Consider the following 121,896-nt stretch of genomic DNA (forward strand, 5'->3'; position numbering starts at 1 on the left):
ATGAGCAATTTTCACTTTGGAGATGATGTTCCAAGTGACCACCTTGCATTTGCAAACACATGGCCCTACACAACGCACCTGCATCCACCATTGGCGAAGTGGCATTCACTCGAGCTAACAGTTTGTGTACATCTGTGGCTGGAGTACTATACACTTGTTTCTTTAAGTGTCTCCATAAATAAAAAATCTAGGGGATTGAGATCCAGTAAATGTGGAGGCGAGAACATTAGACCTCCATGACCAATCCATTTCGCTGGAAAAGCTTCATTTAATTACACAAACTCATTCCAATGTGTGGCGATGCACCATCATGCTGGAACAATAGCTGCCGCTGAATTGCAAGGGAAACATTTTCTAATACTTCAGGCAAAATATTGCATAGAAACGTACAATACGGGGACGCATTCAACTTCTCCGCAATAGTTAACGGCCCAAAAACACTCCTCCCTCGATTCCACGGGTTTATGCCAAAACGTGCGTATATAAGCCACATTAACGGGTGACATGTAGGTTGTGTTCCGACCAATAATAGGCTATTGTTGAGGATGAAAATACTTTCACGAGTGAAGCTAGATTCGTCAGTCCACATCACGTTATTTATAAAATGTTCACTATCTTCCATCTGGTGCAAAAGCCATGCGCAAAACAATACTCGTCGAATTCTGTCTTCTGGCCACAGCTGTTGAGCTTACGTGTAATTATATGGATGCAGACACAAGTCTGATACAAAACAAACAATACTGATGCATTACGAAGCGACAGTTTCTCATGGCATATTAGTGCGCAACTGTATTTAGATTTGCCGAAATTCGGTCGCAATGGTTAAACAGCTAACTACAAACTTCTGTGAAGTTTGGAAGGTAGGAAACGACGTACTGGCGGAATTGAAGCTGTGAGGACAGGTCGTGCTTGGATAGCTCAGGTGGCAGAGCACTTGGTCGCGGAAGGCAGCGCTCCCGAGTTAGAGTCTCGGTCCGGCACACAGTTTTAATCTAACAAGAAGTTTCAACTACAAACGAGTTCCTGCACTCAGCTTCAAAACGACGTGTACTGGAAGTGAACAGCTAGTAAACATCGCATTTTTGTGAAACAGTTTGTCAGCACTAAACGTTTCAGATATCTTTACATTGTCACTCTATGGAGTCCCACTTTAGCAAACGAAAATTTAGGCGAGGGGCAAGTTTATCACTTGAGCTCCAGCGTACGAAAGGAGTTGAAAGTGGTTTACGGTACTTTAATTTCCAAAGATGCGATAAAAGACTTATGGATGTGGTGCGAAACTGGGTTGTATTTTTCTTCCACGCATCTATGTACGTATATATAAACTTTCCAGAGCCTCTAGGTAGCAAAAATCTAAATATTTTTTTTTAAAAGTCGATTCCTCAGGAAACTGTTGTGCGCAGTACTTTTGTAGAAACGCTTGATATTTAGGCACTTAAAGATTGTACCATGGAGATTCGAGGGACGGGACCAAATTCCGAGGTCATGAGTCCCGTCGGATTAGGGTAGGATGGGGGAGGAAGTTGGCCGTGCCTTTTCAAAAGAACCAGCCCGGCATTTGCCTGAAGCGATTTATCAGGATGGACGGACGCGGGTTTGAACCGTCGTCCTCCTGAATGCGCGTGTGCTAACCACTGCGCCACCTCGCTCGGTCACCATGGAATGTTCGAAGCAACTATTGCAGTGTATTTATCGTGGAAACATTCATTTGCAGAGTTTAGAGTATTTTGCATTAGCGTCAATACCATTTGCTTGGTAGACGATTGCACGGCTTCGGTCCTTGTGTGCGCATCACTACATCGGCATCTATACTCTACGAACCACTGTGATATGTATGGCAGTATTTAAAGCTGGTTCTTGAAACTTTGATAGTAGACTTTCTCTGGATAGTTTCCCTCTTTGTTGAAGAGCCTGCCAGTTCAGTTCTTTCAAATCTGCAGTGACACACTCCCCCGGGTCACATAACATGGTGACCATTGGTGCTGTTCTCTGTATTAGGTTCAATATTTGCTGCCAGTCCTATTTGGTATGAGTCTCACACACTTGAGTAATACTCTAGGGTGGGTCGCACGAGTGATATATAAATAATGTGTTTTACAGACCGATTGCATTTCCCTAGTATTCCACCAATAAACAGAAGTCTGCTACCTGCTTTAGTCACTACTGGGCGTATGTGATTCCAGTTCATGTCTCTAGTAAGTGTACAATCAGGTATTAGTATGATTTTACAGATTCCAGTAATATATTCACAACACGCTATGTTTCTTGGTTTTGTGAAGTGCATAATTTTATACTTATGAACATTAAAAGAAGCTTCCAATCATTGCATCTTATCAAGGTCTGACTGAATATTTATACAGCTTCGTTCAGACTGTATTTCATTGTAGAGAACTGCATCGTCAGCAAAAAGTCTGAGGTTATTATTAATATTGTCCGTAAGACCGTTAAAAAATATACAAAAACTTCGGTGGTGAATGTTCATCGGAGGTGAGGGTCATCCGGAGTGCCCCAGGGAAGTGTAGTAGGTCCGCTGTTGTTTTCTATCTACATAAATGATCTTTTGAATAGGGTGGATAGCAATGTGCGGCTGTTTGCTGATGATGCTGTGGTGTACGGGAAGGTGTCGTCGTTGAGTGATTGTAGGAGGATACAAGATGACTTGTACAGGTTTTGTGATTGGTGTAAATAATGGCAGCTAACTCTAAATACAGATAAATGTAAATTAATGCAGATGAATAGGAAAAAGAATCCTGTAGTGTTTGAATACTGCATTATTAGTGTAGCGCTTGACACAGTCACAATATTTGGGCGTAACATTACAGAGCGATATGAAGTGGGACAAGCATGTAATGGCAGTTGTGGGGAAGGTGGATAGTCGTCTTCGGTTCATTGGTAGAATTTTGGGAAGCTGTGGTTCGTCTGTAAAGGAGACCGCTTATAAAACACTAAAACGACCTGTTCTTGAGTACTGCTTGAGCGTTTGGGATCCCTATCTGGTCGGATTGAGGGAGAACATAGAAGAAATTCAGAGGCGGGCTGCTAGATTTGTTACTGGTAGGTTTGATCATCACGCAAGTGTTACGGAAATGCTTCAGGAACTCGGGTGGGAATCTCTAGAGGAAAGAGGCGTTCTTTTCGTGAATCGCCACTGAGGAAATTTAGAGAACCAGCATTTGAGGCTGACTGCAGTACAATTTTACTGCCGGCAACTTGCATTTCGCGGAAAGACCACAAAGATAAGATAAGAGAAATTAGGGCTCGTACAGAGGCATATAGGCAGTCATTTTTCCCTCGTTCTGTTTGGGAGTGGAACAGCGAGAGATGATGCTAGTTGTGGTACATGGTACACTCCGCCACGCACCGTATTGTGGATTGCGGAGTATGTATGAATATGTAGATTTTGATGTAGAACAACAAAGGACGCAGCACGCTTCCCTGGGATACACCCGAAGTTACTGCTACCTCTGTCGCTGACTCTCCATTCAAGATAAGGTGCTGCGTCTGCCCTATCAAGAAATCTTCAATCTGTTCACCTATTTCGTCTGATATTCCACATCATCGTATTTTTAATAAGCGGAGGTGCGTAAATGAGTCAAATACTTTTTGGAAATCGAGAAATACTGCATCTACCAGACTGCCTTGATCCATAGCTTTCAGGATGTCATGTGACAAAAGTGCGAGTTGGGTTTCACGTGATCTATGTTTTCGAGATCCACGCTGGTTGGTGTGGAGGAAATCGTTCTGCTCGAGGTCCTCATTATTTTTGAGCTCAGAATATGTTATACAACAAATGAATGTCAAAGATATTAGACAGTAGCGTATATGGTACTGAAGTTGTGACTTTAAAGAGCACCCGATCTACGTATTGCATGATATACGTAGAGGAATCTCTCCATGAGGTGGGTTGCAGGGTATAGTTGCAGATGTACTATACTTCACGCACTAATCAGTTAGTGGCGAAGAACCTCGTACTTTTTCCGTTCGACGTAAATATCTGCACGATATTATTCATTTCATACTGCTGATTAACCCTTTATTTGGTGAATTCTGAACTCTTGAGGAATAAATGAAGGTACTAATTTTTACAATTACGTAGGTGCATAAATTTAAAATATAGCTTTTTTCATATGTTTTATTCAAAAACTTTTGCATTTCTTTTGAGAAACTGTGGTTCTCATAGATAATAACGCCACGGAAACAAAATTTACTTAACACCAGCTTACTTAAGCTAAATACTGGTTTTACGTAACATTTTAGAGCTCACAAATCTATGTACAGCATTTTATTGGCAATTCGGACTAATTTTCCTTTATTTAGTTAACATATTCAGCTCCATGTATTGTGAAAAAGTGGAAGTTTTCCTGTTGACGTAATTCAGTTTTACTTTCATATATCTTGTCACACATCAGTGTGTATTAAATTTTCTCGTTATGAAACTTTGTGAAGTATTATTCTTTTCCATGAAAGATGTGGAAGCACTTTTTTATCTACAGCAAGACATATATGCACTTTACACTTGATGTAAACAGTTGTTTTGATGGATTCGATGTACGCTTTGGATCGACCTTCCTTCTCCACCATGTCTGCAAAGTGTTCAGAACCATCAAAACACACATACATAACTGGAGCTCCACATACAGTCCAACCTTTTACTAAAGAAAGCCTTGCTAACACTGCAGAACTTGGTCTTACTCTCTTTTTTTGTGAAATTGAGTTCCCTGCAAGCAGCAGACTGGCAACAATAATAGCTTTGTAACTTTCCCACGTTGGACCATATGGCGTCGGTGGAGTAGCAGCCCATTGACAACGGGTACATCTACATCTATATTTACATCTATACTCCGCAAGCCACCTGACGGTGTGTGGCGGAGGGTACCTTGAGTACCTCTATCGGTTCTCCCCTCTATTCCAGTCTCGTATTGTTCGTGAAAAGGAGGATTGTCGGTATGCCTCTATGTGGGCTCTAATCTTTCTGATTTTATCTTCATGGTCTCTTCGCGAGATATACTTAAGAGGAAGAAATATACTGCTTGACTCCTCGGTGAAGGTATGTTCTCGAAACTTCAACAAAAGCTAGATACAAACACCAGTGGACAACATGCATGTAACACATACGTGACCTCAAGTTGATCCAGTAGAGTTCTCTCAGCATGACAACAAGATCCACGAGTGTCCCCCGCTTCCCCGCTATATGTTTTACCTTTCCACATTATAAGATCTTTGTTGGTAAGTGAATGAGTTTCTTCTCAGAGGCAGAAAGGCGTCTGCTTGTTGTCATGAACTCAATATATGCATATGTTGACACGAAATTTGTACATTTCCTGTCAACCCTCGTACCAAAGTTGCATTCTTCGTTGTCTCTTTCTCCAGTCAGAAGAGCCACGTCCAGTTTTCTTGAGCGTGACTTTTGTTTTCAAAGGTCGTTTTCCCATCATGTCTGTCCTGATTGTGCGGCAGAATTTAATGTCCTTATCTTTGAGGGAAGCTGCTAATGTTAGAGATGAAAACCAATTATCAACAAACGCTTTGAAATGCTGTTTCTCTGGCAATGTTTCCGTATGCCAAAACAATATCCACAGACAAACCCAACCGTCTGTCGTCGCAGGTATATTTGCCAACATAAATTTCAGAATCATTCATAATGCCTGAAGCATCAGCCCTCACAAATAATATGTAGCTTCTTTTGTGAGGCTTATTTCTTACGTACTGAGCTTCTGCCTTTGAAAGGATTATCTAGTTATCAACAGCCTGGTATTATTCTGTGGGGACTGGCTGCAATGCAAACAAAAGCGGCCGAATCTTGAGTAGCCTGTCTTGATTCCTAGTAGCTTTAGGCAATTTTTCATTATTGACTACGTGAAAATACCGCAGTAGCTGGGCGTACCGATTTCCGCTCATCACATCAGCAGTTGGTTGATATCTACTCATCCAACCATTATAAATGAATGGAAGGCATTCTGATTATACCCATGTGCAGTAAAAATCATAAAACTGTTGCAATTTATTTTCACTTGTGTGCAATGGAACTGAAACTTTCTGCGAAGCACAGATGTTGGAAAGCTTAGCGATGAGTTTAAATAGATTATAATTTCGAAATACATTACAATGCTACAAAGTTTCATTCCTTCTACTGGTGGAAGTGAAAGTGATGTTTTCAATTCTGTGTCTTGGGTCACAAGATCCGTCTTTCTCAATTTATAGTTAGTACACCCTCATTTACGCTTCAATTGTCTCTGCTGCTGCTGTTTCTTCATTTGTGTTATGGTTGCTTACCTCGGCTTTTGCAGAGGTTCTTTAACTTTATCCCTTGTGGATAAATCAACGTGAAATTTAAAGGACTTGTATGTTATGCAATTACTCATGTACGTATGTACTTTCTTAATATTATTCCTTCTGTTAGTCATAATACATGTACCTTTGGGATTTCATATTCTCTCTCTTGTTCCCCCTAAATTGCTAAAATCTTGGCCCGTTGAGAATTTTCGCCTATTTCGACAGTTTCATCTCCATATTCGTCTGAAACATCTGATTTATCGCCATCAGGGACATCAATGTATGTAATGAATTAATTATCAGGTAAATTCATCACAAATTCTAGGTCAGTGATAACTAAACAGCCAGAAATAATGAAATTTTGCTTAAAAATTATGTTTCTTGTGATTTTACACCTGAAAAGTAAAATTTCAAGCACCCATATCGATAGGTTTTTAAAGCGAGGTAGTAAATTATGGAATTTCCACTCACATCTGCTGTTGCTTTGAAGCAACATAATTTTTTCGCACTTGGAAATTATTATGCAAGAAAAATTTATGTTATACTTGACCAGGAAGGATTGTCACAAAAGTGTAAATTATTTCACTGTAAACGGAAGTGTAAAACTCGCATATTTTGGGGTGCTTTTATGGTCCTTTCTCATCGCAAATACGATCGCAGCAAATCGTCAATCCGAACAATTGTTTCCCGCCTTCTGCTAGTGAGTTTCCGTTATATGCTGTGAAGACTACTGGCATGAGGCTCAAAGTGAACAGCGGCAGAGTGGTTAAAATCGATCTGATGTGAAAATATACCTGCGGAAAGAGGACGTTTCCTGTAAACACTGATAAATAAAGGGTTCAAAATTACTAGGCGTGGGCACGTTAAAGGACGTCATTATCCTTCAGAGTGGTGTTAAAAAGATGAGGAAAAGGAAAATAGTTGATGAACACAGTGCCAAAGCGCCTCTTCAGCTTTCGCAGAATCTCAAAATACGGATGTAGGACGGCAGCCCTGCGACATGGAAGCATGGCTTGTTGCCCTGCACCGCACTTCTCGCTACAGGCGATCGTAGTTGTTTGTTTACGCTCTTGGCCGGGTGTCAAATTAAATTATAGTGTTCAAAGTATGCCAGGACTACAGTCACGTATTTGCGAACAAATGAAATTATCTAACTGAATTTTTTCGAGGTGATAAATTTTGTGAGTATTTCTCTCACGATGCAAAGATTCGCCTACTTTTTTTTTCCTCGTCCAGGAGTTGACAAATATGCTCTCGGCAATGGCACGCTTCTGCTTTTCGCGCTCGTTTCTAGTCGGAGCTTTCGATGAAGAGGAGCACCACGACTGGAGGCAGGTGGCTGGAGAGGGGGGGGGGGGGAGAGGGGGGGGGAGGGCTGTTGGGCAGCCAGCCAGCCAGCCAGACGACGCTGCCGGCCGGTTCAGTGAACCGGCGGACGACCACGGGCCGACACCACAGCGCAGCACAGCACGACACGAGAGAAGCGACGGACGCCGCGCAGGTAGGTCGCCAGACCGCCGAATACACGCGGCTCTGTCCAGAGCTGTGGCCCGGTAACGGTGCCTCAGTCAACTTACCAGCTTTCTCTGTTTGTACTGTTGCACGTCTGACTGAGCCACGTTACTACTGTAGGAGGAGTACTTCTCGTCTACACCACCGCAAGCCATCTTACGTTACGTGGTGGAGGGTATTTTGAGAATCACTATCATATCTCTTCTCTGTTTCATTCTCTATTGTAGGACCGGAAGCCTCTGTAGGAGGACGAATTTCTCTGCTTTTACATTCGCGATAATTTCGTGAGAAACATATAGGATGAAGTAACACAGTATGTGTCGTGATTAATACCAAAAACTGACGAGGGTGAAAGCATACATTAACAGAAGCCAAATCGTTCTATCAAACATATGTTTGGTAATGAGACCTTTTGGAGATAACTGGGAATGTGTAGTTACTAGCCCCCAATGATTTCAGTGCGAAGTATTGTTCTAGTTAGCACTAAAGTATTTGAAATATAAGCTTTCCCAACTATCTCCCATATAATTGGGCTAAAATTTCATTCATGTGCCCTTCACAGCATTGGAGAGCGTGCTACATGCATGATACGGCAGGGTCACATTTTGCTCCTGATGTAAGACGACACTCCAACATGTCCAGGATGGTCTCAGAGATCACCTGACCATAGTTCTCTCTCTCTCTCTCTCTCTCTCTCTCTCTCTCTCTCTCTCTCTCTCTCTGTGTCCATTTCCTCTACACTCTTTGTCTGACTACATCTTCCTCTCTCCTCCCTCTGACAATAATGTCCTCCCCCTCTCTCTTTCCATCTCCATCTCCACCCTTTCCTTTCCCTCCTGGCCAGTACCCTTCTGCACCTTCCACTGTTCTCATGCATCTCCACATCCTCCTCTCTCTCTATCCAGTTCCTCCTCCCCCTCACTCCATCCATCCCCTCCTCTATCAGTTTCAACCTGTCCCCAGCCATGTTCATCGGCATGTGTAGCACCTGCAACACAGTTCAATAAAATAAGGTGGTAGTACTCCTCCCACAATATGCCTGTTACACAGGGTAAGTTACACATCAGGGACGTGAAAATCGTTTACTTGTTCCTGACATACAGGCTGCCATGCAAAGCAGCCCAATATTATCCCAACACAACACCCCTGTCATGCAACATGGCCTACATGACAGGGCCTGGGAAACTGTTTCATGCCCCTGACTTGTTGGCTGCCTGTTGGAGCTAGCAGGTCATAACTCCACGATACTAATACTCACGAGGCCTGCTGTTTCTGTGCCAAATTCGACTGCAGTCGAAGCAGAGGTTGGGAAGGAGATCCATTTCATAATGAAATTAGTGACGGCTGATAGTCACACATTAGCAATTATCTCACAAAGGTCTCGATATCAGATTCATGTTTCGATTGAAGAGACAAGTTTACTGTTTACTGGGAAGGTTTTGCTTCTGTTGTACTTGCAGCCTTATTAGTTTCTGCTATTAACTATAATACACACTATGTATACTGTTTGACTCTTCTTGGAATATGCGTTTTCGGAATTTTAAAATAAAACCTCTGCGTAGTGCACAACACATTTCTTGTAGCATGAGCTGCTGGAGTTGGCTGTACTACCTAAGTGACTCTCTCGCAGTTACTAAGTCAACTCGTGACAAAACGTCGTGCTGTTCTTCTGACCTTTTCTTTCTCATACGTCATAATCATTCGAGATGAAGTCATAATTTTATTTGGCCGAAATGACTTGTAAGATCCAAGCAAAGCGTAAAAAGAAGCTACAGAGATGTTCGTTCGGATACTTGGAAGAAAGAAAATATCCATAATTTTGAGGCATGATGAAATTATTCTACCTCCGAAATGTCTCTATAATGTTAATAAGGGTTGCATCAGAGAATGAGCCACATTCGCTTTAAATAACGTTTTTACCAATGCTCTGTTACGGTTGCACTGTTGTGAGCACAAAATATACTTCGTCTCTAAATTCCATTTTACAGACTAGTGTAGAGAGGGCCTGATAGATGCTGGTCTGAAGGGAAACCCTTGTACGCAGACGAATGGAATGGTTCCCATGCTGAGAGAAACCATGTAAGCCAATGCATTGCCCTCTCCCGCGTCTGCTCCGTGAAAGTCCGATAGCAATTTACCGTAGCTCTGGCAATTATTACATTTGCAACCAAATTGTGATGTAACACTGCCCTGTGATAACCATGGTTGGAGTACGTCGACTGCCACTGGAAGAAGATACATCAGTATTTTTACTACAGTACTTTGCTTTTTACAAATGTAATAAAAACCAAAATTAAGATAAATTTAAAATATCGTCCGCTCACTCAACAGACGCAGGATACTGAGACACATGTGCGGTCCTACAGCCTGGAAACTCTTACGTACGCGTCTGGCCATGGGTTCGTTCTCAGATCCCTATATGTCAAACGCGCTCTACACAGTCTAAAGTCTGCAAAGCGAATTTACAAAAACTCGACAGTTCCGCTTCAGAAACAGTGTCGTGTCCACAAGGGTGCTTCACAGCACCAAATTCTTGCAGTTTAGACTGCAAAGCGCTGTTTTTCAGCTGAAATGAGACTACGACGTCCAGGTATGTGGCCTGGTTTAGCAACCACGGTACCTCAGGTTGCGCTGAATGAGGCCGTATTCCCTTTTTCATCCGCGGGACGCGCTCATTGCCGCGCCCATATGGGCATCCGCAGATGTCTTTCAAGGAGGGAACAAGATTCAAAACTATCAGTTTGGATTCCAATTTGGTGTTTTTGGAAACGAGTCGTGTCTCAAGAACTAAATCTGGCAAGAAGTGCACAAAACTTACTGAGTCTCAAAATATTGATAGCTGTCTACTTTGTATTTTAAAGATGTATTACTTTCATACGTAAAGAGTAAACATATTTCAATAGTAGACGCAAAAAGTGGTTCAAATGGCTCTGAGCACTATGGGACTCAACTGCTGTGGTCATCAGTCCCCTAGAACTTAGAACTACTTAAACCTAACTAACCTAAGGGCATCACACACATCCATGCCCGAGGCATGATTCGAACCTGCCACCGTAGCAGTCGCACCGTTCCGGACTGCGCGCCTAGAACCGCGAGACCACCGCGACCGGCTGTAGACGCAAAGTACGTCTTTTTATCTTATTAGTATGAACAGGGACGTCACTTTTTTACTAAGCGATCTGATATTATATCCTTATATAATTAAATCCAATGTATAAAAGTGGTTATGAAATAAGTCTAGAAAATATTCACAAAAGAATATTAACTTGAAACTGAAAATTAAAAATATGAAATAGGAAAAAAAGCTCGTACTGACAGAAAACCTTGCTGGATGTAATCAAAAATGACCCATTAATGCCAGCTGAAGTCGAAACAGGAAATAAACTTTTTTTAAATAATTTGTTTGCTTATAAAACTTCACATTAATGGATTTGCTACATTAGTTTCATGATTTCTATTTCTTAATGCCGACTGGCATAACTGAAGTTGAAGAAAATGTGTTTTCAGAGTTAGATTTTTTGGGTTTGTTTGGTGAAGTTTAGCGCAGGGCCAATACACGACTAGATGAACGTGAGAAAGCGTAAGACACCACCCTCAAACTGGCCAGTAGCATCAACTTTTAGCAGCCTAGGACTGCACCTGTCACACTGTTGCGCAGCACGTCACATGCCAGCTGGAATGCTGGTTTCGTAGCTCTGTGACTGCATGTGGTGCTACGTTGCACCCATAGACTTTGAGAAGATCTCAGTCCTGTAGAGCCCATTTCCTCGATCTTGAAATTCAACATTTTTCCCTTTCTACTATTGCAGAAAACGGTATTTTCTTTTTTTAGAGTGGTGTCTTTTGGGTCAGGTATAGCTTCAGTATAGCACGACTATTGTTTCGAGTGTACTACAATAGCCATGTCTTCTAAAACTGAATGCAGAATCAGCAAGCCAACATGGGTTTTCTTTTTCCTGAGACAAACTGTAACCTACTGTTATGATTCCGTTGTGCATTAATGAGAGATGGCGTCGTTAACGAGAATTGGAGACAGGTGACTGGCACTGTTCTGCTACCGTCTATACGTGTTTGGAATCAGTGATGGAATCCGTATGTCATGGTGGCAGACAGGTTCCTTTCTCCGGCTCAGTAAGTGCTGAAAGAGAGGACTACAGAAAGAGGCTGAAGACATTATTTGGGCATGGTTCTGTAAAGGTTCATATCCATCTGGACTACAGATCATAACCGAAACCCCATCCACACCAAAGAATCAATATAATTTTCCATGAACAGAGTAAAAACCAAGACAGCCCAAGATACAGTGACTGCTAACGGGGCAGTATGTTTCATTGCGGTCGGCAACGTTAAACCTGCAATTTAGTGTGGAGTTACAGACAATGCTTGCTAGAAATTCGACATAATTCCGTAACGAATAAAGAGCCTGTATCCAGATTCCAGGAAGGCCGAGTGTCTCATCTGCCCCCCCTCCCCCCCCTCCCGCTCCGCCTTGCGGTCGCCTACGGCTGCGCCCTCAACCAATTACCGACAAAACACTGTCCCGTGCACAGCTGCTGTTCTTTTATTACTGCCACCGTCCTTCATGCAAGTATTGAACCCATAAACTCTCTCTCCATATGTCAAATTTTCCACATAAGTGTGGGAAGTTATTAAAAAATTACGGTTTAATATGTTAATCTTGCACATTCTAGACGTCGCCAATACTGAAAGTACAACACAAATACAGGATAACTCTTGTAGGAACGCCAAGCAGTCGCGATTTACTCCATTATTTTTTTAATTCTCCGATGAGTTTGCTATTGAGCTACTGTTGCCTCGTCGTCAGACGGTGACGTTCACTGAAATATGATTTTGTGAAACATTTGTAGATCGCCAGAAGCCAGACTATTTTATTTCCTTTCTGATGTTAAAAGACTGACCCATCCACAGGAATGCAGTAAGAGATAAAATGTATCCGGACACTTATTACTGGACATTAATGTGGGATGTGTCAACGCTTCACCTACATGACGGCTTCAGCTCTGCTGGAGACACTTTTAGTGAAGTGTCTGGCTGTTTGTGGAGCAGTGGCAGAACATTCTTCCTCAAAAACCGAATCCAGAGAAGGTAGTGATGATGGGCGCTGGGACCTGGAGTGAAGTCGTCGTTCTAACTCATCTCAGAGGTTCAGATCGGCACTGTCGGCAAGCCAGTCCATTTCAGGAATATTATTGTTCACAAACCATTGTCTCATAGATGCTGATTTATAACATAGTGCACTGCCATGCTGATACAAACAGTTACAGTCTCCTAACTGTTCTTTTACTTTATACAGAACACAATGCTGTAAAGTGTGATCAAATCCTTCCACATGAAACGTTTCCTTCAGCACAATAAGAGGACCACACCCTAACCACGAAAAACACCCTCATACCGCAATACCACTTACACCGTACCTTGCAATTTTACTACATATTTCGGCAGTTACGTTCTACAGGCATTCGCCAAATCTAAATCCTTCCACAGGGCTATCACACGGTACAGCGTGATTTAGCATTCCAAATCACTCGTTTCTAGTCATACACCGCCCAGTGGCGTCGCTCTTTACACCACCTAAGACTTCGCTTAGCACTGACAATAGGAACGTGTGACTTATGAGGAATTGTTCGACCATTGAACCTAGTTCTTCTTAATGCGTGCGCACAGCTGATCTGATGGTAGCGCTTTGGAAATCACGAGTGAGTCCTTCCGCTGGCTTGATGTGATTTTTTTTTTATAACCATCAACCGCAGTGCTCGACAGTCCCTGCCCGTCAGTCCAGGAGGCCTGTCTGGTCTTGGTTTAGCATTTCCACATCACAGTCACATCGCCCACAGTCAGCTTAGGTAGGTTTAGAATGACTGAAATGTTCCTGATGGATTGGTGACATCCAGTGACTAGAGCACATTCGAAGTCACAGAGCTTACGTGACTGACCCATTCTGCTGTTAGTGCTTCTCTACTGTCATCACAACACTCCCCTTCTCCTTGTATATCAAAGGATCCATCTTTTGTGGCATTTAGTGGTAAATTTGTGGTAAGATCTTATGGGACCATATGTTTAGGTTATCGGTCCCTAAGCTTACACACTACTTAATCTAAATTACGCTATGGACAAAAAAACACACACACACACACACACACACACACACACACACACACACACACACACACACACACACACACACACACACACACACACGCGCGCCCGAGGTAGGACTCGAACCTCCGACGGGGGGAGCAGCGCGGACCGTGACAAGGCGTCTTAGACCGCGCGGCTACCCCGCGCGGCCACGTAGTGGTCACTTCCGCAATACATAGTAGACGCACAAATTCAGCTGGGTTCTATTTAAAACGAAGCAAATACTGCTGAGAAATTTATTTTAGCCTTTGCTGTTGCGCAGTATTCAACCAATGCGGCAATGGTCAGTTGATACATAAAACCCCATGTCATTCCAAGCATGTGTGTCAATTTGTACCTCTCTATCTACATTATTCCGTGATTTGTTCAGTTTTCAAATTTATACTGACTTTTTGATCACCCGGTATTTGGCGTCTTGCTTTCACTGAGATAAGCTGCCATTATATGGAATTTAGCGAGCGTTTCTTGACGAAAATATTGTAACATACGTCATTTCACTAATGAATTTTGGCTCCGTTTGTATTTCTTTTGAGATTATCCACGTCTCTTGATATTTTACTAGCGGTTGTAATGCAAAAAATTGAATTTAAACTGTGCGATTAGGCAGATCGAGTTGACAGCTGCCACAATTTAGTTTTTAGTGACGCCGTATCTCTGCCAGGCCAGGTGATTGCGCACAACGAAGCGGAGCGATCAAAACCCGGTGACCGCCCGGAGCCAGGGTGGAAGCGAGCGCCTGCCATTTCCGCCGCAGAGACGCTGCCGTGCTGAATGCACAACGCGACGAGACGCCGGACGTTTCCTTAGAGGGCAGCTGCGAGCGACGCCCTGACAGTCGCTGACCCCACCGGCTTGCTCGCATCCTGAACAGTTTCCAAGACGGCGTCGGAATGTCGAACCAGCCCTGCCGCTGTATCCAGACCCGCAGAACACACTGCTACACGATAGGGCTCAGGGTCTATTCTGTATTTCCTGCTTCCCTATAAGCTGTCGCTGTAGTGCAGTATGGACTAACACCAAGGGGGAAAAAATATTGATGTGTGATATATAGCCAAGTTTTCGACTGGACTGGCAATTTCTTGTGATCAATATTGAATAACTTTCCTCAGCACGAGAGTTGTCCACGCCACAGAAGAAATTTGGGTGGGGTATTAATGGAAGTGGTATCTTTCAGAAACTGCTGTCCTATAAACATTTTATTAACATACGTTTGTAACAAAACAATCATAACTCGCTTACATTTTATTAAATTAAGTTACATTCCATGGAAATTATCATCTGTTATGAATTAACGGGTAAGTGATCTTCTGGCTACGAATTCAAAAGTCCATTGTTCAGTCCACAGTCGAAGCACGGAAACTTTTTTCGCCGCCAGCAATCATCTCTTAACATGAAACAAAATAATTAGATTACTATCGTTTGGAGTACGCTTTAAACTGTAGATCCCCTTATAACTGAATGGATAAAAAGATAAACCTTTCTCAACTCGGAGGTTGCTTTGAGCAGCAGAGTGCCATAGTGGGATTAGTACCACGTTCTAGCCTTCCCCCGACCTTTGAACTGACTTATATGGAGAGTTATAGGGGGACCCTAGTTACACGTACACTACTAACCACGGTGCAACTCGGCATTATTCATGTTAACAGACATTGTGAGAGGTGAAAAAGGTGACACAAAAAAAAGACCTAGGTTTTACCCTTTGAGCCGGCCGGGGTGGCCGAGCGGTTCTAGGCGCTGCAGTCTGGAACCGCGCGCCCGCTATGGTCGCAGGTTCGAATTTTGCCACGCGCATGAATGTGTGTGATGTCCTTATGTTAGTTAGGTTTAAGTAGTTCTAGGTTCCAGGGGTCAGTGAGTAAGATCAGAAGAGATAGGGGAGAGGGGGAAGTGTCATACCAGCGCCAATAGGACCATGCACCGTAAAGCACTAGTGTTCCAAGCGACCTTCTGATTAATGGTGTATTTACCTTATGGCAAAATAATTTCAAAATGTTTGATTATACAGTATGTCGGGGTTTAAGGTTTTCTAGCATTTATTACAAAATGGCTCTGAGCACTATGGGACTTAACAACGCCGGCCGGAGTGACCGAGCGGTTCTAGGCCCTTCAGTCTGGAACCATGTGACCGCTACGATCGCAGGCTCGAATCCTGCCTCGGGCATGGATGTGTGTGATGTCCTTAGGTTAGTTAGATTTAAGTAGTTCTAAGTTCTAGGGGTCTGATGATCGCAGATCTTAAGTCCCATAATGCTCAGAGCCATTTGGATCATTTGACTTAACAACATCCGAGGTCATCAGTCCCCTATTACTTAGAACTACTTAAACCTAACAAACCTAAGGACATGACACACGTCCATGCCCGAGGCAGGATTCGAACCTGCGACCGCAGCGGTCGCGCGGTTCTGGACTGAAGCGCCTACGACCGCTCGGCCACACCGGCCGGCAGCATTTATTACATTCAACTTACATTTACAAATAAAACCTCAAATGAAAGAGCAGATCAAACAGCTTTGTTTGTATAGCTATGCGCAAAGGGAAGACTGTGGAACGACCAAGAATGACTGAAGAGCGTGTTGAAAGAGTGAGAGTCTTTCATTCGTAGCGCTAAGAAATCTGTTCGGAACGTTAATCCTGAATTTGCAATTCGAGGGATACCTGTGTTGAGACTTTTAGTGAGACGCTTACAACTCCGTCCTTAGCGTTTGCAGTTGTTGCAAGCTCTAAAGCCTACAGACTACGGTTTATGTGCCAACTTTACAAACGAAATGTTGCTGCAAGACGATAAAGATTTTCTGGATCGAATCGGCTTCAGTGACGAATGGACTTTTCACCCAAGTAGAAATGTGCACATACATAATATGCACATCTAGGGGTCAGAAAATCCCCTTGAGTTGGCACAGTTGCAATGAGACTCCCTTAAATTGGATGTTTTTTGAACCCCGGTGGAAAGTTTATGGGCCTGTTATCGGCGAAGCAACTGTAACTGGTATTTCTTATCTTGGTGCGCTAGAATTATGGTTCTTTCCTCAATTGGAAGACGCTGAATCACAGAATTTTATTTGGCAGCAAGAAGGTGCGTCGCCTCACCGGCGTAAGTCAGTACGCGATTGGTTAAACGACGTTGTACCCGAAAGCTCGATTGGCCGCAACGGGCCAGATCACAGAGCTTGTTTTGTTTACCTCCACATTCGCACATGATATGACGCCATGCGATCGATTTTTACCTTCGAGGGTTCATACCCGACTTCAGAAACAGCATTGTTGCAATAATACTCCAGACACACTGTTCATGGTTTGGGAAGAAATAGCCCATAGACGTGATGTGTCACATATGGTGCCAATATTTAACACTTGTAAGAAAAACTATTTGAGTAGCTCTTTCATTTCATGTATTATTTATAATTGTAAATTGAAGGCAATAAATGATACAAATCCTTAAAAACTGTATATTTATTTTGGAACACCCTCTATAGTGATAATTTATTTTTCTTGTTGTGTGTTTGGCATCAATATATCAAATAAAAACAAGTATTTTCCTTAAAGGGGGAAAAATTACTAATTAGATTAAAACCCTCAGGACCACTACCGGACTGTGATCCACTTGTAACCGCCGTTCAGAAGGCAAATTCAGTTAGTAGCACATGTGCGCACGAAGTTCTTCTCACTGTGCGTGTTACATTTGTTGCAGCTCCTCGTCGGACATAATCGTTGGCAGATTACACCGGCACACAGAAACGGTGGCACTTAGGGCCCCTGGTGGTGGCAGAGGGTACTGAGACACGCCTCCTGTAGCTGGTGACTCTCTTCTTCTTCTTCTTCTTCTTCTTCTTCTTCTTCATCTTCTTTTCCTCTTCCACTTCCTTCTTATTTTTATTGTTTTTCTAGCCACCTTCTTGCTTGGGCTACTTAAACATACAGAGCTCACTCTTCTTACTTACTCTCTAATATCTGGAAGACAGCCTCCGCTAAGGTGCTTTGAGTCTGATGAGGTCCTAGGTCTTCATTGAGAGCGCGAGTAATTCGCATGTATAGCATACATAGCACAGCAAAAGAAACGAAACTCAGTTCACGCTAAGAGCTCAGTTTCTGTAGAGATGACTATAGTCGTTTGCTGTGTCTTAAAAATATTTTCGACGTTTTCAGGTGACCTATTTCACATTCACAGTTTTTCCAAGTGTCAGTCGAGCACAAATATTTGCAAGTAACTTTTTTAATACGCAGAAATATAAGACTGCAAGGAACGAAATTAAAAAATAATTTGAGTAGCATGATAATGAGTCTTTTCTGGAACCGGTCATGCCATAGAAAATGAGCGAATAAATTACGACCACTGTCCACTACGAGATTTGACGTCGTTTGGTGGCGTTTCGTGATCGTGACGCGGTAAAGAAAATATAAAGGCGGATCAGAGAGGAACAGACCACAAAATCCACTGACATAAGCGACTTTGACAAAAGGTATACTGTTATGGTCAGAACAAGCATTTCGAAACCGACGAAGCTGACCGGCTGTTCGCGTGAGCATCTCTGGAAAGTGGTTGCAGGACGGGGAAACCAAGAGAAGGCGACGAGATGTTGGACGTCCGTGCCTCATCAGAACGACAGAATCGGATGCTTGAGCGCTATGTAAAGCAGGGTAGGCAGCGATCGGTGGCTAATCTGACGACGAGTGCAATGGTGATGGGGGCACAAGTTTTACGGAGCACACAGTTGAGCGAATGTTGTTCAACACGTGGATTCGCAGCAGACGACCCCTACCTGTTCCCTGGAAACGTCATCCAGGCGAACGTTTGCCAGAAATATGCACCGCATCACGGACGCAGGTCGATGAGATTTAGTACTATCTTGTGGGGAGGTAATTCACCTGATCTTCCATGGAGCTTATAGTAGTAGAAGGCCTCTTGACAGCTGTGGACTAAGTGAACGTCTTTGCGCGCTACCTGCACCCCTTCACGCTTGATGTCTTCCCCGATGGTCACGTCATTTTCCAGCAGCATAACTGCTGGTGCCCCCAGGTCAGAATCGCGCTATATTGGTTAGATTTGCATGTTAGTGTACGTTGCTGGAGACGCCCCGGACAGTGTTGGAATACCAACCTGGCTGTCACCCGACATGCCGCCCGACATCTGGAGTGCACGAAGTGATACAAAGCCAGATGAGAAACTGCGATGTAAAGAAGTGGCGCTTTGGTTAAGAAGGTAGAGCTTGTTCAGGAGGAGTGGTATTCAAATCGCTATTCGGCCAACATCGTTCTGCATTCGCAATCTGCTTACTGTGTGTGACGGAGTGTACTTTCTGTACGACTTCCCTGAATGTCAGTAAACTTCCATCTGGGCTCCAATGTCTCATATTTTTCTGTCTTTATAATTTCGCAAGCTATATATGGAAGGAATTTTAAAATGAATCCAATTTATGACGCACAACACCTTCCTCGTAGCGTCTACCACTAAAAAATGGTTCAAATGGCTCTGAGCACTATGGGACTTAAATTCTGAGGTCATCAGTCCCCTAAAACTTAGAAATACTTAAACCTAACTAACCTAAGGACATCACACAATTCATGCCCCAGGCAGAATTCGAACCTGAGACCGTAGTGGTCCCGCGGTTCCAGACTGTAGCGCCTAGGACAGCTCTGCCACTGCGGCCGGCCTACCACTAAAGTTGAAAGAAATTATATGGGACGCTTCTCATCTTACTAAACGAACCTCTCAAAAAAAAATTTCCTGAAGTTCCCTTAGCAATTTCAACACAAATGCGAAAATAACTCTCTAAACAAAACCACCGCCGATTTGCTTCCTCCCCATTGAGCACTTCGAGTTAGTTTTTACTTCAATTGATTTAACGTCTATAGTTCTCTAAGTTCTATTTATACGGAACTGTGGTGGTTGAGATACAGTATATCCGTTTTTATTGAAGCTCTGCGCTGTTTACACACCAAGTTTGTAATATACTTCCATCCATTGAGTCCGTCACCAGGCCTTGTCGTATATGAGGATATGTAGCGCATCTGCGGACGTTGCTTCCCAGAGCGGTACCGAAACATAAACATAAAAAGATACGGGCGAAACAAGAGAAGGGAAAAAAAACTTTTGAGTGCAGTTTAGGGTACACGGTAGCGTTTACAACGATTCCCAATAGCTTCTCGTCTCTCGACAGAGAAGTAAAATTGCAACTTAATGTCACTTCGCTATCCGAGATTATTAGAGACGGAGCATTGGCTTAGAATGACAAGAATGGGGAAACACATCGAGCGTATCCTGTTTCTTGAATAGTAGCGTCACCTGGTTGTAGTCATATGGTTATATAATACAAAATCTAAATCGGATAGCTAGCTAGTCGCAGAAGCGCACCTCGTTTTCCTGACAAGGAGCAGAGGATTGTTTGAGCGTCCTAAATGACAAAACACTCTTCAGCCCAGAACATATGTTAATCCATTGATTGTAGGCTTCACCACACACATAGCAAGATTCTAGAGACAGAGATGCGACGACTGTTCATCAAACAGGTGAATGTTTCTGTACTTATGCATCTCGGTATTATAACCTTCATAAAATACAAGCCTTGACAAAGCGCGAGACGACTTATCAATTTTATACTACCGCCACACGCTGAGAAACGTCAAAAGCAGAGGATTTCACTAAGTAGCATCTTACGAAACTGGACTTTTCCCATGTGCTGACTCATTAAAATCAATACCAAAGACGCCTGCTATACTACATCGAGGATAACACACACATCAAAAGAAGTTTTACATCACCCCGGTTCCCAGAACTCTTTAAGAAAGACGTTGACTGTGGATATTGTATCACAGACACAGTCCCTTTGACTTTTGAGAGAGGTCACTAAACTCGCCCAAAGATGTATACAACCGTGCAAGAGCAGAGCGTTTTAAACGGAAGGGGTCCGACAGCCGATCAGTTCCAGTCATTCCACCAGGAAGGAGATACACGGCTCGTGTTGTCTGTAGTTAAACCATGCCTAGACGGTCAATATCGTGGTTCGATCGCGTCCACATTGTTACTTTTGCCAGGATGGGCTCTCAACAAGGGAAGTGTCCAGGCGATATTGTTCGCACATGGAGGAGATATAGAGAGACAGGAACTGTCGATGACATGCTTCACTCAGACCGTCCAAGGGCTACTACAGCAGTGGGTGACCGCTAGCTACGGATTATGGTTCGGAGGAACCCTGACAGCAATGTCACCATGTTGAATAACGCTTTTCGTGCAGCCACAAAACGTCGTGTTACGACTAAAACTGTGCACAGCAGGCTGCATGATGCGCAACTTCTCTCCGAACGTCCATGGCGAGTTCCATCTTCGCGACCACGGCACCATGCAACGCAGTTCAGATGGGCCCAACAACATGCCGAACAACATACCGCTCAGGACTGGCATCACGTTCTCTTCACCGATGAGTGTCACATGTGCCTTCAACCAGGCAACCGTCGGAGACGTTTTTGTAGACAACTCGGTCAGGCTGAACGCCTTAGACACACTGTCCAGCGAGTGCAGTAAAGTGAAGGTTTCCTGCTGTTTTGAGATGGCATTATGTGGGGCCGACATACGCCGCTGGTGGTCATGGAAGGCGCCGTAACGGCTGTACGATACGTGAATGCCATCCTCCGACCGATAGTGCAACCATATTGGCAGCATATTGGCGAGGCAGTCGTTTTCATGGACGATAATTCGCACCCCCCATCTTGCATATCTTGTGAATGACTTCCTTCGGGATAACGACATCGTTCGACTGATGGAACATGAAGGTATGTCGTAGCATTTAGTTGACTTCTTTGCAGTCACCCGTGTAGACATAAACAATATATTTGAGGGAGTAACATTTTTGAGAAAATTTATAGCAATGGAAACCAAATTTAACACCTTCTGAAAGTCTTTTAACCCAAGACAGTTAAAATACCCTCATTCAGTTAAAAGTCTACAATAATTTGTGCAGTAGAGCAATCTGATTTTCACGCAGAACACAGCAGATTGGTTTACGTCCACTACAGCACATTATGTAACAGCAACATGAACATTATTTTGCAGTTTTATCATTTGAGGTTTTCGAATGAAAATTTCTGGAATTAGCTAAATCAGCTGATTTCGCATAGTCCTACACTCCAGTCAGACGCGATATAGAAAAAGACATCAGTGTGACTTAAGTTAAGTATACTTTACGTGTACAGCAAGTTATCGACTGTGGTTAGTACATACATGAACTTGTGCACATTATTTAGTTTGGAAGACATCAGTCTTTTCACTGCTTCGATGCGGCTAGTCACAAAATACTTTCCTGTGCCAACCTTTCCTTCCCACAGTAGCACTTTTATCTTACGTCCTCAGTTGTCTGCTAGTCTCTGCCTTCCTCTACACTGTTTACCCTTTACATCTCCCTCTAGTACCACTTAAAATAATTGCCCGACAAAGGTCATTATGTACTTAAAGAACTAGTCTAAACTATGTGAGGATAGTGGGAAAATGGTTCAATTATGTGATTTGGCGGCAACGCTCCAAGGATACCTTTAAACGTCATTGAGTAAGATCAATTCAAACTGATCCGGTCAGTCTGAACCAAAACTTCGTATACAGTAGATTGTGGCAAGGTAACGTTACCCTCCCGTGATACTTATATGGATATGACTGCCATTAACTATGTTAAAAAAAGGGTATGTATGAGAAGGTGATGGCATCACTTCTATCATATACACATAGTATTGACCATAATCGGTCATATTAAATGATTATGTGGTAGCACCTATATTCTGTAATAGGGTAGTGATTGGTGATCGTCATTCCGGTTACTACACGTACTGGTATCGATCTTTGCGGTTATTTGACCCAGTGTTCTTTGTTTGTTACCACTGACTACTCTACACAAACGAGTATGTTGTCGATAGTTACCTGAAGGCTGACGACCACTCCGTTGCCCGTGATGAGAGGTAATGACTAAAATTCTGTTTTTTCTCCATGGGAGTAATGTGTTAAACTGTCTATGCCTTGATCGATTCCTGGAAGGCAGTCGTTTTCATGTTTGAATTCTTAATTGAAGAACCCCTTGAAGGAATTCAGTGATGATGCATTAACTGACGAACCTTCCCCCATGCTGAAATTGTGCAACTGATTAACAAGGACCTGTGCAATATGGTAGATAATGAAATGTGTTGTAATCATATGAGGCATTGCGAGAGTGGAAGCTGTTGTCAAGGCTATGGGTGGGCCAACACTGTATTGAATTCCAGCATTACTGAGGGAGGGTGCCACCAACTTGTAAATCATTTTCAGCCAGGTGTCCAGATACTTTTGATCACATAGTGTAGCTCAGGAACAGTTGAGCCAAACATAATATTATCCCTCAAAGGGCCTCTGGTCACCACGACTAACCAAAATTGACTCAGACGTGCAGAGGAAATTATTTGTTATTTAACGTTTGTGAGTTGGTGAAAAGAACTTTTAATAACCAAAGCTGCTGGTACTGAGTACTGTACCTTTTCCTAAACAAGATACTAATGTAGTAGCACAACTTTTATAAATTTTGAGTTCTTAATTGAAGAACCCCTTGAAGGAATTCAGTGATGATGGATTAACTGACGAACCTTCCCCCATGCTGAAATTGTGCAACTGATTAACAAGGACCTGTGCAATATGGTAGATAATGAAATCTATTGTAATCATATGAGGCATAACTTCCATGTTCTGTGTCTTAGAATAGTGACTGAATGTTGCAATAATGTTCTTTTAGTGTACATCAATCGATCTTTGCGGTTATTTCACCCAGTGTTCTTTGTTTGTTACCACTGACTACTCTACACAAACGAGTATGTTGTCGATAATTACCTGAAGGCTGACGACCACTCCGTTGCCCGTGATGAGAGGTAATGACTAAAATTCTGTTTTTTCTCCATGGGAGTAATGTCTCAAACTGTCTATGCTTTGATCGATTCCTGGAAGGCAGTCGTTTTCATGGACGATAATTCGCACCCCCATCTTGCATATCTTGTGAATGACTTCCTTCAGGATTACGACATCGTTCGACTAGAGTGACCAGCATTTTCTCCAGACATGAATCCTATCGAACATGCCTGGGATAGATTGAAAAGGGCTGTTTAAGGGACGACGTGACCTACCAATGACTCTGAGGGATCTACGCCGAATCGGTGTTGAGGAGTGGGACAATCTGGACCAAACGTGCCTTGATGAACTTGTGGATAGTATGCCACGGCAACTACAGGCATGTATCAATGCAAGAGGACGTGCTACTGGGTGTTAGACGTACCGGTGTGTACAACAATCTGGAGCACCACCTCTGAAGGTCTCGCCGAATGGTGGCACAACATGCATTGTGTGGTTTTCATGAGCAATAGGAAGGGCGGTAATGATGTTTATGATGATCTCTATTCCAATTTTCTGTACAGATTCCGGAACTCTCGGAACCGAGGTGATGCAAAACATTTTTTGTTGTGTGTATGTGCGCTTTCTGAGGACATTTCTGAAATCAAGTATTCTGGTTTTTCTCGACTTTCCTTGGTTTGATGCTGTGCGTGTGGGTACTAAGCTTTGAAATGATCATGATATGATTTGTCTGTTTGGGAAGTTGACATATTTCGTTAATTTTCCTCAAAACAGCCAGTTTTTCCAAACAGATATTGAAGTAGATGTATTTTGTCCTAAGCATCTTTCACACAATTGATCATAACTATCTGTGATATCGTAGCACTTTGCAAAGGAAAGAGTCATTTCGTAATTCACATAATGCTGATAAGACTAAAAACAAAAATCAGACTTCAATAAAGGCTTGACACACACAAAAAATATTTACAATGATGTAGACAATAGAGAAGACGTTACAAAGCGAGGCTTTAAAGTACTTCGAAGAACTCTAGTACAGAATAAAAGGAACGTGCTGCAAGGAAACCTTCCAATTTAAGTACAAACACCTGGCGTTTATCACTCACTGAAAACAAAACTGTTGACTAGTGCACACTTTTCTGGACAATAGTTACAGAAATGTTTTCCAAAGGCAAATCGTTTTCCTCCTACAATTCACTGAGAAAATGTGGCATTTGGTTAGACTAAAGCCATGTTAATTTCCACAAATGCTACGAGGGACAATATGTGCGGCATCGGTAGAGTCAGAATTGAGGGGTTTGCTGCAGAAATGGTGCAATCCACAAGCTTCCTGTTTTTAGAAAAAAGTGAAAGTTAAAGAAACCGTATAAATTAACTATTACTACTACAACGATTGTTCTTTGTACTTGGAGTGATATTATTAAATGTAAATATTTGCTCTCTACATGAACTTAAAAACTGCATTTTCAGTGCCACAGTTGGTTATACCATTTTACCTCCAAAAAAAAAAAAAAAAAAAAATTGAAACTTTATTGGTGTACTCCACATTTTTGTACTTTTATACTTCACTGTTGCTCTCTACGAACAAAATATGTATTTACTGCCAGAATGAAGTAACTTACATTATCATAGTTTTAAGAACAGTGATGGAAATAAACAACACGTATTAAAGAAAAGAAAACACATTTATTTCACATTTTGTAAGAGACACGGGTTGCAAAGTACAACTTCTTTCTTTACTGACATTAGTACTCAAAATAATGTAACTTTTAAAGATAATATTAAAAAATGTCTAGACATTTCTCCCAATAAACAAGCAATCACTCATTTTCGCCTTCTTCACTCAAATACACGTCTGTATCAGACTCTGGACGTGCAACCTGTGAATTAAGAATTCTTCATAAAAGCTGTGATGAATGGGAGTTACATATTTCATCAGCTTCCTTAAATCTTTTGCTTTAGGATTTGTTGCTGTAGGTTTTTTCACCTCAGATAACTTCAAAAGCGTGATACAATCTGGTTAATGTATCTGACGTCCTTTTCTGGTTTTCTTGTAATTCTTGGACCTGTATGGTATATCTCGATTTACTGTTTCAGCGAAATCGATTTCAAAAGGTTTTTTCCTTGTGAAATTTCAGCCGCTGTATCTTCAGCCAGTTGATCTTGTCACTGTCTATACATATTTTCTTCTTAATAGTTATATCATTCAAAGGCTTGATGCTTTTAAAATCATCATCCTGTAGATGAGTAACTTGAAATTTGTTTCCTTTCTTCTTTGCCACCCCAGTAATTCTAATAAGACTTTCAGCACCAAAAATATATTGTTCTTTCTTCATCCCATTATCTCTACATAAGAAATCCTGGTCACAGCCATGAAAGAGTGTCCTGATACAAAAAATTTCAGCTCAATTGTCTCAACACTAATGTCTGGCTTAGTGACAGTGTACAGCAACATAAGAAACAGATTGAAATTTCGATTTTGTCCCCGACAAGTATCACCGTAACAGACCAATTTCTTTACATGCAAAGGAAGATTTTTCACATAATTCAAAATACATGACTTCTTGCAATCCTCTATCTGCTTGTGCCTCTGTCCAGAAATACATGGAAGCTTTGTCTTCCACTAGATTGTGGGTACAGAAAGTGAAGCCGCTTAACTGCCGTTGATAGTATATCCAAGAAACTGGGAGTTTAGGCAATGAAAGAAAACTCTGCAAATCAAACGCTATAACATACATCTCAGGATCAGATCTGGCCAGTTCAACATCTTCCTTCATTTGGGACCTCGCCAGTTCAGCTCTTCGAAGATGTAGATGATGTAACAGTTCCAGCATTTTCTTTCCATTTTCATCAGTTGAAGTTGCCATTTCTGTTTTCTTAATTTCACAGCTTTTGCAAGTACCTGAATGTGGTGGATGGAATGAAAAATTGAAATCTGAAGTAAATACCTGACGGTAAAGAGATTCCTCTCGTTCTTTACACCAATCCAAATACAACAAACTATACATTTTAGCAATTTTCAGGTCGGGATTAAGGTATTCTGGATTTGGACTGTCCTTTCTTGGATAGTGTGAGTGGTACCTTGGGAATGATTCTATGTGTTCTTCAAATTGGCACTTGACGTTTGATTTCTGCAACAGTTTTTTTTTTAAGGTTCACATTTACCTCAATTATCTGAAGCGACTTCTCCTTTTTGTTTGTAAGAAGTACCAGCACGATCTAGCCAACCAGACGAAATTTGAAAGGTGTTTCGGAAAGCAAATCTGCACACATTAACATTAGTACCGTCCTGTTTCTGTAAGGTGTATGTACGAGTGAACGAACGATGTGATTCTGTTGTACTATGTAGTATATGACCGCTTCTTCATTGTTTGTTACACCAGTACACAGATACAACTTTTTTGAGCTAATTCACCTTCTTTGCCAACGGAATATAACGTTTCAAAATTGTACTGCCTGCCTTCTTCAGGAATATTAACTTCAGTTTTTAGGACAATTGTAATGGTAGAAGCTAAACTTCTTGTACTTGCAAGTAACACATTCCATCTTCTTTACATTTCGTTTCTACAAATAAGGATTCCTTGTTCTCTTTCTATCTTTCTACCTTTCTTTTTCTTTCTTTCTTTCTTTTTTCTTTCTTTTTAATGGCAGGAGGATCTTCTTCAACATTAATAAAGTTTCCACTCGCATCCAGATTAGGAATTTCACCTCCTTCAAAGACAGTATTGTTGTTTTAGTTGACATATTTGTCATTTGTCCATTATTTCCAGGACCTGTGAGAGTAGGGTCACCTCTTTTACTTTGTGGATCATTTATAGGTGCTGACACAGCAGATGCTTCTAGTCTTGCTGTTTCAGTGCTGGTTTGTCTTTACACATTTCTCTTTTTAAGCTTCCTTTTGGGGGTTTCATAATCAGAGTCATCTTTGTAAGAAGAAGCATATGGGACATATTCTTGATTAGAACCAGAATCACTCAGATTTTCTTCACTAAATGAATCCATAATGGGTTGCACCAAATTTGCACTCAGTTAATTTCAAAATAGTTGCCCACAAGTTACACCATTAATGTTTTGCTTCTGAATGACACCTGAAAGAAGTACAAAAGTGAAAGGCTGTCAGTCCAGAGCCGCGCTGCTGCTACGGTCGCAGGTTCGAATCCTGCCTCGGGCATGGATGTGTGTGATGTCCTTAGATTAGTTAGGTTTAAGTAGTTCTAAGTCTAGGGGACTGATGACCTCAGATGTTAAGTCCCATATTGCTTAGAGCCATTTGAACCATTTTTGATAGGCTGTAAATACAATGTAATGAAGTAACAAAAAACACAAAAATATAAAAATGGGTATTTGTGGATTACACCGTTTCTGCACGAAACCCTCAATTGCGAGACGCTTAACCAACGACCTTCGCGAATAAAGACTGTACCTCGTACTGACTGTCCTTTTCTGGACTAAGAATGTTTTTCTAAATACCTGTGTTGTTCCCAAAAATTACACTATAGGCTACAGCAGAGCGAAAATATGCAAAGTAAACAATCTTTCGTGTTTCAATGGCAGAGACACTGGGGGTTTTTTATGTTGTAATGACTGCAGCATTTATTTTCTTCACAAGATGCTGAATGTGTTACTTCCAAGAGAGCTTTTCATTACACCTGCTGTGTTACAACACACTCTTTGCTACACAGAAAATACGGATGCACTGTAATCACGTATTAATTTACAATTCAGTCTGTGCCGGGTCGTCGTAAACTGCAGAACACACAAGCAGAATAACACAGATAGTCCGGTATCAAGCAAATCTGCCAACAATCCGTGGAACAGCAAACCAAAACGTAGTCCTCTAAACACCAAGGACACGAAAATATGGTGTAAGTGAGGCAGAGGCTACAGCCTGCCAGCAGCTAGGTTTTACTTCCAGCTTGACGTCAGTAGCCAGGGTCATTTGACTGTCCACTGGCACCTCTTCCAGCCGCCGGAGGAGTCATTGTCAGCGAACATGACGGGATATCGGCCTCGCTATCGGATTACGGAGATATACCAGTTATCCTAAATCTAAGTATTTGGAAAGCTCGACTTCAATGAATATTTAGTCCTCTTGGGATACCAAAATTTGGCTTATACTACAAGAGTTCAGTTTCACTAACTGTATGCCGTTCTAGCAGTTAAACATGTCTGTTTTCTGTAGTCCTCAAGCTAATGTTATCCTCTACCCTATTTGGTATTTCTTTCAGAACCATACCGGTCTTCTGCAAATTGTGGAAAAATTGGATCATCCGCCAGACAGACAAGACGTTGATATGACTTTGTGTCACCACTTTAAAGCATCCCAGTCAGATTCAAACCCGTTCTTCGTTTGTTGACACTGTAAGAAAACACACAGTTTCCTGTTTCCCAGACTTAAACGAATCACTGTTTAGTTTTCCCTCTAGTTCCTTAATGTTACATCTTAGACAAAAGTATAGTATAGTCCACAGAGTCATACGTTTTGTTAAATCTAAGAAGATATCTTCAGTCGTCAGGTTATCATTTATCCCCACAAGGGTCTCATACCCAAAAAATAAAACTGCTTTTTTTTTCAAAGTTCCTCTCCTGGAACCAAAGGGCAAGCCTGATAAATTCTATGTGCCGAGCTATGTTACTGCTCTCTTAAACATTGAGTTGTCAAAATTTTCAAAAACTCTGATAGAAATTATATTGGCCTGTATTACTCTACAACATTTGTATTTTTCCATAAAGTGGTTTTTCTAACGAGTGTTCGTATCTTTCTGGGAAGTGACGGCTACTGAAAGACACATTGTACTGGTCACGGAGTACAAGGATACATTGATCTTTATAAGTCCTCATGATATTTCATTCCACAATGTGAGTCTTTATTGACAAATGATTTGATAATAGATTCAGTATACTCCTTGCTTGTGTTTCTTGTAGTTGCACGTGGCTTAATTTTCTTGGGACACCAGACGTCAAGAGCACGAACGTAAATGTGTTCCCACCACTGTTTTAGTGCAAGATTGGGCAACACTACATGTCGCTTGCCAGGTGAAAGATGCGCTTCGAGAAACGTTCGGTAGCGACCGCATCATTTCTAGAGAATTTCACGATATTTGGTCTTTCAGATCCCCCGATCTAAGTCAATGTCACTTCTAGTTATCGGGGTATCTGAAAGATCGTGTCTATCAGGGATGTATCCGAACTGTACCTGATCTGAAGGATAGTGTATGACGACAAATCACTCTGCTTACATCGGAGATGCTGCGAGCAACTTCCGATAATGCCGTGTTATGGATGCAACATTTTACTGAGTCGGATGAGACTGAATACATGTTGTAACTTGCAACCATATCCTAATAAACGAACCAGAACCACCGTAATGCTACACTCTGACTGCTTCCAACGCCATATTTTCAACTGGTGGTAGAAATGGAACTACTAGTTTTTTTAGCATAATCTGTGTGCACACAGATTAACGAACATACCGACGATGTTTCAGCGTCCTCCGATGTATACAGTCCGCACTGCAACACTTCCAGTTTAATTATAACCATCCGGTATTTATTCTGTGCGGAAGTGCTTCTCTGAAACGAAAATAATGTTAAATTCATTGTCTATTAGTAGCTGTTGAAACGAAATCACTGAGTATTCTGATCTGCGTTCCCCATTTAGTTAATGAACTAATTTCCGCTATTAAACGAAGGTTTGTGAAGAAGGGATTCGTTTTAACTTAAGTAATCCTAAAAAGTCTAGCCTTTCTGCATGCAAGTACAGGAACCTACCAGTGAATGAACGCAGATCCACACACTTTACTGCCATTTATAATAACGATTCACCTTCTCCTAGACTTAGTCAGGTGTACACCGTGTTCAGTGCCTCCTGACCTATGGATACTCTCAACCCGCATCAACGAGATGTGTGTATTGTTTGCAGCCGTCAGCAGCCTCTAAAATCTGATGTTAACTCACCTTACAGCTTTGTCAAGATGAGGTTGATCATGACGTCTGACGCCGACATTGGCGGTGTGAATTCGCGTGACATTCCTGTTTATGCCACAGCCTTAACATAAGTGCAGTCCTTACTAAGATTTTTCTCAACCTTCCCCACTATAACTTCCTGATTCTCCTTAGTAGAGTCCTTACCCAATGCATCTGAGCTTAAAAATGCTGGTACCAAGGTATTCCCTACCGAATGCTTCGTGCAAATGCAAGCCTACACTGCGTCACTGGCTGCCAAATAGCAGCATAACCATCCTGTTCTTAACGTTTCTATCTAACTTAGGTTTTTTAACAACCTTAGCAATCTGCTCGATCAGAGTCTAATGTCTTAACTTTTACTTTGTCAATTCCGATATGCGGCTCATGTCCAATAGCGACATGTTGCACGTAAGATGAGGGTCAACTGCAAGTGACATCTTCGGATTTCTATTCACAGCGGTGAAAATGTGATATATGAGATTCTGAAACTAAGCTTTAATGATTATTTTTTTGTTTTTGACTGTGATCCAAATATACACTTACTGTGCAAAATCTTTATTAACATGACATGAAAGTGGCATAAAGGTAAGAAGATGAATGTTAGCCCTTTTCTGTTTCCATTAGTATTATAACTGCTGAAAATGTCGAGTACCGTCTTTCAGACGCATCTGACTTTCGTGTTCTGTTGTCTTAGTAATATTTATCACAGCTTAGACTAAGATTGCTCCGAAACCTGTCTCAATTTCATACCAATGCACTGACAGCCCCCCAAGCTGGTTTCCTACAGTAAGCAGGGGCGGTCTTATCTCTTGGACAGTCTGAATAGTAACCCCAGTGTTCGGAAATTTTTTTCTCATTCGTGTTTATCTTACTTCGTGTCTCAAGCTGCGTTGAGTTCCTCCAGTCATGTTAGCCTGTAAGCTCATTTAGTAGTTATATTGTTACCGTTATTATTATTATTGCTGTCTGAATGACCAAAACGTACATACATATTTCCAGTGGTTATGCGTCTCTGACTGCCCTCCATGTTGTATGAGGATACAGCTTTTAAAATTTTTTATGTAGCCATACTCCCAGCAAAATTTAAACCTAAGATTTTGTACCCTAATTATTGCTAGTGGCTATAATTATTTTTAGGCTTCATGTAATTATAGCTCCTTTTTGGTTTGCCATTTTTCTGTTCTTTAGTAATTCACAGAGAATTTTGCTTTGAGGAATTGTAATATTAAATATCAATAAAAACAGTCTCGATCGCGTTTGCAGATTTTTTATTTGTTGACAACCAAGTTCGGCCCTTTCCACACGATCTTCAGGATTACACTGCTGTAACACAGTAATTACACGCATTCATTCTGAATGCCTATTATTACTTTATTACAGCGGTGTATACTGAATGCCTATTATTACTGTATTACAGCGGTATATAATGAATGTGTATTATTACTGTATTACAGCGGTGAAATCCTGAAGATGGTCTAAGGAAAGGGCCAGAACCGGTTGCCAACAATTAAATAATCTGAAAACGCAATCAAGACTGTTTTTTTATTTATTTTTAACATTTTATACCGAACGCTGTCCTCCAGTCAAGAATGCTTTCTAATGCTTTAAATTACAATTTTATTACTTTATCTATCTGAGCAATGTACAGTAAGTTAAGAGTTGCCTTTAGGAGATGGGACATTACAGTAAGCGACAGAGGAGGATGCCTCCGAATTTGTTATGTAAAAACGCTTAAAGCTTTTTAAATAAATTTTCGTGACTAAATGACTTTTCCTTGGCGTAATGATAAGCATCTGCTTTTCCTACATCTATTTTTATGTGGTCATTCCAACTGAGGTCTTCCCAGTTATTTCTAATCATCTTAACGGTTGTGATTTTTCACCAATCACGTTACCGAACGGTAATGGATCTCTTCGTTTCTGGTATAATGTAAACAGTAACGGCGCTGTAACGTTCCCTTGAGCTACTCCCGCAATTAGTACATTGCCTGGCAAAAAATGGTTCAAATGGCTCTGAGCGCTATGGGACTTAACATCTGTGGCCATGAGTCCTCTAGAACCTAGAACTACTTAAAAGTAACTAACCTAAGGACATCACACACATCCATGCCCGAGGCAGGATTCGAACCTGCGACCGTTGCAGTTGCGCGATTCCGGCTGACAGAAGACGTGAAGTCCCCAGAAGTCGCCATTGGATGTCAGTATAGCTTCGTATAAGTACACACTATCGGCAAATATGTAAAGGATTAGTTACAGTTCTATGTGGCAGGTAGAGTATATTGGTGTTGTTACCAGGCCTGGTAGGGTATATAAGTGGCCCGAACAGACGTTGAGTGATAGCCTTCAAAGACACAGAGTTGCCGTATATAGACGTGTCCCGCGTCTGACAGAATTTAAAGGTCTCTAATTGTGTGTCTCTATTTGGTTGGCTGTCCGAATCACGCAATACCCACACCTTTGGGTTATTCGAATGTGACAGTGATTCGATATTGGACTGCACGGGAACTCGAAGGCAGGGTTCCGGTCGACCACCACAAGAGAGGAACGTTGTAATGTGCACCAAGCACATCGTTACCCTTTCATTTCTGCTCCTGACATCTGAGAACAAGTAATGGACTCCCTTCAAGATTCTGTGTCAGTCGGAGACTGGCAGCAGCAGGACCAGAGAATTGACCGACCCATGCGAAGAGTGACGAAAACACCTAAACACTCAAACATTGTATATTTGAAATGGTGCCGAGGACGGGAAGCTGAAGAATGGAGTCGCACTGTACTCAACAATGAATCATGGTTCTGTACTACTTCGGAAAACCACTGTCGGCGCGTATGTGTTCGACATAGGGATAGGTACCAGTCTTCCGATGTTTTGAAGAAACACAACGATATCAATCGTGACGTCATGATGTGGAGAGCCATCGGGTATGACTTCTGGTCACGGCTGGCACAGTTTGAAGAGAACTCTGATGGCACAACAGTGCGTCACTGACCTCCTCCGACCTCATGTGTTCTCTCTCATCAACACTATCGTGCTGCCATTTTTTTCAAGAGCGCAGTTCTCCTCCTCACAGAGGGAGTATCTCTATGATCTGTGTGTTTGATGTTGTGGTACTCTCGTGGCCAGCAATAACTCCAGATCAGTGCCCGATAAACCATGCATGGGACTAGCTTGAGCGTCATCTCCGTCCCAGTGCCAGTATACAGGATATCAAGGACCACCTATAAAAGCTGTGTACCAGCTTGCCATAGGATAGGATAAAATTTCGTTATGACAACCTTCCCAAGCGAATCAGTGTATGCATTCAGACCAGAGAGCGTGCAACGCTATACTGATGAATGGGGTTGGCGTACAATTTTGCATTCAGGGTGCGTGGGAAATGTTAGTACGTTAATAAGCGATGTAATCGCCAGAAGGTTGAATTCAAGCATGCAAACGTGCATACACTGGACTTCCATTCCTGTTGCACTTTATCGGTCAGTAGATGGGCAGTTAGTGCTGTTTCTGGGTGACGGTGGAGTTGTCGTCCGATGATGTTCCCTATGTGCTCGATTGGCGCCAGATCTTGTGATCGGGTAGACCAAGGCAACATATCGTCACTTTGTAGAGCATGTTGTGTTACAACAGCGGTATTGGGGCGAGCGTTATCCTGTTGGGAAACAGCCTCTACAATGCTGTTAATGAATGTCAGCACAACAGGTCGAATCACCACACTAATATACAAAATTTTCAGTCAGGATGCGTGGGATAACCACTAGAGTGCTCCTGCTGTCACACTCCAGACCATACCACCAGGTGTATTTTCAGCATGCCGACAGTTCGGCTGCAGGCCCTCAACTGGCCTGGTTAGAACCAGCACACGCACACGCCCATCACAGACACCGAGGCAGAACCAGCTTTCATCAGAAAATACAACGGACCTCCACTCTGACCACTAGTGAGCTCTCGCTTGACGCCACTCAAGTCGCAAATGGCGGGTAACGGGGTCAGTGGAAGGCACGCTTCAGGCCGTCTGGCTCGGAGCTATGCTTGAACTAATTGACTTGTAACAGTTCGCTGTGGCACTTAGTGCTACAGGAAATGCAGTACGATGCGACAGAGCCAGGCGCGGAACACGGTGGTCTTCCCTCTCGGTAGTGCCACGTGGCCGTCTGAGCCCAGTTTGACGACTGCTGCCAGTAATTATGTACGGTGGCTGCATTACTGCCAAGTCTTTCTGCAGTATCGCAGAAGAAACATTCAGCTCGTCGTAGCCATATTACACGAACTCTTTCAAGCTCAGTGAGTGTTTTAATAATGGCGTCTTTGTAGCCTTAAAGGCATTCTTGATTAACATCAACTCAACACGTCTAGTCACAACGGTAACTAATGCTCGTGACCTTTAAAGCGTTTATTTAAAGCATACCAGAATTTCATCCTCATAGCGACTGGCGCGAAGTTTGAATAGAAATCGTCTTTCAGTTGTAGAAGCATGCCTACCAACTTTCGTTTACGTCGCACAACTCCTTCTTGGTATTGCAGTTTTTTCCGTCACTATATTTATGTGCAATACGTTACCCTTTCTTTTATATTGAGAGTCAATTGCAAATCTCTGTTCCAAATCTCCTACTTCTCTGTCTGTGTTTCTCTACAGTTTTCTAGCGATGTAACATCTCTTGTTCAAATGTGTGTGAAATCTTATGGGACTTCACTGCTAAGGTCATCAGTCCCTTAGCTTACACACTACTTAAATTATCCTAAGGACAAACATACGCACCCATGCCCGGGGGAAGACTCGAACCTCCGTCGGGACCAGCCGCACAGACTGCAGCACAAAAATGGTTCAAATGGCTCTGAGCACTATGGGACTTAACATCTATGGTCACCAGTCCCCTATAACTTAGAACTACTTAAACCTAACTAACCTAAGGACATGACACAACACAGTCATCACGAGGCAGAGGAAATCCCTGACCCCGCCGGGAATCGGACCCGGGAACCGGGGCGCGAGAAGCGAGAACGCTACCGCACGACCGCGAGCTGCGGACGGCTGCAGCGCCCGAGACCTCTCGGCTAATCCCGCGCGGTTTCACTTCTCTCTCTGTATATAACAACATCAACCGTGAATATCCTGAAGATTAGGTACATCTACTTCTACATCTACATGGATACTCTGCAAATCACATTTAAGTGCCTGGTAGAGTGTTCACCGAACCACCTTCACAATTCTCTATTATTCCAATCTCGTATAGCGCGCAGAAAGAATGAATACCTATATCTTTCCGTACGAGCTCTGATTTCCCTTATTTTATCGTGGTGATCGTTCCGCCCTATGTAGGTCGGTTTCAACAAAATATTTTCGCATTCGGAGGAGAAACCTAGTGATTGGAATTTCGTGAGAAGATTCCGTCAATGATTTCCAGTCCAAATCCTGTATCATTCCTGTGACACTCTCTCCCATATTTTGTGATAGTACAAAATGTGCTGCCTTTCTTTGAACTTTTTCGATGTACTCCGTCAGTCCTACCTGGTAAGGATCCCACACCGCGCAGCAGTATTCTAAAAGAGGACGGACAAACGTAATGTAGGCAGTCTCTCTCCTTAGTAGGTCTGTTACTTTTTCTAAGTGCCGGCCGGGGTGGCCGAGCGGTTCTAGGCGCTACAGTCTGGAGCCGCGCGACCGCTACGGTCGCAGGTTCGAATCCTGCCTCGGGCATGGATGTGTGTGATGTCCTTAGGTTAGTTAGGTTTAAGTAGTTCTAAGTTCTAGAGGACTGATGACCTCAGAAGTTAAGTGCCATAGTGCTCAGAGCCATTTGAACCATTTCTTTTTCTAAGTGTCCTGCCGATAAAACGCAGCCTTTGGTGAGCCTTCCCCACAGCATTTTCTATGTGAACCTTCCAATTTAAGTTGTTCGTAATTGTAATTCCTAGGTATTTAGTTGAATTTACGGCTTTTAGATTAGACTGATTTATCGTGGTAATATACGCAGCGGCGCTCAGTAGAGATGCGGCAGTCGATTGAGGCAAGGAAGCTACTTGTGTGAAAGCGGCTTAATTGTAGAGCAGATTGATGTGGGCGTCACAGGCCGCTGGGGAGGCGACTGGATGGCACAGCGGATGACCCGCAGCCGGCCGGGTAACGGGACGCGACCTGCGAGTGGGCGCCTCGGAGCGCCGTGTCGGCAGACGCGGCCTGGCCTGCCCGCCGACTCCGCCCGGTCGCCGGGCGCTCTGCCCTACTGACGGCCCTGCCCATACCAAAGACGCGTGCAGTTTACGACGCCTCACTGTTCTATTGGTGTTTGTTTACTGTGCCGCCTACAAACGTACTTTTCAGGACGTGGAAAACAATAAAATAAAGTTTGTCAGTTATTCATCTTGTGACTGAAGCTTACTTGTCCCTCTTTTCTTTCAAACATACGAGGGGAAATCAAACAAAATCTTGAAATACTTTTTAATTTTTTTTATTGAACGAAAGTGGAACACAAGTGTATCGCCTTTCGACATAGTCTCCCTGTCGTTCAACACATTTCCTCCAGCACGCAGGAACTGCACGGATGCCTCTGGAAAGGAAATTCTTTCGGGCGTGTCCGCGGCCACTCGTCACCGTCTGCTGCACCTCTTCATCGAAACGGAATTTATTTCCTCCCATTGCCTCTTTGAGTGGTCCAAACATGCGGTAATCACTCGGTGCGAGGCCTAGTGAGTATGGCGGAAGTGGCGGAGATTCAAAGTGCGGGTCATCAATAGCTGCAAGTGTTGCCCTGGCAGTAAGAAGCCGAGTATTTTCATGTGGCAAAATGACACCTTTAGTCAGAAGTCCACGTCAAGTCTACGTCTCCTTGAAGCTGATTTTTTAACATATTGTAATATGACGTACTGGTGATGGTGTTTCTCCTAGACTTTTTTAAAAGGTTTTTAGCATGGCTGTCAATCAGCGACTATTGTATAATACAAAATTTTGAAAAACACAGCCCTCAGTCGCGAAGACAATTAATTTGTGACCTAGGTTTCGGTGTCACAAGGGACACCTTCTTCGGACAAAATTAAAACTAAAAGTTACAGCATAACGTACCAAAAAATACGAAAGCTGCCGTCATACCTGACAGCAGCAGATAGTCAGCATTAAAATAAAATGCAACAGAGGTGCAAGCCACTATGGGCTGCATTGTGTCCTCTGCTACAGTTTTGTGTTGACTGTAGCAGAGGACACATGGCAGCCCCAAGTGGCTTGCACCTCTGTTGCAATTTATTTTAATGCTGACTATCTCACGCTGTCAGGTATGACCTCAGATGTTAAGTCCCATAGTGCTTAGAGCCATTTGAACCATCAGATCAGTAACAAGACAATTTACCATCGCAGGTTGTGTTCAAAATGACCACTGGTAGCGGCAATACACGTCTCCAGTCTGTTATGGAACGACTGCTGCACACGTTCCAGTATTTCAGCGGAGATGTCCGAGCAGGCTGCAGTAATAGCTCGTTGCGTATCATCGGCTGTCCTTCTAGACAGCTTCTTTCAGCTATACCCACGGAAAAAATCCTACAGGCTACAAATCCGAGGAAAGGGTCGGCCAAGGTACAGGCTCTCTGCGTCCAGTCAAACGATTTGCTGACCGAGCGGTTCCAGGCGCTTCAGTCCGGAACCGGGCTGCTGCTACGGTCGCAGATTCGAATCCTGCCTCGAGCATGGATGTGTGTGATGTCCTTAGGTTAGTTAGGTTTAAGTAGTTCTAAGTCTAGGGGACTGATGACCTCAGATGTTAAGTCCCATAGTGCATCGAGCCATTTGTACAATCAAACGATTTAGAAAAAATTCTTGAAGACATGTTGTAGTGCTTCGTGCAGTGTGGGCTGGATAGCGATATGTTAGTACTACAGGCTGCTTCTAGTCTGCATAGGAACGTCTCCTAATATCTGTGGAAGACTGTCTGTTAGGGATAAGCGATATCTGTGAGGGTTCGGTGTTCCGTCTACGGAAGACGCGCCTATGAGCTGGTAGTTCACTATCCCACACTACATGTTTACACCCCATGGACGCTGACTTTCCACCTGACGAAGTCAACGGGGGTTGTCAACAGACCACTTGTGCATGTTTCGGTGGTTTACCTGGCCGTGATTGATTGATAAATGTGGCTTCATCACTAAACAAGATAAATGAGACGTCTGGAGAATCCTGTCTTAATGCCCATGTACAAAAGTTGAAACAGTTCTCATAATCATGTCCATGCAGCTCTCGATGGAGAGAGATGTCTTGCGGATGGAACCTATGTCAACGGGGAAGGCGCAAGGCTCTTGTCTGACTCATACCATATATTCGTAGCCGCGCGGTCTATGATGCCTTGCCACGGTTCGCACGGCTGCCCCCGTCGGTTCGAGTGCTCCCTCGGACATGGGTGTGTGTGTTGTCCTTAGCGTAAGTTAGTTTAAGTTAGATAAGTAGTGTGTAAGTATATGGACCGATGATGTCATTAGTTTGGTCCCATAGGAACTTGCCACTAATTTCCAAATATTTTTCCTTGTCCGATTGCACAGAAGCTAAAGAACGTGCTGATCAACTGCAGCAGCAGCAACAACATTAATTTCCCCCCTTGCTTCCTTCTGTTACGTTGTCCGAGATCTACGCTACCACTTTCAAGCAACTGGTTAACGAGGCTGATAAATAACTGCCGAGGTGGTCGACGTCTATTGATCTCTTGCCGCATACACCGTACAAGAACGAACTGCATTATTCCTACACTCTGCATACACAATGGGCATGTCGGCTTTTTCTGCAGTAGTAAATTCCATCGTTCACTTGCGACCTACTGCTTGGACTGTCACGCACTAACCGGTTAGCAAGCCGCAATGCACTCAAGGAACACAGAAGCACACCTTAAGCAATTACGCAGGTTGAACGGCACAAACGTGTCGCCGTGGAAACTTTTGAAAATACGATATCTCGTAAACGACTCGCTCTAGAATCCAGTAGCAAACACCACTGACATTGTAATTTACCCTAATTTTACATTGTCAATGTCAACAGACATTGTTCTATTTAAAAAAAGTGTATGTTTGCACAAAAAATACGCTTTGTAAGTATTATTTTACTCTGTTTTCTCTCTAACAATAGCGAATCTCAGACTACCAATAAATTTTGTGAAAACTGAACGTAAATAGCACTTTCCAATTTCGCAATATCTACGGTGCAAGTTTTAGGAGATTCACCCTGTATAGCTACTGCAGTGAACTCTTATAATATACAAATACATATGTAATATATAAAAGGGAAATGTTACAAACATTTTCGAAAAGTTCTTGAGCGAGTGACTTCGAATTTTTACACGTTATTGCAATAAACGTTCGGTTCAAAATGGTTCAAATGGTTCTAGGCACTATACCTGTAGGATTTAACATCTGAGGTCAGCAGTCAGCTAGACTTAGAACTACTTAAACCTAACTAACCTAAGGATATCACACACATCCATGCTCGAGGCAGGATTCGAACCTGCGACCGTAGCAGCCGCCTGGTTCCGGACTGAAGAGCCTAGAACCGCTAGACCACATCGGCCGGCTAAACGTTCGTATGGACATGAAACTTTGTTAGCAAAATGCTCGAAAAGTGCTTGACAAATTTACTACAAATTTTTACAGGACATTCTAATAAACATTCATATGAACATAAGCTATATATTTTTTACACAACAATGTAAAATTTGTCTGTAAAATCCAATTGCGGGAAAAAAATGCTGTGCTTTGCTCTGCTGTGACATGAGCGGTTTTGTTTCTTTCCCTGTAATATGTTTTAACATCCGCAGTAGGACATTTAAAACCACAGGAAACATTGTTTCTCAAAAATGGTTCAAATGGCTCGGAGCACTATGGGACTTAACTTCTGAGGTCATCAGTCCCCTTGAAGTTAGAACTACTTAAACGTAACAAACCCAAGGACATCACACACATCCACGCCAGAGGCAGGATTCCAACCTGAGACCATAGCGGTCGCTCGGCTCCAGACTGTAGCGCCTAGAACCGCATGGCCACTCCGTCCGGCAATTGTTTCTCCCATATATATTCTTTCATACTATACACGGCGGTCTAAAAAGCTTGTAAGGGTGTTGCAGGGCAGATAGTGCTGCGAAACAATTGTAAGGAAAAAAGTAGATACGTTTCGCCGTTCCCGAGTTAATTAGCACTGAAGTCATCCAAGCGGCCTGCCAGATACAGTTAGTGTCAGCTGTTCTCAAAGCGTATATGACAGCGCACGAGACTGCTCAGCCGTTGGCTAGGATTCTATCCTTACTACAGTCCCATGTCCAATTTTTGTATTGCTCACTTATTTGGTTTCAGGAAATCGAGCGAAATACTAGTTTGACGACACTGTCTCTGGCTCGTCGCTTGGATTTGCGCGCGCATCTGCCTGACTGAAAAACTTCCATGCTAATTAACTCGGACACGGCGAAATGTATTCATTTTTTCCTTAACAATTACTTTTCAGCATATCCTACCCTGTAATTCTCTTACGAGATTTTTGAACTGTTTCTGTCCACCTTGTAGATTTTTTTAAACAAAAATTGTATACATAATATTGTACTGTTTTGCTTACTTCCTCGCAGTCAGTTTTCACTGAAAACAGAAGAGTTGCATTTATAGCTTTTCAGCTTATGTTTAGGATACTACTACGGAACGTAAATTTGCAATAACAATAAACTAGGCTCAGGCTTAGAGGGAGGGGTAGGTGTAGATGAACAGAGAATGGGGAGGGGAAGGAAACGGACACAGAGAGGGGGAAGGAATAGCTAACAGATAGAGGGGGTGGAGGAGATAGAGGGGGGAGGAGGAGGTAGAGAGGAAGGAGATGGAAATAGATAGAGAGAGGGGAGTGGAGGTGATGGGCAAAGAGAGAGGGAGGATGAGGAGTGGAACAAAGAGAGGAGGAGGAGATGGACAGAGAAGGGTAGTGGGGTGGGGAGGAAGAGATTAGGACATGTATCCAATTCTCATGCTTCTGTAGTAATTGCGAAACATTGCAGGATTTGCTAGTAAATACACTCCTGGAAATGGAAAAAAGAACACATTGACACCGGTGTGTCAGACCCACCATACTTGCTCCGGACACTGCGAGAGGGCTGTACAAGCAATGATCACACGCACGGCACAGCGGACACACCAGGAACCGCGGTGTTGGCCGTCGAATGGCGCTAGTTGCGCAGCATTTGTGCACCGCCGCCGTCAGTGTCAGCCAGTTTGCCGTGGCATACGGAGCTCCATCGCAGTCTTTAACACTGGTAGTATGCCGCGACAGCGTGGACGTGAACCGTATGTGCAGTTGACGAACTTTGAGCGAGGGCGTATAGTGGGCATGCGGGAGGCCGGGTGGACGTACCGCCGAATTGCTCAACACGTGGGGCGTGAGGTCTCCACAGTACATCGATGTTGTCGCCAGTGGTCGGCGGAAGGTGCACTTGCCCGTCGACCTGGGACCGGACCGAAGCGACGCACGGATGCACGCCAAGACCGTAGGATCCTACGCAGTGCCGTAGGGGACCGCACCGCCACTTCCCAGCAAATTAGGGACACTGTTGCTCCTGGGGTATCGGCGAGGACCATTCGCAACCGTCTCCATGAAGCTGGGCTACGGTCCCGCACACCGTTAGGCCGTCTTCCGCTCACGCCCCAACATCGTGCAGCCCGCCTCCAGTGGCGTCGCGACAGGCGTGAATGGAGGGACGAATGGAGACGTGTCGTCTTCAGCGATGAGAGTCGCTTGTGCCTTGGTGCCAATGATGGTCGTATGCGTGTTTGGCGCCGTGCTGGTGAGCGCCACAATCAGGACTGCATACGACCGAGGCACACAGGGCCAACACCCGGCATCATGGTGTGGGGAGCGATCTCTTACACTGGCCGTACACCTCTGGTGATCGTCGAGGGGACACTGAATAGTGCACGATACATCCAAACCGTCATCGAACCCATCCTTCTACCATTCCTAGACCGGCAAGGGAACTTGCTGTTCCAACAGGACAATGCACGTCCGCATTTATTCCGTGCCACCCAACGTGCTCTAGAATGTGTAAGTCAACTACCCTGGCCAGCAAGATCTCCGGATCTGTCCCCCATTGAGCATGTTTGCGACTGGATGAAGCGTCGTCTCACGCGGTCTGCACGTCCAGCACGAACGCTGGTCCAACTGAGGCGCCAGGTGGAAATGGCATGGCAAGCCGTTCCACAGGACTACATCCAGCATCTCTACGATCGTCTCCATGGGAGAATAGCAGCCTGCATTGCTGCGAAAGGTGGATATACACTGTACTAGTGCCGACATTGTGCATGCTCTGTTGCCTGTGTCTATGTGCCTGTGGTTCTGTCAGTGTGATCATGTGATGTATCTGACCCCAGGAATGTGTCAATAAAGTTTCCTCTTACTGGGACAACGAATTCACGGTGTTCTTATTTCAATTTCCAGGAGTGTATGTAAGTAAAGAAGTACAATGACAAAGTTCTACATGTTAGCCGTGTCACGCGTGAGGCGCACACGATACAGTAGTCGACCAGCCATCTGTTTGATTTACTCAGACCAGGCATGGGTCCAGTACGAAAGTCCATCATTCCGTGTAGCTCACGGACTTTGAAGTTCGTGGAAGGCGTCGTCACCCGTTTTAATGGTGGTTTGTAACGCACCCGGGAATATCGAATCTAACAAAGTCCTTTTTTGCGACGGTCACAATTTTCTGATTATTCTCGTTTTCACTTCATACTACGACGGATGTCGCCGTGGCCAACAAAAAGTGCCGAATATTCACTGTGCAACCATTGCTCAGAAAACACTAGGAAACTTAAATGTTTTAAAGCAGTCTTAGGAGCCGCTGTTCTACGTGACAAGCGCAGGTGGTTACGAATCCATTCCGACTGCTCACGTGCGCCAAAATCTGAATTCTGCTTTCGCCGCCATAGACATATGAATTCTCCACCACTCAATAGCTGTAGGAATCGCAGCAAACAAGATGACTTCAGAAGCGCGCGATCATGTCTGAGCACTTGACTGGGTCAGTTCCAGTTATGTTTCTTGTGCGTGCTGAAAACGACTATTTGTTGGATACTGTAAGGTGGATGGCAATAACGTGACTCTACAGTGTATGACCGTCGTTATTTCGCTGACAAATGGGCAGTTCAAGCAAGAATCATTTACTGTTGCAATGTAGAAAAGGATAGATATGCCGAGTGTCTAATGTTTTGAAGTTGTCGTAATGAAAGTTATGATCCGTAGTGTTTGGCATCTACAGATTCCCTAAGGCAGTGGTTTATATTTAGCTGATCTACAATTCGTTACCATTCGATCATCGATAATAACTCACACCGCCGACAGCACAGTCGACAATCAACTCATGAAGATACCCAATGGCGAGCTAAGCACTGACAGGTTCCGTCTCGAGATTGTTTTACATTGTTGTGTTGATATAACATAGCTAGTTTTTGGCTTCTATTACACTATAAAAATTTTGGAATGTCATCTTTGACGAATGACGAGTTCAAACTGCGTGTAGTATCTTCGCTGATATTAAGTCACACAAGTATTCATATATGCTTAAATATTATAACTATAGGATTTTACAGTTACAGCCGAGTCGTAGGCTCCTTTAACCTTATCCCTAAACTGATTCATGGGCAAATTTTGTCATTTAAATTTTTAATTGGTATTTTCTGGACATCGCCGAAACCATTTGACTGGCAGTTCTTTGCAATTTGGAGAATATTAGGGGACTGGGTATATTGCTGATAATTGATTTTCATCACATCTACTAAAGAGAATGCAGTGTGTTACAGCAAATGTACTGTGTTATAATTGAAACTTGCTGATGTCACTGCAGCAACCTGTGTGTGATATTATGAAGTAAACGATTTTGAAAGATTATTTGTGATCAGTTTTAGAGAATATGTGCTTTAAGGATTTTTGTTTCATTACGCCAGAACATGTTCCTGTTACTAACACGTAGACGAAGTATTGAAAACATAGAAGCATTTTTGTCTCCAGTTCAGTGCAGTAGTAGACGCGTGTAAGTTCAAGGTAATCCTCTAATCACAAGTGCAGAATTGTAAATCAGACTGGTCAGCTGCATTATGAGGAGTCTGCTGCACTGTTGAAGAAATAAAAAAAATACAAAAAATAGCAAATAATACAATAATAATAATGAGAAAACAGATGGAGGAAGTAATACTTACATTCGAATGAAACCATTTTCTTCTTTTTATTCTCCTCGGTGGTGGCGGGTGATCTCTGACGCTTTATGTTAGGGGCAGTGTTGCTGGAACGTAATTAACGTAAAGAATTCCAAGCGCGAGGATGCTAAGGAGCACTGCAGCCGCTGGTGGCGGTGGGGGAATGACCAATAGCAGCACAGTGGGGGCGTTATTCTTTTGGGTCATAAATTACCATCATTAAAAATGACAGTTATTACTTTAAGCTAAAAGCATTGGACACCTGAGAAAACATGAACCAAAGCAGCCATATTGCTCATTAGTTACGGTAATTATCATGCCAGTAATTATCCATCAATTATGGCCTAAGTAAACATAACATGCATCTAAGTGAACAGTATGTTTAATAAGGATAATTAAATTAGTCTAGTGGCTTTACTTAAGGAGAAGACTGTCCTCGTTGTGCCAGAACTCCCGTATGCCCACTACTAATAGACCGTACTCAAGTTTAATTTAGTGTTTGTGGTGGCCTCAGCTGATTTAGGAAAAGCACAAAGATTTAAATTTCATTACTCGACTTTTGTTGAACCTACTGTAGGCCAGCACTGGCGCTAAGAATATTGCATCGCCTTCCATTTCTATTTCTGCTCCTGTGTATCAGTGTTAGCCTCTCAGTTTTGCTGCTGTGTTTTGCAGGCTGCCATGTCCGCCCGGAGCACGCTGGTGGCGACCCTGCCGCTGCTGGTGCTGGTGGCCCATTCTCTGCCCATAGTGGACCCAGGTGAGACTCCCGGCCGTAGTGCCACACACTGATAAATCATGATCAACTTACGAGGTGGTGTCCAAAACAACCAAACTGCTTTGGCGAGAGGAGCTTTTGTAATACTTTACTCATCCACTAGGAGCGTCAGTAAGCCGAAGAAGTCGCCACTAAAGAAAAGTTGCGGTCCTTACGGGAATACTGCAAAGCCAAGGAATTTCGCGACACAGTCATCCACTTACTGCCCGATGGCACGCAACTGGCGCTGCAGTCGACCTGCAAACTATCCCACACATTATATCAACGTATGGCAAGGTTCCACTGACAATGCATTGTATCAATCGGCTGTGCATGTCAGCACTAGAGATCAGACATGAGCTCATTGTACTCGCTTTCAACTCGGCAGCGGGTCCTGTGACGTTAAGTCCGAACTCGGCGTCTCCATGTGCACGGAAACTCGGCTAACGAGACCTGCCGCTGCCCACTCGTCACCTGAGTCTGATGTCAGGCACAAGTGGACTCGACTCGCTCAGAAAGGAGAGCGAGTACTCGAGCCCGCAAGTACAGCCTCGGATTCGCGACATTCTCGCTACACACGCAACCGTTTTGAAAGAAATTTCCGACATTAAACCTAAATTACTATTCATTTATTTTACACAATCATGATTTGGGCTTTATATCCATTCTCAAGTGCAAGTTGAAATCTCACAAAATGTTTGACCTACCTACATGACAGAATCAAGCTATATACCAATATAACATGTGATCGATTAGCAGTGAATATTGTTCTGTTTACGCATACATTTATGCAGATATAATGTTTTTGAAAACTGCCGTAAATTTATTTTAATGTTTCATACCTATACAGAAGATGTCTAACAATTACGTTGACGTATACACACTTTCGAGGCGTTACCGAGTCTGTAACGACAGCGCCAGAAAACATGATAGGAGAATGACCTACTATCTCTAAATGACGATTAATTATTAAAATAAATTACGGAAATAAATTATAAGCTACACAACTCGCTGTTAGCCCTTAAACACAACTTACCATGACCAAATGAATACAAAAATAACCACTTTTTCGTTGCAACGATATAACAGCGACGTATCTCTGTTCCCAGTTTTCGTTTGACGCAATATACACGCGTTTCCTAGTGTACATGGAGTAGACAAGAATACAACCATTTAGTTTTGGACTGGACGAAATTTTTACGTTTTTCTTCTAAAGTGTGCGATACAGCGTGAAACTTATTCTATATATCACTTCTCCTCTAATGGAAACCATTTGAAATTGTGTACTTTGCACTTTAGTTTTCGTCTGAGGCCCTCCACTGTCTCACAGAACACAACTTTGTCAAAGGGCATCTGATTACGATAATTGGTTGTTTCGCCTTGTAATTGTTACTTTACAGCAGCAAAATCGTGTACTTATCTTCCGAACTACGCAATACGTCACGACTAGCCTTCACTCTAGCACGCTTCGGTAACAGAGAACGAGTCGACAGTATGAAACGTCCGCAGCGCCACAATTCTCAGACTCCATCATCCTTGCCGAACTACACCTGGAACGAAGGAAGCCCGTCAAAACTGACGAAACAACGGGCCTTGAATTGTGAAGAATGCAACCTGAACATTAGTTCTCCGTTTGTGATCTCTAGCCAGCACAGGCAGACTGCAAACATCTCAACGCGAGGGTGTTACAAATAGCTGCTTATCACAGCGGAGGGGTCGGCGAAGATTTCGGCAACAGAGCGCAGCGGACCTGTGTGTCGAGTCACACAGCCTCCGCCTGTCGGGAATGCTGCGCTAGCTCCCGCTCGCCACGGGCGATGCTACTCAGCATGCTGCATGCCAACAACGTGCGTGACCTTCAGAGACACCGCCGCCGCTACGAAGGCACTGTGGATCGACACCAGGTTGCGCGCCCACCTGAAGAGAGTGGAGGAGGGGGAGGAGATTAGTGTTTAACATCCCGTCGACAACCAGATCATTAGAGACGGAGCACACAAGCCAGAATTAGGTAAGGATGGGGAAGGAAATCGACCGTGTCCTATCAAGGAACCATCCCCGCATTTGCCTGAAGCTATGTATGGGAATCACGGAACACTTAATCAGGCTGGCCGGACGCGGGTTTGAAACTGTCGTCCTCCCGAATACGAGTTTAGTGTGCTAACCGCTGCGCCACTTCGCTCGGTCCCGAAAGAGAGCCCGCACCTATATGTTTTCTATCTTGATCAATAACTAAATAGTTTTCCTGAACTCTGTCGACTTCGCTGCGGGCGTCTTCACCTCTGAAGGACTGTCATAGTCCCCGCCAGCCCATCGAACCCACAGAGCCTGCGTGGGAGAGCAGACCGCCCTCCTGCCGACAGGAAGAATGGCTCCCCATCACTTCGCAGTGGCCTCGTTACAAAATGACCGTTACAGAAGATTCCATTCGACTTGTGTAAATTTTTTAGTGACACTCTTCTTTGTGTATTCGCCATTTAGGGGAGAGTCATGTACTATCGGCCAGATTAAGTTTTTTGGCTTTGCTGCGTATCTGTGTTGGTTAACTGGAACATTAATACACTATTCTCTTACCTCAAGACGTGTTCTATGAATAGTAGAGTGTAATGATTTTTTTAATTTTTTGTTTATAGTACTTAATTACGTCGAAAGCAAAACAGTTACAATTACAAGGCTCATAGAAAGTGTCTTGCAGTATCGGCCATTGTCTTTTCTGTGATAATATCGGTTGTTAATGATACACTGCACCGATACTGAATAATAATAGAACACATAAGAACAGGAAATTTTTGTTACCATTTGAGCTCAGTTCACCAATGTCTAACTCACTGTTTTATAGAGATCGCAAATAAAATACAAAATACACGTCCAACATGTGTCTAACCTCTACACTTGGTGCACAGCACCTAGTCTTCTTCAAATGCATCCCAACACATAATACACTTTTCCGTCTCTTATGTTGACCCACTATTTCCAGTAAATTCCAGTTTTCATCGCCGCTTCGTAATTGGCTTACCATGACCACCCATTGGTGTTTATTTTATTTTGGATCATCCTACGTAACTTCAGCTTCTTCTACTCCTTTTCAGACTTTATTTTTTCTACTTTAATTTCCTCTCTTCGATGACGATCTTTCTCTTTTGTAATTGTAGTGAGCGCTTCGTCTGCTTCCCTGTTGTCATTTTGCTACACATTTACTCTCAATGTCTTCTTATTTTCCACCATAAAGACAATCAGGAGGTCAGTATCGCACGAGAAACACGCAGTAGGATCCGATCATATTGCTCTTCCTTTTATGGAAATTATCATGGAACATTTTATAGATGTCCGTTACTTATATAACACAGAAAACCGCAATATAGCAACTAAATTAATCACTTATCTTAAAAACGGGTACAATGCGCCTCAAGAAAACCTTCCGTGAGCTAAGAGCTACAGCAACACTATCAAGCACAGAGAGCAGACAAAGCACTAAAGAGAGGAAGAAGATTCCGACTCCTGTGCACATGGATACACAAACTTGCTTCTGCCTACTGCACACTTCCGCCAATTGGAGGCGCGGAGGCATGTCACGGCAGTGGCAGGTGCTGTAAGCCGGCCAATACTGCACGAACGTCCCCTATACGAGGGCTGATTCTCGTGAACACAGCGCGACCATAAAGTTTTGCTTTTTGCTCAAAAAAAAAAAGTGTAGAAACTCTTGAAATGTTTAAAAACTGCGTACGAGGATGGTGCAATGGAGAAAATTCAAGTTTCTGAATAGTTTTTCCATTTCAAAAGAAGCGAAATGAGAATGGCAAATCTCCCTCTGCTCGACGTTCCACGGCCCAAGGAGTAGAAAAGACTTAAATTCCTGAAATGAAGAGACTGTGAAGCTGTCCGGAGCTACTTGGAGTTACGTTCAGCGAACTGTAACGGGAGATTTGGAGATGAAAAGGGTGGCTGCAAAAAGGATGCCTCAACTGCTGACTGTTGAACAGAAATAACGTTGATACTTGAAATAACAGTTCGTAAATGATTAATCTTTCCTTCCACGATCATCACAAAGGACGAATCACGGGCCGGCCTAAGTGGGCGTGCGGTTCTAGGCGCTACAGTCTAGAGCCGTGCGACCGATATGGTCGCAGGTTCGAATCCTGCCTCGGGCATGGATGTGTGCGATGTCTTTAGGTTGGTTAGGTTTAATTAGTTCTAAGTTCTAGGCGACTGATGACCCCAGAAGTTAAGTCGCATAGTGCTCAGAGCCATTTGGACGAACCATGGTGCTATAATTATAAACCTGAAACGAAGCAACAATCAAGACAGTGGAAGACTAGATTCGCATAGCCCCTAAAATGCTCGTGAAGTCAAATGTCAAAATAATACTGACGATTCTTCTTGATGCATGAGAAGTCGTCCATTCAGAGTTTGTTCCACAAAATATACTGTTAACCAGACTTCCTATCTAGACGTTTCGAGAAGAATGAGTAACGATTTGTTGCGGAAGAGGTTTGATTTTTACAGTCGGAAGACTGGTTTCTCCACAAACCGATAATGCACCGGCTCATACAGACTTGCCTATGCACCAATATGTGGCACTCCTGTGCCCCATTTCCCCTTTCCAGCCGATCTTATTCCTTGCGACTTCTCTTTTAATTTTCCCGAATGAAATGAGACATGAAAGTAAAGCGTTTTTCCAAAGTTACTGAGCTGAAGGATAAAGGGCAGAATCACTGTCGGGCATCACAGAAGACGAATTAAAAAAATTTTTTGAGCAATGGAATAAACTATTAGATAACAGTATTAGTGTCAGAAGGAAATTGAAGTTTTTTTGTTTGAAAATTGGCTAATTTTTTAAAAAATAAGTGTGGTTTCTTTGGGTACCATCTCGTTAAAAAGTTGGTAATCATTAAATAAACATTCGAGAGCGTTGTTCGACTAAGTGAGTACGAGAATGAATTGATAAATTCATATAGTAAAAAATTGTAAATGAGATTAAAAAGGTATTTTTCTACTGCAGCCTAACTGAGATAAATGGTGTTTGTTCCGAACACATACCATTCTTTTTTCTGTTACTCAGAAAAGAAGTTTGTTCCAAACTCCACATAGTAAATATTTCACAGCACAGATAAACTGCAAGTCAACTTTTTAAAGACCAAGTGAAGAAGAGTTAACAGTATATTAAATCTCATTCCTAACAAGAGCAACAAACCAAACTAGTAGCTTCTCACTGTAAGTGGGGAACTGAATTGGCGTGATAATGCTAAGTATCTAGGGCTGCACGTAGAGAACTTATAATAAAAAAAATCTGAATTATTTTAGGAAAAATCATAAAATTCTCCTTACTGACTCATCTATTCGTTAGGTCAATAACACATACCAACACGTTGCAAAACTCGGAAGTTAATACTCAGCCAACGAAAAGGGATTACGAACACACAACACACTATACAAATAGGAAATCGCGATTCATAAATAAGACAGACACACAAGCACTTTCAAGTACGAGCGTCAGGAGTGTGGGAAAACCATTTCTGTTCCTTTTATAAATTGTGGCTAAAATTCATGGAAATGGCTGTCCTATTTGAAGACGTGCCATGTATGCCATCCAGAATGTTGCGGCTAGATGGTATTTATAGCGATAGTGCAAACACATTATCTGAGCAGTCTGTTACAGACAGATGTGTGGTGAACGTTCCAGCACGTCGCGAATTAACCGACGTCGGACGTGAGATATTAATCGACGCGACATCCTAGGGTCATAGCATACTGGAGAGTACAGAAGATTTCGAGTTTCCGTGGTCAATGGTGACTAGGGTGGATCTTCAACATAGCAGACACAATATTGCTACCGCGTAAACTGCCGCACGAGAGGACCACAAATGTCTGACGAATGGACGACAGGTCGCCTTCACAGAGCAATACGAGGTGTAACAGAATTTTTTTGGTTTCGCAGGCTGTAAATATGCAATTTAATAATTTTTTTGTCTTGTTGGTACACTTGTTCCTGATGTATGTTTGCATTTTCAGTTTTTCTGAATATTTAGTTTACTGTTGACCGCAGTGGAGGAGGTTATATGTGTTTCCGAGTGCTCAGCAAATTTTTACTTACGTTAAAAATGAATCAAAGAATCTCCATTAAATGTTGCTGAACGATGTCGACAACGATCTAAAAAAGGTTATAACGGGTGAAGAAACACAGGTATACGGGTATGACGTCGAAACCAAGGCCCAATCGTTCCAATGGGAACTGCCTAAAGAGCAAAGATCGCAAAAAATTGATAAGTTCGATAACAGATAATATGTGAAGGTTCTTCACATTGTTTTCTTCGATTACAATGGGATAGTGGATCATGAGTTCCTGACTTATGGTCGTAGGTCCTACAGTCAGTAAGAAATAATACCTGGAAGTTATGCGTCGATTGTGTGAACCGAGTCCGAGGAAACCGACCAGAACTGTGGTAAAACCACTCGTGGAAATTGCAGCACGACAACGATCTCGCTTACACGTCAATCCTTTTTCGTGATTTTGTGGCAAAAAGGGGAACCGTTATGTTGCCTCGGCCACCGCGTTCGCCGGACATGGCCCACTTAAGACTTCCTTCTGTTCCCGACGCTAACGAGAACCATGAAAGTACGTCGTTTTGCCACCACTGAGGAGATAAAAACAGAATCGCTGAAGCTCAACGCCTTAACGTAAAGTGAGTTTCAGAAGGGCTTCTAAGATTGGAATAAGCACTGATACAAGTGTATCATATCCGAGGGGGCTTACTTTGAAGGGGACAAAGTTGATGAATCAATGTAGATCGTAACAGAATCTCGTTACTTTTTGATCACACCTAGAATGGGGCGATCGATGGCCTTTCCGGGTTAGATCGCCGACGGCGACAGTACGTCACATCCAGTGCCCTTCCATGACTTCTAGTCACTCAGTGTATATTAATGATTTACGGGATAATATTAATGCAAATTATAGGTTTATCTATACAGAAGCGTTGTACATAAAAAATTTAGAGTTGAATGTAAAGAAATATCGACCTGATGCAAAGATCCGCAAGGCTGTCTTAATTCAAATTCATGTAAAAATCGCCGAGTGGTTCTAGGTGCTTCAGTCTGGAACCGCGAGACCGCTACGGTCGCAGGTTCGAATCCTGCCTCGGGCATGAATGTGTGTGATGTCTTTAGGCTAGTTAGGTTTAAGTAGTTCTAAGTCCGCCGAGGCGTGGACTTGGCCAGCCGCCTCACGGCTGGAATCCGCCACGTCTGGGATTAGGGGGAGGGTGCGCCTTAATACCGATCCAGACACTCACGGATTTTGACATTAGGTTAACTTAGATTAGATGTAGGATAAGCTAGGATAGCAACACTAGCACAGTACTGCAGCGATCAGCAACTCCGGCCAGCCCGGTGCCAGGGGCATGTTCACCGGGATTAGCTCGGTAGGTTTATACAACGCTGGCACATATGTAACGCTGCAGGAAACAAGTAGATTAGCATAGGTAGAAATAGAACAACATAATCAAAATATAACAGTAGTTCCCATAGTAGGAGCAAAATATCTAACATAGAGTAAGCTGTAGTATTAACACTTGAATTGTATCAATTAGGACCCACAAATTGTTTAAGGTGGTGGGTTGACATGTATCATATATATTGAAGTTCTAGGGGATTGATGATCTCTGATGTTAAGTCCCATAGTGCTCAGAGCCACTTGAACCATTTTTGTAAAAATCAAGTAGCCTATAACTACAGGGCTAATAAGTCATCAATGAAGTTCAGTCTTGTTGGTTCAGCAAGATACCTGTGAGGGACCGTGAGTGATGCTATGACATGCAAGCAACTGAAAAAAACTAGCGGGATTCGATTTATGGCTAGGATACTGCAACCAGTCTACAAAAGACTGTTAGAGGGTATACAAAAGAGGGAGACGCAAGAGGTCATATCGGGTCTATCTCGGAAGAGTGTAAGACAAATATGGAAAAATTTCAACTGATTGATTCTCGAAGAAATGGTCGAGTTTTCGTGAAAAACTTACTCAAAAATTCCGAGAAACTTTTTTCAGCGGACATCTGTATCTAGTCTTTGCCACCTGAGATGTGATTACTTGTTATGGGTTGAATTTAAGTGATCAATATATTTCGAGATGCCAGTTCTTTATTCATTCCCTGTGATACCAGTTACCTTCTTTACCGAATGGGGCCTGCTGTATAGTAGGCACACACGTTACCACTCAGCTAAACAGGCTGACAGCATAGCATAGAATCTATATAACACCATTAGTTTTTCCGTTAGTGCATGACCATTATCGCCAGGCCTCTTTCTTCTTTGGAGTTCACGACACCCCCAACACACGATTGCAAAGTACAAGTGACTCCTCATTGGCTAGTCCAAATTACACTTCCACAGTCGCTTTCTGCGCTGTGCCCGCATTTTTATTTCTCATATCTGTACTTACGTGCAACAAACCCAGGCACAGTAGATGCTCTTTACGCTACTTCTACTTAAAGTGACGATTTTTCAAACGCACGTTTTTCATCGGTCTAGTAAATGGGACGTGAGACTTGTTGCTATGTTTTATAGCAACTTGTACCACTACACACTATAAGTCATCGCTCCCATTACACAAATACTCATATAAGTTATCATTTTTCCCATACTACATCTGTGAATGGAATGGTATAGAACTCTTATATCATCACAATGAGTCATTTGGCATACGCTATTGGATAAAAGCCTTCTTTCCTCAACGTGCGTTTGTTTACTGCTCGCGGATCGCAACTCATGGATTGTGGTCTTCAGGTGTGCTTTTCTATCCATGCTGCTCACGTTTCTAGTGCTATACACACATTTTATTTTAAGCAGTAGGCTCAGTTTTTTCTTATCTATTATCTCTAGCAGAGATCTTCCTTCATCTATCTTCCATCCATTACCCCAGCTACATGTTCCGGCCACTTTTATTATATTTTCAGTATAGTCCACTTTACTCCATTGTCCGAACCAATTGTTTCCCTGGCCCAACAAATAATTATCAGCATGCATTCGTTCATCGCTCGTGGATCACACCTCAGATTTTGAATGTGTCGCTGACATGAATCAAAACGAATAATATACACTGAATATGTAAGGGTCAGGCAAATGAAAACGAGGCACATGGAAAAAAGTAAGTAAATTGTACATTATTTTCAAAGTAATCGTCATAACTGTTAACACATTTGTCAAAATGTGAGACAACATGGTCAATTCCTTCATGGAAAAATGTTCGCGGTTGCCTGTGGAACCTTGATTGTATCCAGGCGCGCATCTCTTCCTCCGAAGCAAATCGACAGCCACGAATGTCCTTCTTCAATGCTTCAAAAATATGGAAATCGCATGCGGAGGTTTACGGCCTGTATGGAGGATGTGTAAGGGGTTCCCAGTGAAACGTCCGCTATGTAATCGAAACAACCTCGGCAATATATGGGTGGACATTACCCTGCAACAGAATGATGCCGTCCGTCAACACTCCCAGGCGCTTGGACTTGATGGCCTGCTTCAATTTTTCAAAAGTTTCCACGTGCTGCTGTGTTTTAATTGTGGCCAGTGTTTCAGAAGTCAATGAGCAGCGGATCCTTGCAGCCAAGAGACAACGGTCATCTTGACTTTCCCAGAGCTGGCGTGCTATTGTTTCAATTACGCTGCAGGAGTTACGACGGGAAGCTCTTGCACATCCTCCACACCGTCCAGATATCTCCCCATTCGACTTCCATATTTCTGAGGCTATAAAGAAAGATTTGTTTCGAACGAAGAGGTGATTGCCTGGGTACGATCATTATTCTGTACGTAACTCCGAACATATTCCCATGAAGGAATTGGCCGTCTTGTTCACAGTTTACTTACCTTTTTTTCCATCTGCCTTGTTTTCATTTGACTGTTCCTTATATAAACTTTCCATTTGAAATACCTTACAAGATGTGAGGACGGAGCGTGAGTCGTGCTTGGGTAGCTCAGATGGTAGAGCACTTGCCCGCGAAAGGCAAAGGTCCCGAGCTCGAGTCTCGGTCCGGCACACAGTTTTGATCTGCCAGGAAGTTTCATATCAGCGAACACTCCGCTGCAAAGTGAAAATCTCATTCTGGAATGTATAGTTTACCAAAAGAACCTCAAGCCATTTTTACTCTTGTGGTTATTACTTTTACTGCCCATCTAACAGTTGTATGCAACTGCCCTAAAAACAGTCAACTGATTCCGCTACTTCCATGTTAATTTACATCATTTTACATGTTTATGTTACATATTATTTCAGTCTCATTGTAATTTGTTGTCGGATCTACTGGGAAATTTGATCTATTCTGTTCTTACATTCCTCGTGAAGTTTATCTGCACAAGAGGCAAACTGGAAGAAATTCAGATGTGTTCCGCTAACCGTACTCCACCTCCTTTCTTCCTAGTTTAGGAACCGAAGAATTTTTCATGGGCTGTTGACAATACATTTGGTGCAAATGCAATTGGCTCTGAGCACTATGGGACTTAACTTCTGAGGTCATCAGTCCCCTAGAACTTAACTACTTAAACCTAACTAACCTAAGGACATCACACACATCCATGCCCGAGGCAGGATTCGGTCGCGCGGTTGCAGACTGAAGCGCCTAGAACCGCTCGGCCACATCGACCGGCAATACTTTTGGTGATATTAAATCTTTTGTCCGAATCCTCTTTCAGTTCTGAATTTCCCACTATCCGGAAGAAGTCTAAGAATATGTGGTAAATGTGTATGTTTTTTCCTGGAGATTTATGACAGCTGTGATTTTTTTCCGTTGATTTACTTTCCATCCGAATTCCATTTTCACTCATTTAATCTTAAAGTTAACCCGAACTCACTTTGTTTTTAGAGTTCCATCTTATTTTGATACGTGCAAAGTGCTTCCATTTTCACAATTGTACTATAATCTCGCAATTTTGCTTTGTATTACAAAAAGAAATGAAGTACGACTGAGCACTAGCTCGGATTGAGGAATGGCGGGGAAGGAGATCGTGCGTGTTCTTTTCTAACGCCCATCGCGACGTCTGCTATAAGCGATTTATAGAAACATTGGAAAAATAAAGTCTGGACTGCCAGATGGATACGATTCCCATTTCTTAACTACAAGTGGCTCATAAGTTATTTTGGCTGGTGTAATCGGAATACTATCAGGCAGTTCACTTCTGCTTAGTTGTTAATACAGAGTACACATTAAGTTTCTAAGGGTTGCTTCCTCTTGCTAATGTATACCTAGACTCATTCCACAGCCTCCTAGGTTCTCCTTCTTGGTGGGTGCTACGGAACGTGATGCATAGAGGAATAAATGTTTCTGAGGGATGATACGCCTTTCCAAAGCTCTTGGTGTTTTGGACAGGCCTGTTCGTGATCATGGGGGTGAGCACGTGCGGCAACGGGTCGGGCTACTGCCTGCTGGGGCTGGACTGCACGCTGGACGACGACTTCGTGGCGGACACGAGCGGAGGCCACTGCCGCGGGCTGCTCACCGCGTTCACGCCCAGCGCGCACTTCGTCTGCTGCCGCTACACCATGGACCCCGCCGTCGAAGGCGCAGACTCTGCGGACGACGGAAACGCCACCGACGTCACGGACCAGACCGAAGCCTCGGCCACCGTCAGCATCACTACCCTGTCACCGCACATCACGCCGGACGTAACGAGTGAGGTCGCGAAAGGCAACCGCTCGAGCACAGCGCCCACTAGCAGCAAAATCGAAGAAAATTTGATTGCGGCCAATAATAAAGCCAATATCCCGGGAATCAATTTCTTTGTAGAACCTGAGACCAGGCGAGAGCAAGAGCAACGCATCCAGAATCCAGATACGTTCTCTGCCGATCAAGGAAGTCGTATAAATGAGTTTGTAGAGTATTTCAACACTTTCCTCGAGAAAAATACCTATCAGTACGACCCTGTGGATGAATACACCCAAGAGATGACGACTGTCGATCACAAGCCCTTCGTTTCTGAGAAACATACCAACGTTGCACATCCGTATTATGAAATAAGTTCCGGGCCCGATTACGTGGAGAACAACAAAAACAACAATGAACAACCAGCACCGAGGTGAGTTATGATTATTTAATTATATTATCTTTTTTATGCAGTGTGTAAATAATTGCCAACTGCAGGCTTACAGTTACAGAGAACAGAAATTAACCGATTCTCTCTAATATCTTTAGTAAAAAATTGTTCAAATACACTCCTGGAAATGGAAAAAAGAACACATTGACACCGGTGTGTCAGACCCACCATACTTGCTCCGGACACTGCGAGAGGGCTGTACAAGCAATGATCACACGCACGGCACAGCGGACACACCAGGAACCGCGGTGTTGGCCGTCGAATGGCGCTAGCTGCGCAGCATTTGTGCACCGCCGCCGTCAGTGTCAGCCACTTTGACGTGGCATACGGAGCTCCATCGCAGTCTTTAAAACTGGTAGCATGCCGCGGCAGCGTGGACATGAACCGTATGTGCAGTTGACGGACTTTGAGCGAGGCCGTGTAGTGGGCATGCGGGAGGCCGGGTGGACGTACCGCCGAATTGCTCAACACGTGGGGCGTCAGGTCTCCACAGTACATCGATGTTGTCGCCAGTGGTCAGCGGAAGGTGCACGTGCCCGTCGACCTGGGACCGGATTGCAGCGACGCACGGATGCACGCCAAGACCGTAGGATCCTACGCAGTGCCGTAGGGGACCGCACCGCCACTTCCCAGCAAATTAGGGACACTGTTGCTCCTGGGGTATCGGCGAGGACCATTCGCAACCGTCTCCATGAAGCTGGGCTACGGTCCCGCACACCGTTAGGCCGTCTTCCGCTCACGCCCCAACATCGTGCAGCCCGCCTCGAGTGGTGTCGCGACAGGCGTGAATGGAGGCACGAATGGAGACGTGTCGTCTTCAGCAATGAGAGTCGCTTCTGCCTTGGTGCCAATGATGGTCGTATGCATGTTTGGCGCCGTGCAGGTGAACGCCACAATCAGGACTGCATACGACCGAGGCACACAGGGCCAACACCCGGCATCATGGTGTGGGGAGCGATCTCCTACACTGGCCGTACACCTCTGGTGATCGTCGAGGGGACACTGAATAGTGCACGGTACATCCAAACCGTCATCGAACCCATCGTTCTACCATTCCTAGACCGGCAAGGGAACTTGCTGTTCCAACAGGGCAATGCACGTCCGCATGTATCCCATGCCACCCAACGTGCTCTAGAAGGTGTAAGTCAACTACCCTGGCCAGCAAGACCTCCGGATCTGTCCCCCATTGAGCATGTTTGGGACTGGATGAAGTGTCGTCTCAAGCGGTCTGCACGTCCAGCACGAACGCTGGTCCAACTGAGGCGCCAGGTGGAAATGGCATGGCAAGCCGTTCCACAGGACTACATCCAGCATCTCTACGATCGTCTCCATGGGAGAATAGCAGCCTGCATTGCTGCGAAAGGTGGATATACACTGTACTAGTGCCGACATTGTGCATGCTCTGTTGCCTGTGTTTATGTGCCTGTGGTTCTGTCAGTGTGATCATGTGATGTATCTGACCCCAGGAATGTGTCAATACAGTTTCTCCTTCCTGGGACAATGAATTCACGGTGTTCTTATTTCAATTTCCAGGAGTGTAGCTCTGAGCACTATGGGACTTAACTTCTGAGGTCATCAGTCACCTAGAACTTAGAACTACTTAAACCTAACTAACCTAAGGACGTCACACACATCCATGCCCAAGGCAGGATTCGAATCTGCAACCGTAGCGGTCGCGCGGTTCCAGACTGTAGCGCCTAGAAGCGCTCGACCACTCCGGCCGCCCAATACCTTTAGTAATTCATCAACGTTTCAGGCTTACGTTCACAATTTTGCCAGTAATCTGCGATACTGTATACGTCCTCTCTCTTTTCACAACCCTCAAAATAACCTGTGTCAATGATTCCGGTGACCCTCTTTTACACTATTAAACTTGACAATATCGTAAGATAAACTCTCTCGTTGTTTAGGTCAGTCAGAAGTTACAGAGTTTGTGGGGAACAAGTAATGATTCCTCGTTACACGATAGCAAGAAGTTCGTACTTCGACCACCTTTTATTCCTTGCACACATCACACAAATAGACAGATGAAAGAATTTTCTATCTATTTCAGTGCAAGCGACTTCCTAACATGATCCACAAATCTGCGTAGTATTTAGCAGTTATCTTTTAATTCTTCTCAGGTTAAGCCACTTCCATTTGTGTCCCAAAAAACACTGTCCATATACTAACAGACGTTTTTACGTTTTGGTACAGCATCAATAATTTTCGCTAACGCTATTTTTTCTAACATCAGGTTGTGCACACACATATCACATAAGTCACAAATCAGAGGATAAAATTTGCTGAATTACAAACTTTGTTGAGAACTTTGTTTCACACAAGTAGAGGAGGAGATTAGTGTTTAACGTCCCGTCGACAACGAGGTCATTAGAGACGGAGCACAAGCTCGGATTAGGGAAGCATGGTGAAGGAAATCGGCCGTGCCCTTTCAAAGGAACCATCCCGGCATTTGCCCGAAGCGATTTAGGGAAATCACGGAAAACCTAAATCAGGATGACCGGACACGGATTTGAACCGGCGTCCTCCCGAATGCGAGTCCAATGTAGTAACCACTGCGCCACCTCGCTCAGAACACACAAGAAGAGCTCAGCTTAACACAGTATCTGTCAGTACATCACTTTTTCTTTTGTTAGTTAAATGTCATTATAAGGCTTGTTCTAACACACAGTTTTTCACACAGTAACCTATTTATCATTTTGAAAGATTTAGAATGTGGAAATTCTCCATCTATATTGGTGCATTACCAATGCAATTCTGTGTCTGCCCTGATATGGTAATTACAGAAAAGCATGTCTTTACACAAAAATTTAATTTAAACTTTTGATGAACAATTTGGTAGCCCCAAGTTGGGAAGGCATTTTATATGCCGAGCCCCTATCACACATGCATGCATGCATTGCGAAGACCAAGACTGTTCTACTACAGCACAAAGAGTGTTGTCTAAGCAGTCATTCTTCCCTCTCTGCATGCATGAATCGAATAGGAAGAAATTCTAAAACATAGGAGATGACCTCTTTTGCTATTTGCAGCAGTTTCGCAGAATATGGACGTAGATGTACACGGAAATATCGCTAAATTGCCATGAAAGTATAGGACATTTTTTCTGCATCTTCATAGTTGATGAGCTCGATTATTCAAAGGATACTATAAAGAATTTCAACAACGTACAGCCTATAGTTCATTGTTGACAGCCATCTGAATTGGTCGGTGCGTCGAATGCGTTTGAACGTGCATAAAACAGAATGAGATTTTCACTCTGCAGCGGAGTGTGCGCTGATATGAAACATCCTGGCAGATTAAAACTGTGTGCCCGACCGAGACTCGAACTCGGGACCTTTGCCTTTCGCGGGCAAGTGCTCTACCAACTGAGATACCGAAGCACGACTCACGCCCGGTACTCACAGCTTTACTTCTGCCAGTACCTCTTTGGAAGGTAGGAGACGAGGTACTGGCAGAAGTAAAGCTGTGAGTACCCGGCGTGAGTCGTGCTTCGGTAGCTCAGTTGGTAGAGCACTTGCCCGCGAAAGACAAAGGTCCCGAGTTCGAGTCTCGGTCGGGCACACAGTTTTAATCTGCCAGGAAGTATCGTGCATAAAACAGTTTCGTGCTTTTGTAAAACATTATCATTTGAAGGGTTGGATTGCAGCATAGGTCAAAACCGAATTGGAGGAAGTGACCGCGGACCCTGCAGCATCACTGAAGACCATTTCCATTTGGATTAATGAATTAATGTGGTTGGACAAGCACCAAATGCAAAGCATGCTCCACCTGTCCAGTTGAGGTCACCACAAAAGAAATCATTCACAAAATCCATGACACAATAATACAGGAGATTGCTGAGACTGTGGGCATCTCAACTGAGCGAGTGTACGAGGGGGTGCCCAAAAAATATCTAATTCGTTTTTAAAAGCTATATATTTTCAAATTGTTCACAAAACGACCTTACCTCCTTCAAAATACTCTCCATTATAAATAAAACATTTGTCCCCAGCGTCCTTCCACTGTTCAAAACATTTTTTGTAGCCATCTTTAGAAATGGCTGACAGCTCCTACCTCGTTTTTTGTTGACTTCTTCAACGTTGTCAAATTGGTGTCCTTTCATAGTGCTTTTCAAGTGTGGAAATGAGAAAATATCATACGGAGTCAGGTCAGGCACGTGAGGTGCTTGGGGCAACAGAACCCTGCCATTTTTAGCCAAAAACTGTCTAAGAAAGATGACCGTGTGCAGGTGCGTTGTGATGGAAGAACTAGTCTCCTGTCTGCCAAAAATTGCGTCCTTTTTTATGAACACTGTTGTGCAATCTTATTAAAACTCCCAAATAAAAGGGTTGATAGAGAGTCTGACATTGGGGAACAAACTCTGAATGAACTGCGCAATTGACATCAAACAAGCAAATCAGCATTTTTTTGACGTTGGTTTCACTTGTCGACATCATTTTGGACAAGGTGACGATGATGTCTTCCATTGGCTTGACAGTTGCTTTGTTTCTAGGTCATAAACATAGGACCATGTCTCATCACTAGTAACCTTAGATGGAAAATTTGGATCCATTTCAAACTGTTGTCTAAAAGCACGACATGTTTCAACTTGACATTCCTTTTGATTGTCAGTCAGAAACTGAAGCACAAATTTAGCGGCAACCCTTTCCACTTCCAAATCTTCTGTTAAAATTCGCTAAACCGAGCTCCACGATAACCCACGAATATGTGGCAGTTGATCAATTGTCTGTCGAGGGTCTGTGAGCACAAGTACTCGAATTTTTTCAATATTTTCGTCGATTCTGGCAGTTGATGGACGTGCAGAACGAGGTTTGTTATCAATCAATATGACGCCATTTTCAAATCGAGCAACCTCACACTTGAGGTTTATCCATGTCCTCATCTCGGTAAGCTGTTTTCAACATTACAAGAGTTTCGGCAGCAGTTTTACCGAGCAGAAAACAAAATTATATAGCTGTATGTTGCTCACTTAAACTTGGCACCATGAAAAAAACGAAACAAGAACAAAACAGCGTTAGCAAAAAAAAAAACATCACTGCAGATGAACAGAACAACCCAGCTCGACAACGCAGGTGGCACTGAACTGGGAAAGAGTTGCGCTGTATACGCCTAGCGTCCGAAATTCGTACCACACAAGCTCCTCCCACAGCAATGTTATTCCAGTTTTTGTCTTTTGGGTACACCTTCGTAAAAGTCACGCACGGAGAATTGGCTATCGAGAGGCTGTGTGCCAGGTAGGTGCCACGATTGCTCACAGTGACCAATAGCGCCTCTGCCACAACATTTACATTTCAACACAACATATGGTAATGTTTAATCACAGCCCGCAAGACATTTGTGCCGACTTGTGGCTGTAGATGAAACCCGGGTCCATCATGACACACCAGAGACAAAACAGCAGTCAATCCAATGAAAAATTTTGTTGACAGTACCATTTTCTCAACTGTTAAGATGATGGCCACTGGTTTTTGCGATTCCGGACAAGAACATAGCCAGGATTTTGAAAAGAGAGGGTCTGATTTGTTAAAGAGGACCTTAAAAAGGCTCATAATTTTAATTTATACTCAAATGTAAAATTTAATATTTCTTTGTTTGGCAATATGATAACTTCACTTTATTACCAAAACAATTAAAATACAGTCTTCGACGCTAATAAACTCCTACGTTGTCGTTTATATGATGTTTATTTACAGATACATTAGTGTTGTGACGGTTGGAATCACTGTTCCAAGGATATTACGAATAATACATTTCACATTAATTACAAGATCGTTCTTGTAGTAAAGTTTGAAGACGTGATGTGTCGCCGTCCCACAAGTGAACCCTTTTACTCAACGATACATAGTACTAAATGACAATCTGTAGCCGCCTTCAACTATAAATATCGCTGAACTACGCATATTGTCCAAAGCTTACGCAAAACAACATTAAAGTTAAATTAGAGTCTGGCGTAGAAATAAATGATTTTCCCCAAATCAAGGTACGTACTGCTATAAAAGTAACGAAAAAATGATTTTTATATCATTGGTTCTACAATTGAAAATCATTACAGTTTCAAAACGATAATACAACATCTGAAAAAGTTTAAACTACTAAACAAAACACTGAGCAAAAATATTTATTTTTAATGTTTTTAAATAGATTAAAAATATTTAATACATATTTTGGTCATTAAAATCATTATGTGAATGTCTCGTATTTCAATTAGCTTTGCATGGCAGCAACAGGCAAACTATAAACTACGTTAACCAATTCATTTAAATACACACCCCAAGAAAACAAAGCAGATGAAAAGAAAAACAAATGACTACAATTTCAGAACAACTGGATTATTTATTCAAGAGAAAGGGCTTTACAAACTGAGCAAGCCAGTAATCCGTTGGTCCAACTATAGCCCTTGTGCAAGCATTTATTCTACTTAGATCCGTCTTCCTGACGCATATAATGTTAAGTTCTGTCCAATTGGCGCGTTAGAAAGTCAAAATCCCGAGCTGGTTGGAGGGTCCTGCCCATAAAGCTCCAAGACATTCTCAAATAGGGACAGATTCGGTGAGTCTGTTGGTCAAGGTACGGTTTGGAAAGCACGAAGACAAGCAATAGAAACTCTCGTCGTGTATGGATGGGCATTATCTTGTTGAAATATAAGCCTAGGATGGCTTACCACAAAGGGCAACGAATCACGGCGTAGAATATCATCGACGAACCGCGAATGACAAGGAAAGGGGTCCTGCCACGATAAGTAATGGCACCCCAGACCATAACTCCGGGCGATAGTCACTGCTGTCCAGGGCGTCTCCAGATACGTCTTCGCTGTTCATCAGGACATACTTCGAAGCGAGACTCATTGCCAGTGTCTGAATTTTCCACAAGAGCTCCTGGTGGAGCACCACCAGTTTTCAGGGAAGGATGCATCCTAAGCCTCTTAAATATTATCATGGGGGCATATAATTACCACTAGCACTCGTACGGCAGACAATTGTAGTGTTAGTTCCTGTTTCGGCACTAGAAACACTACCCAATTGATGTTTGCCCTTCTGTGCTAATATCTTAGGCGATTTCTTTTGTACAGTTGAGAAACCTGATTCGTCAACATTGAAAATGGTCAGTGCATTTAGTTTATGCTCGTCTACAATTTTTGCCAGAAAATAAAAAATAACTTATTAACATTTTCTTTATTACAACCTCTAGCCCTAGCAATAGATACATTTTCAGGCTGTCATAAAGTTAGTGTCGGATAACGTTTCACAAACGCGTAGAACCATTTCTTACTAGCCATTTTTTCTCTTTACTGAATGAATTGTCAAGATGGGGATTAGCCTCAAGTATTTGAAAAGCTAACGTCCTTACGTCAGTTATCGTAAGGCCGAACAGGTTCTCTTCAAACTCTAAAATGACATTAACAAGTTCTTCTTCAGCTGATAGTGGTAATGCTGCTTGCCTCCCATACTTGCCCCATTGTTGCCGCAGTTGACACCCCGTATAGCTTCACCTCGAATATGTCTTAGAGACGTTTTCTTTGGTATTTCATATTTCCTGCAACATTCGTTAAGTTTTATTTTCCCTTTTTTAAAATCCTCCAACGCATGTGTTTCTGGAGACCACTTCCCGTATTTCCTCCTGGCCATCATAATGGAAATCTGCAATGAAGAAGGGGGAAAAAAATAATACCTGTTATGAAACATCAACTTTCACGATCACCGCGAAATTATTTTTCTTAGCTTGGGAATATTAGACTCCATAAATGTATTAAAAGATTCAGCCTAAATGACTTGTATTACTAAGGTTCTTAAATCGCACCAGTAAAGATTCCTAAATCGCACTGGTGCTATTTAGGCAACTCAGCAGTGGTGCGATTTCGGCAACCACTCCATTTTGTGAGTTTGTCATGCTGTAAGCTAAACAACTGATTGAATGACAATTATAACGATGTCAAAAAGTACTTAAACATATATTAATTATATGTAATAGATTTGAATGAAATTGTTTCGTACATTAGTAGCAGGCTCCTTACGAAAAGTACACAAACCCGACATGCAAATCGTCACTTTTCTTGTAAACCAAATACAACACAAACTACCGCAGCCACTGAAGCCGAACTATTGTAGCATCCTGGGAGTGTTCCCTAGTTCAAACTACTCCCGCGAGGTGGTGCGTAAGTATGACCGGCATATTTTTAAAAAATGGTGGTGCAGTTTGAGAGCAGGTGCAATACAGGCTACTTGCCCCATCCCGTTTTCACCGTATGATTGAAAATCAAGATCTTTCAATTTCACTAGAGGGCAACTAGGTCATGTGTAATTTCATTTGCGTGATGGGGGTGGGGGAGGGTTCTTACCCCCGTTTGACTATGTCCTTGTTTCCAGTCCTAGTAGATTACTTGTAAAAAGGCAGAACCATAACCTATTATGATTCATTGGAGTATCGTTTGAAACTTGCATTGGAGGAAAAAGACCAAGATTGGCACGTAAAAATGTGCCCTTTCACCCGGATAATGCATCATTTCACAAATCAGCTACAACAATAGCGAAAGTGCATGAACTGGGTTTTGAACTGGTTCCTCATCCAGGGATTAATGTCTGGAGAATCGTCAGGTAGGATAGAACTTCCCATTTCAACGTTTCCAAGTGTGTTATGAAAGGTTTTGCAACACTTGGTCGAGCATTGTCAAGCTCGATACTGATCTCCTGTGATTGTTGCCATCGGTTTGAGTAGCTTGGAAAACCTGCTCTCTTCCACAACCATGCTGGTCTTCGACGTCAAAATCACCGTTCTTCAATTGTTGAAACCATTCTCTGTATGGGTGCATCGCCATGGATCTTACCCAGCATTTAATGAGTTTCAGCTGCAGATTTCTTTATGTTAGAGCAGAAAATTAAAGCTTCTCGCAAATGGCGGGAATTAGGCTCTTAAGTTGACATATTCAACCGAGAATAACTTTATGATGCAATCACAAATCGACCAATATTTTGATGGCATTATGTTTACAAATGGGCAGCAGAAGTAAAGTTGTAGTTCTAATAACTTGGAGAGGTCAAGTTGTTGTTTCATCATATCCTTCAGGATTACCTCAGACATTTTAGGGCAATACCCTCTACACTTTTCTTTTCTTTCGATCTAGGTGCTGGATGCTCATTATAGATATTTATCCCAACACTGATCACTACAAATGTTTTGGAGCTCCCTCTGACATGACATCAATGATTGTATTTCCCAGTAGATGTGGCAGTTAATGCTTGCTGGGTCACTGCATGCTAATGAATTTCTGACAAGTATGCACACACTTACTCTGCTATGTATTTCATTGGTATGTTAGCAACATTAACGCAATAAATTAGTTTGGCCATATAACAGAGATGAAACCAAACTATTATAGGCTTAGAGAGGATGCTCACACATACCATACAGTCTAATGTGATGACACGTACTTAGTGTTGCAACAATTATCCACATAACATCTTTATTAGTTACAGTATGCAGTTTGTTCTTGAGGTTCTCAGTTTCGTGGTGAGTTACCACATATATGAGTGTGATCATCTCTTTTAATGTAAAGTCAGTGATCATACAGAAGTATTTCCTTATATTAAACTAGAACACAAAATCCGCTCATCCTGGTTTACAGCTGTCACTTCATTTCCATTTTGCAGAGCTCAGAAGTATTACACGGTAAAGACACAGAAGATATACAGGAGAGTTTCTTTGAAGCTTAGAAACCAGATACTGGCAAAATTGATACTGTCAGGGTGGCTGGTGAATCATGCCTGGGGAACTCAGTCAGTAAGAGCATTGGCCATGAAACACAAGGTTCTGAGTTTACATCTGTCTAATCCACAATTTTAATATGTCAGGAAATCTCATAACGGCAACACTCCTTTGTATACTGAAAGATCCATTCAAGGCACAAAATAATTTTGATGTGGACACTGACACTTTGTCCATGCCTCTCCTTTCAGAGCAAATATTTGTATGTAAACAGCACCTACTTAGCACAATAGAGAATGCAATAAACGTAGTAGCTTTCCTATTAATACTATTACGGTCTTTTTACAGCATATTTCAGTTTGTCCTGTATTCCAGAGACCATAAAATCAGCTATTGTTGAGCATTGATTTTAACAATATTTAGCAAATTCATGTATATTTACTGATAAAAAAGGATCTCGAAATTATCATACTTAATGCCCCATAAATTTACTGCATATTAGGCTTTGTTACTGGTAATGAAACACAATCTGACCTTAACTATGATCTGCACAATCAAAATACAAGACACAAATACAATTTCCATGTAAATGTTGTCTTCTTGTCAAGGGTCCAGATTGGAATTATACACCAATGTATTCAACAAGCTCCCAGTTAACAAAAACAAGAAACTGGAACTATGAATCAATTAAAAAAAACAACAACCTACCTCATTAGTCATTATTTCTACAAACCATCTGAATATCTAATTTCAGAGACTGAGAAATTCCCCTAGCTACATAACAAGTAGCAACGTTTGTTATACAGTTGCATGACAACCACTAATGTACTGTAAACAGGACTCAGTATTTACAGAAGTCAATAAATACCTTCTTTTTTTGGAAAGTAACCTTGCAATTAAGTAAATACTAAGCCACCAACCAGAGATAAACAGTGGCTGTTTAGTGTAACTGAGGAGGAGGCACTTTTTTCCAAAGCAGTGGCTTTCTTTCTCATATGTTTAACTGAGTTTAGCTGGCACAAGCATGAATTTCATCGGGTGGTATATTGACAGTTTACTGTTAATAAGAATGCTAAAGATTAAATGGGTACATCCGACAATGAATTACGAGAAAAGAAATTTCTTGCAAAATCCAACAAAAAGAAGGGCACCAAGGAATAAAGTGTGCGTCATTTATGACGGTGGCTGAGTTTAGGTTCATTCTGCGCATCTGACGTCACAAAACACAGTCAGCCAATGAACAGAGAATGACGTTGCCAGAGCTCGACTGCAGTGCAGAGCACGGACGAGTGTCTTCAGTTTTAGAAACGTTCAGTCATAAATAAAGTAATTGAACAGAGCAATGTCTTAATAGCAGACTTTCTTTTATAGAAAGTTTGGAAAAAGCGTTCTTTATACCAATTGCTTCATATTCTATTAATTAATGAAACCAAACAAGCAATAAGCCCCCTAATTCAGGCGATAGCAAGGAAAGGTGTTTGTATCATTCTCACTAACCGCTTTTTCGCAATAAAGAACAGCAGTAATTGTTTATTTCCTATTGTACTTCGACTAAACGTGAGTAATTCATAATCATACTAACAGTGTTTGTCGGTATTTTGCGTGCTGGTTTAAAGTCCTCCGGTAGACACATTGAATCATAAGCTGCGTTAGCGTAATTGTTAAAGTGTGCAGGCAAAAAGGAATACAAACGTCTCAAAAATGAGATCGACAGGAAGTGCAAAATGGCTAAGCAGGGATGGCTAGAGGACAAATGTAAGGATGTAGAAGCTTATCTCACTAGGGGTAAGATAGATACTGCCTACAGGAAAATTAAAGAGACGTTTGGAGAGAAGAGAACAACGTGTATGAATATCAAGAGCTCATATGGCAACCCAGTTCTAAGCAAAGAAGGGAAGGCAGAAAGGTGGAAGGAGTATATAGAAGGTTTATACAAGGGCGATGTACTTGAGGACAATATTATGGAAATGGAAGAGGATGTAGATGAAGACGAAATGGGAGGTAAGATACTGCGTGAAGAGTTTGACAGAGCACTGAAAGACCTGAGTCGAAACAAGGCCCCCGGAGTAGACAACATTCCATTAGAACTACTGACGGCCTTGGGAGAGCCAGTCATGACAAAACTCTACCAACTGGTGAGCAAGATGTATGAGACAGGTGAAATACCCTCAGACTTCAAGAAGAATATAATAATTCCAATCCCAAAGAAAGCAGGTGCTGACAGATGTGAAAATTACCGAACTATCAGTTTAATAAGTCACAGCTGCAAAATACTAACGCGAATTCTTTACAGACGAATGGAAAAACTGGTAGATGCAGACCTCGGGGAGGATCAGTTTGGATTCCGTAGAAATGTTGGAACACGTGAGGCAATACTGACCTTACGACTTATCCTAGAAGAAAGATTAAGAAAAGGCAAACCTACGTTTCTAGCATTTGTAGACTTAGAGAAAGCTTTTGACAATGTTCACTGGAATACTCTCTTTCAAATTCTGAAGGTGGCAGGGGTAACAGGGAGAGAAAGGCTGTTTACAATTTGTACAGAAACCAGATGGCAGTTATTAGAGTCGAGGGGCATGAAAGGGAAGCAGTGGTTGGGAAAGGAGTGAGACAGGGTTGTAGCCTCTCCCCGATGTTATTCAATCTGTATATTGAGCAAGCAGTAAAGGAAACAAAAGGAAAATTTGGAGTAGGTATTAAAATTCATGGAGAAGAAGTAAAAACTTTGAGGTTCGCTGATGACATTGTAATTCTGTCAGAGACGGCAAAGGACTTGGAAGAGCAGTTGAACGGAATGGACAGTGTCTTGAAAGGAGGATATAAGATGAACATCAACAAAAGCAAAACGAGGATAATAGAATGTAGTCAAATTAAATCGGGTGATGCTGAGGGAATTAGATTAGGAAATGAGACACTTAAAGTAGTAAAGGAGTTTTGCTATTTGGGGAGCAAAATAGCTGATGATGGTCGAAGTAGAGAGGATATAAAACGTAGACTGGCAATGGCAAGGAAAACGTTTCTGAAGAAGAGAAATTTGTTAACATCGAATATAGATTTATGTATCAGGAAGTCGTTTCTGAAAGTATTTGCTCGGAGTGTAGCCATGTATGAAATTGAAACATGGACAATAATTAGTTTGGACAAGAAGAGAATAGAAGCTTTCGAAATGTGGTGCTACAGAAGAATGCTGAAGATTAGATGGGTATATCACGTAACTAATGAGGAGGTATTGAATAGGATTGGGGAGAAGAGAAGTTTGTGGCACAACTTGACTAGAAGAAGGGATCGGTTGGTAGGACATGTTTTGAGGCATCAAGGGATCACAAATTTAGCATTGGAGGGCAGGGAGGAGGGTAAAAATCGTAGAGGGAGACCAAGAGATGAATAGACTAAGCAGATTCAGAAGGATGTAGGTTGCAGTAGGTACTGGGAGATGAAGCAGCTTGCACAGGATAGAGTAGCATGGAGAGCTCCATCAAACCAGTCTCAGGACTGAAGACAACAACAACAACAACACGGCTGCTAAGTGAAAGGTTCTGATTGTAGCTTAATATTTTCATTATTTTAAAAACATTATCGAAGTGTCTTACTTCATGAATTTTATTCGTTTGAATGTAATTTTTTGAAATTTCTGGTGGCAACTAAAATCGACCATACGGAAAGTATACGCTATGTACTTTAGCCTCTTCGAAATTTCATGCAATGGTTTACTACATCTAATGCTGCACAATAACTGCGTTGAACATCGAAACAAAATTAAGTCTTTTATGGGGGGAAGGTATCAGTCAAGAAGATGCGTAAAAATCAAATTTTTGGGCCAAATAGTGTTTGTGAAATCGAATGATAAAGTTCGTCAAAGCAGTCGAAACATCATGTGTCTGCACAGGCGAACAGTGCAATGATGACAAAATCGCGCACATTGCAGAACGGGGAGCATGTCTCTGTAGCAGCGAAAGGGTTAATGCGGCCGTGGTGGCTTTACTTCGCTTTACTTCATAAACTGCGCGCTCCCCCCTAAACGTAAGTTTGCGAACTTTACTATGGCGTTGCTTCTCATGGCGCGTACAACTGGCAACGCAGAAATCTCCCGCGTCTGGGCGGGCATGCGCGAACCGCCAAGATAAAAGAATTGAACTATAGTAATGGACGAAAGTGTGTATGTTTGAGGGGGGGGGGGGCGGGGGGGGAGGCAGAGGTACTGCAATGAGGGATAGGAGGAGTAGAAACTGTTAAGGGGAATCAAGGCTTGACTGCAGTATGCAGATTCAAAAGCCTCCAGTGGAAATGCATGTAGGCTGCAGGAGTTGTGGAGGTATGAAGGGGCTTGCACAGGATAGACTAGCTAGTAGAACTGTGTCAAACCAGACTTTGAAATGAAGACAACAGCAGTGGCAGCAGCAGAACACAGATAGTTTCTATGGTATGCTTATCTTTGTTCAAATGTACATTAACTCATTCCAAATTCATGGAATCTATGGACAATGATGAATGAATGAATCAAGGAAAAATTGCAGTACCATAACAAATATTCAAAGTGAAGAATATTAATCTTATTCACCCCAAGAAGTCTGTTACTTCCTAGAACAGCTGGATGTAACAATAAGTTTTTTTTGAAATGGTATATTGTAAACAGTTATGCTAACAGCCATAACATACAAAAGTCGCGAATGATTTACAGCTGTCAAGATGTGTTGTATGTAAATACCAAATGTATAGCTACTTTTGTTTCAGATTGCTTTTTTTTTCAATATTAACTTTATTTTCCTTTCACAGGCCTATGGTGCATCCATGCTGGATGGTATTTTTACAGGATATACGAAGTTCAAACATAATATGTGCAGGAGCAGTAATAGCTAATAATGTAGTACTGACAACAGCAACCTGTGCAACAAGGTAAGCAAACAGATTTGAATGGTACAAGAATTATATGATAATACAGACACATGCACATACATTTTAGCATTTCATTAATTATTTCTTTGAATATTATGAAATAGGTTTAAGATGAGAAGTTCTTTATTATTATTTAAATTGCACAGATTCACAATAAGGGCTCTAAATAAATTTTAACATTTCACCTTACAAATTTATATTTTAACCCAAATAATATAAATAACTGTTCTAACCTTTCCTCTCACAATAATAATGTCTTAAAAAGTCAAAAACATTAATTATAGGGCCTGATGTGCAAACAAACTAGGACGGCTGGAAGGATGATGATTACCTCTTGCTGTGCTATTATTTTCATTGGATTATAAAAGAATCTTTTCCCAAAAGAAGAAGAAGAAGAAGAAGAAGAAGAAGAAGAAGAAGAAGAAGAAAAACAAAACAGATTCATCAACAATATCTTTGTGATTCAAGCAAACTATTTAAAACTCATCCTGTTACCTTATTTAAAATTTTCCTGTTTCTGCAAATCCAAAGCTACCTTCTTCATCACTTTTCATGTATTCTTTCTAATCAACTGAATTTTTGAGCAAAAATTGCACGCCTTTTAACAGCTGCCACCTCTTCAGCAGCAAATGATTCCTGCTCTACAGAATTGAATATTTTTATTAGCCTTTCAGTATTTTTCATACAATTGGCTTCGTCAAAGTCTACAGAGGGTTTTAGTTTCAGTACGATATTCAGATAGTTACAGAAAGGGGAGAAAAGGAACTAAAGACCTTTTCTTCAGCGTTATGTAAACAATGTTTTATACAGTAATTAAATACACATATAAGAAAAGAATCACAGTAAATAACTAGCTTATATAATATCAAAACATTTTCTTCATAACTTAGGTAAAACATATATTTTGATGATTAATTTCTAAGAATTATTCAGTTGCATAGAATCCGTTTTTTTTTAATCCAGGTTTGCAATGTATTCTTATATTTATTTAGCGGTACCGTACAAGCTGAGCATGGTAACTTATTAAGAAATTTTATGCTTAAGTACTTATAGTTATTATGGACTACAGCAAGTCTTGTGGAAGGCAAGTCCAGCAAGTGACTATTTCTTGTACTGTGTGCATGCACATCATATCTCATGTTCAATTTTTTCAGATTTTCTCGGGCATATATTAGACAGTTATATATGCACATGCTTGGCACTGTCATTACGCCAAGAGATTTAAAATAATTTCTGCAAGACTCTCTGGGTGCTAACCCCTCCATGCACCTGATTGCTTTCTTCTGCCATCTGAAAATACATTCAGCCCCTGGGGAGTTACCCCAAAGCAGTATTCCATATTGCAGCTGGGAATTAAAAAAAGCATAGTATGAGTGGAGTAGCAATTGCTTGCTCACACTATTTCTTAATTTATACACTAAGAAAAGTACTCGTGCTAGTTTACTACATAGATAATTGGTGTGTCCTTCCCATGAGACGTTTTGGTCTATGATTAGTCCAAGTAATTCCACTGTTTTGTTTTCATTTTTAGTTACTTTGAGATTAAATCGTATTTCTTCTGTTTTTGTTTGATTTATGCACAGCTGGTTAGCCTGACACCAGTAATTAGCCATTTGCACCATTTCCTATTTTTGTCCAGTGCACTCTGTAAGTTCTCTCCTGTACTTATTAATATCATTTCATCAGCATATAGTATGTTCTTACATGGTATGTAATTCGAGAAATCATTAACATAGACAATGAGCAGAAAAGGTCCAAGAACAGAGCCTTGGGGCATTCCTCTTTCTATAGGGAGTATTTCTGACCTCTGCTTATTTGCATATACAAGTTGTAGCCTATTGCTTAGATAGGATCTGAATAGTCAAGAGTGTGTCATCTTCAGTACCATTGTATTTTAACTTTTTGATGAGTATGTCATGTGACACCGAGTCAGAAGCTTTACTTAGGTCAATAAGTGTTCCAGACATTGATACCCTTTTTTCATGCCCTTCATAAACATTGCTTACCAAAGCTTCTACTGCTCTTAGAGTTGATAGGTGTGACCTGAAGTCAAACTGTTGTTCATTTAAAATTTTGTTGGTTTCAAAAAACATGTATATCTGCTTATGCACACAATTTTCTACTAACCTGGATATGATTGATACTATTGAAATGGGTCTGTAGTTATTTGGGAGGTTTCTTTCACCTTTTTTATACACAGGCAATGTAACTGTGAGCTTAAGACAGTCGGGGAATATTTCTTCATCAAGTACTCTGTTTGATAGTGAGAGAAGTGGCATTTCAATTTCTTTTGCTATACATTTAATGATGAGATTACTGAGTCCATAATAATCTTCTGTTTTGGAATTACTTAATTTCTTTATTGACTAATGAATATCATTTAATGTGATTTGGCTCCGAGTGAACTTCTCACTTCTTGCCTGTTTTGCACAAGTGAGCAATGCTTCTGCATCAGAGGCAGAACTAATGGGTTGGGTGGTGACGCTATTTACAAAATATTCATTGAGAATATTGCAGTCAATAGGGATACTCCTTTCTTTATTGGTATTATTAATTTCCCTTTTAATGACAGTCCAGGCAACTTTACATTTATTTTTAGAATTTAAAATATATTCATCATTTGCACAGCACTTAGCATTTTTTATTTCTAATCTGTAAAGGTTACTCATTTTAGTGTAATTTTCCTTGTCCCTATCACTGTTATGTGATTTGTCTTTAAAATAATCATCAGTAGTATTCTGAGTTTGTTAAGTTGTCGGGTGTACCACTTGTTAGTATTTTGTTGCTTATGAGTAATATTACTCTGGTACCTTTTGGTTACCAAGGGGCATGCCATTTCTACTATATGAGTGATCTCTGTCAGGAAAATGGAAAAACATTTATTAATGGTTTCTTGTTATCCGTTACATGAGTCCAATCCATTTCTTTTAACTGGTTTATCATTTTGTTTACATTGGATTCACCTAGAATTCTATATGTCACTTCTCTCTCTGTAGAACTGAAGGCTGACTTTTTTATTTAAAGCCATAGCCCTGCATGATCTGATATTCCTATTTCTATTACATCACATTCTATGGAGTCTCTCTGTACATTGCTAATTATTTTATCAAGGCATGCATTCAGTCTAGAGGGTTTTTCATTGAGACAGTAATAGAGATTAATCTGTTACAGTATTTCAGGACAAAACAAAAAGTTGACAACCTTGTCATGTCTTTAATGTTTCACAACTAGCTTGTCAACCTCATCCATAAACAAACCTCCACCTTCAACCAAATCCAAAGTGTGCTAGAGTTCTATAAGTAGTACCTTATTGTTTCAGTGATTCATTGGCTACAGCACCTGTTGTTATAACATCAACTAGCTTATAACTTTCCAAAGCCATCTCTGAAATGGACTTCCTTAATTCTCATATTCATAGCAACACAAAGTCACCAAAGTTCATGAGTGCCACAGCTCATGCTCCACACCTTTGAAGTAGTAGTAGCTTTATTCATGTGTGGTTTTCTGTTGTAGATGATAGACATGTCATAGTATGGCAGTTTAAGAATAAAAAGAAAATAAATATAATTCATATACACAGATATTTACATACTTACAGGTTTCTTGACAAGAATGGGACAGATAGTAATCTGTGGCATTATAGTACAAACCATTACAGTATCTTCCCGATGTAATTTAGGAAAACCAAGGAAAACCTAAATCAGGATAGCCGGATGGGGACTGGAATCTCTAAACTTCCAAATACAAGTTTAGGGCGTTTACTTTATTCAGTTTATCCCTAGTGCACAATATTGTTTTGCAAATAAGTTATTTAATAACAAAAAATATCTAGTACTATACATTCATTAATATTTCAATGGCAATCTCTGACCATACTGCACACACATTATTTCATAATGTAACACTACATACCCATTATCAGCTGACAGGACCCTGGTGATGGTTTGGCTTTCATTTAGTATGCAACTTCTCATTTGCTTGCCTGAAAAGGTGAGTCACATCCTCTCATAATGAATGAGATGTTGAGCTCAGAAAGAGGGTATTTATTACTATCCACTGCAGATCTTTGGAATTAGGTTTTCAGTAAAGTAAAAATTATTATAGTGTAAAAAAGGGTGTGAAATGACATATGTTATTATTATTATTATTATTATTATTATTATTATTATTATTGGTGACTAGAGCACCATGCAAAAGTATGTATTAGATGTAAGATTTTCTCAGGCACCACACTCATTTCATCCTCTCACTAAGTAGTTTCTTTTTTCTGACCAAACTGTTCCCATATTGAATTCTTTGATCTATTCGTTCATTTTGTGGTTGGATGTGTGTCCTTCTTATCCAAGAACTTCAAGTCTCTTATGATTTTGGTGGTCCACTTCATGTTCTTCACATGTTCTGTGTACTACAATATCCATTTAATTTGTAATGTGTGTAGAATTTTCTTGATATGCACTCATACAATTTCAGTTGATTTTTCTTCATGTCATGTACTGTGATAGATATCTGTTCAGTCTCTTGTCTACTACACAAACCATCTACTGTCTTGTTAGTCCATACCATTTTTCTGATGAGTCTTCTCTCCAATTTTTTTGATTTTTTTGTGCACCTTGCTGCTCCATGACTATGCTCAAGTCATATTTTGGCATCTCTGCCTGCTGCAACATAATTTTTTTCACATCTATTCCGTTTTCTTGAAAGAGATCTGTGGTCTCACCTTGCAGCATTCTCTTTCAGGATCTTGATTTGCTTTACTGCAGTTTCTGTGCTGTCTGTGAGTACTGCAAGATCACCAGAAAATGACAGTTAGCCAATAACTCATCCTTTTGTTTTATTCCCTAGTCTGATTGGATTATAAAGTCCCTGTACTTCAAATATTCTTCCCATTCCCTGACAGCTGTCTCTAATACTACATAGAACAACAGTGGTGAAATACCATCATCCTGTCTCACTCCTGTTACAATCTCAAAGGACTCTGATGACTCTCTTATGAATTTAATATTTGATCTGGTGTTTGTTAGTGTCTGATAAAGTTGAGACCCCTATTTACAGTTCTTGGATTATCCCAGAAATGTCTTCAAACTGAGTATCTGTTCAGTGCAGCACATTATTATTATTATTATTATTATTATTAACTTGTGTAACGTTTTTTTACTGAAACCTTCATCCATGTTATCTAATAAGTAAACCTAACCAACAGATACACTTCGATTCTGATCTACTTTAAATAAGTTTTAGTGCAGAGCAAAATAAGAGTGACATATTTTTTTACGTGTGTCCATACAGCCATTAAGGGGGTGAAACACCCTCTTGAAAAAATTCAGTTTAATATTTCTGAATGAATACCTTTAAATAAAAGTTCTATCATTTTAATGTATGTTAGAATGGCGCATACAGATTTGTAAAAAAAAGTTTTTTTCCCCCCAAGATACCTTGCACTTGGTGCACAAAATCAAAGTGCATTCAGCATATTTTTTGACATGAACAATTCTGCACTTCCTCACTACTGTCTAGATTTACAATAATACTATAACAATAATTTACAAACAATTTCAAATGTAAAATAATTAAATCTAAAAATGTTACAACTTGAAAACAACAAAAATATGGCCAATGTAAAAAAGAAAACAAAGTAATACAAGATTAAAAGATAAATAAAATTAAAACAATATCTATATTTAGAACAATACATGTACAATATACATTTAGAATACACACTGACAGTAAAATTTGCAACACTAAAACAATAATTAATGTAGATAGAGTAAAGAATTTTTGGATAAATTTGTCTAGGTAATGTAGTCAAGTGATTAACACTGCAGGATCACAGGTTCCTGTGAAATATTATGGGTGGAGGTTACACTCAACAACCGAGCTAGGTTAATAATTGGCTCCTTTTACCGACCTCCTGAGTCAGCAGCATTAGTGGCAGAACAACTGAGAGAAAATTTGGAATATATTTCACATCAATTTTCTCAGCATATTATAGTTTTAGGTGGAGATTTCAATTTACCAGATATAGACTGGGACACTCAGATGTTTAGGACGGGTGGTAGGGACAGAGCATCGAGTGACATTATATTGAGTGCACTATCTGAAAATTACCTCGAGCAATTAAACAGAGAACTGACTCGTGGAGATAACATCTTGGACCGAACTATTCGACTCTGTAAGTGCAGAACAGGGAATCAGTGATCATAAGGCCATTGCAGCATCCCTGAATATGGAAGTTAATAGGAACATAAAAAAAGAGAGGAAGGTTTATCTGTTTAGCAAGAGTAATAGAAGGCAGATTTCAGACTACCTAAAAGATCAAAACGAAAATTTCTGTTCCGACACTGACAATGTTGAGTGTTTATGGAAAAAGTTTAAGGCAATTGTAAAATGCGTTTTAGACAGGTATGTGCCGAGTAAAACTGTGAGGGACGGGAAAAACCCACCGTGGTTCAACAACAAAGTTAGGAAACTACTGTGAAAGCAAATAGAGCTTCACTCCAAATTTAAACACAGCCAAAACCTCACAGACAAACAGAAGCTAAGCGATGTAAAAGTTACCATAAGGGGGGCTATGCATGAAGCGTTCAGTGAATTCGAAAGTAAAATTCTATATACCGACTTGACAGAAAATCCTAGGAAGTTCGGGTCTTACGTTAAATCAGTAAGTGGCCCGAAACAGCATATCCAGACACTCCGGGATGATGATGGCACTGAAACCGATGATGACATGTGTAAAGCTGAAATACTAAACACCTTTTTCCAAATCTGTTTCACAGAGGAAGACCGCACTGCAGTTACTTCTCTAAGTCCTCACACAAATGAAAAAATGGCTGACATCGAAATAAGTGTCCAAGGAATAGAAAAGCAACTGGAATCACTCAACAGAGGAAAGTCCACTGGACCTGATGGGATACCAATTTGATTCTACACAGAGTACGCGAAAGAACTTGCCCCCCTTCTAACAGCCGTGCACCGCAAGTCTCTAGAGGAACAGAAGGTTCCAAATGATTGGAAAAGAGCACAGGTAGTCCCAGTCTTCAAGAAGAGTTGTCGGGCAGATGCGCAAAACTATAGACCTATATCTCTGACGTCGAACTGTTTTAGAATTTTAGAACATGTTTTTTGCTCGAGTATTATGTCGTTTTTGGAAACCCAGAATCTACTCTGTAGGAATCAACATGGATTCCGGAAACAGCGATCGTGTGAGACCCAACTCGTTTTATTTGTTCATGAGACCCAGAAAATATTAGATACAGGCTCCCAGGTAGATTCTATTTTCCTTGACTTCCAGAAGGCGCTCAATACAGTTCTGCACTGTTGCCTGATAAACAAAGAAAGAGCCTACGGAATATGAGACCAGCTGTGTGGCTGGATTGAAGAGTTTTTAGCAAACAGAACACAGCATGTTGTTATCAATGGAGAGACGTCTACAAACGTTAAAGTAATCTCTGGAATGCCACAGGGGAGTGTTAAGGGACCATTGCTTTTCACAATATATATAAATGACCTAGTAGATAGTGTCAGAAGTTCCATGCGGCTTTTCGTGGATGATGCTGTAGTATACAGAGAAGTTGCAGCATTAGAAAATTGTAGCGAAATGCAGGATGATCTGCAGCGGATAGGCACTTGGTGCAGGGAGTGGCAACTGACCCTTAACATAGACAAATGTAAAGTATTGCGAATACATAGTAAGAAGGATCCTTTATTGTATTATTATATGATAGCAGAACAAACACTGGTAGCAGTTACTTCTGTAAAATATCTGGGAGTATGCGTGCGGAACGATTTGAAGTGGAATGATCATATAAAATTAATAGTTGGTAAGGCGGGTACCAGGTTGAGATTCATTGGGAGAGTTCTTAGAAAATGTAGTCCATCAGCAAAGGAGGTGGCTTACAAAACACTCGTTCGACCTACACTTGATTGTTGCTCATCAGTGTGGGATCCATACCAGGTCAGGTTGACGGAGGAAATAGAGAAGATCCAAAGAAGAGCGGCGCGTTTCATCACAGGGTTATTTGGTAACCGTGATAGCGTTACAGAGATGTTTAGCAAACTCAAGTGGCAGACTCTGCAAGAGAGGCGCTCGCATCGCGGTGTAGCTTGCTCGCCAGGTTTCGAGAGGGGGCGTTTCTGGATGAGGTATCGAATATATTGCTTCCTCCTACTTATACCTCCCGAGGAGATCACGAATGTAAAATTAGAGAGATTCGAACGCACACAGAGGCTTTCCGGCAGTCATTCTTCCCGCGAACCATACGCGACTGGAACAGAAAAGGGAGGTAATGACAGTGGCACGTAAAGTGCCCTCCGCAATACACCATTGGGTGGCTTGCAGAGTATAAATGTAAATGTAGATGTAGATGTTAATATGACTGAGAGACAAGCCACAGCAAATGTGAAGCACTGGTACATTAACAACCAGTGTAACTGCCAAAATGTTGAATTCAAGCATGAAAACTTGCATGCATTGTGTTGTACAGGTGCTGGATGCCAGTTTGTGGGATGGAGTTCCATGCCTGTCGCACTTGATCGGTCATGCCTGTGGCACTTAATGTTGTTTGTGGATGGTGCTAGAGTCGGAAAACACCCTCTGGAGTGGTGTTCATGACCAGCAGCACAATAGGTTGAATCACCAGAATGATGTACAGACATGCAGTAAGGGTGCATGGGATAGCCACAAGTGTTTCTGGTGTCATAGGAACCCACACCCCAGATTATAACTCCAGATGTAGGCTCTCAAATGGTGTACTTCTAACCAACACACAGCGATCACTGGCACTGAGGAAGAACTATCTATCATCAAAAAAGCACAACATTTCTCCAACCTGGCCTCCAATGAGCTCTCGCTTGAAATCACTGAAGTTGCAGATGGCTGTGATCTGGGGTCAGTTCAATGCACACTACAGGTCATTAGGCTAGGAATTGTCCTTGAAGTAACTGATTTGTAAAAATTCGTTGTGACACTGTGGCGCCAACTGCTGCTTCATATGCTGTACAATGCACCAGAGCCATACGCCAAACACATTTGTCATCCCTCCAGTAGTGCCATGTGGCCATCTGGAGCCCAGTTTTCTTACAACTATACATTCTTGTGATCACCATTGCAAGTAATGATGTACAGTGACTAAATTCCTGCCAAGTGTTTCTGCAATATCACAGGAGGAACATCCAGCTTCTCATAACCCTGTTGCTAACCCCACTGAAACACTTTGAGGTGTTTATAATGACGTCTTTGTAAACTTAAAGGCATTCTTGAATAACAGTAACTCCCCCATGCAATCTCAAATGTAAGTAATGCTCATGACTATTACAGCATATATTTAAAGCAAACCTGATTTGCATCCTCATAATGGCACTACTAGTGGCACTCTTATGCGACTGGTGCACAATTTGAAAACACATCATCTTTCAGGTGTAGAAAAACACCTACCAAACTTTATGTCACACAACTCCTTCTTGGTATTGCAATAGCTTTGTGTCAGTGTGTATATCTGGGAAATACTTATTAAACAATGCAACATGACAACTGGCATTGCACCAGACACGTATCGGGTGTGTGCACAGCAGTCTGGAGATATTTCTATTTTATTTCTGACACATGCATCGCTGGAATACCATATATGACTGAATTGGGTATTAATAATGCTGTATGCTTTGCTATTCATCAAATGCCAAATGAAAAACAAAATTGTGGGAAGGGGAGGATTTCTAAAAAAAAAAAAAATGCCTTTTCTGACAATTCTGGGTGCACTATTGTAACATGACTGAACTTTTATTTGAAGTCTTTTTATGCCTGTTACCCGTTCAGTGGTATTTATACAGAAATATTGAACTCAGTTTTTTTCAAAGGGATGTTGCACATCCTTAATGGATGTATGGGTACATACAAAAAATGTGTGTATCCTTTGGGTAAGTTTACTTGTAAGTAATCCTTCACCGTAGTTAATTAATTTTATGTTCCATCGATTATTTGTATGATAAATCATAGTGACGTAGAATGAATCATTTTACATTCATAAAATGGTTCAAATGGCTCTGAGCACTGTGGGACTTAACATCTATGGTCATCAGTCCCCTAGAACTTACAACTACTTAAACCTAACTAACCTAAGGACATCACACAACACCCAGTCATCACAAGGCAGAGAAAATCCCTGACCCCACCGGGAATCAAACCCGGGAACCCGTTACATTCATATTGCACATTCTCCAGTTTATTGAGTGTGTAACTTAACAAGCACTTTTTAACTGGAGTCTTAAATAAATTGGTTTTAGTGATCTCTTAAACCTCTTTAGGCAATTTGTTGTACAATTTTATTCATTTGTAGAAAATTCTGTTATGTTGTTTTATGTTCCTCCTTTCTTTGTAAATATAAGTTAGTCTAGCATTTGTTCCATGTTTATGAACAGTGCTGTTTGAGGAGCAATATATCAAGATTACTTCTGGTGTACATAACTGACTGGTACATGTACTCACATGGTGTATTTAAAATTCTCGATGTTTTGAACAAATCATGACAATGAACTTTATCATCATGCCTTGTTATTATTCTTATGGCCCTTCTCTGCAGTTGGAAAACTGTATTTATATTGTGTACATTTGTTATCCAGAAAAGAATTCCATAGCTAAGAACTGAATGTATATATGAATAATATGTAACTAAAAGATGCTAGCTGCTATCCAGTAATCGCTGGACTCTAAGAGCACAACATGCATATGAAATATTGTTTGCAAGTATCTTCATGTGTGCTCACAGCTTCAACAGATAATCAATATTCATTGTTAGAAATATGTTTTGTTAGGCAATCTATAAAGGTACCATTAACATTAAATTTAATAATGCAATTTTCACTCTTCAATTGAGATTCATCGCATTTGTTTCCTTAACATTCAATGTAACTTTATTGTCAGTTGGCCAAATTAAACTTTGTGTTTTATGTGCTTTCTCTGCCAGGAGTTATCTTGTTTTCTCAGAGACTATAATACTGCTGTCACCAGCTAAGAGAATTTTGTCCCTATGACTAATTCTGGGAAAGTCACTTATGTACTGTATATTACGAACAGTAGGGGTCTTAACACTTGTACGCTACCCTGAGGAACTCTTTACTAATGAGTTTTGGTTACAATTAGTGTTTCACTAGAATTGTACCATTATTTGATGTTCATGTTGTCTCTGCTCTTTTTACCCTACCTGATGGGTATGATTGGAGCAAGTCACAAACCACAACTTCATTTTTCCATAATGATTCTAGCTCATTTAGTAGAAAATTGTGGTCAGCAGCATCAAAAGCCTTAGAAAGATTTGAGAATATGCCTGCCACTCATCCTTGTCAAGATCACCAAACCATCTTTGTGAAATGACTGCAGCTGACTCTGTGCATTTACCGCTTAGGAACCGACACAGTGACTAACTTAGGAGATTGTTTTCACTTAAATAATTCATTCCCTGTTTTTCATAAGCAATTCTGTCATTTTTTACAGAGATTACACAAGGAAAATAAGCTGGCAATTTTCTATGTCTTTTACATTACCTTACTTTAGCAGATGTAGTGCATATTTATTAGCAAGTATTAGATTTGTTTTGCAGAATTTGTGTTGTAATTTCTTTGCAGTACTTGAAAAAATCTCATTCGCAATGTTTGCTACCTGCTGTGGGTCTCTTATTACATTATCCCTTCTCCCTTATCTACATATTATTGCACTTTCATTTGACTCTCCCTATTTCTTGTTTACTGATATCCCATACTACTTGCGTGTCGATGGGGATGAAATGATGATGATTAAGACAACACAACACCCAGTCCCTGAGTGGAGAAAATCTCTGACCCAGCCGTGAATTGAACCCAGGCCATTAGGTATGACATTCTGTCACGCTGGCCACTCACACTCATCCTGGTGGACAGCTTTATGCTGTAAAGAGCAGATTAAGCTGTTATTACTATCCTAAACAGCCAATGAATGGACATCATTCAGATCCAATACAATGGACATAGAAAAATTATGGGCAATGTTTAAACTGATTGTAAATTGTGCTCTAGTAGAGCTGTGCCAAGAAAGCAGATTAAGGATGGAAAAAAACTCATTATGGTCAATGACAAAATTTGGATAATGCTCAGAAAACAATGACTGTTGCACACTTAGCTCAAAAAAGAATGCAGAAATTTTAACAGGTAAAGGTTGTACCATTATCTGTGAGAGTTAATTATTTCCAGTGCTGGACTCTACATTTTGTCAAGGTGAAAACCATTATCACAGTTAATTAAAGCATTCGTCAAAGGTAGTTCATGAAAACTGAATTCCAGAAGGATGAAACAAATGCTATAATCTGGATGTTCTCATAATCAATAGTTTGAGTTGCCTGCATTCAGTGCTCAGCCACACAGGTTAATGAGGTTGCAGCAGATGGTCATAGTACTGATTGCATCCAAATATACAACAAACCACATTGACAGGTCAAAAATAATGTTTACTTCATGTTTAGATAGAATTTGACCTATTTCAGGAGATAGATTCCCTACAAATGGTAAGAAGGTCATGTGGCTTGAGCCTTTCATCTTCAGTTTCTTGAGGTAAGACATGTACCTTTGATTTGCAAAGCCTAGTGGACCTTCCACAGTGGATTTTTGAGATGTTCAATGTATTTCCTGTAGATGTCAATATCAGCAATCATATATGCCCTGTTTATATGTGTATTCAAGACACCGCATATAATGGTGACACTGTCCACTCACACATGCCTGCTGCCATGAACGCAATTCTGATGATCTAAGAAATGATGAAATTCTCCTTGCTGTGGGCTATGTTAAAAAAGTGTCATTTAAATACCTCCAAAAGATAACAGGCATAGAACTCGCAGAATCAAATGCCTTCTCCTCGAAATCCTCAATAAAAAGTTTACCACTGGGGGAGACAAGGGGCTTTCCATGACAATCTTGTCAATTTGTTCATAAAATTCGTTATTAAATAAAAAGTGAGTTGAAGAGAGCATATGGCGAATCAGTGTTATAATTTGTTTGCTAAAATGTTTTGCAATCAAGGATGAGGGCTCTGTGGGTGTGAGTTTGGTAAATACAAGTTATATAGATTAATACCATCTTTTGCATCTGTAATGAAAGTATTATTAAGATCATATGTGTAATCAATTATTTAAGCATCTCCAGGGGCCACTGTAATAAAGCAGTTTTTCTTACAATTTTGTATTCCAGTATCATCAACAATTTTAATGCTTTAAACTATAAAAGTGTTCAATTATTATCATTACTCATGACTGTTTGTTATACCATCCTTAACACTCCTTAAAACATTTATTGATGGTACTGTCAACAGTTGCATTAATAAACGCTTTAAGGAATTCAAATAAAGTTGCTGTTCCCTGTCAACAATCTTTTATCATATATCTTAGACTATTGCCACTTTCACCGACACTAAATAGTTTGCTGTTTGTAGGTCTACTGACATCTTGTCATTTTTTGTACTCTGTTTTGGTGTCGTGGGATGCACTCATCTTTTGTTTTCATGGCCGTGGGGTCATCTGCTATTGCTCTGTGTTTGCATTTATATTTTTTGGCACACACACATATGAATTGCTGGTGCCATATTTCCATGCTCTTTTATGTTCTTTGCACCTTATTTCGAATGCCTGACATAAGTCTAGGGCATCAAAACTGTTACACAGGAATTGGTAGATACCAGATTTTTAATAAATGTGTCACCTTCTTTCTGTGTAATGAGTTTATATCTGTGTGTAGCTATTCTATCTTAGTTTGTGATTCAACTACCAAGCAGAGGATGTCATCAATGTACCTCTGCCAGTATAGTACATTGTATTTTCCTGCTACTGTTTGCTGGTCTATTCTTTCTTCTGTTTTGTTCATAAAAATATCTGCTAACTTTCCCAAAATGTGGATCCCATTGGCAATTCTTCTTGTGGTAAGTAAATTCCTTCTTGAATTCAAAGTAGTGTTGGTTGGTAATGTGGTATAGGAGTGTGCTTATCTCTACTATGTTTTTCTGTGGATTGTAAGTGTCTAAGTGTTGTTCTGTTATCTTGATTATTTCCTTGCTCGGATTGTGGAGTACATTTTTTATACATCAAATGAAGCAACACAGTTGTATCTGCAATATACAAGCTTTTTATGTTGTTTATTAGTTTTTCTGTATTTTTCATTGTTCTGTCAGTTTGTGTTCTTTACTGCTGCTGAGAACATTTAACAAATGTCTGGTGAGGTTGTATGCGGGTGGTTTTCTGCAATTTACGGCTGTTCTCATGAGAGTGTTTACTTTGCGAATTTTTTGTTGCCTCTAAAGTTTTGGAGCATTGGGTATCATAAGTGTCATAAAAGCTTTTTGTCTGTCATCAAATGTGTGTTCTGTAGCCTTTAGTACATTTTTCATTTTTTGTGTGGAGCATATGGGAAGAAGAATTTTAAGAAAGATGTAAGAAACCAAAAAATGAAGCAGTGAGTTGCGTCAACAATTTAACACTGTTTGTAGTATTAAGATAAAGTATGAGAACTATTCATGATCCTACTAAACACAACTGTAAAAATAAACATATTGCAACAGTGACTATTGAAATGCTTTAAAATAAAGTGAAATATGTTTGGTCTTAATAATACATTTGTTATAGATACAAAAGATGATGTTAACCTACATAACTCTGACTGTATAAAACAGACCTTACATCAAAGAAAGCAACTGTACTTTTGTAATGAAGCAAGATGAGAACTGCAAGATGAAAACTAACCTGAAAATCTGAGCTGCTGAGCCTCAAAGTTTTCAGTCTGCTGATAAAATCAGCTCAATTCCAGATGTGGTAATGATTCATTCCAACAGGTCATCTCAGCATTGGGGCTAAATGCTTAGCCATATGATACCAAGAAGACCCAGTATTATTTCTATAGCTAGTAGAAGTACATCCTCTCTGTGGACCTTAGGAAGCACACTATGGGTTTTAATCCGCTCACAACTTCTTTATGTAAGAAGGATGTGCTCAAGAGCTGAGCCGTATTGCAGACCAATGAGTTCAAAGGATTCTTATTTACCTGGTGGTATGTGGTAATATCCAACTAACTGCACAGCTTGTAATTGTAGACCTCAAATCAGTGGAATTTCTTTTATAACCACGGAAAGCAACCGTGTCTGCGTCCTCATATAGTCTTGTAATAACACACTCCCTGCACTGGAGAAGTTTCTTCCTTGTGGGCCAGAACTGAAAATTGCCCAATCTTCCTCCCTTATTTCATCCAAAGAATCACTGGAAAGGGGCTACACAGATTTTTCGATGGCACTGATGAGAAATGGTATGAGGCCTATTCTTCAAAGGATTAACATTTGTGCCCACTTCAACAGCTGTGCTCTTGTTTGTAGGGAATTTTTCTTCTAAAATAGATCATATTCTCCCTAAACATAAAATCATGGTTATTTTTCTGTCATCACCAGAGATAGCCACACTTGAAGGGTGACTTGATTCTACAAAAGGCAGGAATGTAAAAGGTTCCCTGTCAGTAAGGTTTGTTATACAGCAGACATACTTTATGCACAGTTCAAGAATGTAACTAGTAGCATCAATGCTACAATATGATAAATCTACTACGGCTGAGCACTGTATGCAAGCAAGCCATCCAGCGTACTACGAAAATATCTCTGTTTCATGATGCAGGGATTCAGTTTACGGGAAACTTGCTTAAGTATGCTTGACAGATGATTTAATTAATTGTGACAATGGTTTTAACCTTCACAAAATATGTAATCTGGCACAGGCAATATCTCTCATAGACAACAGTACTATACTCATGTCGACCATAATTCTGAAACAATATCCTTGGCATGGGGGTCAGAAACAATATCCTTGTCATAGAGGTCATAATATCATACATTTCTACAGCCTATAAGGCTTTTCTTCCACAATGACTTACTGTGTTGTCATATGTACTTGCCTGCCCTGCCACTATATAAAACTGTCAGTTTTCAGGATCACTTCAAAGAGGAACAAGAATTGTACAGCTGGCTATCACTCATGAATTTGTAAGTTCAGGATGGTTAAAATATGACAACTAATACAGCAAGACTGGATAACATACAGGCAAGTTAAGTGGGATTTCCAATGATGATGATGATGATGATGATGAAGTTATTTCTGGAGAAAAATCAAACACTAGGCAAAAAATTAAAGGATAAAACTGTAGGTAGAAGAGGGGGTTAAGTTTCAGTCCCTTCAGATTGCTTAATGCTGCATTAAAGAGTTTTTTTTAAATTATGTGCACAGTAGTGGATCACGAAACACACAAACTTTTAGTACTGAGGGCGTCCAGGGTGGTGGAGTGGTTCTAGGTGCTACAGTCTGGAACAGCGCGACCGCTACGGTCGCAGGTTCAAATCCTGCCTCATGCATGGATATGTGTGATGTCCTTAGGTTAGTTAGGTTTAAGTAGTTTTAAGTTCTAGGGGACTGATGACCTCAGAAGTTAAGACCCATAGTTCTCAGAGCCATTTGAACCATTTTTTAGTACTGACAGTTTGCAGCCACCAGCAGGAAGTGTATTATGCTGCATAAAGCGGCTATAAACAATAGAAAATTCCTAGTAGATTAAAACTGAGTGTCACACCAGAAATCAAACCTGGGACCTAAAACTTTTGCAGGTATACTAATTTAGCTATCCCAGCATGGCTCATGACTTGCCCTGACAGCTTTATGTCTGTGACATTTGGAAGATAGGAGACGAGGTACTACTGGAAGTAAAACTGTGAGGGCAAGCTGTGAGCCATACTCTGACAGATCAGTCAGTGGAGCATTTGTCCATGAAGACAAAGTATCAGGTTCAATCCATGGCTGGCCACTGTGGCTGAGCGGTTCTAGGCGCTTCAGTCTGAAACTGCGCAACCGCTACAGTCGCAGGTTCGAATCCAGCCTTTGGCATGGATGTGTGTGCTATCCTTAGGTTAGTTAGGTTTAAGTAGTTCTAAGTTCTAGGGAACTGATGACCTCAGATGTTAAGTCCCATAGTGCTCAGAGGCATTTTCTTTTCAAGCCATGAGTCAGCACACAGTTTTTTGCCAAGAAGTTATAGTTCAGTGCACAACCAGCTGCCAGGCAGAAACTGGTGAAATTTTCTGTTAGAGAGTAGATAGACTTACGGATGTCCATATTTGGATTATTTTCCACAGGAAATTTCCTAAAAGGAAGCACATAGTGAAACAGCAATTGACAATTTGTTTTTAGCCCCTAGAATCTGCAATGTTTCAAAAGTACTTTCACAGAAACATTAGCAAAGACTGTCACAGTATTTAGAGAGAAATTATGGGAACATTGGCAGTGGAAAATCATACAATAGACTGTGTTGACAGGAAGTTTAACCATTTCTTAGATGTATTTCTGCAGTGTTTTAAGTCTCTCTTTCCTATAAAAATAAAAAGGGAAAAATTCAACAGAAGCAAGGATAAGGTGTGGTTAACTTGTGAGATTAAAACACCTTGCGCTAAGAAGAGAGAGATCTATGTAATTCAGAGAAGAATCAGTAGTCAAGATTTGAAACTCCCTTACTACCAGTACTACAATACTGTAAACTCCTCCAGTATGTTATTAAAATGAAAACTTATGTATTAGGCTCAAAAAATTAAACATTCAAAGCATAAAGCAAATGATATATATTAAAAACAAAGATTCCAAGACTTACCAAGCGGGAAAGCGCCGGTAGATAGGCACAATGAATAAAACACACAAACACACACACAGAATTTCGAGCTTTCACAACTGACGGCTGCTTCGTCAGGAAAGAGGGAAGGACAAGGAAAGATGAAAGGATGTGAGTTTTAAGGGAGAGGGTAAGGAGTCATTCCAATCCCGGGAGCGGAAAGACTTACCTTAGGGGGAAAAAAAGATAGGTATATACTCGCGCACACACCCATATCCATCCATACGTACAGAGACACAAGCAGACATATTTCATACAATATGTCTGCTTGTGTCTGTGTATGTATGGATGGATATGTGTGTGTGCGCTAGTATATACCTATCCTTTTTTCCCCCTAAGGTAAGTCTTTCCGCTCCTGGGATTGGAATGACTCCTTACCCTCTCCCTTAAAACTCACATCCTTTCATATTTCCTTTTCCTTCCTTCTTTCCTGACGAAGCAGCCGTCGGTTGCGAAAGCTCGAAATTCTGTGTGTGTGTTTGTGTGTTTTATTCATTTTGCCTATCTACCCGCGCTTTCCCTCTTGGTAAGTCTTGGAATCTTTGTTTTTAATATATTTTTCCCATGTGGAAGTTTCTTTCTATTTTATACATATATATTACTGTGAACAGACACATTCTACGTCATTTCAACAAAAAGAAACCTTCAAATGACCTATGGAACATGTAACTAATTAACTATTTGGAAAATTATCAAACAAGAAACAATGAATCACCGCCCCCCCCCCCATCCCACCCCCAAATTTTAGAAAGCAGTTTTGGCAGAAATTATGATGATTTCAAATGACTGGCAACTGAACTCATTGATTATTTCCTCACAGTGGCGGTAAACATTGTGCCCAGTAATAAACAACCAAATATAAAAGCAGTCCATTTACTTGCGCAGACGCTCCATGCACCACCAACAGACATTAGTTACAAAAATGCAACCCCTAAGGAGATTGTACAATTTAAGAGGTCACTAAGAAGTAATAATTCTGCTGGTTATGATGCTGTTTCTAATAAACTATTAAAATCTTGACCTGCCAATATAATTACTGTTAAGCTATCTTTGTAATCAATCAATGACGCTGGGCATATTTCATTACAGACTTAAATAGACTGTAGAAAAATCCATATGCAAACCTGGAGATAAGCAAACCATCTCTCATGACAGACTTATTTCACTGCTTCCAATTACTTCAAAAATGTTTCAAAAAATGGCCTGTGATAATATGGACTCATTTAGATGAGCAGAACTTATCAACTGCATCTCAGTTTGGCTTCTGAAAAGTATTCTCTACAGAGAAAGCAATAAAAGACCTCACAAATGCACTCCTGGAAGTACTACACAAGAAAAATGATCCTGTTGGTATATTTTGTAACATTTCCCAAGCCTTCCATGGTGGATATCACAAAATTTACTTGCGAAACTACAGTTAGGTGTTATGGCATTTATAGCACCTCCTTTGCATGGATAGAATCTTATGTCCATAACAGAAAGTAGTCAGTCTCATTTACAAATTGTATTTCAGGTATGACACTAACCACCGAAAGATGTAACACATGTGGAGTGCCACAAGGATTTATACTTGGCCCCACTCTTGCTTCTAACCTACATAAAGTATCTTCTGATTACTTCACAGAATGGTTCAAAAGCTGTAATATTTACTGATGATACAAGCATACTAGTCATGGGTCCAAACTCAGCCTCAGCACACACAGTTCACAAGATAGCTGAAGACATCTTCAGGTGGTTCACAGTTATCCATTTAAGTCTTCATCTCAGAGAGACACATTATGTGATTTCAAATGAGTAGTAATAACCTTTTAACACCACCAGAAGAAGATATTAATGCTCATACATAACATGAAACATGCAGCATTAAACTCATTGGAGTCCAGTTGGATAACAATTTAAAATCGAGTCAGCACATAAATGAACTAATCAACAAGCTCAGTTCATTGTGTCCTGCCCTTAGAAGTGTCTGTCACTCTGTTGACATAAAGACAAGAGTACTGGCTTGTTTTGCATACATTTGCTATCTCTCATATTATGGAATTATCATCATCAGGGGCAGTGCAACTTAAGTAAATGAAGCATTCATCCAGCAGAGGTGAGAATATTGTGTAAATTAATAACCATGCATACAGCAGAAGCTTTAAGAAGGATCTCTGAATTCTTACACATATACTTATGTTAAAACAGTGTTCACTGTTGATAGCAAAAATTAGTTTTGGATAAACTGTGATTTGCACACTCACAATATAATACACAAAAATAATTTTCATATACATATTGGATTCTTGGTTATGGTACAGATTGGAGTTATTTACTCTGGTGAGATGATATCCAACAAGACTCCACCTCAAATAAGTCACTCCGCAACTTGTGGTCTAGTGGCTAATGTTGCTATGTCTGGATCACGGGGTTCCGGGTTCGATCCCCAGCCGGGTCGGTGATTTACTCTGCCTGGGGACTGGGTGTTTGTGCTGTCCTCATCATCTAATCATCATTTCGGAAGTGGCAAGATTGGAACTGGCAAGATTGGGAACTTCTACAGGTACTGATGACTTTGGTGTTGAGTGTCCCACAAACCAACATCATCATCATCAAATAAAGGAAGCAATTGGCAATTGCTACCAATTCAAAAGAAAATTTAAGTGAAGAAGTTCATTTTTGAGTGTTAGATCTAGAATTAAAATTCCACTAAGCATGTGAGAACTTTCATCTGCAGCAACAACTACTGCTCTAAATGCCCACCTGTGTGGAGTGTGCAAACTTATTTGAATTTGAAAAATGGTGGCATATCTTAAAGATATACAGTGATTCCAAACTGACTGTTTTTTTTTTTTTTAATTTAACTGATAAAACCACAACAGCTGCCAGAAATTGGTTTATTCATCACTCCATCACAAGTTTCATGACCATGAAACTAGCTGTGACTGAGTGATTAATGGATCAGTTTCTGGCAGCTGTTGAGTTTTATTAGTTTAAATGGATTATTACAGTTGTGGTTGCCCCCTATACCAAGTGATGTGATTGAGTTTCATAACTGCTTGTGTGTGTGTGTGTGTCTGTGTGTGTGTGTGTGTGTGTGTGTGTGTGTGTGTGTGTGTGTGTGTTGTCCATTTATACTCTTCTGACAATAATGACAGGTTGTTGCTGCTGTTTTAAAGATAAGTTTATTACCTTCTCAGGTTGCTTGCAACAGGCATCAGCTATGTGGGGCTAATAGGAATCAATAAGCAAATAAGAAGTGTGTCCATTCATGAAGATTTCATTACTTCCAGAAATCAACAACTCAAAAATAATATTGGTAAGTAAATGTTACTAGAATGATAACCAAGTAATTTACGGGGCATAAAACTGATAAACCAGTCAGAATTATTTTACCTCCATACACAATACACAGAGTAAGTATCTGTAGCACTCAAGGATTTTTCACTAACATTAAATGTTGTTGCACCTAAGGAATACTTTGCCAAAGAAAAGGTCATTTTTAAGCAACTGAATAAATTACTTGGATATGTAACACTATATCAACATTGATTTAATACAAGTGAATTAAGATTATGATTTAGTTTCTAAAATACAAGTAATGGCTTACCACGTTTAAAATTTGCACATATTTGAGGAGAAACATGGGCCAAGATTTTTCAGCACGACTGCATATACTTCAGCAGTTTTTGGGCTTGTATCAAGAACATTTCCTGGATATGAAACGTAAAAAGTCTATGCCATCCACCAAAACAACTTTAAGAGTCATGGCTGTGTTTCTTATCAAGATTTATTATACTACAGTAATGTCCTCTATTTCATTTCAGTTGCAACAAAACCTCCGTTATTCAGGCTAATATGAAAACTGTATTTATGCCAATATTGTATTGCAGCTGCTACTATTATTGTCATAAAATTTATTTTCCAGGTTTACTGAAACTCTCAACAGGCAAGGCACAAATGAAAGAGTGCATCTTACCCATAAGTGATCTGAGAACTGATGTCAATTCAAGCATTTGTGGGACCTTCCTTACAAGCTATAATTATGGTAAATTTAATTTGTTTGTTTATTTACCTATGATACAATGCTACTTACTATATATATGAAACTGCTTGTAACTTGAGAGGCCTGTGCAATTGATCAGCTTCACATTTTTTCATAGGTTTCCCTCTTGCAGCATTAACACCTTGATGTTTTGCCTCCCAGCTTTCTTTACTGTGGTTGCGATCTTCTCATGAAATTGTCCTCTTGGCACCCTTTTTGTGGTTTCTTATCATCTGGTGCTGGCAACAGAGTTAACAGCATGAAGATGACCAGCAAGGTTGAACAGTCAGCATGCTTGGTCCAGTGTCATATTGAGGAGCAAATTAAGGCACCGGCTGCTGGGCAGTCAGTAATTTGGCTGCATCCATAGTTATCTTAATGGCAGCACAGATTTTCTGCACGAGATTTTCAACACTGTTCATGAAACAGTGAAACAACAATTGTATTGTCAGGACTGGTAGCCTAGTAATACTGCATGTGACTGGAAACAGAGGTTATGGATCACATCCTTGGCAGACCATGAAATGTTCATTCTGCCTTTAATCTAGCCTTCACCTCTGAGAGATCTGAAGAGTCAGCAGGAACACCACATGGTTCATTTTCCATGTGAAACTCCAGACCCTCTTTATCTGTTTGGATTATTGGGTAGGTTAGGGACACACAATTCACCAAAGTGAATGACATGCACCAGGTCACTGAGCCATGTTGAAGAAAGAAATTTTCACTTGTAGTAGAGGTATCAGGCTGGTGGTGTCACCACTTGGCTCAATAGCAACAGAAGAATGGCTGGACATTGTGTTAATGTGGTTGTTAGCTTCAGCATGGCCACTGTCACTGCTTTCTGTGATGCTAACAGTGCTCTCTGAACTGTGAACTGGATAGCATTAGGACTTCTATGTTGGTGGGATGTCTGGCTGCAGATCAGATGTAAGCTTCATGTGAGCTTGCGCGAAGTGTGTTTTTGGCAGGTTCTGTCTCTGTGGCAGTCGGCAATGACAACTCCTAGACGCTAACATAACCCACCAGAGTCCAAAACGTACACAACATTTTTGTGTCTTAGATCACGCTTTATTTCTTAAAACAGTGCATACCTGGTTTGGGCAAGTCTGTGCAGCTGAGTGTGGACAGCAATTGGAGAGCTCTCACTTCTGTTGCTTCATTGGCCTGAGCACCGATGAGCTATGGTTGCTTTGAAAATATCTTAGCCACAATAGCCTAACCATGTGTGGTTCTACACAGTCTGCACACTTTGGTGCATCATTCCTGGCAAACAGACAATGCTGACTAGGATGTTCACCAGTGTACTTCTCAGACAAACATTGGCCAGTTATAGTTGGCATGCCACATGTCCAATGTCCTAACATCAGTAGCATTGGGCTGAACCCCACTTCATCTTCAGGCTTTCCACAGTGACTATAGTACTGGCAATGAGGGTGAATGAACATTTTCTTTTCTCTGCACTGCTGGTAATGAGGGTGACTGCGAACATTTTCCTTTTCCTGGTTTGCCTGTGGCTACAATCGGAAGAAGAGGCTTATCCAGCCTAGTCGTCAGGGACAGCATGCACATCAGTATGCAGACTTCAAATCCTAGGTCTTCCAGTTCCTCCTTTACGTGGTGTGGATATGTTAGTGGAAACCATGAATGACAGGCCTAACAACTTTGTGTGGATGGCTCAAGTATAAAGTGTCAACTGACATAAAGCTGCCTCACTTATGACATGTCTGTAGTCCATAATGTTGCAGATGATGATCCAGACAAAAAGATCTTTCCCCACAGCTTTCACAGTTAATTCTTCTGTCATACAATTTTTAAGCAGCTGCAAGAACTGTCACAAGTCATCTTTGATTTGTGGGACAATTACTGGAGCCATCTTCACGGATGATTACATCTTCTTGCACTGTGGATGTGCCACTGGTGTCACTATACGTTGATTCTGTGCTCATTTCCACAGCAGATGGCCGAAAAAGAAGCCACTAAAGATGGTGTACAAAGAATTAAAAACTTGCCTGGAACTCAAATTTTTGGACATTTGAACAATTTGTTTATCTGAAATGATGGAAAGATAGGAAGAGAGAATGTGCGAGATGTGCAGGTGCAGCTGCTGAAAGAATGAAAACTTACTGCAAAACCCGTGCTTGGGGAGATGCTGTAAGGAACCCAGAAATAGTAATTGAAATGTAAATTTTGCAGTAGATTAGATTAATACTTGTTCCATAGATCATGAATACTACACTTCGTAATGATGTGGAACGTGTCAGGTTAATAAAAGATGTCTGTACAAGATATTGCATTACACAAAATACTGCATGACACTAATGTTTAAGCTAGTTTTTTTTCCTCCCTTAATTTATATCTAAAAATTCAGCCAGTGAGTAGAAGGAGTTGTCATCTAGAAATTCTTTTAATTTATTTTTAAATGTTGATTGACTATCTGTCAGGCTTTTGATGCTGTTTGGTAAGTGACCAAAGACTTTTGTGGCAGCATAATTTACCCCTTTCTGTGCCAAAGTCAGAGTTGACCCTGCATAGTGAACATCATCCTTTCTCCTGGTGTTATAGCTATGCACACTGCTATTACTTTTGAACTGGGTAGGATTATTAACAACAAATTTCATTAGTGAATATATATACTGTGAGGTTACTGTGAGGATCCCTAGATCGTTAAATAGACGTCTGCAGGATGATCGTGGGTGGGCTCCAGCGATTATTCTGATTACATGTTTTTGAGCAATGAATACTTTTCTACTCAACGATGAATTACCCCAGAATATGATGCCATACAAAAGCAGTGAATGAAAGTAGGCATAGTAAGCTAATTTACTGAGATTCTTGTCACCAAAATTTGCAATAACCCTAATAGCATACGTAGCTGAACTCAAGACGCTTCAGCAGACCATCAATGTGTTGCTTCCAGTTTAACCTCTCATCAATGGCCACACCAAAAAATTTTGAAAATTCTACCTTAGCTACAGACTTCTGTTCAAAGTCCATATTTATTACTAGAGTTGTGCCATTTACTGTACGGAACTGTATATACTATGTTTTATCAAAATTTAAAGAGAGTCCATTTGCTGAGAACCACTTAATAATTTTGTGAAAGACGTCATTTACAATTACATCACTTAGTGCTTGGTTTTTGGATGTTATTACTATACTTGTATCATCAGAAAAAAGAACTAACTTTGCATCTTCATCAATGTGGAATGGTAAGTCATTAATGTATAGCAAGAACAGTAAAGGACCTAAGATCGAGCCATGTGGAACCGAGTACTTGATAGCCCCCCCCCCCAGTTTGAGGAATCAGCTGTTGTTATAACATTACATGAATCACTTTTTTTCAACTTTCTGCATTCTTCCAGTTAAGTATGAGTTAAACCATTTGTGCACTGGCCCCCTCAAACCATAATGATTTAGCTTATCTAAAAGAATTCCATGATTTACACAATCAAAGGCCTTTGAGAGATCACAAAAAATACCAATGGGTGATGTCCGGTTATTCAGAGCATTTAATATTTGATCAGTGAAAGCGTATATAGCATTTTCTGTTGAAAAGCCTTTCTGAAAACCAAACTGACATTTTGTTAGTACTTTATTTTCACAAATGTGGGAGGCTACTCTTGAATACATTACTTTCTCAAAAATTTTTAATAGAGCTGTCAGAACAGAGATTGGGTGATAGTTGCTGACATCCGTCACATCCCCCTTTTTATGCAATGGTTTTACAATGGCATATTTCAGTCTATCGGGGAAAACACCCTGCTCCAAAAAGCTATTACATACGTGGCTGAGAATCCTACTTATCTGTGGGGAACAAGCACAGTAAGTCAGTGGAAGTTTTAATATCAAAAATGGAAATGACTATTAAAATACATAAACAGAGGGGAAAATACACAATGTAAAGAACAAAGATACTCTCTGGAAAAACGATTATGACTTTTGATTTAAATTCTTTTTACAGACCAATAGCAGCAAATGATTCAGGACTAAACACTGTGGAATGGCCATTGTAATTTCTCAACATGCAAATAATATAGCGACCTTTGTGAATTACCTGTATTGGCTAAAACAAGTTTTTCATTCAGGCTTTAAATGTCTCCATTATTACATCTATCTGCACAGTATAAACTGTAAATGAGAAATTGTGAGAGTTCAATACTATATACCACTGTGTCTCTTGCTTGTCAGTGCAGGCAGGAAAAATCCTTAATGTACAGCCAATTGCAGTAATGTTTATGGAATACTGAACTACATATGTTGCTCTGTAATTATTTAAGTGTTTTAACACTTATTAACAATACTCGTCAAAATGTATGATTACATTACTCTTACACTTTCAAACAGCAACAAAAAGTGCATTCTATTTTCATTTAAAATATATCCATCAATTACATCAAACAGAGACAGAGAAACATATTACATACAATGATCATTCACATATCCATCATGTTATGTAGATCTCGTCATGAGGGAGAAACTTCAAGGACATTGAAAGCATCAAAAGCAACAGCTGTTAGAAGCTAATTTGGCACCTTGTATTTATAATTAAGTACTGTTATACTGCTATATAATATTTTTACATATGCAGGCTAAATTTAACAATAAAATTAAAAAGCAATACACTACACCAAGAAAGCTGCTCTTTCTTTGATTATCGTATATGAACTACTGACTTTTACTTCCTATTGTCAGGTTAATATTTAACTAACAATAGAAACATTCATCAAAGAATAACAGGTAACTATATGCCATACCTAAGAAGACAGGTCAGTGCAGAGTCAACATCATTACTTCTTAACCAACCAACAACAATTGTCAATACTTGAAGCTAAATGATCACATAAATTTGATAAAGTGTCTAATAAGGCATGTTTTTAAATTTGTAAGCATTCCTAATTTCTTATGACTCTGTAGGCTTTCCCAGCATATTAAGTCTTGAGAGTCTCTTTGAGTTTACTGCCGGATATTAAAATCAACTTGATCCAATATTTTGTCAATCCGACTGCTCGCCATCTCATGGAGAATGCTGCTTCTGCTGCTGAGTCCTGCTAAGAACTGATGCCAAGGCTGCAAATCAACATCCTATATAGGCATACGTACTATACATGGTGCATGTGGCACCCATCACAGTACTCAGTAGCAGAAGCAGTGTTCTCCTGAAGATGGCAAACAGCTGCATCACCAAAATATTAAATCAAATTGAGTTTAACATCTGGCAGCAAACCCGAAGAGACTTTCAATTCATAATTTCTTGTTTTATGACTAACAGGAACTTTTGAGGACCTCTGTATAGCCATACAGACCCTAGCTCTGAATCTTAGCCATAGGGGGAAAGTCTCCAATGAAATTGTTTGTCTTGTATTGCATTGTTTTTGTGTAATACTAGTTCATCTAAAAATAATTATTATTTGAAAAAGTACAGTTTCTGAGCAGGTGTTCAGGGAATTAAGTGTAAGAATTCAACATTCTTTAAAGAAGCCTTGGTAAGATGTTCAGTTTTCTATTTCACACAGTGTTCCTACTCCTCACAAGTGCTGAGTAAGTAACTAATTCACTTTTACTTGCAATACCCTGGAAGGTATTTTCATAAGACAATTGGTGGTGGAAGCACGTAAAACAAACTAACACCCCTATTTTTAAACATAGATACAGAGACATCTCTCAACAAACTGAGGTTCTTCATATGTTTACCTGTTAACTGATTATTGTTTAACATGGTATCCCGCTAAACCTCAATAAATTTGGACATAGTGATCCATTTAGTGTATAATCATTAACGCCTATTTCTGGTAACAGCAGGTCAGTTTTGTTCATCTGAAATGGTATAATTAGTATTTTTGTGAAATAGGCATTTTGATTTCTGTGAACCAGTTGAGTGATTTGTTCAGGTACCATCTGAGCTAGCCTCCATTTTCAAATTTGTGAATTACACAATCCAATTAATTTTTTTTAAAAATACAGTTACTATTTCATATCTAAAAATTCATCTGCTGAGTAGAAGGAGAGGTCATTCAATAATTTTTTAAACTTATTTTTAAATGTTGGTTGGCTATCTGTCCAATTTTTATTGCTATTTGGCAAATGATCAAAAATTTTTGTGGCAGCATAATTCATCCCTTTCTGTGCCAATCAGATTTAACCCAGTGTTGCAGCTATGCACTTCACTCTTATTTTTGAATTGGGATAAATTTCATAAGTGAATACACGTATTGCGAATGTTCCTTAAACAAATGTCTGGAAGGTGATCTGGGGTGGGCTCAAGCAATCATTCTGATTATTTGCTTTTGTGCAATGAATTCTTTTTTCTTAATGATGAATTATATCGAAATATGATGCTATATGACTGCAATGAATGAAAATAGGCATAGTAGCCCAATTTACTCTATATTTATCACCAAAATTTGTGATAACCCTAACAGCATAAGTACCTGAACCTAACCATTTCAGATCATAAATGTGTTTCTTCCAGTTAAATTTCTCATCACTACACACCCAGAAATTTTTGAATATTCTGCCTTAGCAATAGACTTATGTTAAAAGACTATATCTATTAATGGTGTTATGCCATTTACTGTATAGAATTGTGTATAATGTGTTTTCTCAAAATTTAGTGAGAGTCCATTTGCAGAGAAACACTTAATAATTTTCTGAAAGACATTATTTACAATTTACTCAGCTGGTTCTTGTTTGTTGGGTGTGATCACTTGTATGATCAGCATAAAGAACTAGCTGGCCATCATCATGAATATAGAGTGGCAAATTATTAATATATATTAAGAACAATAAGGAACTCAAGACAGCCCTGTGGGACAGCATTCTCAACACCTCCCAAGTTAGAGGACTCTGCTAATTTTTGCAGACTACCTATACTGTTAATTTCAACATTCTGAATTCTTTCAGTTAAGTATGCACTAAACCATTTGTGCACTGCCCACTCATACCACAATACTTAGGCTTATCTAGAAGAATTTCATGATTCACAGAGTCAAAAAGCCTTTGAGAGATCACAAAATATCCCAGTGGGTGATGTGTTCAAAGTGTTTAATATTTGATCAATTAAAGCATTTTCTGTTGAGAAGCCTTTCTGAAAACCAAATTGGCATTTTTTTAGTATTTCATTTTTACAAATATGTGATACTACTCTTGAGTACATTACCTTTTCAAGAATTTTGGATAAAGCTGGCAGAAGTGTGTGGACCCAGTGCAGAACCTTACAGTACATCATGTTTCATTGAAACCATTTTGAATTCAGTTTTATTCCTGTGGTGTAGTAACTCAATTTGAAACTATAGTTTCTTTTATTAAAATACATGATTCATAAAACAGGCAAGTTTTTAATACCATAAGATCTTAATTATACAAATAGAAATTTATGGTACACAGGACTACAGGATTTCAGGAGGTCTAATAAAGTACCAGAACAATTACTAACAAAGAGATAGAGGGGCTGGCCAGTACTTACCTCAGCTCAGTACAGCCGATAGAAACACAAAAAACAACCGAAAATTTAAGTTCCTAGCTTTCAGAATAAATGTTCCTTCATCAGGGGGGAGAGTGGGGAAAGAAAGGGAAGAAGGGAAAGTGGATTTAGTTACTCACAACCCAGGTTATGAAGCAACAGGGAAAGGAAAACAGGGAAGGTAGCAAGGACTTCTGCGACTTCTGTCACCCCCTCTAGGTCACCGTCTTTCCACCTGAAACAACTGATTGATTCTCAAGAGCCAGTGGATCTACATCTACATCTACATCTACATCCATACTCCGCAAGCCACCTGACGGTGTGTGGCGGAGGGTACCCTGAGTACCTCTATCGGTTCTCCCTTCTATTCCAGTCTCGTATTGTACGTGGAAAGAAAGATTGTCAGTATGCTTCTGTGTGGGCTCTAATCTCTCTGATTTTATCCTCATGGTCTCTTCGAGAGATATACGTAGGAGGGATCAATACACTGCTTGACTCTTCAGTGAAGGTATGTTCTCGAAACTTTAACAAAAGCCCGTACCGAGCTACTGAGCGTCTCTCCTGCAGAGTCTTCCACTGGAGTCCATCTATCACATCCGTAACGCTTTCGCAATTACTAAATGATCCTGTAACGAAGCGTGCTGCTCTCCGTTGGATCTTCTCTGTCTCTTCTATCAACCCTACATGGTGTGGATCCCACACTGCTGAGCAGTATTCAAGCATTGGGCGAACAAGCGTACTGTAACCTACTTCCTCTGTTGTCGGATTGCATTTCCTTAGGATTCTTCCAATGAATCTCAGTCTGGCATCTGCTTTACCGATGATCAACTTTATATTATCATTCCATTTTAAATCACTCCTAATGAGTACTCCCAGATAATTTATGGAATTAACTGCTTCCAGTTGCTGACCTGCTATTTTGTAGCTAAATGATAAGGGACCTATCTTTCTATGTATTCGCATCACATTACACTTGTCTACATTGAGATTCAATTGCCATTCCGTGCACCATGCGTCAATTCGCTGCAGATCCTCCTGCATTTCAGTACAATTTTCCATTGTTGCAACCTCTCGATACACCACAGCATCATCTGCAAAAAGCCTCAGTGAACTTCCGATGTCATCCACCAGGTCATTTATGTATATTGTGAATAGCAACGGTCCTATGACACTCCCCTGCGGCACACCTGAAATCACTCTTACTTCGGAAGACTTCTCTCCATTGAGAAAGACATGCTGCGTTCTGTTATCTAGGAACTCCTCAATCCAATCACACAATTGATCTGATAGTCCGTATGCTCTTACTTTGTTCATTAAACGACTGTGGGGAACTGTGTCAAACGTCTTGCGGAAGTCAAGAAACACGGCATCTACCTGTGAACCCGTGTCTAAGGCCCTCTGAGTCTCGTGGACGAATAGCACGAGCTGGGTTTCACATGACCGTCTTTTTCGAAACCCATGCTGATTCCTACAGAGTAGATTTCTAGTCTCCGCTAAAGACATCATACTCGAACATAATACGTGTTCCAAAATTCTACAACTGATTGACGTTAGAGATATAGGTCTATAGTTCTGCACGTCTGTTCGACGTCCCTTCTTGAAAACGGGGATGACCTGTGCCCTTTTCCAATTCTTTGGAACGCTTCACTCTTCTAGAGACCTACAGTACACCGCTGCAAGAAGGGGGGCAAGTTCCTTCGCGTACTCTGTGTAAAATCGAACTGGTATTCCATCAGGACCAGCGGCCTTTCCTCTTTTGAGCGATTTTAATTGTTTCTCTATCCCTCTGTCGTCTACTTCGATATCTACCATTTTCTCAACTGTGCGACAATCTAGAGAAGGAAGCACAGTGCAGTCTTCCTCTGTGAAACAGCTTTGGAAGAAGACATTTAGTAATTCGGCCTTTAGTCTGTCATCCTCTGTTTCAGTACCATTTTGGTCACAGAGTGTCTGGACATTGTGTTTTGATCCACCTACCGCTTTGACGTAGGACCAAAATTTCTTAGGATTTTCTGCCAAGTCAGTACATAGAACTTTACTTTCGAATTCGTTGACAGCCTCTCGCATAGCCCTCCTCATACTGCATTTCGCTTCGCGTAATTTTTGTTTGTCTGCAAGGCTTTGGCTATGTTTATGTTTGCTGTGAAGTTCCCTTTGCTTCCGCAGCAGTTTTCTAACTCGGTTGTTGTACCACGGTGGCTCTTTCCCATCCTGTTGTTATTCCCCAACCATCACTCCGTGAACCCATGTCTGTAAGCAAGTGGGATGTAGAGGCCATCCCATGCAATCTGAAACGGAATACCTACATGATGCTCCCACGTGACCTAATGTGGCAGCGTCGGCACCGCGTAGTCGCAGTAGACTCTGTAAACTGCCACAGAGAGACGCATCACGGTTGAAGGAAAAGTAGTGGGAAGATGAGTGATGTGTTTCGTAGTTCTTCTCTCTCTGGTTCAGAGACTGATTCTGGTATGGTTACTTGTATGTTGCTCTGTCAACTGACCGATCTCTATTGTTCTTTGTTCTTTTTTATGGGTTGAAGTTATATGAAATCATTCACACTTCATACTCTGAATATTAACAGAATATGTTCTGAGCTCCGGCTCATCGCTTTGCGACAATTTATATATCAATCTGGGGCAGATGTTGTTGTTTTACAGGAAGTCTTATTTGACCAGTTTTCCATTCCTCGGTTCTCCACCTTTTTCAATGTAGCTTCCGAACTTTCTAAGGGCACTGCCTTGTTTTATAGGGAAGGCATTCCGTTGATAGATTTCAAAGTACTCAACAGTGGAAGGGGGATCGGGTGCATGTTTTGTGATCTCAGTTTACTCCTTCTTTATGCCCCTTCTGGCACAGGTCGTACTACCGCACGTCCGAGTTTCTATAAAGAAGAAATCATTTACCTGCTTCATAAATCCCCCCCAAAAAATATCTTAGATGTGGACTTCAATTGTGTTCTACAGCCGGTGGATCAGTCTCCTAATTTTAATTTTAGTAAAGAACTCAACGACCTGGTGCACTCCTTGCGCCTGTGTAACTTGTGGATATCTCGCTATCCCACACTTGTGCAACATACATACTTTACTCCCATGTCTAGCAGTCACTTCGATTGCTTTTACCTTTCCAATTCCTTGTGTGGGCAATTTCTGGATGCTGAGGTGATACCAGCCTGTTTTACTGATCGTTGCACCATAGCCATCACGTTTAGTTACGAGCAGCAACTGGTGAAATTGTTTTGTCCTCCCTGGATGCTCAATGTAGCCTATTTGCAAGATACGTCTCTTAGTGTCATCCTGGAGGACTCTGGGCTCTGTCTGAGTGTAGCCTTATTTGCCTAGCTACTCGGTGAGAACGAGATAGAAACCTCGAAATCTTCTTCTTCTCCTTCCAGCAGGAAGGGTGTACTGCCCGGGAATACTCACACCCATTCACCAAATAGAATGATGGAGGCTAGTGCTCCTTGTTAGTAACGGGGTTCAAGGAGTCATGAACCAGAATGTCACTGTAGTCATCAAGAGGAAGGAGGGAACATTTGAAAAAGTGTCCATAAAGGATTTGAAGGGCTTTCTGATACACTAAAGTCTATTAAGCGGTTGCAAAATGGTTCTTTGATGGTCACGACTAACTTTGCAAAGCAGGTGGAACTACTTAGGAAGCCACAAAAATTGTGGAAGTATGACGTTATAGCTGAATTGCATAACTCCCTTAACTCCAGTAAAGGTGTGGTCAACTGCTGTGATATTATGGACATCGACATTGCTGAACTCAAACAAGAATGGGCATCACAGGAGATAATAGATGTTGAACAAAGGACACATAAGAATAGCAGAGAAATTGAGAAGACTGCCACCTTCATTGTGACACTACCTAACACATCATGGCAAGTTTCCTCTGACTTAGGGTTATGGCCTATGTACCTAACCCTATGCACTGCTTTAAATGCCAGCCTTTTGGCCGTACAACATTGAGTTGCAGAGGCAAAGTGACCAGTGGGAAGTGTGGAAAGGCAGCCCATGACACTGGGACTGACTCTCCATCTCTAGCAGACTGTATTAACTGTTCTGGGGACCACTCAGTCTGGAACAGAGACTGCCCTGTTTTTGCAGAGAAACGCAAAATTCAGGAAATGAAAGTAACCAAGTGGATACCCTACATGGAAGCCAAACAGGAATACAAGGCAATGAAACCCCCTGTCTTTGCCTCGTCTTATGCTTCCTTGGTGCAGAAACCAGTTCCTAAGGTTGATGCTTCAACACAGACAACATCCAGCATACTATTATAAACCACCAGCACCTGTACTTGCACTTGCATGTACCAAAGCACAGTTAAAGACATAGCAATCCAGGCAGCTACGATGGAAGAGACCAGTAATGCATTCACAGTAAGATCCCAAAGGCACCCCAAACGCAAAGTGCCTCTCAATGCCCACTTTCCCCCTCATCCTTTCTGGGAAAGGATCTCAGCATTTGGGTTGAAAGCTATCCTGGGCATCATCGGATGTCATTCTGGCATGTCTGACTGATGCCTCATCTTGCTCCACAAGCGCCTTACCATCCCGGCGCAAGTGGAGGGGTAAATCAAGACCCAACTGATGAAATGGCTTGCATACTGCAATGGAATACAAATGCATAGAGGACTCATATGGAGTAACTGTGATGACTTGTACAGGACTGACCCTTCTGTCTCTGTCTTCAAGCAACTCATTTTAAAGAGACTGATACAACTGTACTTGGAGGCTATCACCTTTACAGAAAAGATGACCTCACTGGTGACAGGGTGAAATGTGAGGTTGTAGTGTTTGTCAAGGACACTTCATTCCTCGCCTCTTCCCTTAACCACAACACTACAAGCAGTTGCTGTTCAGACAGTAGCTCATGTTGCCGTCACAGTGTGCTCTGTGTACCTACTAGTCACAGTGTGTTCTGTATACCTACTACTCCATGAGCCTCATAACAGAGTGATCCTCACTCACCTTCTTGATGAACTACCCCATACCCCTACAAGGAGACTTCAATGCATAAAGTGCACTATGGGATTCTAAGACCACATGCCCCAAAGGTGAGGTACTTGAGGATCTGATACACACACATCATACTGATGAACCTGAGTCAAGCTACACATTTTAGCACCACTAAGGGCTCGTCTACAGCTCGCCATCCCTTGCTGATTCTGCTCAGAAGGCAGTAGGTGATGTCCTTCACAACAGCAACCACTACCCTATCTGGATCCATCTGCCTGATGGGTCAGATCTTGAAAGGAAGCCACTGAGATGGTTGTTCAAAAAGGCTAACTGGATGCTCTACAGGCAGTTAGTCGTTTTTGAGCAGTGTGATGGTGTCCAGAACTGGATGGCTCACATTACATCTGTGATTCACCATGCCACTGATGCATCCATCCCAAAGTCAATGGAAATGCCTGGGAGGTGACTTGTCCCTTGGCGAAATGATGAGTGTCATTCTGGAATCAGGCACAGGAGAGAGGCTATGCACACACTCAATTGATGGCCTACAGATGAGAATCTTGCAAACTTTCTAATGCGTGTGCAAAGGTGAGGCGAATAGCACAGGAGAGTAAGCAGAGGTCTTGGCAAGAGTTTCTGAACTCCATAAACGTGTCCACAACTCCAGGTAAAGTGTGGGAAGCCATCAGGAGGATCTCAAGGTGCAATTCTTGACTGCCAATAGCAGCTATACAAATATAGGCGTCTCTCGTAACATGGCTGAGGGACATAGCTCAGACAATGGCTGAATCACACAAGGTCACTATGGCCGAGTCTAGCCAGGATCCCACTTTCCTTTGAAATTGTGATGTCACTGACAGACACCACACTTGCTAGGTGGTAGCTTTTAAATTGGCCGCGGTCTGGTAGTATACGTCAGACCCGCGTGTCGCCACTATCAGTGATTGCAGACCGAGCGCCGCCACACGGCAGGTCTGGAGAGAGACTTCCTAGCACTCGACCAGTTGTACAGCTAGTGATGGTTCACTGACTTCTACATTCTCATTTGCCGAGACGATAGTTAGCATAGCCTTCAGCTACGTTATTTGCTATGATCTAGCAAGGCGCCATTATCTGTTATTATTGATACTGTGAATCATGTAATGTCAAGAGCGACATTTGTCATTAATGGATTAAAGTTAAGTATACAACTGGCCTTCCTTTCTGAAGGAGCTGCATCCTTAATTGTCAGTAGGTTGTGATACGATCCCTGGAAACAACTTGATAATCTACAGCATACTGAAACAGTTAGACCATTGGTCAAAGGAAGTCCTCCTTCAGCTCTTTAATGAAATTTGGATGACAGGTGACTTTCACAACTCGTGGAAAAAGTCTATTTTAATCCCAATTTTAAAACCATGGAATGATTGGACAGGCCTCGGTAGTTATCATAGTATCAGTCTGACAAGCTGCATGGGAAAGACACTGGAGCATATGGTCAACTGGCGCCAAGTGTGGGTTCTCCAGACCAGGTCCCTACACAGTTGCTCCCAGTGTAGGTTCAAAAGGTATCACTTCACACTCAATAACGTGACACTGCTCGAAGCAGCAATTCAACAAGCTTTCCTTTGCAACTAACACCTTATCGGTTTTTTCTTGTATTTGGAAAAGGTCTATGATACTACCTGGAGGCACAATATTTTGTCGCGACTCTATCAGTGGGGATTCCACGGACATCTACCCACCTTCATATGGTCCTTTCTCTCTTACTGATATTTTACACACAAGGTTGGGAACGTCCTGTCTGGCCATTATGCAGGAGAGTGGTGTCCCTCAAGAGAGTGTTTCAAGCATCAAGTCATTCGCCACTGCAATAAACAGTATTATGTCCACAGTGCAACGTTCCTTGTATGTGGACTACTTCCCCATCTTCTGTGCATCTACCAGCCTCGTAATGGCAACTCAACAATTGCAGCTGATAATCAAGCAGTTGGAGGAATGGTCTTACACAACAGGTTTTAAATTCTCTTTGGAGAAAACAGTTTGTGTTGATTTTAATTGTTCCTGCTGCCTGTTTAATTTACACATTTTAAAACTGGGGGGCACCATTCTCACTTTCAAGGAAAAGGTGAAGTATCTGGATTTTACTTTTGATGACATGTTAACATAGCTGCCACCCCTTAAAGAACTGAAATTTTCTCAAGGCCTTAAACATCTTTAAATGTGTCAGTCATAGGTCTTGGGGCATGTCTGTTCCAACTTTCTAAGGCCTCGGTGCGACTCCTGCTTGAATATGGATGCCAGATTTATGAGCCTTCATACCTCGAAATGCTGGATACAGTTCACCACGAGGGCATCAGGCTATCAACAGGGGCCTATCGCATGAGCCCTGTTGTTAGCTTGTGTGCAGAGGCTGGTGAGCCTGCACTGTCTATTCAATGTCATCTTCTCGTGGTACGCCAAGCATATAGGGCATTATCTGTTCCTACATAGCCAGCATCCAGCTATATTGTACAGCTGCCACTAGAATGGCTGTTTGATCATCAGCCCCAACCAACAAGGCCATTTGGGACCCATGCAAGGGAGAGCCTTGTGTTGTTAGAAGGGGGGGAGGCGGGGGGCATCTATGTCTAAAGCCAGGGTGTGAAGTAGGGCATCCTCCTGGCTTCTAGTAAGGCCCAAATTGCTTTTAGAACTGACTTATTACAGGAAGCATTGTACCCCAGAGTATACATTTAAAATTAAATTTAATGAGATTTTACACAGTCATCCAGATTTTATTAATGTTTACACGGACAGTTCTAAACAGGGTGATTTTCTCAGCTGTTCTGTCATGTTCACCAACAATGTTCTCAGGCTAGGGCTCCCAGAGCAGTTTTCAGTTTATTACACAGAATTGCTTGCTATCCTGAGGACAACAGAGCAGATGAGATGGCGTCATAACAAGATATTCCTCATCTGCTTAGATTCTCAAAAGGTTCTTATTGTTATTGGACAATGTGCCCAACAGATCAGATGGTGCAAGTGCAGGACACTTTCCTTTTTTTTTAGGAAATGAACTCACTGACGTGACTGCCACAGAGGATTGCTCCCCTTCTCCTCCTCCTCACTGTTCAGTCCCCCTGCAGGCTGTCACATTCATTTGTGACCTGGAAGGCCATGTGTACATAGGAGGCTCAGTGGCTGGAAGTGAGGAATAATAAATTACATTACCTAAAAACTTCAGTGCAACCATTCACAACGGTCTGAAAAAGTGGTTCTTCTATGGCTTACAGTGGGACATTGTCCACTGGCCTGTGGAGCTTCCAGTATGTCAGATGCGGGACAAAGCTGTCAATACAACATATTTTAACTGTGTGTGTTTTATATGACAATCTGAGAGTTGAACTATGTCTCTCACGGGATCTGCTTGCTATTCTAACTGATAATGAGGTGAGTATTGTTCGTGTTTTAAGATTTTGTGTGATATCCACAATTCTTCCCAAAATATCGGGTGTGAATCTTAATGTATCACAGATTGGGTGGGTCACTTATTATTTATAAGTAGTCGCCTTGTAACGTTATCTGTCCCTTTTTTTAACCATGTTTTTACAGGTGTTTTATCTACGATTTTATCTAGTTATTCTGCTGCATCTCCTTGTGATTTGATTGCGGGCTTTCCTGAAGCTCATCTTAGTGGGGTTGCCTTACGATTCTTGTGGGGGGACGAAACTTGATTTTCAGTTTCATAGACCTTTTTCCATATATTTTCATGATATTCATCAGTAAATCATTAATGCAAGGGTGTTGAAGACCTTGCTTTTTAGTGCCCTCTGCCATAATTCATCATCACTAGCATCCACCTTGATAGCTGGTTGGTCAGCTTGACAGAATGCCATGCAACAGGGCCTGGGTTCAATTCACAGCTGGGTCGGAGATTTTCTCTGCTCAGGGACTGGGTGTTGTGTTGTCTTCATCATCATCTAATCCCCATTGACACACAAGTCAACGAAGTGGCCTCACCTAGAAAGACTTGTACCAGGTGACCGGTCTACTTTATGGGAGACCCTAGCCAAACGACATTTCATTTCATCATCACTAACATTAGCTTATCACTAACATTAGATTATCGCTAACATTAGATTAAAGTCACAAACATCACAGCCCTTACATTTGTGGTACCTGCATATTGTACATGCTTTATATCTCTCCACATACAAAACCTCAATCTCCGACACTTTGGTGTACTGTGGGAGTATTGTGATATTTTCACTATTACCAATGCCTTCCAATAAAGTGAACCGTTTGTAAGCAAAATTGAAACATTTATCCTCAGTAGTTCATTTCCCAAACTAACATTAAATCAAAGCTATACACAATACATCCTATCATTGAAACAACTGCAACAATCAGTTCTTAATAACATTATTTTCATATTTCATATAAAACTTTTAGAAATTTATTACCCTTCCAGGACTCAAACTTGCAATCTTCCTAATCATAGTCACAGAAGCTATTCGTTGCACCACAGAGTGAGTGCTAATGAGCAATAGCTCTGCTTAGTATCTTGTTGACCGAAAATCAGCACTCAAATACTAACAGAGTCACCATGCTAAAAGAGTGGAACATAAACACATCAATATTCATAGCATTTCCACTATCAGCATTCACAGAATTCTTTTCTATTGTTACTTAAAAGTAAAGTCACCTCCTCCCCATTCTCACCTCCCACACTCTTTGTTTCCCGCCCTCTGGCAATAAACCTGCCCATTTTTCACCACTCCTGTCCTTTTTGCTCTGTTTTTTCCCCACCTCCCTGCCCCACAACCGCCTGACATGCCACGTATTGGCCTTCTAGCCCCTGCACACACTGCCAGACAGTGTTCGTATCTCTCACTGCATGTACACTACTACCCCTTCCCCTTTCTCATCCCCTCCAAATTGATACTTGCATGCCATGTGATAGTTGCAATTCAGCTCAAGAGGCTGGAGCTGGCAGTTATGTGTGAATGAGGTGTGCTTGCTTGTTTGTAAGAATGTTGTGTTTCTTTCTTGCTGATGAAGGCTGTGGCCGAAAGCTTTATGCAAGTGTGTTTTAATTGTGCCTGTCTGCAAGTGAATGTATCTTGCTCACTGCCAAGTTAAGATTTATAAATACTGTAATACTTTTCTTTCTGTATTCAAAGTGAATGTCATAGAAGGTTTAGCCTTAAGATTAATAAGCACTGCCAGCTAAGCCATTTACTGTTGCTTTTACCTCCAAATGACCGATATCAGCCAACTCTAAATTAGGCAACATCTATTAAAGAGAGTCAGAAGATTGATGACTAAAGAAAATTGTGATGTGACCTTCAGTCCTCACAGGGAATGATTCTGTATGAAATAATTCAACACTTTGCAAGCAAGAACTCCAGTTGTCTTCCAGCAGTACTACCAGATAGAAATTAACACTAAAGTCTCCACAGATAAAGTATTCTGGTTGAGTCTGCATACTTTTGTAAATAAATGTGAGACTGAATGGCTAGCCAATGCTTATCTTTTGGAGGCAAAATGTTTATTATGTCTTCAGAAACTAACAGGGGGGTGCGTCTTCCTCATGTTGGGGACTGGGTGAGCTGCCTTTCATTTTTAACCTTCCCCTGTCTGTCCTGCTTTCTCACCAAGGAACCAACTAACAGTTTGGAAAGCTAGGATAATATCATCACTTCTACTTTTAAGTGTCTATCAATAGTACTAAACTTTTCGCCTTCTGATCATACGTAATGGCCAGAAATTCTGTCCCATATTTACTAGTTTCCTCAATTGAATTTTTCTTTAATACTTTTATAAGTACACCTCTTTAATATGGGAGATACGAATGCATAGTCTTATAACAATGTGACTTAATAGTATCTAAAATGGACTTGGCAAAAGCATTGAAGATTCTGATGAAGTAAAAATGCTACGTTGGTCTGATTAATACTTCTGAGCAATGGCTGTGCCAAAAGCCTCATAACAACAGAAATATGCTGCATATGACAAACCAAATAAGTGGTGATGATGGATAATCGCACACACATGTGACAACTCACAAATTTCGCATTGCTCAAGTGTGTCTTCGTGTTAGTAGGAGAAGTATTCTCATAATTGTGCTCTAAATCATCCTCACATGTGCATTGAAAATTTTGGTTCAAACTATTGCCAACATTTCCAACTAGACTTAAATCAGCTGACTTGTAATATCTCATGGACCTTTCACTGATTTGAAATGCAGACTGTAATACTGTCTTCTGATCTAGTACCAACACTGATGTCAGAGACTGTAGTTTACAGTTGTGCATACTCTTCTTGTGCAACTGCCATATCAGCTGGAAGCTTTAAAATGAGCTGCTCTTTTGATTACAGTACCGTGGTTTGGTCAAAAATGACCAGTCTCGCTCTCATGTAAATTATAGTACAAAATCACATGTGTGAACAAGCTTCATATTACTCTCTTTGATTTACATTTTTTAAAAATCTGTTGCTCTTTCTATGCTTGCCCATTTATACAAAAAGAAATTCCATTGACTGTTACTAGACGTACTTCACTAGTAAATTATAATGTTTTGCCAGAATAGTTCATAAATTAAATATCATTTACCAATGGTAATGGTATACAATAATAAATAGTGAAATTAATGGAAATTATTTACAAAAGATGATGTTACAATTATTTTCAGGGACATGTGTGATTAAGGAGACTTAGTTGACACATTATCCATTTTATCCCTGCAAAAATGGAGATTATGTTAGTTCACAAACACAAAATAAATTTATATAAAATTGTCACAAATAAAGCTTTCAGCCAGCAAGGCCTTCATCAAAAATAGATGACAGGCACACAAACACACACTCACACAAATGCAACTCACACACACGACTGCAGTCTCTGGCAACTAAAGCCACCAACATCTCCGTTATATGGTGAGCAGCAACTTTCCTATTCATAATATTGTTACATTCCATCCTGGAATTTTCTGTAGTTTGATTTATATAAAATTAATATAAATAATTTTGTAAATAATGCAGTTACAAAACCAGTAATCAAAAAAGCTCTCCATTATTTTTTGTGGCTAAAACTTTGATGAAATCTTTTGGGTGATCAGCCAATTGGTAGTGACCACTCAGCTGATCATCTGAGAAGATTTCATCATTGGAACAGGCCAAGAAAGCCTGTAATCACACTAAAACTTCATCTTTGTGGAGTCCTGCTGTGAAATATATTTCCTCACTTTTCAGTCATCTTTAGCACGAATATCTTAATACTACTACAGTTATAAATTTGTTATACTTAAACTATTGGGTGTGCTGCCACAGCTCAAGTGATTCCATCAATTATATTAGAGCTTAATTTATCTGTATATGTTAATAAGGCATTTTTATTTTGAGCACCAAGACAGGTGCATCACACAAAAATATCATTTTCTGTCACTGATCTTACTGGAAGTCAATATCTAAAAGAGTTATACTTTGCCTCTTTATATCAGCAGGTACAACTGCTAACAAGTATTTTTTTTATATGGCATTTAAAAGGTGCTGACAAATATAACTAGATTTCTTTTTATAACAGGTGCAGTTCACACTGAAATGTGTAGCAGGACAGTGGAGATAGAACGAGGGATCAACCACACCTTTCACATTAAATGTGATAGATCACCTGACAGTGATGAACAGGTAAGCTCTAGAGTGAGCTTCTGGAAGTGTTATCTACCAGTATCTGTGTACATAAACATTTTACTGTAAAAACTTTTACTTTAAATATAACCAATATAATAATAATAATAATAATAATAATAATAATAATAATAATAATAATAACAAGTCTGATAAATTTTTATGAAGCCTCCTAAAAGCTCCATATATTGCGAGAACTTTTATTCAAGAGGATTTATGCTCTTATTGTTATCATCATGTTTAACTTCTTTTAAACCTTTTCTAGTAGTGTCCTATTTTATGTCTTTTTTTTAACTTTCACATTCCTTTCTTCATTCCTCAGTACACTTGAGTCAGCTTTTCTGTAAGTAATTATTCAAAAGAATCTTTTGAAGTTTTGCTGCTAAGAATTCAGTGTAATATAGGTGAAAATAGCTTCTACACCTGTTTGGTGCACCTTCATGCCATATTTAATTTCTTGAAGTCAATTATATTGTTTTTTCCCTATAGTTGAAATTAAACTTTGCTTTTAGAAAAAAGGTAGAACAAGTTTTGATACCTGTTCTTTTTACTTTGAGGATTTCTGTTATACTGTATAATGTTCTATTTAAATTTGGAGAGGTCCATGATTTCTAATTTCTTAGATTTTATCCAAAAGAAAGTTTGCTTCAGTATTAGGCAGACTGCTGCATACAATGTATTAATCTTGCATAATTCCTCTTACTAACTACATGTTTTATGTAGCAGTTGGTAATGACTGTATTTTGTCTCTCTATGACCAACTACTCACTGAAATTGTCTAGCACTGTTGTATGTGTTGTGAATGTTCATCAGAGAAGTGTGATATTACCATTCTATTCTTTATATACATAAATGAGCTGCTAGACATGTTGAGCAGCAATCTGCAACTGTCTGCTGATGACACTGTGGTGTATGGGAAGGTTTATTATTGGGTGACTGTATGAGGATACAAGACAACTTACACAAAATTTCTAGTTGGTGTTATGAATGGCAGCTAGCTCTGAATATCAAAAAATGTTAGTTAATGCAGATGAGTAGGAAAAACAAACCTGTAATGTTTGAATACGGCATTAGTAGTTATTAAATATCAAAATAACATTGCAAAGCAATATGAAATGGAATAGTCACTTAAGGATCTTAGTAGGAAGGCAAATGGTCAACTTTGGTTTATTGGGAGAACTTTAGGAAAGTGTAGCTCATCTATAATGTAGACCACCATAGGGGGAGCCATTCTTGAGCACTGTTCAAGTGTTTTGGATCCCAACCAGACTGGATTGCAGTAAGACATCAAAAGAATTCAGAGGCACGCTACTAGATTTGTTACCAGAAGGTTTCATCAACATGTGAGTATCACATAGATGGTTTGTTAACTCAGATGGAAATCTCTGGTGGGAAGACCATGTTCTTTTCATGAAACACTATTGAAAACATTGAGAGATCCAGCATTTAAAGCTGACTGCAAAATCATTCTACTGCTGCCAACATACAATTTGCATAAGAACCATGAAGATAAGATAAGAAAAATTAGGGCCTGTAGAAGGTATACATACAGTCTTGTTCCACTCACTCTGTTTGTGAATGGAACAGGAAAGGAAATAACTTGTAGTGGTACAAGCTACCCTCCATCAGACACGATACTTGGCTTGTGGAGTATGTATTAAATGTAGATGTGTGACTGTACCAACTTTTCCTAGAGATGGAACACTTTCGATATTCTTTTCTTCACTTTTAATTTAAAATTTTTTGATTGATCTGATTCAAAGATAGACTCATATGAAGTCTGCCATGAAACTATTGTATGTAGTAGGATTATGGTCAGTCATTTGAATGTCATCACTTACAAAAGAGATTTTATCTTCATTATTGAAATAAATAAACCGATGTCCAGTCTTTGTTGACTAGCACACACATAGTTCTGGACCATACAGAATTTTAGTTTAATTCCTGTAGAGTCCGATAACTTTTCTGTGTTGCTGTTATTTTCTGTGTTGCTGTTAGCAATGACTAATTCATTAACACCTAAAGTATTTTCTTTTTCAGCTTTCCAGCATACTCCTAGTTAAAAAATTGATTTTGGTAGTAATTTAACTCTGCTTCTGCCTTCCCATGGTTCTAATAATATTTACAGGTTGGGAGTGTATTATTGGACTTCACTGGCTAATCATTCAGAAAGACACTCCTGGAAATGGAAAAAAGAACACATTGACACCGGTGTGTCAGACCCACCATACTTGCTCCGGACACTGCGAGAGGGCTGTACAAGCAATGATCACATGCACGGCACAGCGGACACACCAGGAACCGTGGTGTTGGCCGTCGAATGGCGCTAGCTGTGCAGCATTTGTGCACCACCGCCGTCAGCGTCAGTCAGTTTGCCGTGGCATACGGAGCTCCATCGCAGTCTTTAACACTGGTAGCATGCCGCGACAGTGTGGACGTGAACCGTATGTGCAGTTGACGGACTTTGAGCGAGGGCGTATAGTGGGCATGCGGGAGGCTGGGTGGACGTACCGCCGAATTGCTCAACACGTGGGGCGTGAGGTCTCCACAGTACATCGATGTTGTCGCCAGTGGTCGGCGGAAGGTGCACGTGCCCGTCGACCTGGGACCGGACCGCAGCGACGCACGGATGCACGCCAAGACCGTAGGATCCTACGCAGTGCCGTAGGGGACCGTACTGCCACTTCCCAGCAAATTAGGGACACTGTTGCTCCTGGGGTATCGGCGAGGACCATTCGCAACCGTCTCCATGAAGCTGGGCTACGGTCCCGCACACCGTTAGGCCGTCTTCCGCTCACGCCCCAACATCGTGCAGCCCGCCTCCAGTGGTGTCGCGACAGGCGTGAATGGAGGGACGAATGGAGATGTGTCGTCTTCAGCGATGAGAGTCGCTTCTGCCTTGGTGCCAATGATGGTCGTATGCGTGTTTGGCGCCGTGCAGGTGAGCGCCACAATCAGGACTGCATACGACCGAGGCACACAGGGCCAACACCCGGCATCATGGTGTGGGGAGCGATCTCCTACACTGGCCGTACACCTCTGGTGATCGTCGAGGGGACACTGAATAGTGCACGGTACATCCAAACCGTCATCGAACCCATCGTTCTACCATTCCTAGACCGGCAAGGGAACTTGCTGTTCCAACAGGACAATACACGTCCGCATGTATCCCGTGCCACCCAACGTGCTCTAGAAGGTGTAAGTCAACTACCCTGGCCAGCAAGATCTCCGGATCTGTCCCCCATTGAGCATGTTTGGGACTGGATGAAGCGTCGTCTCACGTGGTCTGCACGCCCAGCATGAATGCTGGTCCTACTGAGGCGCCAGGTGGAAATGGCATGGCAAGCCGTTCCACAGGACTACATCCAGCATCTCTACGATCGTCTCCATGGGAGAATAGCAGCCTGCATTGCTGCGAAAGGTGGATATACACTGTACTAGTGCCGACATTGTGCATGCTCTGTTGCCTGTGTCTATGTGCCTGTGGTTCTGTCAGTGTGATCATGTGATGTATCTGACCCCAGGAATGTGTCAATAAAGTTTCCCCTTCCTGGGACAATGAATTCACGGTGTTCTTATTTCAATTTCCAGGAGTGTAGTTTTCATCCACAACGGAAAGGGTGCCTTACTTTATATTACCCCACCACTTTATCAAAAAAACTATTGACATTTGGAGGTGATAATGAAAGTTCTTATCACTTCATTTGGCTTGGCCTCATTAAAACCTCTGCCATTCATCTTGGAGCTTATCTGCATTACTGTGCATACTATTACTACTTGCATTATTATTATTATTAGTAGTGCTTGTAAGAATACATTTTTTCACACAAGCAGCTTATCATTTGCCCCCCACCCTCCCAAAGACATTATTCACCTTTCTGTAGGCTCATGCTAAGATGTTTAAAATAAATCTCAATCTAGTGATCATGGAAATTGATTCCTTTTTTTCTTTTAAAATGAGAAATACACAGACATTCCTCTGTGGCGTAAATAAACTTCCTAAGGGTGTATAGAATGTAGTTAATAGGGCTGTTGATAAAATACTGATATATTTATTTTGGTGCTTGTCATGTTGCATATAGTAATTCATAGGCTAGAAACTATTCCTGAATGAATCTCTCTCTGCTGTAGAGAGTGCATTTTTTTGATTAATAAGAGCACTGCACATGAAATTAAAGGTCACAAATCTGTGTCCTGGTCCTCCACACAGTTTTAATCTGCCAGGAAATTTTAGATCTCTTCTTTGCTGTATCACTAAAGCTCCCTAATACTGTAAATTAAATGACTGGTAGTTAGCAAATCCCAGAATAGATCCTTTCTAAATCTGAATCAGACTTACAATACTTTTCTAATCTTCCAACATGAGGTCCACAGCTTGTGGACTCGCAGTAGCATTACCGCGTCTCAAGCATGGGGTCCCTGGTTCGATTCCTGGCAGGGTCAGGGATTTTCAGCTGCCCCAAGAGGACTGGGTGTTGTTGTGTCATCTCCATCATCATCATTCATCCCCATTGCTGGAGGAAGGCAACAGCAAACCATCTCCATTAGTACCTTGCCTAGTACGGCTGTGTGGGTCGACCGCATCATTCCCCTATGCTCTGTCAAGAAGCATTGGACTTCATTCCCATTTCAAACACAAGACAAATCTCAATACTCACTGCATCTATCATCTTTAAAGAAGGTATTTCACCTGAATTTGCTGTGGATGGATCTGCTCTGGAAACAAGTTCTTGAGATTTTCTAAGCAAGATAATGTGAAATGTAACACATCTTTCTTTGATTATGTGCTAGGTAGGAGTTTTACACATTTCCATTGCACTCTGTAGCCAATATAATGTAACTGGACAAATAAAAAAAAAAAGCTATTTGCCAAGCGGTGATGGAACACACACATAAAAGAAGGCTATAGGTATGCAAGTTTTGGAGCCAGTGGCTCCTTCTTCCAGCAGAAGGGTTGAAGGGGAAGGAAGGCGAGTGAAGGAAAAGAACTGGAGACGTTTAGGAAACTGGACAGATTTCGGTCAGTCACCCAGACCTGTGGGTCAGAGGAGACTTACCAGAAAGGATGAGAAGGAAAGACTCTTTCCTGTGCCAACCTTTTCATGGGTCACTTGAGGGGCTTTCCTAGCATCCATAAGCCTTCAGCACCTGGTTTGGTTTAGATATATTGATGACATCCTTTCCATATGGATTCATGGTGAAGCTGACCTGTTTAAATTCCCTGAATCTTTAAATACCTTCGCTCAATTAAGTTTCACATGGTTCTATTCTGAATCCCATGTCACTTTCCTTGATGTTAATCTCGTCCTCACTGAAAGCCAGCAACACATTTCTGTCCACATTAAACCTACTAATATTCATCAGTACTTACATTTTGACAGTTGCCTTCCTTTCCATGTCAAATGTTCCCTTCCATACAGTTTTCTCATTCAAGACAATTGTATTTGTTCAGCAGTACACCACCATTCTCACCTCAGTCTTGATAATTACCACATAATTACCACACCAGCCTAGTTCAAAACCAGATTTCCTTGGCCATCATATCCAGTACTAGTACTGCTGATCTCTCCAAAAAACAACTTCAGAGCACACTACTTGTCACTCAGTATTGTACTCGTCTTGAATGTGAAAAAGGAGTCTTTCCTTCTCATCGTGTCCGGTAACACTACCCTGATCCGCAGTTCTGGTTTTCTGAAATCTACCACCTTTTCCTAAACCTCTGCAGCCCTTTTCCTTCTCCCCTCTTCCTTCCCCTCAGTCCTACTGCTGGAAGGAGCCATTGGCTCTGAAAGCCTGCATGAGTATAACCATGTTTTATGTGTGTGTTCTCCTGTTGCCACTTGGTGAGTAGTTTTTTACCTTCTTTAATGTGTGTGTTCTCCTGTTGCCACTTGGTGAGTAGTTTTTTATCTGTCAAATTACAATATAAGTCATAAAATGATTACACTTTCTTGACAGTCACGCAAGAGTGTCCATTTCTTTCTTTTTGTGCAATTGATGTCTCTTGTTCGATTGACCACAGTGGATCCCATACACATTGTCAATATTCAAGTATGAACTGTATAAGAATTTTACATTGAATATCTTCTTTAAACAAACTGCAGATTCCTGTTTCCTACCAACAAATTGCCTTTTGCTTTATCTGAAATTGGGCCTACATTTCACCTCATGTATCCACACATTGTATGCCAAAATACTTGCAATTGATTAATTCATTCTGAAATTTAGCTCCTGTCACTTGTACTGTGTTAGAAATAGTTGCACAGTTCATAACAATCTCAAATGCCACAAAAGTAGAAGTGTTAAAGCAGAAGAACAGCACACTCCCATTCAATCAGATAATTCCAGACAGTTTTCTCCACTTACAAATAGAATCATATATTTTAATGGATCTTAACTATTTCAGTTTATATTACCCTGTGAAGCAAGGCAATCAGCTTTAACACTTTACAGTGTCAGATCCTATAAAAAAAACAATGCCAGTGATGAACTTTATTCAAATTATTCATATTAAACATATTATCTTAAGGACTAGTCAAGGCCATAATTTGTTATGTTAAATGGGAATGAACTGTTGTGTTGAAAACAAACCATAATTTACTTACAATAAATAAGCATCAAAACATGTGCAGGAGATGTGTACAATGATTACTAACTAAAAATAGTGTAATTGCATTGATACACTGTTTGCAGAATCCTAAAATTTGAACTGAAGCAGAACAAGTTACAAGGTAATATTTTGATCCACAGGTTCTAGCAGGCAGTCCTTTAATATGTGAAGGTATTCTATCTGGAATTGCAGTGCACTCTGAAGGGGAAGATGTCCACTTTGTTGCAGTAACTCCATATGCAATGTGGATACTACAAAACACTTGATGTGTATTTTGGATGCTGTAATGTTATTGCTATTTCTGTGATACTATTTCCATTCCACTGTATTTTGTAAATATTTCTGTTATTCATATTATTGCTGATAAAAATGATTACTACTGTACTCTCTGTGATTAATATTGTGACCAAACATGTTGTGGTGCTAAAAGATGTACAATAAAACAATAACTTAATGTTATCTGCATAACCAATTGTATTAGTGTTACGGAATTCCCGAACTCTTCTTACCCCTATTAATCACAAATATCAAACCAATAAGACAGGAAAATTGTAAAAAATGACTACTTATTCAGTTTCAGTATTTGCTGCTGCATATTTCACATTAATTTTGTGGAAACTGTTATTCACACGATGAAACATGAAGACAATGAAAAATATGGTTCCCACTTTGCTTGTTATAACCATAATATTGTAACATTTGGAATGAATCTCTCCCTCTGGACTGAAATGTCTGCAGGGATAAACTTTATTGGACAGCAGTGATGATATGGAACTAAATAGAATTAGAACAGCAGTCCATGTTTGGGTACAACTAAGTTTCTTACTTGCGCTGCCTTAATTAATCAACTCCTACTTGAAATGGCTTACAGCTAGCTGAGTAATTTATAATGATCACTCTTACCAGGCACTAAAAATGAAGAACCTATAAAAACATGAACATTTTAAGGGAATGAATAGTTTATTTTAGAACTGGAAATAGGGCACTTACTTCAACTTAGAAAAGGGGGAAAGTAACAGAGGTTGCAGGGGGTGGTCTGTCATTCAGTAACATAAGCCAGCCAACAAATACATACAGAACACTCAGCTTATAATAGAACAGTTTCATGGCATTATCAAAGGTCACGGATTGTATGGGTGTCCGCATT

General features: G+C 41.0%; 1 protein-coding gene across 1 annotated transcript; it reads left to right on the forward strand.

The window, feature by feature from the left end:
* Positions 1–7,701: 7,701 nt before the first annotated feature.
* On the forward strand, positions 7,702–121,217 carry LOC126269449 (uncharacterized). Its single transcript, XM_049973994.1, has 8 exons — positions 7,702–7,774; positions 45,601–45,685; positions 57,031–57,736; positions 72,230–72,349; positions 93,223–93,341; positions 93,951–94,070; positions 114,036–114,139; positions 120,890–121,217. The coding sequence occupies exons 2-8, from the start codon at positions 45,607–45,609 to the stop codon at positions 121,013–121,015; spliced, it is 1,374 nt and encodes a 457-aa protein (XP_049829951.1). The 5' UTR covers positions 7,702–7,774; positions 45,601–45,606; the 3' UTR covers positions 121,016–121,217.
* Positions 121,218–121,896: the final 679 nt, after the last annotated feature.

Source organism: Schistocerca gregaria, chromosome 1, assembly GCF_023897955.1.
Source record: "Schistocerca gregaria isolate iqSchGreg1 chromosome 1, iqSchGreg1.2, whole genome shotgun sequence".
NCBI lineage: Eukaryota > Metazoa > Arthropoda > Insecta > Orthoptera > Acrididae > Schistocerca > Schistocerca gregaria.

What these genes read in the sequence shown, in the direction of transcription:
- LOC126269449 (XM_049973994.1), top strand. Translation starts at nt 45,607, where the DNA reads ATGTCCGCCCGGAGCACGCTGGTGGCGACCCTGCCGCTGCTGGTGCTG. An exon ending in ACAGCAACCTGTGCAACAAG is followed by an intron (nt 72,350 to 93,222) that starts GTAAGCAAACAG and finishes TTACCTTCTCAG; the next exon opens with GTTGCTTGCAACAGGCATCA. An exon ending in CCTTACAAGCTATAATTATG is followed by an intron (nt 94,071 to 114,035) that starts GTAAATTTAATT and finishes TTTTTATAACAG; the next exon opens with GTGCAGTTCACACTGAAATG.